This window comes from Oryctolagus cuniculus, chromosome 2, assembly GCF_964237555.1.
Source record: "Oryctolagus cuniculus chromosome 2, mOryCun1.1, whole genome shotgun sequence".
Lineage (NCBI taxonomy): Eukaryota > Metazoa > Chordata > Mammalia > Lagomorpha > Leporidae > Oryctolagus > Oryctolagus cuniculus.
Window position 1 is genome coordinate 60056580 of NC_091433.1, and position 144179 is coordinate 60200758.

The 144179-nt window shown below is 35.7% G+C and overlaps 1 long non-coding RNA gene across 1 annotated transcript; it reads left to right on the forward strand.

Annotated features, from left to right (window-relative positions):
* The first annotated feature begins 10678 nt into the window (after nucleotides 1–10678).
* Nucleotides 10679–96730, forward strand: LOC138848698 (uncharacterized). Its single transcript, XR_011386797.1, has 3 exons — nucleotides 10679–10758; nucleotides 11111–11183; nucleotides 96158–96730. It is a non-coding gene; the product is annotated as an uncharacterized lncRNA (long non-coding RNA).
* Nucleotides 96731–144179: the final 47449 nt, after the last annotated feature.

Below are 144179 nucleotides of genomic sequence, written 5' to 3' on the forward strand. Positions count from 1 at the left end.
TGTGATATATCATATTTATTGATGTGTATATTTTGAACCATCCCTGCATCCCAGCAATAATCCCACTTGGGCCACATGAATAATTTTTCTGATTTGTTGTTGGATTCAATTAGCTGGAGTTTTGTTGAGGATTTTTGCATCTATGTTCATCAGTGATATTGTCCTATAATTCTTTACTTTGTTTTATCTTTTTCTGGTTTTGGAATTATTGTGATTCTGGCCTCAGAGAAGCAGTTCGAGAGGATTCCCTCCCTTTCAGTTATTTTTAATAGCTGGAGAGGAATTGGAATTAGTTCTTATTTAAATATCTGGTAGAATTCTACAGTGAAGTCTTCTTGTCCTGGGCTTTTCTTTGTTGAGAGTGTGTTTATTACTGATTCAATGTCCATTTTGGTTGTCTGTTCTGATTTTCTACTTCTTTATGACTCAATTTTGGTAGATTTTACATGTACAGGAATCTATCCATTTCTTTCAGATTTTCCAGTTTGTTAGCATATAGCTTTTTCTAGTAATTCTTGATGATTCTTTTTATTTCTGTGATATCAGGTGTTACATCTCCTTTACCATCTCTGATTATATTAATTTGGGTCTTCTCACTCTTGTTTTTTGTTGATAGGGTTAATGGTGTGTCACCTTTGTTTATTTTTCAAAAAGTCAGCTCTTCATTTCACTGATCTTTTATATTTTTGTTTCATTTTTTTAAAATTTCTTCTCCTTTTAATCATCTCTTTTCTCCTACTAATATTGGCGTTGGTTTATTGTCTTTCTAGCTTATTCAGATGTATTGATAGCTCATTTATTTTTTATCTTTCTAACTTCTTGATGTAGGCATCCAGTGCTATGAATTTCCTTTAACACTGCTTTTTGCTGTATCTTATAAATTCTGATATGTTTTATTGTCATCTTGATTCATTTCCAGGAATTTTTTTATTTCTCTTTTGATTTCTTCTATGACCCCAGTGGTCATTCAGGAATGTGTTGTTCAGTCTCCATGTGTTTGGGTATTTTCCAGAGATTTTTAAGTTATTAATTTCCAGCATTAATCTATTAGGTTCAGAAAAGATACATGATATGATTTTACTTTTTTTTTGAATTTTCTGACTTGATTTATCGCCTAGCAGATGGTCTATCCTAGAGAAGCTTCCATGCATTGATGAAAAGTATATGTATTCTGAAACTTTGTGGTGACATGTTGTGTAGACACCAGTTAGGTCAATTTGGTATTTAGTGTTTATTAGCTCTCTTGTATCCTTGTTGTATTTCTATGTAGTTGATCTGTCCATTGATAAATGTAGGGTGTTGTAGTCCCCGTTTCTATTATATTGGAGTCTATGTCTCCATTTAGATACAGAACATTTGTTTTACATAGCCAGGAACCCTTTGCATTGGGTGCATATACATTTGTTATAGTCACATCTCCCTGTTGAATTGATCCCTTAGTCATTACATAATACCCTTCTTTGTTTTAATCATTTTTTATGTTACAGTCTATTTTGTCTGATATTAGGATGCCTACACCTTTTATTTTTATTTTGCTAGTATGGAATATGTTTTTTCGTCCTCTTACTTTCAGTCTGTGTCTGTGTGTGTCTTGTTGATGAGGTGTGTTTGTTTTAGATACTGAATAGATAAATCTTGTTTTTAAATCAATTCAGCTAGTTTGTGTCTTTTAATTGGATAATTTAGTCCATATATATTCATGATTGCTTTGATAAGTAATGATTTGGCCCTTCCATTTTTCCATATTCCTAATGTTTGCTTTGGATTTCCTTTGTAATTCTACGGGGAGATTTTATGCCTTCATGTTCTTTCACTATTATTACTATCTGTGTTTCTGCGTGTAGCGTATCCCAAACATTATGTGTGAGCTGTACAGCTGGTGACAAATTCGTTCAATTTGTTTGTTATGTAAGGTCTTTATTTTACCTTCATGCATAAATGAGAACTTTGCAGGGTACAGCATTCTGGGTTGACAGTTTTTTTTTCTTTCAAGACTTGGACAATCTCTCTTTGTTCTCTCCATGCCTATCAGGTTTCTGATGTGAAATCAGCTGCGAGTCTAATCGAAGATCCTCTGAACATAATCTGGCATTTCTCTCATGCACATTTTAGAATCTTTTCATTTTGTTTTACTGTTGAAAGTTTGACTATAATATGTCATGGTGAAGATTTGCTGGTCATATGTTTTAGGAAATTTTTGTGCCTTGTATACTTGGAATTCCCTTTCTTTCTCCAAATTAGGGAAGTTTTCTGTGATTGTTCTTTAATTATCACTGGATAAGCCTTCTAATCCATGCTCTCTTTCCACACATTCAAGAACTTCTAAGAGCCATAAAAATCTTTTCTCTCCTCTCCTTTCCTCTCCTCTCCTCTCCCCTCCCCTCCCCTCCCCTCCCCTCCCCTCTCCTCCCCTCCCCTCTCCTCTTCTCTCCTCTCCTCTCCTCTCCTCTCCTCTCCTCTCCTCTCCTCTCCTCTCCTCTCTCTCCTCTCCTCCCCTCTCCTTTTCTTTTTTCTTTTTCTTTCTCTTTCTTTTTCTCTCTTTCTCTCTCTCTCTCTTTTTCATTTTTTTGCTCTGACTGAGCTATTTGTCTTCTAGCTCAATTATCCTTTCATCTGCCTCACCTAGTCTGTCATTAAGGCTTTCCACTGTAGTTTTTTTTAACATATTTTATTCTTCTTTTCTAATAGCTCATTTCGATTTATCATCAAAATGTCAATCTCCTCAGAAAATTTTTTTCTCTTTGTCTTGTAGGGATTTCTTTAACTTATTCATTTTATTCTTATTGGAATAATTCAATGATTCAGTGATCATTCTTTTGAAATCCTTTTCAGGCATTTCATCAACCTCTTTTTTCTTCACATTCTAATATCGAAGTGTTATGTTCCTTTGGGGAAGTCATGTTGTCTTCTTTATTTTTGTTTCTTGAATTTCTGCACTTGTTTTTAAGCACTTGTGGAAATTTTAATGTTGGTTTTCTCCTCTGATGGATTTATCTTTGAACTATTCCTCTGTGGCTTAGTGCTCTTTCAGTGAATACCCAGTAGTATGTACTAAGTGTCACCAGGGATCTGTGATCAGTGGTCCAGGGTGGGGCCAGTATCCAGGGTGACACCCAAATTTGGCATGGTAGATCTCCTGTATTGTCAGCAGGGGGGATGGTGTCATTTCTGTTGGCTTAACAACAACATCACCTCCTCTCTTCCAAGGTGAGCAATGATCAGAGTTAGCCTACAGTGGCTACAACCCCTATCCTTGTTGACACAGTAACTGAACAAAGGATCTGTTCTGTCCTCAGTGTGAGCAAAAAACCCTCTGCAATGACCGATGGGCCGTCAGAGAGTTCTGAGCCTCTCACACAAGACACATTGATTTCCCAGAGACCCAGGTGCACCCTTCACCCTATTGTACAGTCGCAGAATTCTCACAGTCACAGCATGCAAGACTCCCACAATCCTGGAGTACAGAGTATTTGGTTTGCCCTGCTTGCCTGTCTGGTCTATGGGGACAGCAATGATATTCACAGAGCCAGCTGCCTGTTCATGTTCTGCCTTGGCAATTTTAGCCCTATAATTTATGATATGTTGAGAGGATGGGGGCACCTCATAGCCCAGCCCCTTTTAACTGTCACAATCAGACTCAAAAATCAGTGAGGAAAGTAGATTATTTTCCTCTGGTAAAATCCCCTGGTCACAAGTGCATACAAGATCCTTGCAGCCTCTACATGTGTCAAAATGGTGCTTTCCCTCCACCAGTTGCTGGCGCCTTTGTGGTGGTATGGAGAGAAAGAAACATGCTTTTCATTCACTGGTATGCTGCCTCCACTGGGGCTCCAGGGTGGTCTCAAAGACAGTGTGGTCTGCAAAGGCCCTCCCTCAGGTAATATCAGCAGTGACACTAGCTGCTCTCACCTTACTCTGCAATGCTCACATCTCCTCCATTTCCCAGCTGTCAGGATTGTGTGTGGTTTATCTGTTCATGGCTGTGGTTTGCACATTTCCATGCTGCTCCATGGCATTACCTACATTCTGTAGAATTTCTGCTGCAAATTTCTCTCCCACTCTGCCCTCAGAATGAACTCTCTCTGCTTTTCTTCTGACATTTCCCCTCATCGAAAGCAGCATGTCTTTTCCCTATTCAGTTGTAATGCCACTTTGGGTAATAACCTTTGTAACTGGGGTGAGGTGAAGCCTCAATGTGGTTTTTATTTGCTTTTCCTCAATGACTAATGACCCTGAATGTTTTTTTTTTTTTTATTTTTCCGATGGACATTTGTATTTCATCCTTTGAAAAATGCCTGTTCATATTCTTTGCACATTTCTTAACTGTATTTCGTTGTTGTTGTTTTTGTTGTTGAGTTTCCTGAGATCCTTCTACATTCTGGATATTAACCCTTTATCAATGCATAGTTTACAAATATTTCCTGTCATTCCATTGGTTGCCTTTTCATTTTGTTAATCATTTTCTTTACTGTGCAGTTGCTTCTTAGGTTGATATAATTCCATCTATCTGTTTTTGCTTTTATTGCTTATGCTTCTAGGGTCTTATCCAGGACGTCTTTGCCTACATCAATGCATACAGTGTTTCCCCCTATGAATTTGAAGGTTTCAACCAGTATGTATCTTTCATTTGGAAAATTTAGCCCATTTACATTCAAGGTTACTATTGATGACCTTCGTCCTGATATTTTTCCATAAATATTCCTATTGTTTATTTTGAATTTCCTTTTTTTTAAGATTCATTTTGTTTATTTTGATGACATAGAGAAAGAGAGAGATAGAGAAAGGGAGAGATATCATCCATCTGCTATTTTTTCCCCTAAATGGTTACAGTGATCAGGGTTGGGCCAGGTCTAATCCAAGAGCCTGTAACTCCATCTGTGTCTCCCATGTGGGTGCAGGGGCCCAAGGATTTGGGCCATATTCTTCTGCTTTCCCAGGTGTATTAGCAGGGAGCTAGATCAGAAATGAAACAGCAGGAACTAAAATCAGCTCTCATGTGGGATTCTGCACTACAGGCATTGAGTGGCTTAACCTGCTACAACAGGACAGTGCCCCCCGCCCTGACTTTGCTCTCTTACTAGCGTGTTTTCTGCTTTCACAGTTGTCCGATATTCTGGTTGCTGATCATATTTTTCTGTTTCTATGGGTGGAACATCCTTATGTATCATTTGAAGGCTAGCTAGGTGGTGACAAATTCTTTCAATTTTTGCTTGTCTTGGAAGGACTAATGTTACCTTCCATTATGAATGAGAGCATCATTAGTTCAAGTATTCTGGTTTAGAAGTCTTTTTATTTTAGAACTTGGACTATATCTCTTCATTCTCTTCTGGCCTGTACAATTTCTATGAAAAATCAGCTGTCAACCTGATGAGGGTTCCTTTAAAGGTTATTGGGAAAATTTTAGGATATTCATGCAGATTTTAGGATATTCCCTTTATGTTTTACTTTGGAAAGTTTGACTATAAAGTGTTGTGGTGAAGATCTTTTCTGTACATGCCTATTTGGTTATCTAAGTGATTCCTGTATTTGGATGTTCATATGTTTCTCCAAGTTGGGGAAATTTTCTGGTATTAATTACTGAATAGATTTTCTAAGGCATTTATTTTCCCATACCTTTAGGAACTCCTTAGGCTTGTATCCTTTAGATCCCAAACATTTTTTTTTTAATTTTTCTTTTTTTTCAACTTTCATTAAATAAATATAAATTTCCAAACTACAGCTTTTGAATTATAGTGGCTTTTCCCCCATAACCTCCCTCCCACCCGCAACTATCCCATCTCCCACTCCCTCTCCCATCCCATTCTTCATCAAGATTCATTTTCAATTATCTTTATATACAGAAGATCACCTTAGTATATACTAAGTAAAGATTTCAACAGACTGCACCCACACAGACACACAAAGTATAGAATATTGTTTGAATAGTAGTTTTACCATTAATTTGCATAGTATAACACATTAAGGACAGAGGTCCTACATGGGGAGCAGGTCCACAGTGACTCCCATTGTTGGTTTAACAGTTGACACTCTTATTTATGATGTCAGTAATCACCCGAGGCTCTTGTCATGAGCTGCCAAGGCTATAGAAGCCTCTTGAGTTCGTCAACTCTAATTTTTCTTCTTAGTGTGTGAGTGTATGTGTGTTTGTATCTGTTGTTGTTCTGAGTTATTTCAATAGACCTGTCTTTTATGAGAATATTCTTTCATATTCTGCCTCTCCAAGACTGTTGTTAGGGGCTTTCCACTATATTTTTATTTGACTTATTGAATACTTCATTTCTAATATTACTGTTTGTTTTTTTCTTCAACATCTCTACCTCTATGTTATGTATTGATTTCTTTATTTCATATAACTGTGTTTTTGAATAACCTTACAGTCATGCTTTTGAATTCATTTTTGGGCATTTCATCAATTTCCTCTTCTTCACAGTCCAGTATTAATGTATTATTCTGTTCCTTTTGGAGAATCAAATTGGTTTCCTTGTTCATATTTCTTCTGTTTCTACATTGATTTTTCTGCATATGTAGGATCTCTAATTACTATCTCCTGTGGAGGATGGGTTTCCTTTCCTTTCAAATCTCTTCTTCCCCTCTCCTCCCCTCCCCACTCCTCCCCTCTTCTCTCCACCCTTCTCTTCTCCTCCCCTCTGCTCTCCTCTTCCTCCTCTTTTCCTCTCTTCCCATCACCTTTTTTCCTCCTCTCCCTTTCCTGTCTTGTCCTGTCACGGTGGGACTGACCCACTCTTCAGCGTGTCCCATGACCCCTCCATGAGATCCATCCCCAGTGTGCAAGGGCATCTGTGTCTATGCAGTCAAATAGGGAAGATATACAGGACCCCAGACACAACCTGCAGTCTTCATAGCTCTGTGTCCTGTGCCAAGGACTCCAACAGTCTCAGGGTGTAGGTGATCCACTCTCTACCCTGTAAGCTGCCCTGTCCTTACCCCCTCCTTCACTTTTCCCTGATTCAGAATAGAGTTCAAGTGGTCAGGGAAGGGGAGCCCATGGGGAATAGCATGTTCTCCAAATTTGATGGGGTGGACCTCCTTATTTCCAGAATTCCATTGGGCCTTCTATCAGATTCCTTGCCCCAACTGTCCTGTAGTGAGCCTGGGCTGTGGGACTGCTGCTGACCTGTTGGGTCCAGTAGTATCTGTGGGACTCAGCCCTCCCTGCCAGAGAAGCTGGACTTAAAAACTAGCATGGACTGTGGAATTCTTCTGTAGCCAGGCTGCTGATCTATATTGCTGTCCTAACTCATAGCAGCTTTTTAATTTTTCCTTTTTTTTTCTCCCATCCCAATGGCTACTGACAAGTAGCCATTGCTGGTGGGGAGCAGGCAAGGTAGGAGCTGTAAACCATTGCTGTGATGATGTGTCTGTGTTCTCTCTCTTCTGATTTATGGTGTTCTGTGTTACTCTGTCATTATTTTAATAGCTTACTTAGATCTAGTGAAGACAGCTTGGTTTGTGAAGTTTGTTCAAATTGCTGTATATGGGGAGATGATCACTGCAGTTTCTTATTAAGCTGCCATCTTGCCATAATTCACATAATTTTAAATATATTGCCTATACATATTTTGTGTATATATATATGTACACACACACACACACACATATATAAACACTCCTAAAGATTTCCAAGAACAATACATATTGTTCCTGACATTTCTAAAAACTACTAACTTATGAAAACTATGGTAGACATTAGGAGCTTGTGTTAAGGAATATTACTTCTCTGAATTTGTAACATGGAATAGTTTTACTTGTCTGTAAATTAATTAATTAAAAATTTAAATTTAAAATTTAAAAACTAAAATTCTATATTACATCATAGATGCTTAACCCATGGCAACTTCTATTAATATTACTATTAAAAATAGTTGATCAATAACAGATTTTGTAGCAAAATTGTTCTATTTCTTAGCTGTTTATATTGTTCAGGTCAATTAATCTCTCTGAGCCACGTATTTATCTTCTATAAAAATTGAGATAAAATTCACCTCATAGTTATTAATACAATGTACTTGTAAATATGGTGTAAGATGTCTGATAAAACTAAGAAAATGTCATTTCTGTTTTTTAGTCTCATAGTGGATGCAGTCTTTAGATACTGAGAGTTAATCAAGTAATTAAGAGTACTTCTAGGAGAACAAGATTGGAGCAGATTTTGGAAAATAATTGAGAAATATCAAAAATCATAACATTTTTCAGAAATATGTTACTATTTTTTGCTAAGAAGTTATAAAACACTTTGGAACTGATTAGGCTGTAGGGCCTAACCAACAAGTAAACAGAAGACCTCAAGAAATGGGTAAAAGACAGGATTCTTGAGAACGTTGTATGAAAAAGTACAGGTATCAGGTTAGATATAAAAAAAAAAAAGCTCATTGAAAGGGAGACACTCAGGTTTTACACAGGGGTTATATACTCCCACGCACCTAGCATTTCTCTTAATGCTTGCAGAAAGAACCCACAGTAAGTGAAGGAGCAATGTTGTTTTTATCACAGGAGATCAAGTAAGAGATAAAGAACTATGGACTATAATGGAGTTGCCCACATTCCAGCTTAAGGACTCTAGAATTCATGGTAGCTGATTACTCACAGCTTATTCTTTCTCTTGACATTGCCCTCTGAAGAACAGAGTAATCCCATACAAGTGGACTTCATCTCCTTGGAATTAGCTTCTACCCAACATCCATTTGATGTGGATATTACAAAAATTCCTGCTCGTGTCTTCAGGTTAGTTCAACCTGAAGGGATAACTTAGGCCTAAATCTTCATGGAGATTCTGCTGAGGCCTAGGTTATGACTTTATTGTAGTTCAACAACTTTTTTTTTTTTTTTTTATCCAATCCTACTTATTTTACCCTTCAACGGATTTTTTTATACTTTACGTTTTACTGTGGTAAAGTATTTCTAGCATAGAAGTTTTAATGATTTTTATATGTGCAATGCAGTGGCATTAAGTAAATTCATATTGTAATTCAGTCATCACCACCATATGTCTATAGAACTTTAAAAAATTATCCCAAACTGAAACTCTACAAATTAAATAGCAGAGGCCTATTATTTTTACTACCAGCTCTGAAAGCCCTTCTAATATCTGTAATTATGGTTGGTTCTTGATTTATAATTACTCAAAATTAATGCATTCTCTCCTTGTTCTGTTTCTTGGCTCTTGTTACATGTTCTTTGATGCCTGTCTGGCTACTTTTTGCTGGTTTATTCCCTATGTTGCTTTCTCAGCTATCATGCATTTTCTCTTCCAGTTGTATACTTCCAAAGATAACTGGAAGTCCGAACTTACTAATTGCAAAGTGGGACCAATCATTGAATGAATTTTAACTTCATTCTCTGTATGTGTTAAATGAAAAAAAAATCATTATCTCTTAACATCAATAGATATTATGCAAGCTATAATTCAACCTAATTTGTGATGTGTCAAACATGTTCAGTTTCTCTTTTTATTATTGGTTTTAGGAGTTTTTAATTTTTTTTAAAAAATATGTATTTATTTATTTGAAAGGCAGAGTTATAGATAGGCAGAGGTAGAGAGAGAGAGGTCTTCAATCTGATGGTTTACTCCCCAGATGGCCACAACAGCCAGAGCTGCACCAATCTGAAGCCAGGAGCCAGGAGTCTCCTCTGGGTCTCTTATGGGTGCAGGGGCCCAAGGACTTGAACCATCTTCTACTGCTTTCCCAGTTCATACCAGAGAGCAGGATCAGAAGTGGAGCAGCTGGGCCTTGAACCAGCACCCATCTGGGATGCCAGCACTGCAGGCAGCAACTTTACTGGTTACACCACAGAGCCGGCTTGATTTACTTTTTATCTGACATTGATTTCTAATTATTTCTTTACCAAATTGAAAATAATGCAAACATAATCAATTAATATTCTAAATAAATGCATTATGGATATGCTATGACATTCTAACATTTCTTGTGATCAAAAACTAATTTTTCTCATGTCAGTGGAATTGAAATCAATTATCCAATGTTTATTAACTCATCTTAATAATTAGTACTGAAAAATATCTTTAACACTCAGTTTACTATTTTTTCCTCTTTTCTCCACCCTTCAGTATTCAAATTTTTAAAAATACAGTTCTGTTTCTCTCACTTCATTATTATCTTCCCTGCAGTCTAGCTTCTGGAATCACAACCCTAATTGTAAGAAGCAGCGTGGTTTTGTCAGAAAACTATAGGGCTTAAATTATGCAGATCAAGGTTGAACAATAAAAGCAAAAGGACTAGGAACTGACACTGTTTCTCCAAGCATTGACTATGTCATAGTCAAGCAGGACTGCTAGTTGATCTATTATTATGTTCCATGTTTTGTGGTTCTGTGCTAATTCTATGGTCTGAAACACTCCATCTCAAATCCATCAAAACCAAATCATATGTTATTGCAATCATGAAATGTTTCTTTATTCTCCCAATTAAAAGAAATCTAGCCTCTTTAGCTGACATGATTAGATTTATTCCTCTTTGGCATTTATTTTCTTGTTCACATATTGTCTATTTATAGTCTTATTTTATTACATTATAAGGTAGATTATCTTGATTTCATCTCTTTATACTTGTATTCCCAAAGCAATTTGGTGGCTCTCTCACAATAATTAGAGCTCAATGAATGCTTCCTGGTTTTAATTTACTACATTTTTTATGATTTTATTTTATAGGTTTTTATGTTGCTACCTAAGCAATCTATGGAGAATATTGAAATCATGACCTTGACTGATATTCATGACAGGTGACTGGAATCTTTTGAATGTTAATAAATGCATGTGTCTGCCCATTGAATGGGCTGATAGCAAGAAGTTTAAGGCACTAAAAAATGCAGAGAAATCAGATACTGTAATTACTAATAAAGATGTGTGATACCATACCTGTTGGCTTCGCAGCAAACAAGTAGGAATTATTAGGCTTTTCCAGGTCCACAGGCCTATTTAAAATTTTAGATTTTAATGTGCCATGAGCTTTACACCTTCTAAGGTATTTTGCAGTGCCATTTTGCAAGTATTAATTATTCTGAACTTATTCTTACAATTTGTATTTTTACATCTGCTATATGCTTCTGATTTATTGCTTTGATCTTATTTTAGGTTCAGCAATCAATTTTGGTTGAGGTCCTGATCATTCCAGTTAATTTAGTGAACTACAAGATATAAAATTATTGTAAGTAAAATCTCCTCACATTTTCACAGTGGTAAGGGTCAGGGAGAGTTCTTACATGAAATATTTAAGAAACATCTGACTATAACCTAACCAGCATGTGGGAAAATTACATTATTTCTTAGACTATTTTAACATCAAAGGTAGCTCTGAAGTGAAGGATAGTCATTAAAAGCTGAATTACTGAAAGTATATCTGGTTAGTGCACTTAAACACATTTCAGCAGCCTAAAATAATTTAAAATCTGAAGTGTGATCCAGAATCACATATGTCAATTACTGTGTTGTCTGTAGTATTAAAAATGCATGCAGCTGGAGGCTTTAATTATATGAGTTTTCTCTGACTTAGAGATGCTTTGGCTTTTACTTTTTGAAAAAGTCACCTTTTCAGAAATCCAAGGGAAAACATTTGTAAATGCATAGTGCTTTTTCCAATTACCTATTATTGAAAGACAGAACAACACTGGAGAGTTACAAAAATGAACTGAAAATCTAGTTCTTTATGAAATTTGATTAGTGTTTGCTGAAACTGATTATCTGGGGAAGTAAATTTTTGCATAGGACTGCTCTTGCACACATCCCCCTCACATTGAAACAAATGTGATGTGTTTTTTTGTTTAGGCCCATGAAAATAAACCAAGGGTTCTGCAGTTACATTTTCAAGTAAACTTTGGATCTATCTTTTCAAGTTGGTGATATTTATTTTCTACTCATTAATAAGGGCTAGTAAAACAAAATTTAATATTACATATATGTTTATAAATATATGAACATAAAAAGTTTTTCATCCTACAGTCCATATTTATCACAAAATGAATTTATTATAACATCTTTCAATACCTTAAACAAAGTTACATAAGTTGCCTCTAAATATACAACTAGTAGATAAGCATGATATAATTTAATCACCAAAACATGCACTTCTGTGATTTGAGTGTATCTCCTCCAAAATTTACATGTTGCAAATAAATAACCCATGTTGTCCTATAAAAAGAGGGCCCTGAAGGTGGCAGTTAAGTCAGTAGGAAAGCGACCATATGAAAGGGATTAGGGCCGGCGCAGCGGCTCAATAGGCTAATCCTCTGCCTTGCGGTGCCAGCACACTGGGTTCTAGTCCCAGTCGGGGCGCCGGATTCTGTCCCAGTTGCCCCTCTTCCAGGCCAGCTCTCTGCTGTGGCCCGGGAGGGCAGTGGAGGATGGCCCAAGTACTTGGGCCCTATACCCCATGGGAGACCAGGAGAAGTACCTGGCTCCTGCCTTCGGGGCGCCGGATTCTGTCCCAGTTGCCCCTCTTCCAGGCCAGCTCTCTGCTGTGGCCCGGGAGGGCAGTGGAGGATGGCCCAAGTACTTGGGCCCTACACCCCATGGGAGACCAGGAGAAGTACCTGGCTCCTGCCTTCGGATCAGCGTGGTGCGCCGGCCGCGGCGGCCATTGGAGGGTGAACCAACGGCAAAGGAAGACCTTTCTCTCTGTTTCTCTCTCACTGTCCACTCTGCCTGTAAAAAAAAAAAAAAAAAAAAAAAAAAAAAAAAAAAAAAAAAAAGGCTTAGGAGCCTTTGTCATAGAGCTTGATGGAAGAAATTCACCCCTTTTGCTTTCTCCCTTCCACTATTTGAAGATACAGTATCCCTCCCCTTCTAAAGATACAGTATACCAGACTGCTCTTCTGGCAGGACAGACCCAACCCTCAGCGAAGTTCTTGGACTTGCCAGTCTCCAGAACTGAAAGAAATAAACTTTTGTTCTTTATAAATTATCCGATAGATGGTATTGTTTTGTAGCAGCATAAAATGAATTCACACAGAGATTTAGAAAAATCATTACCATCATTCCTTTCATTTCTCAGGGGACAGATGATATTTTGAAAGAATTTTGCTTTAGATTTTAAGTGGGTTGAGATCTCAAATATAGGTATTCTGAAATGAATATAATTTTAAAATTTGTAAAATATTTTGCTCCTCTGATTTTGCTGGAATTCATTCCCATCCCTCCCTGCCCACTCTCTTCCCACATTCCTGTATGCAGGGAGGTTCTTCCCACTTCCTGAGGAAGCAAGCACAAAGTGACCCAAACTATACTCATGTATATTGATGTGTTAACTGATAGGATGGTTTTCTCTCTTATAAATTTTTTATCTCTAAATATGAGCCTGGATTGACTTTGGTTCAGAATCAAAAAGAGTGTAGGAACAAACTACTCTTAAAGTAGCAATAAAAAAATCAAATATAGCTTTCATTAAATAAAATGTCCATTTGATTTTTGGAATTCTTCCTATTATCTCCACAATATATCTTATGGGATCTAGAAAAAGGGTATAAAGAATAACATAGGTTTTTAAAGGATTTTTCAAATAGTAGATGTACAGAAGAGTACCATTTTTTTGTTTGGTTTTGTTTTTAAATTTGATTTAAGGTATACAGATTTTATGTATTTCCTATACATAGATTTACAAACACAGTGATACTTTCCAACCTACCCTCCCTCCTGCCCACACTCCCACTCTTCCCCCTCCTTCCTCTCTTATTTCCACTCTTTATTTTTACAATGATCTACTTTCAGTTTATTTAATAGTATAATGCCATTGGAAAGGATCTATCAAGTAGAAAAATAATCCATAAGTAATTCTAAGAAATTATACAAGTAATAAAAAAGTGATATCTATACATTTAATGCTTAATCAAAATTCTTTTTATTAGTTTCACATTTTATGCTTTACTATAAAGTGTGAAGACTCAGTGTAATTTTTATTTTGACATTGACCTTATGTACCATTAATTAGCATTTTCCCCATTTAATGATATATGTCACTATTTCTTGGATTGCATATGAACTTGCAGACACACTGAGATCAGGAATTCAAGGTCCCAGGCTTGGAATGAGAATCCTTTTAGGTGCATTGTGATACCAATACCTCCTACTTACTACACTGTCACTACATCATTCCCAAATGGAACTGCATTTTTATAAAGTTCTTAATTAAATAAAACTGCTGCTCTCCAGAAAAATTTTAACAAAACTTCTAATAGCAAATGATTCAGTAATTTTCTTTGCTGCTAAGATTGGCACTATTTGAAATGGTGTTACTAAGCCACACTGACTCCATGTCTCAGTTCCATTCCCAGTTCAGTGATCATATCTATAAATGAGTTTGGCATGACTGGATAGAAGTGTGCCTGGAAAAGTTAAAAGCCACACAGGAGCGTCTGGTCCCATGCTTACAAATAGCATTTTTATCATGTAAATTCTTGTCATGGGTGTAGTAATATAAAACACAACCTTAAAGCTTTGTAGCACCCTCATATTATTCATAAAGCTTAACTTAGTAACTAAAAGATATCTTGGAACTAATCTTTTTCTAAACCTTCTTACCTGAAGCTTAATCAGTTGAAAAATGCCACAAGAATATTTAGCACATTATTGGCCCATCTAGAGTTGTCTTAAGTTCTAGCTCAATATTCTTTCTGTTGCACTAGGTTGTATGCTTAAAAGTGTAAGAAGGTAACTATATTAGAGAAATCCCTAAAATAATAATGAAGAAAATCATGACTTACTACTCTCTTCACCAATCTTTGTTTTTTATTTTCAATTTACTTTATTTTTTTAATTTTTTATTTAGTAAATATAAATTTTCAAAGTACACTTAATGGATTACAATGGCTCCCCCCCATAATTTCCCTCCCACTCACACCCCTCCCATCTCCCACTCCCTCTCCCATTCCATTCACATCAAGATTCATTTTCAATTATCTTTATATACTGAAGATCAATTCAGTATATATTAAGTAAAGATTTCATCAGTTTGCACCCACACAGAAACACAAAGTGTAAAATACTCTTTCAGTACTAGTTATAGCATTACTTCACACTGGACAACACACTAAGGACAGATCCCACATGAGAAGTAAGTACACAGTGACTCCTGTTGTTGACTTAACAATTTGACACTCTTGTTTATGGCGTCAGTAATCTCCCTAGGCTCTAGTCATTGAGTTGCCAAGACTATGGAAGCCTTTTGAGTTGCCAACTTTGATCTTATTCCAACAGGGTCATAGTCAACGTGGAAGTTCTCTCCTCCCTTCAGAGAAAGGTACCTCCTTCTTTGATGGCCCCATTCTTTCCACTGGGATCTCACTCGCAGAGATCTTCCATTTACTTTTTTTTTGGTTTTTTTTTTTTTTTTTTTTTTTTGCCAGAGTGTCTTGGCTTTCCATGCCTAAAATACTCTCATGGGCTCTTCAGCCATATCCGAATGCCTTAAAGGCTGATTCTGAGGCCAGAGTGCTATTTAGGACATCTGCCATTCTATGAGTTTACTGTGTATCCTGCTTCCCATGATGGATTGTTCTCTCCCTGATACTAGCTGATAGAATCAAAAAGGGAGAGAACAATCCACCAATCTTAATTCATATACAATCACATTCATATACAATCACATTCATATACAATCACATTCATGTTTTCTAATTAATGGATCTGGGCAGAGAAGGCCTATGTCCCTATCTTCCATATCAGAATATGGTATTCCATGCTGAAAAGCTGACAATACCAGGAAATGGAACACGTATCTGTACACCTAAACATATCTTATTAATTGTTGAATGTGAAGTAAAGCAATTGACCTCTTTCAATGAAAAGTGTATATGTATTCAAAATGAAGGTAGTATCATTTCCTTTTCTGCTTCACAGGAGGGTAGATTAATAGTACTTATTGGATATTATATAAAGATGTAATTTGAAAGAAAAAGATCATGGAATATCAAGTTATGCGGGATAGTTGTTATCAATAAGAACTCCTTAGCAAAAATGTGATACTTGAATGTGACCTTACCTCTATCACTATGTATGAAACAATGGTATTTACAACACTTTTGATAACACTTGTTCCCAATATTTTGTTTAAGTCAAATGATAATGCTCTATTTAAAGTTTTTAGATATGAAATCAACTAACTAAATCATTAAGGTTCTCTCTAAAAGCACATTTATCTCTGTTTTATAATCAATCACCTGTTTATATATTGATGACAGATAACCCATGAAAATTGAACTTCTGTCAAAACATTTTCAGTTCCAACTTGTCACATCAAAAAAATGTTACTGAAACTCAATTATCATCCTCTAGTGTGGTTTCTGTCTTTTACTGATTTAAATACCATCATTATGTCCTTACAACTGATAAAAATTTCATACATTTTAACAGAAGCTACCCAGAGTATCAGAATTTTATCATCAGGTCTACAAAAGAATGTGCATCTGAAGGAATATTTATTCTTCCCAATGAATCTGATTCCTATTGATGTTGCAGTGCCACGTCTCTAAATTTTATAGAACCTTTGCAGCATGTTGCAATAGCACTTGTTACTGATCTGCATTTCTCAGATTGCAATTACTTCACATACCAATGTGAATACACACACAATTTGCCTAAATATGTAAATATATATAAGGCATAGCTACTTTTCCTTATAAATCAGATGAATATTTAGTTCTTGCAATTGATGGGAAACCAACACTTTTCACAGGCCTCAAACATGCATCTGGCTATGGCAAAGAGCATGATTAAGTTGTAAGTGCATTCAAGTACACACTCACATCAAAATTCTTAAGAGTTCTTGATATAAGTCACAGAGATGTACTGCACAGTTCTTTAGATGAGATTTTAAATCAATATTTTTCAGAGGTATAAATACATGTAATTATTGTGTGACACTACATCTTATTCAAAGGCTATAAAAAAGTAGAGCCATCAGATCTGAAAGTGTGACATGTTTACCTATTTAAGGATACTTCTAATCTTTGATTTACTCTGACAAATAATAAATTGTTAATATATTAAATACAAGAACACTTATATTTGCATGTCACATTATACGAGAATCTCAGGTCTTTATACAGAAGTAATAAATTCAAATATATACTTCATACATCCTATATATTAAGATTTGCAGAAAAACAAATATAGCTAGAAGAAGACAAAGCCTACACCTTTAAGGCAAAGAACTATTTTTAGGCAATACTTAAATATAGGTATAAAAGTAATTGTGAAGTAACATTATTTGAAAATAGAAACAAGTAGCTACCATCCTTTATACTTTCTTTTATTTTTGTCTTACCATTTATCACTACCTGACATTTTCTAATTTATTAATGTACTTATTGTCCACGCCCTTATAGAATATAAGTGCCATTTTTTGTTCTGTTCTCTATCTAAAATGTTCAAAAGAATGTCTGGCATATAGCACAGAGTAAATATTAAATCATGAGGATAGGATTGATTCCAAAATTACTGTTTTTGGAATATTACATAATTATGTATCATATTATTTTGCTCTTTAATAGTATAGGGAAAATTATACTGTTTTATCTCCTTTTTGGTAAAATCTTGAATATATAATGTACGTATATACACTTTTGTATAACCACTTTCTTGTATTTTGAAGAAATAATAGAGAATTTAAAGAGGTTTCAGAAATATATTCTGTTCCTCAGAGAAGTTAAAACAGGAGATCGGCAATATGAATGCCAATGAAAACTCAGCAGAGAATGTAGCATTTTTATTCCTAGGAAAGAGAAATATATGAATAAATATTACCTGGTCAATTAGTTGGTTGTTTTACACTACAAATCTGTCAGATTATAGAGTAAGGATAATATATGCAAAATGCCTAATATTTTACCAAAAAATCTGATAAATAACTAATACAAGAAGTGAATGGGGGAAATCGTGAGTTAAAAACAGGACATTGAACTGGTAGTTCTTCTCCCTGAAATACAAATATATTGATATGATAACTTTGCTTATATAATTTAAAAGATAGAAGAATTTATACAAAATATACAAAGAACTCTTCAAACTCAACAAGAAAACAAGCCAATTAAAAATGGTCAAAATACCTGAATATTCATTTCACCAAAAAAGGTATTCAAATGGCAAATAACTATATGAAAATATGCTGGACATAATTTGCCATTGGACATTTGCAAACTCAAACAGTAACTTACCAGTATCTACCAATTAGCATATCTAAAACAAAAGGAACCACAAAAATCTCTCACAATACCAAATCCGACTAGGGTACAGAGCAACAGAAACACTCATTCATGGCTGGTAGACATGTGAAGTGGTATAGTCACTTTGGAAGGCAGTTTGGCAGCTTCTTACAATGCTAGAAATAGTTTTACCATATGATCTAGTAACTACACTTTTACATATTTGCTCAACATTTAAAAATGTACCAAAACTTACATGCAAATTTTTAAAAATGCTTTGTTAATAATTGCTAAAAACTTGGAACCAACCAAGATGTTCACAATAGTTCAAAGGCCAAACTGTTTATTGGTACCTGATATAATACTATTCTTCAGTAAAGAGAAAGGTATCAAACCACAAACAATAAGGATAAATCTTAAAGGCATATTAGTAAGTGAGAAATTGCCAATCTGGAAAAAGTCATATATTGTTTGATTGCCATTATATGATATTATGGAAAAAGTAAATTAGAAACCATGAAAAGATGAGTCATTTCCAGAAGTTTGGAGAAAATGAAGGCTGCAAAATGGTGCATAGGGGATCTGTAAGTTGATAAAACTGTTGTCAATGACACTTAACAGTGGGTATATAACATTTTGCATATATCTAAACATACAAATCTTTACAGCATAAAAGGACATCTATATCAGAATGTGGGAAAACAGTTTTACTGTATTTCAGTGTGTGGTAGGTGGGGAAACATTGATGTAAGTGACTATAGGAATTAGTAAAATCCATAACAAAAAAAAGGAAATTCTCACAAACTTGTATTCTGGCTGTTAAATTTGCTTTTGTTGTGGGGAAGGTGAAATAATGCCTTAACAATTCTGACACAGCTGCTTATGCATAACTAAAACTGATCAGTTAAGTAAATGGATGGTAAACAGTGAGAGCCAGGATTCCCACTCACTGCTGGAGTGCAGATTTATACATAATCAGGGGAGGCTAGAACGATCCCTGTGGTTTTGAAGTTAATTTGATGACATAACTAAGAACTCATGTTTAAACTAATAAGCGACTACTTCAAAATTCATTGGAAATGAAATTAAATGATATTACTTTGGGCAAATAATTTTGAAATTCATATATATATATATTTTCAAGCTATTTACCAATGTAAACATGTAGATTAATTCCATTTCCTATAAACTTTTGAATTCCCTTCACACAGATTATCTTTCTGTATGCTGAAAGAGCATGAAATAAATGACAAAGCAGCAATACCAGCTCATTTAGCAGCCAAATCTTAGTTTCTAACACTATTCTTTCATTAAAGATTATCCACGACACCTAGAAAAGATGGCTCAGCATAGGACCAGAATATTAAACACACAAGATATGTCCATAGCCCTGTAAAAGAATGAAGTGTTAAACACGCATACACACACATACACAGACATTGATTAGGCTATGTCAAAGGTGCATAGGAACCCCCAGGTTCATTGTCCAATGACAGAACAATATAAAAAACAAAATGATTTAAATCATATTGCATTATACCCAACATATAAAACAAATATACATTATTCCATACAGTTAGAAGCAAATGACTGAATAAACTAATAAATGGTGGAGAAATGAAAATCTACCATGTAAAGGAAGCATTCTATAACACATGCATAGGTACGGCATCCTCAAGAAGGAGGAACACAGTTCTTTACTCAAGTGTGAGCTGCACTTAGCAACTTCTTTCCAAAGGGTCCAGTATAGCAACAGCATTTCAAAGACAGTAACTTTAGAGAGCAAATACATGGCAAACACTACTTTAGTAGTCTTTTTAGTAGATGACAAATATCAAGATTAGCAGTCGTAAATCATGTTGCTGGTTTGTAGTCAGTATCATATAGTGAAAATGGCACTTCATTTCTGAGCCTTCATATTCTAAACCCATAACCCTAATCCAATCATGAAAAAAAGTTTCAATTGTGGAGCATCCTAAAGAATATTTGATCTTTACTCCTTAGAGCTGTCAAGATCATAAAAAGTAAGGAAAGCCTGAAAAGCCCAACAGAAGCCTAAGGAGAGATAACAATTTAATATGGTATCTTGGATGAGACCCCTTAACAATGAACATTAGGGAAAAACTAATGAAATATGACTAAAATCTGAACTATACTTAACTATAATGTATCAGTGTTGGTTTGCTAATTGTCACAAATGTAGCATCCTAATGTGACATTCTGCTATTAGAAAAATCTAGGTGCTGAATATAAGCATTCTACTGTTTTCTTAGTTATTCTGTAAACATAAAATTTTCCCAAAAGTAAAGTTAATTTATAATGATTTGTAGAAGATAAAAGTCATTCTGAGATCACTAGACTGCTACTATAAAAAAACTGGATAACTAAAATATTGAGCAGTACTGATTAAAGATTATGATACATAATTGTTTACCCTGTGAGATTTATCATATTTTCCCTCACTTGATAAGTTCTTCAGTAATTCCTCTTGTGTTCAAACTTGGAGATCCCAGTGTACACATTTTCTAGAATCCCTCAACTAAGCACAATGAAGTTTAAGAGACAGTAGTAAGGCAAAAACAACTTGAAACTGAAGTAGGCAGGCATACAGGCTAAAATTGATTAGGTTTGTGAGCTGGAAGACCACGCCTTCGCTCTGCCTCTGTGTGACCTCATCCCCCTACCTGGCCAGACCTGGGTGCCAAACAGCCAATCAGGTTAATTAACCACTCCCCTTTAGAAGTGGGTTAAAAGCCTGGGGCACAGTGTGTCCTGCCAGCTCGCTTCTTCCCTGGCCTCTTGTCAGGAGGGGGCTTGCTGTAGCCTCCAGGGCGCATGGCCTTCGGGCCATCTGCTCTAGGCTTCCTGGCCCAGATACAGGCCTAGGTGCTCTTCCACGTGGCTGGTTCCTGGTCCTCGGTGTGAATCCCTATTTACCTCTCTCTGTTAAATAAAGCTCTCACTCTCTTATGCATCTTTCTCACTAAATAAAAGCTTAAAACGTACCCTGCTGCCTCGTTTATCTGGGCCAATATTTAGAATTCTTCTCTAAATATTAGGCAAGAACCCCCTTGGGCTTATTAATATAGAGGATTCAGTAATAAGCCCGTGGTGAAATCATATTGCACCCCAAATTTCAGTAGCACATGTGGCACCCCAGATAGCATTTCTAGGGAACTTTAAGGGGCCACATTTCAGTGTAGATTTTAGGGGTTCTTCTCCGATTTCAAAACCACGAGCCCAACTTTCGGGAACTTTGTACCGACTGGTATGACTCTTCTGAATTTATCAACAGTGAGGGATAAAATACAATGAACTTGATTCAATGCTTGTTGCAAAATAATCATTTAAGAAATATTTAATTCTACTAGATTAGTGGAAACATTCTGATTTTGACATGCTATTATATACAGAAGTTTGATTTCAACAAACTTTTGTTGAATTCAAAATGTTTGCTAAATCCTATAAAGAAATGCCCCTCAATTAATAATAAGATATATGTATTAGGAAATTTGACTTGATATCTAATACATGATTATGAAATGAATGTTATGCTATTGAGGCTATATTGATAAGGAAGGTTTGTCCGAAAAAAGATAACTGAATGTAACTGAAGGATGAAGAAAGCATTGGTGGGAAGATGATAATTTACACTGAAAATAAATGGGTGAGTAGGAATGAAATGTGCATGGCCTTTTAATGGAAATCATAACAGTAGATAATATCAGAGCTTTGACAGGGTCAAGTGTATTGGGCAATGGTGATGGAAATTACACAGTTGGAAAAGAGAGGTTAGGAAAAGATATAATGAAAAATAAAACTTTCAGTGGGGATAAACCGTCTCCAGCTTTGGATTCTCAGTTAATCCGTATGCAAACTACTTTCATATGCATAATAACTTTGCTAAAAAGTTTTTATCTGAATTGGGTTTTAGGAAGATTTCTCGGACATTCACTGTCAACAGTAGGCAATCTACTTATTTTCTATTTTTTTTTCTAAAATGAAGACAATGATATCCATATAGTTGAAATTTCATGAGAATAATGTAAAAACAAACATAAAATCTATTGAGCTTTACAAGACTGCGTGTGTTGTCTCTCCATGGGACAAAATAATATTTGATACTATTAATGTAGATGCCATGAAATTAGAAAAAAAAAAAAAAAAACACTTCTTGAGTGGTCCAAGCTTTCTAGCAAAAGTTAATTATAATTTGTGTGAATTTTACTTTATAATTACCAGGGCAAGTACAGTTTTAATATGAATTTAAAATAGTAAAAATAAGGTTAAAGGCATATAATTTAGTTAAAATGGGACATCTTGACAACCTGAAAAAATAATGCTAGAGATAAATGGTTCTTCATATGGACAAATATAAAAGCGTTGACTGATTTTTTAATAATTTAGAGAATTTACATTAGGGTCACTGCCATGTAGGAACAGTGTTCTTAGGAAGTGGTTATATTATGCAGTTATATTACTAACTACAGAAGTTTAAACTGTCTACTGGGAGTCACTATAATCTTTTTTTCCTATGTAGAAAGATACTGCCTTCGTTGTACTGTGGCTGTTGTAAAGCATAATAGTGTATAAAGTAGAGGAATGTTCTCTAAATTTCATGAGATTCCCAGACTTAATTGAGTTATGGTATATTAGCTTTTGTTATATATAGTTTTAATCCTCTTGATTCTGTTTGATGTTCAAGGCCTGAGGTTCTCTCTCATTTCTATATTTGATTTAAAAAGCTACATTTTGTAGGAAAATTATATATACAAGATATTTTCTTAACCTTATGCCATACATGTAGCTATATGGTTCTGGACTTGAATGAAAATGTATGAAATATATATGGCTATATTCTGCCATTCTTTATTTCCAAAGGGAAGCAGTGTGAAGCACTTACTCCTTACACTAAATAAAGCAAAATTATGGTCACTTAGATTCTGAGTAAGTTCTCTTCTCTTAAAAACAGAAGGCCCTTGATAAAATAAACCATACTATTTTTAGTGGGAAAAAAGTAAGTTCTATTTTTTTGTATTTGTCAAGATGCAGTTGCTGAATATAAATGAATGAGACATTATAAACCACTTTATTTACTCTGTTCAAGAAAATAATGTATTGCACACTTAATGCTATTTCCAAGGTTATCCTAGTTAATTAGAAAAACAACTAGGACATCAAAAGCCGAAAGACTGTAAGCGTAACTTGATCCTTCAAGGTTATAAAAGTGTGATTAAATATCCACAGATTTTTTCCACATTTTTCTACTGTGGTTGTCTCTTTCCTGTAAATGTTACTAAAGTATTTGAAACAATAGATATCCTAAAATATGAAATGAGATGGTCAAGAAAATTATTGAAGTATATGAATTTTTCTAAATACATATAAACTCTTAAGCAACAATAAAATATTTACTATTCAAGCAATCATCAAGAATCAAAGACCTTTCCAAGGAAAAGAGGAAAAAGAAATGCCTGGGAAAATTAAAGAAATTCTACTACCAAATTTACTTGTACTCATTCTTACTGTTATAAATAGTATCATATATATTTAGGAAATGATTTACTGATATTTTAAAGGCCCCAAATTACCTGTCATTTTCTTGTTAAAAAGTTCACTTTTTGGTGCATTAAGCCTGTGATTATAAATTAAATTGAAAATATGTTATTGCAAAAGTTAAAGGGAAAAAAAGAAATAAAAGAAGGAGGAGGGTTTGAAAGAAGGTGGGTGGAAGGGAAGTATAGTTATATTCTTAGAACTGTATCAATGAAATACATGAAATCTATTCTCTTTGTATTAAAATAACCTCACATCTATAGATACTGAAGCAGATATTTACATGCTATAACTTCCATAGAGCTCATTTCTTGCTCTTCAATTGAGCTCTTTCTATTTTCCTGAAAATCTTACTTAAAGAACAGAATTACTGATATTTCCTTGCTTGAGAAATCTTTACCCATGGCTGGTTGTATTTATTACAGTCACCCTACCAGCCTTCATTTGTCCAAGGAAGGGCACTAAGTGTTTTATAGCAGTCTTCTGCCTGGTCAGGCTGTGGATAATGTTGCCTTTGGGATTCCACAGTAAAGACTCAGCCACCAGCTTCTATGAGCACACATACCATATCGATGTCCTGAAAACAAATGCTTCATTTTTTAAAATCTCTCTATGAAACTTGACTTCAGTGCAACCAGGTAATTGGGTAGCAGTATCTCCCTGTGTAGAGATAGCCTATATTTTTAGCACTGCTCATGTATATGACCTTATTTTGATTCAGGAATATATCCCATCCCAAATTATTTCTGGTGGCACAGAACCAAAACCTCACTACTGTGTTCAACTCCTATCTAATTTGCTCACTCTAAACTTGCACTCACTGTAGATTCCTTTAAAATACAGGCTGACTGTGGGAATTGGAATGTGTATCATAGTGTTTTGTTACATTTTGGAAAATCTTTTTTTTTAAGCAGAAAAATAGCTATCTCTAGCACAGTGCACTTATCTCCTTCTAATATTTTGTGTGTAATCATCTATTGCATTCAGTTTTGGGCTTCAAATTCTACCAATGGAGGCAACAAAAATAAATTGATGAAAAATGACAGCAATACAAAGATGTCTGCTCTTGATCTTTCTCTATTGAATAATCTATTTTATATTAAGAGCAAAATAATCAAAGGGAAGTTCAATACACTGTCCATGCTTAAGTATCACACACACAACCAATTATAGTAGGTCCCTGTATTTCAAAATGAGGCATATATTGTGCCATCTCTCTCTTTTTTTTTAAGATTTATTTATTTGTTTGAAAGTCAGAATAACACAGAGAGAGGAGAGGAGAGAGAGAGAGAGAGAGAGAGAGAGAGAGAGGTCTTTCATTCACTGGTTCACTCCCCAATTAGCTACAACAGCCGGAGCTGTGCTGATCTGAAGCCAGGAGCCAGGAGCTTCTTCTGGGTCTCCCACGTGGGTGCAGGGGCCCAAAGACTTGGGCCATCCTCCACTGTCTTCCTGGGCCATAGCAGAGAGCTGGATCAGAAGTGGAGCAGCCGGGTCTCAAACTGGTGCCCATATGGCCAGGATGTTAACCCATTGCACCACAGCGCCGGCCCTGTGCCATCTCTTTTAAGACATTTTTCTTTGCATTTGGTTTATTCTGTTTTTATAATTTTAAAACAAAATCATCTTATTTCTCTCTTTTTAAATATTTACTAGTGCATTATATTTTGTAAACATTTATTTCTTTATCTGTTTATTTATAGAGAGACAGAGATAGACACAGTGAAAACTCCCATACACCGATTCACTCCACAAGTCCCACGGTGGCTGATTGGCTGAAGTTGGGAGCCTGAGATACAGTCTGGATCTGCCATATAGGTGGCAGGGATTCAACTCCTTGAATCCTCACCTATTACCTCACAGGGCACACATTAACAAAAAGCAAGATTAAGGAGCAGCACCAGGATGCAAATCCAAGTACTTCAATATATGTTGCAGGAATCCCAACCAGTGACTTAGTAACTAAACCAATCACATTCCCCAAATAAATACATTTTCTTATCACTTTAAGTATTATGCCTTTCCTCCTAAGAGCTCTAGCATAGGTGTTTTGAAAAACAAAAATGGTTGTGTTGTGATTTCAATCTAATTCAGTAGAGATTGATAACACTGTAATAGCAAAACATAACCAAATTTTAAAGTTCCCAATGCAGTTTTGTAAAAACTTTCAAAAAATGTCAAAAATAATTTACTGCATTAAACATCTTTCATAAAAGCTTGAAAAAAGAAAACAATTTTCCACAAGTTTGGAAGGGGCAGGAGTGGAAATAAAAAACTATGGAAGAATGAAGGGAACTGATTCCATCAGTAATAAGTCTTCACATCATAAACTGAATTCCAGAATTCATATGGATGGATTTTTGATCTGCATACAAAATGTGTTGAATGTTTATAAATTGTTGGATCAACAGAAGTTGTAGTGGAATTGCGTTTTCTGCATTGTGCTGTCATGCATTTGATACAACCCATACCTCTTTAAAATGAAGACATAAATAGGCTAAAATGGAATCCTGGAATATATTTACAATAGAAGCACTAATCAAAGTAAAGCTGACATGTGTAACATATTACCATCAGACAAAGCTGACTTCAAGAAAATGAATGTTATCAATGATAAAAGGTAACATTTGAACCATGAAAGTATTTGTAACTCAAGATGAAAAACTGTACCAGATATGATAAAAAGGAAATCTTAAAATTAAATAACACTAACATCTTAATCATTTGTTTATCAGTATTTAACATAATTATACAAAAATTTATAAAACTTTTGAATTCAGAACCTGAATATAGCCCTTATTGAGATAGAATTATGGGAAAAAAACTGCAAAATCTTGTTTTTTATGCAATGTTTCCTCTTGTTTACAACTATTTCTGTAGTAACTTTAACTAATTTACGTGAATTCTAGGGTAATACTAATGAGTAAATACAATGACATCATTGATAGCTAAGGTTCTAATTTTGAAAGACGTACTGTAAAGATAATAAGAGAAAATTTGAACACAGTTTTTATTTCTTTTGAATTAGAGCTATAAATAAGATTCATATTTTAAATGAAATTGTTTCCTAATGCCACTGCAGCAATAAACACATCTATTAGCATAGCTAAATTTTATAAATAACATTCTCCATTAAATTATAAATAACTACCGTTTCTGGAAGAAATTGATGCCTATGGGACCAGTATAGGGATATTGTAAGGTGAAGCTTTCAAGAGAGCACTCAAACATTAAAGAAAGTATGAGAAAGCATAGGAATTAGCTGCATTTGGGATAGTGAGTATAAAAAAAAGTTTCAGTACTGGTTTGGGTACCTTTATAATTAGGGAACTACTTCATGGATCCATAATCCATTGACAGAGAAAGGAAGAGTTTAGAGTTTGAAAGCTTTCTTTGAATAAAAACCTGCCAGTCAAAGAATGTAGGCAGGTTAGTAGGATTACCAAATCAGCAGTGTACTCTGTTATTCTTCTAGGATTCTCTGAGAGAAAAAAATAAGAAGGAAAAGGATACTCGCACACTCAGGGTGTCTCCCACAGATTATTTACAGAAAATATACTCATTCATAAATTTCGCATAATCAATGATAAATAACTGATGTGATGATAGTTACATCAACAATGATAAATAACTTACATGATGCAATACAGTATGAAGGATATTAATTACTTAATAGTCTTAATAAAAAATTTGTAACTTGAATGTAATCATGAGATCAAAACTATTAATAAATAATCAGTTTGTACAGTAAAATAAGCACAACTGTGCATTTTATAATTGTCTTGGATTCTTTGAAAATGCTAATAATTCAATGTCAAGAACATAAAATACTCTAGAAAAATCTGGATGTAGTTTGACATTAAAAGAGATTTAAGAGATAACTTAATGTTGCATAGCACTTCATTGGGACCTAGTTTTAGAAATAAAATCCCACTGAGAATATTTTTGGAAACATTGGAAGCATTGAGGTATAAGCCGAACATTTCACACTTTAATAAAATGATGTGGGCAGTTTTTATTATAGTAGTTTTGAGGGCAATGTATTAGCCTTTGAGATATAAGTGTATTAAAATTATGTGTGAATGGTTAAGATTTCTGCACTCATTCTCTAATTACTCAACAAAATAAGTGTGGAGGAGAAAGAAACACAAAATAAAGTTTTAAAACTTTAAAAAAAATCTGATAAATCTATTGAATAGGTTAGAATTTGTCAGTGTGCTGTTTTTCAATTTTGATATTTTCAAAATAAAAATTTGGGAAATCATTCACTATGTAAAAATCAAAGGATTAATTTTAATAAAAGTCCATTATAGCCGGCGCCGTGGCTCACTAGGCTAATCCTCCTCCTTGCGGCGCTGGCACACAGGGTTCTAGTCCCGGTTGGGGCACCGGATTCTGTCCCAGTTGCCCCTCTTCCAGGCCAGCTCTCTGCTGTGGCCAGGGAGTGTAGTGGCTGATGGTCCAAGTACTTGGCCCTGCACCCCATGGGAGACCAGGATAAGTACCTGGCTCCTGCCATCGGATCAGTGCAGTGCGTCGGCCGCAGCGCGCTGGCCTCGGTGGCCATTGGAGGGTGAACCAACGGCAAAGGAAGACCTTTCTTTCTGTCTCTTTCTCTCACTGTCCACTCTGCCTGTCAAAAAAAAAAAAAAAAAAGTCCATTATAACTCAATGAAAAGAGAAATCCACACATTTTCTTCAAGAAAAATTCTATAAAATTATAACTAAAATGTTAACTTCTGGAATATATTCTAACCTTTAAAATATAACATAGCATTTTAATTCAAAATTTTACATTTCTGTTTGCTACTTTATTATTAGGTAAACATAATAGATTGTTATATTTACTTTAAAAAGGAAAAATCTGAAAATAAAATACAATTATTTTCTGTATTTCTACAAAAATATTTTCTTTAAGGAATACTAACTTCATGCATTTCATAAATACAACTTTAGGAATGATTCTTCCCACCATATCTGCCCTGCCATGTCTAATGTGTCTATATTTATGCCAGTACAATGTAGATTTTATTTCTTTGGCTTTGTAATACTATTTGAAATGAGTTGAGTGATACATTTTTGTTCCTTTTTGCCTAAGAATTATTAGTTTTAAAGGGTTTTTTTGTGTGTGTTTGAACAGTTTTTTTAGTGTTTCTAATATATAAGAGCCTGTTGTCAGCATACAATGACAATTTTCCATTCTAATCAAGATGCATTTTATTTCCTGTTTAGTTACTTTGTCTAGGATTTCCAGTACCATATTGAATAGAAGTGGCAAGAGAAGACATCTTGCCTTGTTATAAGTCTTAGACGAAAAGTTTTAAAAACTTTACAATTGGTTATAAAGTCAGCTTTGGGTGTTTGTACATGGTCTTTATTATGTTGAAGTACATTTCTTCCATAACAGCTTTTTTGAATATTTTTATAATTAAAATATGCTGAGTTTTTCCAAAGGGCATTTTCTGCATCAAATAAGATGATCATGCAATTTTGTCCTTCATTCTGTTAATGTAATGTGTCACATTTATTTACTTGCCTGTGCTGAGCCACCCTTGCTTCTCAGAGATAACCAAAATCATGTATAAGCTATTTAACTAATGTAATTCCGATTTTGATTAGTTATTACAAATGAATAAAATGCTGAAGGCTATGCTTCATGATTTTCAAATTTATATAATCTCATCCTTACCTATTCCTTGTGTACACAAACTTAAAATATTAAGGAACAGTGTATTTTCAGTGAAGTTTTATTAAAGTGTAGAATAACTACAACTGCTACTCAAATATTGTGTGCAAGCTGTTCTGCATATCTTAATCAAGTCTGCACATTCATTTGATGAGCTCCTAGCTTGTGAAATATTACAAAAACAAGAAGTTTGTATTTAGCATCCCTTCATCAACTACCACCCTCTATTTGACACCACATATCTAGTTTCAATGACCATAGGTAATACATTTCCTGTCTGGTATTTGAATTCTGTGTCCATCATACTGTAAACAGACCTTAAATGGCATTTTTCTTTACTATTTTAATTAATATAAAGGAAACAGATTTTATGTAGTTCATAGAAGCAATTGGGTTTTGAGTTCCAATTGATGCTTCCATGAAAGTTCTAGAACATAGTCTCACAAACATTGCATGGTTTCTGCAAGTCACTTTGGGTAATATCAGTATTTTAATGACTTTAATTCTTTTAATCCATTAATGAGGGAGATATTCATATTTAATGTATCAATATGTTTCATTACTGATTCTTTTTTTTTAAAGATTTATTTTATTTATTTGAAAGAGTTACAGAGAGAGGTAGAGCAAAGAGAGAAGTCTTCCATTCACTGGTCCACTCCCCAGATGGCAGCAAGGGCCAGAGCTGCACCAGTCTGAAGCCAGGAGTCAGGAGCTTCTTCTGGATCTACCACATGGGTGCAGGGGCCCAAAGGCTTGGACCATCTTCCACTGCTTTCCCAGGCCATAGCAGAGAGCTGGATCAGAAGAGGTGCAGCTGGGACTAGAACTGGAGGCCATATGGGATGCCAGTGCTTCAGGCCAGGGCTATAACCCGCTGCACCACAGTGCCTGCCCCTGTTTTGTTACTGTTTTGCAATTTTTGTTGTGGATATATTTCATATCCTTGTTAAGTTTATCAAGTTATTTAATTTTTTCATAGCTATTGTGACTGGGTTTACTCTGGTATATTCTTTCTCAACAATTTTGGTTTTGGTGTATAAATTTATAATGACTTTTATGTTGATTTTCTATCATACAAACTTTGCTCAATTTGCGTGTCATTTCTATGACAAGTCATATCTAGGAGTCTAGATAGAATCATTTGGTTTCTCTCTATAAAGAATCATGTTGTATATATAAACAGAAATAATTTTATGTCTCCTTTTCTACTTGTATGCCCTTATTTTTCTTGCCTAATTGATCTACCTAAAATTTCTAGAACTATATTCAATAAGAGGGTCAAGATGGAACATCTCATCTTGTTCCTTATCTGAGAGGAAATTATTTCAGATTTTTGCTGTTCAATATGGTTTTGGCTATGAGTCTGTTATATATAACCTTTGTGGTTTGATGTATATTCCTTTTATACATATTTTGTTCAAGACTTATTTTTTCATGAGTACATGTATTTTATCAAAAGGTTTTTCTGCATCTATTTAGATGATCATATGATTTCATCATTTATTCTATTCATGTGATATATTACATTTACTGAGTTGCAAATGTTGGATCATCCATGTATTCTTGGGATAAATCCCACTTGGTCAGGGTGGATTTTTTTTATGTGCTATTTAATTCATTTTGTTAGTGCTTTATTGAGAATATTTACATCTATGTTCACCAGGGATATTGGTTTATTGTTTCCTTTTGTGTTGTTTCTGGTTTTGGAATCAAGATAATGCAGGTCTCACAGAATGATTTTCAAAGTCTCCCCTTGCTTTCAGGTTTCTTTTCTAATAATTTGAAAAAGAGTTGTTTTTAATTATTCTTGAAAAGCTTGGTAGAATTCAACAGTGAAGCCATCTAACCCTAGCCTTTTCTAGGTTGAGAGACTCCTTATTATTGATTCAGTGTAGTTACTGGTCTCATTATTGATCTGTCCAGGTTTGTGATTCATTTTTGTTAAGTTATATATATATATATATATATATATATATATCAAGAAATTTATATAGTTCTTCTGGGTTTTCTAGCTTGCATGCATACAGTTGCTCTTAATAATTCCTTTTTTATTAATATAAAAAGAATATATTTCATAAATACAATTTGAAGAAGATAAACATACTAATGATCTTTTAAACTTTTGTGACATTAGTTGTAATATCACCTTTATTATCTTTGATTTTATTCATTTACACATGCTTTATTTTTTCTTGGATAATGGTCTAGCAATTTTGTTTATTTTGGCAAAGAACTAACACTTTTTATTTTTAAAGCTTTATTTATTTATTTGAAAGTTAGACTTGCACAGATAGAGAAGGAGAGGCAGAGAGAGAGAGAGAGAGTCTTCCATCTGCTAGTTCACACCATGATTGGCTGCAACAGCTTGAGCTCTGTCGATCTGAAGCCAGGAGCCAGAGCTTCCTCCAGGTCTTCCCACATGAGCACAGGGGCCCAAGGACTTGGGCCATCATCTACTGCCTTCCCAGGCCATAGCAGAGAGCTAGATTGGAAGTGCAGCAGCTGGGACTCAAATCGGCTCCCATATGAGATACTGACATTGCAGGCGGTGCTTAATATGACTTTGATTTTTTAAAAAGGTAAAGCCTCCTATACCACAGTAAAGGCCCCAGAGCTAACTCTTCATTTCATTAGTCATTTGCATTTTTAAAAATTTCTATTTTATGGGACTGGCATTATGGCACAGCTGTTTAACCTGCTGCCAATCCAGCTCTCTGCTAATGTGCCTGGGAATACACTGGAAGGCGGCCCAAGTACTTGGTCTCTGCCACCCATTTTGGAGACCTGGATGAAGTTCCATGCTCTTGGCTTTGACCCAGCCCAGCCTCAGCTATTGTGGGCATTTGGGGAGCAACCCAGCAGACAGTGGATCTCTCCTTTTCTGTCCCTCTGCTTTTCATGTAAATAAAATAATTTGTTAAAAAATCAATTTTATTTATTTAATCTTAGTTTTCATTATCTCTTTCTTTTCATCAACTGTGGGTTTGGTTTTTACTTGTTTTTCTAGGTCTTGGAGATGCATTGTTAGATATTTATTTGATATTTTCCCATATTTTAGATGTAGGCATTTATCACTATGAACTTTTCTCTTTAGTAGTATTTTTGCTGAGTCCTGTACGTTTTGATGTATTATGTTTGATTTTCATTAGTTTCAATGAATTTTTTTAAAATTTCTCTTTGATATATTCAATTTGTAGTTCAGAAACATGTTCAGTTTCCATGTATTTCATAATTTCTAGAGATTGTTTTGTGGTTAATTTCTGGTTTCATCCCAATGTGGTCAGGAGGATGCTTAATATGACTTTGATTTTTTAAAATTTGTTGAGACTTCTTTTGTGAGCTCATAAATGGTCTAGCCCGGAGAATGTTTCACATGCTGTTGAAAAAAAAGTGTATTCCACCTGTGGGATGAGATGTTTTGTAATGAGAATTTCTTCCGATTGGTCTATAGAATAGTTTAAATCTGTTGTTTCATTAGGGATTTTTTTGTATGATTTGTCCATTGACAACAAATATAGTGTTATAGTCACCAATATTATTGTGTTTGAACTTGTGTCTCTCTTTAGATCTACTAACATTAATTTTATAAAACTTAGTGCTCTGGCATTAAATGCATATACATTTACAGTGGTCACGTCTTCTTGTTGGATTGATCATTTAATTACTATACAATGACCTTTTCATACCTTTTTATTCTTTCTGGTAGTCTCTTCGGTCTGACTAAGTATATCTATTCCTGCTCACTCTTGATTTCCATTTATATGGAATATCTTTTTTTTTCTGTCCTTTAACTTTGAATTTGTGTATAAATTTCTGATAAAATAAGTTTCTTGTAAGGGGCATATTGTCAGGTTTTTTAAAAGAATTTGTGAATGAAGGTGAAATAAAGACCTTTCATAGCAAACAGAAATTGAAAGACTTTGTGGCCACTCATCCGGCCCTGCAAAAGATACTTAAAGATGTGCTACACTCAGAAACACAGAAACACGGCCATAATATGAAAGAAGGGAAAGGAAGAACACCTACCAGTAAAAGAGCATGGGAAGCTCAAAGCATATACTAGGAAATATTTCCAGGAAAATAGCAGGGCAAAGTCACTACGTATCAATAATCACATTGAACATTAATGGTCTGAATTCTCCAGTTAAAAGACACCGTTTGGCTGACTGGCTCAAAGAACACAACCCAACTATTTGTTGCCTACAAGAAACACATCTCTCTAACAAAGATGCATGCAGACTGAAAGTGAAAGGTTGGAAAAAGATATTCCATGCCAACAGAAACCAAAAAAAAGCAGGTGTAGCCATATTAATATCAGACAAAATAAACTTTAATACAAAAACTGTTAAGAGAGACAAAGAGGGACACTATATAATGATTAAGGGTTCAATTCAACAGGAAGATGTAACTATTATAAATGTATATGCACCTAATTATAGGGCACCGGTCTATTTAAAAGATATGTTAAGGGACTTAAAGGGAGATTTAGATTCCAATACAATAGTACTGGGGGACTTCAATACTCCACTCTCAGAAATAGACAGATCATCCAGACAGAAGATCAACAAGGAAACAGCAGATTTAATTGACACTATTGCCCAAATGGATCTAACAGATATCTACAGAACTTTCAACCCTACATCTACAGACTTCACATTCTTCTCAGCAGTGCATGGAACCTTCTCTAGGATTGATATACTACTAGGCCATAAAGCAAGTCTCAGCAAATTCAAAAGAATTAGAATCATACCATGCAGCTTCTCAGACCACAGCGGAATGAAGCTGGAAATTAGCAACTCAGGAAACCCCAGAAAGTATGCAAACACATGGAGACTGAACAACATGCTCCTGAATGAACACTGGGTCATTCAAGAAATCAAAAGAGAAATCAAAAACTTTCTGGAAGTAAATGAAGACAACAACACAACATATCAAAACTTATGGGATACAGCAAAAGCAGTATTGAGAGGCAAATTTATAGCAATAGGTGCCTATATCAAGAAATTGGAAAGGTACCAAATAAATGAGCTTTTAGCGCATCTCAAGGACCTAGAAAAACTGCAGCAAACCAAACCCAAATCTAGTAGGAGAAGAGAAATAATTAAAACCAGAGAAGAAATTAACAGGATTGAATCCAAAAAAACACTACAAAAAATCAGCCAAGCGAGAAGCTGGTTTTGTGAAAAAATAAACAAAATTGACACCCCATTGGCCCAACTAACTAAAAAAAGAAGAGAAAAGACCCAAATCATTAAAATCAGAGATGAAAAAGGAAACGTAACAACAACACAACAGAAATAAAAAGAATCATCAGAAATTACTACAAGGACCTGTATGCCAGCAAACAGGAAAATCTATCAGAAATGGATAGATTCCTGGACACATGCAATCTACCAAAATTGAACCATGAAGACATAGAAAACCTAAATAGACCCATAACTGAAACAGAAATTGAAACAGTAATAAAGGCCCTCCCAACAAAGAAAAGCCCAGGACCAGATGGATTCACTGCTGAATTCTACCAGACATTTAAAGAAGAACTAATCCCATTTCTTCTCAAACTATTCAGAACAATCGAAAAAGAGGGAATCCTCCCAAATTCTTTCTATGAAGCCAGCATCACCTTAATCCCTAAGCCAGAGAAAGATGCAGCACTGAAAGAAAATTACAGACCAATATCCCTGATGAACATAGACGCAAAAATCCTCAATAAAATTCTGGCCAATAGAGTACAACAACACATCAGGAAAATCATCCACCCAGACCAAGTGGGATTCATCCCTGGTATGCAGGGATGGTTCAACATTCGCAAATCAATCAATGTGATTCACCACATTAACAGACTGCAAAAGAAAAACCATATGATTATCTCAATTGATGCAGAGAAAGCATTTGATAAAATTCAACACCCTTTCATGATGAAAACTCTAAGCAAATTGGGTATAGAAGGAACATTCCTCAATATAATCAAAGCAATTTATAAAAAACCCACAGCCAGCATCCTATTGAATGGGGAAAAGTTGGAAGCATTTCCACTGAGATCTGGCACCAGGCAGGGATGCCCACTCTCACCACTGCTATTTAACATAGTTCTGGAAGTTTTAGCCAGAGCCATCAGACAAGAAAAAGAAATCAAAGGAATACAAATTGAGAAGGAAGAAGTCAAACTATCCCTCTTTGCAGACGATATGATCCTTTACTTAGAGGATCCAAAGAACTCTACTAAGAGACTATTGGAACTCATAGAGGAGTTAGGCAAAGTGGCAGGATATAAAATCAATGCACAAAAATCAACAGCCTTTGTATACACAAGCAATGCCATGACTGAGAAATAACTGCTAAGATCAATCCCATTCACAATAGCCAGAAAAACAATCAAATACCTTGCAATAAACTTAACCAAGGATGCTAAAGATCTCTATGATGAGAATTACAAAACCTTAAAGAAAGAAATAGAAGAGGATACCAAAAAATGGAAAAATCTTCCATGCTCATGGATTGGAAGAATCAACATCATCAAAATGTCCATTCTCCCAAAAGCAATTTATAGATTCAATGCAATAACAATCAAGACACCGAAGACCTTCTTCTCAGATCTAGAAAAAATGATGCTGAAATTCATATGGAGGCACAACAGACCTCGAATAGTTAAAGCAATCTTGTACAACAAAAACAAAGCCGGAGGCATCACAATACCAGATTTCAGGACATACTACAGGGCAGTTGTAATCAAAACAGCATGGTACTGGTACAGAAACAGATGGATAGACCAATGGAACAGAATTGAAACACCAGAAATCAACCCAAACATCTACAGCCAACTTATATTTGATCAAGGATCTAAAACCAATTCCTGGAGCAAGGACAGTCTATTCAATAAATGGTGCTGGGAAAACTGGATTTCCACATTCAGAATCATGAAGCAAGACCCCTAACTTACACCTTACACAAAAATCCACTCAACGTGGATTAAAGACCTAAATCTACGACCTGACACCATCAAGTTACTAGAGAACATTGGAGAAACCCTTCAAGATATTGGCACAGGCAAAGAATATCTGGAAAAGACCCGGGAGGCACAGGCAGTCAAAGCCAAAATCAACTATTGGGATTGCATCAAATTGAGAAGTTTCTGTACTGCAAAAGAAACAGTCAGGAGAGTGAAGAGACAACCGACAGAATGGGAAAAAATATTTGCAAACTATGCAACTGATAAAGGGTTAATAACCAGAATCTACAAAGAGATCAAGAAACTCCACAAAAACAAAACCAACAACCCACTTAAGAGATGGGCCAAGGACCTCAATAGACATTTTTCAAAAGAGGAAATCCAAATGGCCAACAGGCACATGAAAAAATGTTCAAGGTCATTAGTAATCAGGGAAATGCAAATCAAAACCACAATGAAGTTTCACCTCACCCCGTGAAAATGGCTCACATACAGAAATCTACCAACAACGGATGCTGGCGAGGATGTGGGGAAAAAGGGACACTAACCCACTGTTGGTGGGAATGCAAACTGGTCAAGCCACTATGGAAGTCAGTCTGGAGATTCCTCAGAAACCTGAAGATAACCCTACCGTTCGACCCAACCATCCCACTCCTTGGAATTTACCCAAAACAATTTAAATTGGCAAACAAAAAAGCGGTCTGCACCCTAATGTTTATCGCAGCATAATTCACAATAGCCAAGACCTGGAACCAACCTAAATGCCCATCAACGGTAGACTGGATAAAGAAATTATGGGATATGTACTCTTTAGAATACTATACCGCAGTAAGAAACAACGAAATCCAGTCATTTGCAACAAAATGGAGGAATCTGGAACACATCATGCTGAGTGAAGTAAGCCAATCCCAAAGGGACAAATACCATATGTTCTCCCTGACCGGTGACAACTGACTGAACACCAAAAAGGAAACCTGTTGAAGTGAAATGGACACTATGGGAAACGGTGACTTGATCAGCATAGCCCTGACTGTTAATGAACAACTTAATACATTATCCCTCTTAGTAGTTTTTTTTGTCTGTTCTACTTAATATGACTGGTTTAATTCTGTAATTAATACACCGTTATTCTTAAGTGTTGAAAATTAACTGAAATGTGATCACTGTTAAATGTAAGAGTGGGAATAAGAGAGGGAAGAGATGTATAATTTGGGACATGCTCAAGCTGACTTGCCCCAAATGGTAGAGTTAGAAACATACCAGGGGATTCCAATTCAATCCCATCAAGGTGGCATGTACCAATGCCATCTCACTATTCCAAGTGATCAATTTCAGTTCACAATTGATCATAATGAAAGGACTAAGAGTCAAAGGGAGCACATAAACAAGTCTAGTACCTGCTAACACTAACCGATAGAATAAATAAAGGGGAGAGTGATCCAACATGGGAAGTGAGATACTCAGCAGACTCATAGAATGGTGGATGTCCTAAATAGCACTCTGGCCTCAGAATCAGCCCTAAAGCCATTCGGATCTGGCTGAAAAGCCCAAGAGAGTAATTCAGGCATGGAAAGCCAAGACACTCTGGCAAAAAGATCTCTGTGAGTGAGATCCCAGTGGAAAGAATGGGTCATCAAAGAAGGAGGTACCTTTCTCTGAAGGGAGGAGAGAACCTCCACTTTGACTATGACCTTGTCTAAACAAGATAAAAGTCAGAGAACTCAAGGGGCTTCCATAGCCTTGGAAACTCATGACTGGAGCATAGGGAGATTACTGATGCCATAGACAGGAGTGTCAATTGGTAAAGTCAACAACAGGAGTCACTGTGCACTTACTCCTCATGTAGGATCTCTGTCCTTAATGTGCTGTGCATTGAGATTTAATGCTATAACGAGTACTCAAACAATATATTTCACTTTGTGTTTCTATGGGGGTGCAAACTGTTGAAATCCTTACTTAATGCATACTAAACTGATCTTCTGTAAAAAAAAAAAAAAAAAAAAGGAAAGAAATTATCAATTCCCAACTTGACTCACTGGGATTAAACATGACAATAGGTCTGAACTGATTTCATCATCATTTAAAAAAAATCATCTATTATTTTTCACTTTATGTTTCTGTGTGGGAGCAAACTGTTGAAATCCTTACTTAATGTATACTAAGCTGATCTTCTGTATAGTAAGATAATTGAAAATGAATCTTGATGTGAATGGAAGGGGAGAGGGAGTGGGAAAGGGGAGGGTTGTGGGTGGGAGGGACGGTATGGGGGGAAGCCATTGTAATCCATAAGTCGTACTTTGGAAATTCATATTCATTAAATAAAAGTTATAAAAAAAGAGTTATTAAAAAAAGAGTACTTATTTTCAGTTTAAATTCATGTCTGTCCTGTAAAAACAATTAATAATTTTCTATAGATTAAAATTTTATAGTGAATATTCTGTCATCCATTTTATCCATCTTGTCTTTATTTTCTGTAGCATGTTCATCAGAAATTTGTTTCTTTCCTCCATGGGTTATTTAATTTTCCATGTTATATACTGGCTTTTCTTATTAATGATTTAATCTTGCCCCTTCCATTTTCTTTTCAATATGTATCTAATTTTTTATGTAAAAGAATTGTAGAGTTTTCAGTTTTATGTTAACCTTCTCATAAAAAATGATTTATATTTCTTTTGAGTGTATTATGCATATATGTGTTGATTGACCATCACTATAATTCTACAAAGACTCAACAAAACCTCAGTTTATCTCAGTTTACCCATGGTTTGGTCATGTTTCAAAATATGTCCCTCAAGAACTTTCATTTGGTAGTCTAATTTCTTTTTAAATATTTATTTTATTTATTTGAAAGACAAAGTTACAGAGAGAGGTAGAGACACAGACAGAGGTCTTCCATCCACTGGTTCACTCCCCAGATGGCTGCAATGGCCGGAGCTACGCCAATCTGGAGCCAGGAGCCAGGAGCTTCTTTCGGGTCTCCCACGTGGGTGCAGGGGCCCAAGAACTTGAGCCATCAACCACTGCTATCCCAGGCTACAGCAGAGAGCTGCATCAGAAGAGGAGCAGCTGGGACTAGAACTGGCACCCATAAGGGATGCCAGTGCTTCAGGCCAGTGCTTTAATCCACTGTGCCACAGTGCCAGCCCCAGTCTGCTTGGGTTGACTGCTTATCCTTGAAACCCCATTAACATGTTATTTGTTTTTCAGAGTAGTTCACTTTTTATCTTTATCATATCTTTCCTGTTCAATAAATTGTCATATGTAAATAAGAGGATACTGGCAATTTAAGGGGCTTTATGATTCTACCACTATCTTAGATGGTAGCTACATCCTCCAGTAATGGCCCTGTATTCCTGGCTTAATCTAGATCTGTGTTAGCAAGTTCTTCAAGGTAACAGCATTGCCAATTCAAGATGCTCTCCAGGGTTCTCAATTCCCAAGAGTCATTTGTTCCAGCAAGTCTTTGTCCATTGTGCACGAGAGCACAGAAAACACTTTCATTGTGCTTTTTACAAGCTCTCATTCTTATTTCATATCTTCTTTAAAATCCTAAACATTCAGTAAAATGACTTTGGGTGGAAAACAGACTTGTATTTAAAGCTTTCATGATTCACATTTGGTTTGGTAGTCCCATGCAATTGCTAAAACATTTTTTCATTCTCCTCCCCATCCCCATACGTATACACACATGCACACTTATTCTAAGCTTTCATTCTGAATGTGAAGTGAAAGATCTCTACAATGAAAATTATAAACCATTGATGAAAGAAATCATCAAGGACAATAAAAATGAATGTGCAAGTTCAACAAGGCTATAAAAAGGAAAGATGTAGCTTCTACTCCTTAATTCACAGCTGAACAATTATCCCTCTGTACTACTTGAGTCCATCTAGTGCTTGTTTAGTTGAAATCTCACTGATTGCTTTAAAAATGCTTGTGTGACTTTATAATTTATCTTACTTTACTAGTCTTTGACAGTGAAAGCATACATCTTCCCCTGATCTATCGCATCTCACGGAAACAATATTCTCATATGCCCTTTTAGATTATCTTCCATATTTTAAGCATAAATAGCTCTCTGTATTTGTATCTAATTAAAGATCCAAAAGTTGCTAGGTTTAAGTCTGGCTGTAAGGTGTTGAATATAGTAACTTCAAATAATCTATAAAACTTTCATCAATTTCAGATATTGATGTATATTTTAAGGGAGAAAGAATAATCAATATGATTACTGTATGTACATATGTAAATATATGACAAATATATGTTTTTATTATAAAAATAATATAAATATAAATATAAATATATATGAATTTATAGATGACATAGTGGAGTATTTCATAGTTTATTGAAAAGTGAAATTAAAAGTATCAGTTTTGAAATTCTTATGTAGTTTTTTCATAATATGCATCTTCAGTGAATTATGAAATATTACTTTTGCACCAAAATAAACTCATATGAAGCAGAAATTAAACCTACCAGTTAAAATGTCCGTGTCTCACATCAGAGTGCCTGCCTGGGTTCACTTTCTAGCTCTGGCTCCTCAACAGTTTAGATCCTTTGAGGCAAGGGTGATGAATAACGTAATTGAGTTCCTTTCCTGTTGAAAACCTGGGTGGAGTTCCTGCCACCTGGCTCCTGGTTCTGGCCCTGGCTCAAAGTCTTCATTGACCTCCATTTTATCATAAGTAACTGTTGTTACTATCATAAGTACTATTAAATCTCTTATCTCTTACTCTATTACTTACCATTTCACAACTATACTATACAAGGTAAACCTTTAGGAATCCTCTTATTCATAAAAGGCGAGAGTTTAGATAAATGGCTGCACTGTTTGTTAAAAACAATTGAATGGGACTTCTGTGTTAGTGAAGAACTGCTGAATCAACTGTCACATGGCTAGCACTAACAATGCTGTCAATAATACAAAAGTAGATATGTAGGGGCAGGAAAGTGAAGAGAAGGGACAGAGTCTGGCTGGACATTCCCACTCAGAAGAGGAAGTAACAAGGGATTCTTTCAATTTTTGTTACAGGCAGGAATAGCTAGAAAACAGCATTGGACTGTCAGTAGACAACTCAGTTTTTCTGGTCTGAGGAATTTGGAAATTGGAAAACACAGCCAAGAAGGAAGGCAAAATCCAATAAATTAAAAAAAATCAAAAAAAACAGATAAAAAGGACCCACGTTATGTCTTTTCAGGTGTCTGATACCTGGCTCTCTTCTGAATCATTCATTTGTAGAGCCGAATAAAAGCATGCAGCTAAAGATAAATTAGTGTATGAAATACACTATAATTACAGTGATAAGTATAGGTAAAAAAAACATTGTGGGGAAATATATAAAATGCAAGCAGTAAGGATAAGAGATGTAGTGTGTCTTTTATTAATCTATTAGTTTCAGCTAAAATAGACCTCAATTTAAAAAAAAAAAAAAAAAAAAAAAAAAAAAAAAAAAAAAAAAAAACCTCTTACCATACAAAGAAGTGAAACTTCTTCTAATTCACCTTGGCATCAAAGAATTCTAAACACATAGGTGACCAGTAGAGCATTGATATATATGTTGAAATATTGACATATTTAAAGGACAAATTAAGGAAGTTCAAAGTAATAGCTGGATAGTTTTAACTATTTAACAATTGAATGAAAAATAAGTGAAAACATATGAGAGCTGAGCAATTATTAAACATGTTGACTTTAAGGACACTGCACTACAACAGGAACACATTCTTTTCAAGTACACATTTACATGATGATATTTCAAAAAATTGTGGAAAATGAAATTACAAGATGACTATATTATAAAGGAAAAAGAAATTGAAATCTATCCATACTTTTTCAAACTTTTTGACGAACCTTTTTATTTGCTAAGCAAGAATTGAAATTACTCAATCTCTATTATTTCTTGTTTTAAAGTTTGCAGATTTCAACAGGGGAGTAATTTCTGCTGTAAGTAATCATTTTGTGAGAAATATTTTAATATAGCATTTGATTTTAGAATAGAAATATTCTACATATTTCTTCCATAGTAATTAAAACTGGGATTTTAAAAAGGGCAACATTGATCTTGTGTACTGTTACTTACAATGTTTCTTTGTAGGACTGTGTGTAACATTTCCTCTTCCATCATTGATGCTAATCTGTGCCTTTTTTCTGAGTCAGCAGAGTTTTATCAGTTTGATTGTACCTCTCAAAGAATCATCTTTTATTTGATTTACTCTTTTGTTTGATCTGTTTTGTACTGTATTGATTTATTCTCTTATCTAAATTGTTTCTTTTGTTTTTACTTTTTGGGTAATTAGTTCTTTTTTTCTTGGTTTCAATTATTTGTTTCAGCAAGACACTTAGATAATTCATGACCTTTTATCTTTCCTAACATAAATCATTTAAAATTTTAAAATATATTGCTAATTACTCTTGTTTGATCATGGCATATTGCATATATGTATTGAAATATCATACTATAGCGCATAAATATTAAAGTTGTTATGTAAAATCAAAATATAATAATATAAACATACACAAAAATAAATATTAGCTGTGGCCATGCATTTTGCAATGGTATGTTGCCATTTTCACTTAAGTCAAAATATGTTTTCATTTGCTCTGATTTCTTTCTTCACTTATGGATTATTTGGAATAGTTTATTTAATTTCAAAATATAAGGAAATTTTAAAGACTTATTTCAATGGTTTTAATTGTAATTATGTTATAAAACTTTAAAGCATTTTAATTTGTTGATAAATCTATGTCCCAGCATGTGGCTTATTCTAATTTGAGGGTGATTCAAAATATTTGCGAAAAACTGAATTAAAAGATACATATATTTGAATAAAAAAATGAAAATCCGTGCTTTTTGATAACATGAATCCCCATGAACTTTCTTTTTTTAATTTTTTAATTTTTTTATTTATTTGACAGATAGAGTTAGACAGTGAGAGAGAGAAAGGTCTTCCTTCCGTTGGTTCACTCCCCAAGTGGCCACAACGGCCGGGACTACGCAGATCCGAAGCCAGGAGCCAGGTGCTCCTTCCTGGTCTCCCATGTGGGTGCAGGGGCCCAAGCACTTGGGCCATCCTTCACTGCCTTTCTGGGCCACAGCAGAGAGCTGGACTGGAAGAGGAGCAACCAGGACTAGAACCCAGTGCCCATATGGGATGCCGGGGCCGCAGATGGAGGATTAACCTAGTGAGCCGTGTGCCACCCCCACGCCCCCACGAGCTTTCTTGAAGTCCCCGTACATCTACTCAAATGCACTTTGATGTCAGATGAGAATAGGCCTCAGGAATGCAGGGTTTGGATGTAAAGAGCCTGAGGTCAAGTCCAATCTGGGCTGATTATTGTGTGGACATTGGAAAGCATACAGCACTCTGTGCTTCAATTTTCTCATTTTATAAAATAAAGATTAAAAAGGATTTATTGACAAATGTGTTGTAATGATTAAGTCATAGAAGTCCACACAAGACACTTAGAACACCACTTGCTATAGTCTGAGAACACAATAAACAGTTGCCATTGAATATCATCCATAGCAATCCATGTACCTTGCTGAAACAACTGTCATATATCAGTAAGTGGTGCATGAAGGGTTTACATATTTCACTAATTTTGTAAAAGATTTATTTATTTATTTAAAAGGCAGAATTACAGAGATAGAGAGAAAGAGAGAGAGAGGTCTTCCATCTGGTGGTTCACTCCCCAAATGGATGCCAATGGCAGAGCTGGGCCAATCCAAAGCCAGGAGCCAGGAACTTCTTTCAGGTCTTCCAAGCAGGTTCAGGGACCCAGGGACTTGGGCCATCTTCTACTGCTTTCCCAGGCCACAGCAGAGAGTAGGATTGGAAGTGGAGCAGCCGGGACTTGAACCAGTGCCCATCTAGGATGTGGCACTGCAGGCGGTGGCTTTACATGCTACACCAAAGGGTCGGCCCCCATATTTCACTATATTTAGATCAGTTTGATTTAGTGTGGAGTGTTGAATTAGTTAATTTAGCCAGTAAAAATTTAGGTCAACAAAATTCCTACAAAATTTCATGTGACTCAGAACTTAAGGAATCCATCCTGTGGCTGTGAATGTCTTCTTTCATGACATTGGTGACTCATATATTAGCAACCAAGGATACATTTCCTTAGAAAATTGAAATAAAATGACATTCAGAAATAAAGGAGATTGTATGAATAATTGAGAATTGTCTTCAAATACAATACCTACCATATAAGCCTTTAGTGTTTATTTAAATTAATTATTAACAAAATGTATTATACTAATAATCCTTTTTAAGTACTTATAATGATGTTAAACATGGGGATTGTAAATGAAGACAGACTTAAAAATTACTTTCTAAAATATCCATATTATAGACACAAAAAAGAATGGCAAAGCCTGAACCCAATAGAGTGAATTTTATAGGATACTCGTTTATTTTATAAAAAAAAAAACCACTGATTCCAAAAAGAGTTTTACCTTATAGCAACAATTACACCTTTTTAATAATTATATAATTCAGCAGAGTAGTTGAATTAGTCCCGGAGTAATTCACTAAAATGAAAACTGTAATTGATGACCATAAACCATTGCAATTAGAGACTCACCATGTGTAGTTAATACATTCTACTTTTCATTTTTAAAATTGCTTACAGCCTCATGGTAAGATAGTTTTCCCAGTGCTAATATGAAATCACAGCTCTCTTCTGACAGTGGGTGATCTGGATGGTTTCCCTTGCAAATGTGGTTATGCACCTGAAGACATAGGAGTACATAGGTGATAAAATGACAATTATTTAGGTTTCATATTGTCAACAAGTATGATGGCGCAGATTCAGAATTTATGCTGCTACCACAGGAGGTTGCAATTTTTGGACATGATCCTTTGGTATACTTTCCAAGTCCACTGTGCCTGGCCACACTAGGTACGTACTGCATAAGTATAGGCATGCACAAGCTTGGTATGCCATACACATAGACTATAATGTATTAGAGAAATTACCTAGGGCAAGTGATCCTATAACCACAAGTATGATATTTGATGAAATATAAATATTTTGTGATAGTAACACTTTTCTAACAGTAGTATGGCTTCATGCCTTAAATCAACTCCACTCCTGAAATATGGAAATAGAGATCCAAGATCACATTTCTTGTTGTATGTTATAACCCTTCCATACCATTTTACTGTCATAATTCATTCTTTAAAAGATGCTTAAGCTTTGATTCCGGCTATAGAAAAAACAGAGTTGTTCTTTAAAAAGATTTTATTTATTTGAAAGAAAAAAATTAAAAAGATTCTTTAAAAAGATTTTGTTTATTTATGAAGAGAGAGAGAGAGAAAGAGAGAGAGAGAGATCTTCCATTCACTGGTTCACTCCCTAATTGGCTGCCACAGCAAGGGAAGTGCAGAGTGGAAGTGGGAGCCAGGAGCTTCCTTCTGGTCTCACACACATGTGTCACAGGTCGAAGCATGTAGGGGAACCGTCTACTGCCCTCTCAGGCACATTGATAGGCAGCAGATTGGAAGTGGAGCAACTGGAACCTGAACCAATGCTCAAACAAATAGAGAGAGAGAGACAGAGAGAGACAGAGAGAGACAGAGACAGAGACAGAGAGAGATGGAGAGAGAAATCCTCTCTCCTCTGGTTCATCCCCAAATGGCCACAATAGATAGGGCTGGCGCCGACTGAAACCAGGAGCCTGGAATTCCATCCAGATCTTCCATATAGTAACAGGACCCCAGATACTTGGGCCTTCTTCTGCTGCTTTCCCAGGTGCATTACTAGGGTGTTGGGCCATAAGTGGAGCAGCCAGGACTCAAACCAGCACCCACAGGAATGCCAGGGTTTCAGATAGCTGCTTAACCTACTGCGTCATAATGCCTGCTCATATCTCTTCTTTCTGCAACAGTCAGAGCTGCGCCTATCTGAAGCCAAGAGCCAGGAGCTTCTTCTAGGTCTCCCACGTGGGTGCAGGGGCCCAAGGACTTGGACCATCTTGTACTGCTTTGCCAGGCCATAACAGAGAGCTGGAATGGAAGTGGAGCAGCCGGCTCTCGAACCGGCGCCCATATGGGATGCCGGCACTTCAGGCCAGGGCATTAACCTGCTGTGCCACAGTGCCGCTACTTCTTAATATGCTTGATTTTATATCCCCTGAGCCTTGAAGTCTTGCATTCCCTCTTTGTTAGCTTCACTAACTGTAAGTTAACTACAAGTTGAAAAATTGGGAGAAAGTTGATATTTGCTTCATTTTAACAATCGTGTTAGCTTGATATTCAACGATAAATCAACTGACAATTAGGTAAGGTGTTTTTTGTTCTTCCATTATGTGAATATTGGAATTTGAATGAGTATTAAAGTCAAATTTAAAACTTTGTATTAAATAGCATTAATAAGAGGGAATATAATTATTTGAAGATATGTTTAGATGTCTTTTGTTTGATTTATGTTTTTAGGTAATCTTTATCTTCTGTAAACTTGAGCTTGAGGGAAAAGAAATGAGTTACTGAAAATTAAGCAATATAGATGTGATTTTTCAATACTGTCTTCATATTTCACTAATGTAAGATAGTGAAGCAGGGAAAAGTTACATTAGCATATGATATTTTAGGGAGACAATTAGGTGCTATCCATCAAAAGTAACTGTTTCTCTTAAGTAATATTTACCTTTGCTAAGGCTATAGGTGAGTGTTTTGAGGGAACAGTTTAATCTTGATTTGCATATAATGAAATCTAAATATTCAAGAAATAACTGTTTGTTGAATTTAATTAAGTTCTTGTTAATTACCAGAACCTATACTCTTGGCTATTTTCTTGAGTAAAATTAGTGTTTTGCAAATTGGCTGAACTGCCTTTTATCTGTTTTTAACCTCATTTCTGACATTTCAAGTCCTATCAGTCTCCTCTACCAAGACACATTAATTTTTTAGACTATGTGAACACATTTAATTTTTAATCAATTAAGTCAATTTGAAGTCTACCTAAAGAAATTTTAAAGTTCATTACTGTAGCTGTTCATGTTTTCAGGATACAGAAATCTATCAGTCTTTTATCTACAATGGCTTTAGGCAAATTCTTGAATTCTTGCATCTACGCAAGGGAAGACTGCTTGGACAAAATCAATTTTGAAATTATAACCAGAACACCTAGAAAACTCAGTTCAAGTGCAATTGAGTCACAAGAGCTGTTTTTTTTTTTTTTTTTCTAGCAGAGATAATTCTTGTTTAGTTTTCCTTTTTTTAAGAAAGGTATTTATTTGAAAGGCAGAGAGAGAGAGAGAGAGAGAGAGAGAGAGAGAGAGATCCTCCATCCACTGATTGACTCCACAAATGACTACAAGGCCAGGGCTGGACCAGGCTGAAGCTAGGAACCTGGAGCTTCCTCCACATCTTCCACGTGGTTGCAGGGATCCAAGGACTTAGGCCATCTTCTGCTACTTTCCCAAGTACGTTAGCAGGAAACTGGATGGGAAGTGAAGCAGCCAGGTCTCTAACTGGCACCTATATGGGATGCAGGCATCTCAGGCAGTAGCTTTACCTACTATGCCACAACACTGGCCCTTAGTTTTTTCATAATACACATTTTTCATGAATTCATGAACTTTTCAAAGACCTTTCCTGTGCATGGATTTCAAAAAATATTTTTTTCAGCAAAATGATCTTTCATTTAAACTTTAATTCTATTTCCACATTTTTTTTTTTTTTTTTGAGAGACACAGAGAGAGAGAACTCCCATCCTTTGGTTCACTTCCCAAATACTTGCAGTTACCCCTAACTGGGGCTGATGCCAGAAGCCAGAAACTCACTCCAGATTGCTCAAGTGGGTGGCAGGAAACCACCACTGCCTCCCTGAGTCTGCATTAGGAAGACGCTAGAATCCTGAGCCAAAGTCAGGTACCGAACACAGGCACTCCAGCATGAAGTATAGATGTCCTAACCACTAGGGCAAATGCCCTACCACTTCAAAGAACTTTTTGGAACACTTTCATATAAATAGCCTGAATGAACAGTTTTTCCTAAACTGAGTTCTTATTACAAATAAGAGACAGGTACTGTGTTCTGAATCAACATCCAAGTAAGGAGTGAAACTGGAAGAGGAAATTTTAAAATGATGCTCAAAAGACACCACTAAGCAAGAACAACTATAACTATGCTCCGTCATCAAGCTGAAATGTGCACCCCTCCCTATAGTATCACTCCATAATTGCCATTCTCTATGAAATCTTAAGCTTTAAAGAATAAATGCAGCGAAAACAAAATTTCACTCCAGTACTTCCCAGGCTGGAATTATCTTTTTGGCAGAGATATTGTGATTTAATCTTATGGTTTTGATGAGAAATGGCTCTTTTCTGTCTTGGAATCTATTCTTTTATTGCTGTGCATTACTTTACTTTATATATTTTTTTGAATCATCTCTCGGTCTTCCACATCCTGTAGGTCATGAGCTTTCAAGGATATGGAGCATGACTTATTTATTTTAATAACTCCCAAGCCTGCCGTCATTACTGTCATACTTAAAAATTCAAACTCTGAAGTAAGTAGTGACACATTAAATCAGAACCTCTTGCTGTGATTTTTTTTAAAGATGGCTTAGTTCAATAATGGAGTGTGATTGAACTTAAAGGAGGAATAATAGGTCACAGAAAGGAGAAGCAGAGACCCTGAAAGGTACATTTTACTCAGTTCTCCTGGGCAGAAGACCTTTTGATCCTTAAATACATTTTCCCTTTGCTATGCAGAAAGATGAATGTATAGGACAGAAAGAGCATGAATTGTTATGTGAACATACTCCTTCCGAATAAGCTTGCTTCGCTGAACAACTCTTCCTGCAATGATTCAGCCTTAATGAAGATTTTAAAAGCACCCCCATTTTCCTATCTTCATTGTCTACCGAGAGCTCAACTCTAATTATTTTAAATGCCTAGGAGAAATAGGCTGAGTTCTCATTTTCTGTAACTTCATATTTTTCCTTCACCCTTTAATCATATAGTACCTTAACCTCATCTTCATTTTAAATTTCTACATGCTTTGTATTTCATTTGCGGTATCTGGGAAACTTTATGGATCTCACTACTGTATCAATGTGTTTTTATTTCAAATTCCTATAATAAAACAAGAAATGGTTTTATCTGAAACATATAGCAGCTATTTATTTTTAAAAAATATTTATTGGGGGATAGGTGTTTGGCACAGCATTTAAGCTGCTGCTTAGGATACTCAAGTCCTGTTTCGGGGTTTCTGGCTTTGAGTATCAGCTCCACTTCAGATTCTGCCTTTCTACCAAAGTGTATTCTGGGAGGCAACAGGTGATGGAAAATTTCGAATAATGCAGTTGAGGACGTTTTGTTCCTGCCTCTTGATGCATGTATAGGTGTACTTCTCTTGCATATACCCAGCCAATGAAATTGCTGCATACTGGGTTGTTTGTAGTTACCCTCAGCAGATAATGACACACAGATGTCTATGATACTGATTCCTATTACTTCACATCCTCCTCCAAAACTGCCATTGTAAATCCATTAAAGATCAGCTATTTGTTTGCATGCATTGGTGTTTTTCTTGGGTTTTATTTGTATTTCAGTTATTTTGAATGATATTGGGCAATTTATTTGCACAGATTATTAAAGTATAAATTTTTCTGATGTCTCTTACCTATTCTTCTAAGCATATTATACTAGAATATTATTTAAGCTGCAAATCACAAGCATTTTCCTTTACATACTTAAGACACAGTCATAAGGTTATAAATTATGAATATTATACTTATTAAACTGCAGGAAAATACCACTTAAATTAAAAATATAACACCTGTGATGATAAGCATTCCTAAATAATAGTCACCCTCAAATAATTTTTACATGTCTGATAAAATTTATTCTTTGTCTTTTGGTGCAGAATAATCCTGCCAATATTAAGTGAAAACATAGTCACACAAAATATATGTTTCAGCTTGTGGAGAAAATAACCACAAAAAGAGTTTCAGAATAAAACTTACTCCTATTTTGTAATTGAGTAGGAGATAATTATAAAAAATAAATAGCAGTGTGAAGACAGATAAACTAGGTGACATGATAGAAGCCTCTTTAAATAAAAAAATTCTCAGATTCTGTGAAACTATCCATCAAAAACACAGGCTCAGGTGGCTTTAATACATTTTTGCTCAAGAAATTGAAAGTAATGAAGAAGAGTGTATACTCAAATGACAAAGATGGAGAGGAGTTCTGCCAAGAGGTTTTCTTCCCAAATAACGATGCAAAGGAAAGGGTAATACAGTGATAAAGGGCTTTAAAAGGAATGGGCCACAGAACCTTCACTAAAGAACAGAATGTTAGCTTTTTCTTTTGACCTCTCCAATATTAATCAATGATTTTCCATAGTGTGCAATATTGTGGGCCTTGGCATGGTAACTTTGCTCTAATTTTTTCATATTGTTTTAGAAGGAATGTGATTAAAATTCAATAAATGCTTCCATTAAAATATGGGCATTAGAATATAAAGCTGTTTCAAATTTATTTACTATATAGTTTTGTAATACACCTTTCATTGTATGGGAAAATAAATTGATACACTCTTATGTATGTATCTTTGATAAGTTTCCTTCCTTATAATGAAATTGAGGTCAATTTTTATTTTTAAAGAACTACAATGTCCTTGTATTCTAAACTCAACAGTCAAGCAGCAAAATACGCTGTTATATTAAGTCACTTTGTGTTTTTAGTCAATAGCTTAGATTTTTCTTACCACAATTTTTTTCCTCCATAAAAATGAAGATAATGCAAACTCAAAATTCAAGTTTTCATTCCTTCTTATGGGAGGGGAGATCAATTTAAGTGCTAAGTAGAATCTTGATGAGTTCTTGAGGGATACAACATAGCAGGCTATACTTTCTTTTTACCTTGATTTTATCAATGAACACAATAGTGAATACTTAATATTTATGTATTTATTTGAAAGGCAGAATAACAGAGAGGGAGAGACAGAAATAGAGATCTTTCATCCACAATGACCAGAGCTGGGCCAGGCCAAAGCCAGGAGCCAGGAGCTTCGTCTGGGTCTCCAACAGCGGCTTGAACCCTTGAGCCATCTTCCACTGCTTTTCCAGGCCATTAGTAGAGAGCTGGATCAGAATTGGAGCAGCCAGGACTCATATAGGCGCCCAAATGGTACTCTGGCATTGCAGGCTGCCGTTTCACTTTGTGCTACAGTGCAGACCTCTTTAGAAGACATCTGACACCATGAAGAGCTGAGAAAAAGAGAAGGATGCTCAAATGCATCATTGTGCATCCTTTTGGAAAAAGGCCTAGAATTACTTTCACACCTGCTTAACTGGGAAGTTATATAACAGTAGTTAAAGAAATATTGACACATGCATGATGCTAACAATCAGTACTTAGGAAAGGAAAAAAAAACAATGTTGATATAGTTACTTGACACCTTAATAATCCCTGAACATTTAGAGTTTTTTAAACCAAATTTCATGCCTTCCTACATGTTTTTTGCAATATGATCAAACCAATTTAGGTGTTTGAAGTGTAAAGTTGGGGATGTGAAGTGTAAAATGTAACCATTCTTTACATGAAATGGATAGAATTTCTGACAATCAAAATTCTAATATCTTTAAATGTAAACTATTTTAATCTAAACATTTTAAAATGTAAATTTTTGAAATAAAAATTCTACATAGGTATATTCAAAGCCTTAGTTTTATTGTATGGTTTTAAACAAATTTGAATAATTTGCACTTTTACAACTGAATTTTTCCCACTCTTTTCCTGCTTTATTCCCATTTAGAATAAAATCTGATTATAGAAGTAACAGATAAGTATATTAAATAAGAGCTTATACAAAATGGATTGTGGATGGGTGAGGATGTTGGCAAAGGTCTTCAAAAAGTTTGTTGTGTAGTGAACAGAATGCAAAAATTTCTTGCACCAAAGTAAACTTCCCATTTAATTTAATTATTTTCAGAAATTATTTTTAGCACCTTCATGTAACAATTGTAAAATGATTATAAATTCTTATGTGCTAGATTTGAATACAAGAGAAGAATCTGAAAGGTTGATCGTTCCACAGGTGTCAGGAATTTGACACTGAGATCCCCTGCGTAATGTGGCAGCTTTCAGAGAGCTATACTTGTACACAACTGGGGCTAGCAAAAATTGTGCCCACCTGGAGAGATGCTATTTTTTAAAGAAAGATTCATCCAATAAACTAAAATTTCCACTTTCTACCACCGTAGGTTAATAATCCAACTTAGTATTAGTTGATGTAGAATATATTTTTATTCTGGTGGTCTTTTCTTTTTTCCTTTTTTTTAACTTTTATTCAATAAATATAAATTTCCAAAGTACAGCTTTTGGATTGCAGTGGCTTTTATCCCCCATAACCTCCCTCCCACCCACAACCATCCCATCTCCCGTTCCCTCTCCCATCCCATTTACATCAAGATTATCTTTATATACAGAAGATCAACTTAGTATATACTAAGTAAAGATTTCAACAGTTTGCACCCACACAGAAACATAAAGTGAAAAATACTGTTTGAGTACTAGTTATACCTTTAATTCGCATAGTACAACACATTAAGGACAGAGATCCTACATGGGGAGTAAGTGCCCAGTGACTCCTGTTGATTTAACAATTGACACTCATGTTTATGGCGTCAGTAATCACCCGAGGCTCTTGCCATGAGCTACCAAGGCTATGGAAGCCTCTTGAGTTCGCCAACTCCAGTCTTATTTAGACAAGGCCATAGTCAAAGTGGAAGTTCTCTCCTCCCTTCAGAGAAAGGTACCTCCTTCTTTGATGGCCTGTCCCCTCTGCTGGTATCTCAGTCACAGAGATCTTTCATTTAGGGTTTTGTTTTTTTTTTTTTTTTTTTTTTTTTTTTTTTTTTTTTTTTTTTTTTTTTTGCCACAGTGTCTTGGCTTTCCATGCCTGAAATACTGATTCTGAGTCCTGAGTGCTGTTTAGTGCATCTGCCATGATGTAGAATAATTTGAACCAAAAGTAACATGAAGGTGAGCCACAGGTAATATTTCTGGAGTCCTCAAACACAGGACAAATGCGAAGCACTGTCTATTCAACTTAAAGAAACTGTATGAGACAGCTCGAGCATGACCTGTTATGTAAACACAGTCCTGATTACCTTGCTGCTAACAACCCTTCTTCAACAGCTTCCTTGTAATCTTTATTCAATCAACCCCATTGATTTTAAAATCAACTCATACTATGTAGTACTCTATTTTGTCTACCCTCTCATGATGTCTTTAAAAAATTTTACTCAGTGACTTCATTACAATTTTCTCTTAACTGCCTTATTAATAATAATATAATAGTTAGATATGTTATCCTGCTTTTCAATGTTTCCCTCTTCTGTGCAGCTAATAGTTAACAGTCTGATAGCAAAAGTCTGTCAACAGAGTTAATACACATATGATAAAATCCTAAATTTGGAGCAAATAGCTGGCCTGTGTTTAATTAAAGTTTGGCAAAACCCAATTGATAGTTCTTAACGTGGCTATGGAGTAGCTATAATTAACGTCAGAATACCTTCTGATCTAATGGTTTACAATGTTATCTTTCTTTTTTTGAAAAAAAAAAAAAAAGCCTCGTGATAGGACAGCTTATTTAGAAGATCAAGTAAACCTGAGTAGAAGGTGTGGGAGATGAAAGGAGGGTAAATTTCAAAAGTTACAAATCTTTTAGTGAGATTTTCCTCATGTTAAAACGTTGCTTTGAGGTTTTAGAGTTCTAATTAAATACTTGAACTTCTGAATTTTTATTGCTTTGACCTCTAATTCGTATAGATGTCCTATTAAATATATCAGTTTATTAATTTTACATGTCAGAAGATCCTCTATAAGGCTATTGTTATTCTTATGTCAATTTTGTTGCTGATCATTAATCCAGGGAAGTGCAAGGGTTAGAAGTATAATCAGATTTTAAATAGAAACCAAAAGAAGTTTTTGTTTTTGTTTTTCCCAGAGGAGGTTGATTTTTTAACAAAAACCAACTCATGAGAAAAAAGATAGCAGGGGCACTCTGTCTGATCAATGTGTGCGCTTAAGAAAGTTGCCTTGGAGTTCCCAGACAAGCAGGTAGGGGGAAAGAATCATGATCCACAGCCTGGCAGATGCTGCATTTTCACAAATTGATAGGACAGAGTGTGTCCACAGCAAGCCTTGTAAGGGACTTAGGATAAATATGAATTCATGCCGTTTCATACCTGGTAATCTGTCTGATGGACTTTCAACTGTCAGTGCTCACAACAAGCTTGGATTGGATTGGAGATTTACTGGGACATTGTCTCTACATGAGTCCTTTATATGTGTTTAACAAAAATGAGAAAAGCAAGGACAAAATGAAAGCCCATAGGTACAAAACCTAGTACATAGCAACAAACAATAGCAAAAACAAAGCAAGTAGAAAAGTAGGTATTTTGGGATTGGTGCTGTGATGTAGTTGGTGAAGCTTCCACTGTGGTGCCAGCATCCCATGTGGGCACCAGTTTGAATCCTGGCTGCTCCACTTCCAATCCATCTCCCAGCTAATGTGCTTGGGAAATCGGTGGAGGTTGGCCCAAATCCTCGGGCCTCTATACCCAACTGGGAGACCGACAAGAAGTTCCTGGCTCCTGGCTTCAGATCAGCCCAGTTCCAGCCAGTACAGCCTTTTGGGGGAGTGAACCAGCAGATGGAAGATCTCTCTCTGTAGCTCTGCCTTTCAAATTAATAAATAAATCTTTAAAAAATAAAATAAAATAAAAAGAATAAGCATTTAATAGCAAACAATGCAACACCTTCAAACCAAAGGTATAATGAATTTATATGAAAGTCTGAGGTATCAAATGATACTTCTTTAAACAAAAATGTCTGTATACACAGTTCCATGCTTATCATTTTTATATGAATACTGAGATTTAGTGATATTGTGCAAAATACATATTTGGTTAAAATTTTTAGATAATCAAAATAAATTTCATAATAGGAGATCAATATAACTGTCTTAGCTTGCACGTGTTAAAACTGCCTCACCTGACAGCAGATCAAAAAGGAAAAGTAGTGTTTGGGCTTTAGTCATATAGTTAACACAACTGTTGATCTGAAAGCCTTCGGCTTTATGCCAACTGAGTTTCTAAAAAACAACTCTAGTAGACTCCTCATAAGTGTTTATAAGATCACCATCCAATATCTGAAGCAAGAAGACTATTCTGAATTAACTTCTCATGACAGTAAAGCCAGACACAGTCTCCCTGAACAGAAGAGCCTGGCAATCTTGTACAGGATTTTTGGAAACCAGAGAGACAGTGATGGAGATTGACAGGTGTTCAGAAGCTAATCTGAGATGACATTATCACTACAAGTGTGGTTACTGAAGTGAGGTGTTGTTTGGTTGGCACTCAAGGCATGTTTATGGAGTGTCCTGATTGCTTACTTTCAGAAGCCAAATTCTGACACTGATGGAGTGGCTTAAAGATATTTACTGAGTAGTCAATGATTGAACTGATTTTAACAGTCTCTGGTAGTTTTTTTTTTTTTAACACTACAGGAAAATTGTTTTCTATAATTGTGGAAACTTTTCTTCAAAGGCAAACTGGGTATCATCAACTTGGTTAGCAAAGTTGCTGCTTGGCATCAACCTTTAGGCCTGGCTTAAGTAGTTCAACACTCATATAACCTGTCATATTTGGCCTGGTTAAAACCTCCCCTCCTGCTGTGATTGTTTGCAATATACTCTGCTTATTCCTACTTTTAATGATCTACAGCAACAGACTCTGATCAAACCTAATGGTCTACACCGGAATTAATAAACAGCTGACCCTTTTTCACATGCGTTTTCTTTAAACCAGACAATATACAGCTCTGTGAGACAGTCTAAGGTGTATTCCCTTTTAGCTTGATGAAGGCAAAATCCCTTAAGTCCTCTCTCTCTCTCACTCTCTCTCCACTCTACAGTTGAGCTCTTGCTAGGTCCAGGCTTCCTGCTTGACTCTTGTCTGCATCCCTGACCTCTCTGGAAACGGTAATATTTTTCTTCTGTTTCATGAGTTTACATTTCACTTCCTCACTGTGTCTCATCTGACATAGGCAAACCTACCATTTTTTCCCAGGCCATGGCCCTTTCTTTAGAGTGGCTAGCTTGGGATGATTAAAATGGACACAGATCCGAAAAGAGAGCTAACAGATCTGCTAGAAACAACAAAAATTGCAGAAATTGTGAAGACTTTTAAGAAAAATGTAACAATCTAAAAGTCTTATTGCATTTATAAATACTTGATGATAGGAATTTTCAGGTTGACCAATTTTTTAAATATGAGATTTAGTATTTTTTAGACTTCCCTAGTTACTGAATGTTACCATGTTTTTTTCTAATAACTCCCATGAAATAATATTTCTCCTTTTCAAATGACTTTACTATATTTGTTCTAAATTTAATAATCAAACATTGTTTCAAAGAAAATGTGTACAAAAATGTCTGAACTGCAAGTAATCTTTAGTCTTAAAGCTATTTCCACCCATATATCCCACAAATATTCGTTTCAGTTTGGCATTAATTACATTCAGTGTCTACCAATCTGTCCCTTTAACAGTATTTCCATTTCTGAGTATGTATTTTGGGTTTCTTCTTTGTAGGCTAATTTCAATGTGTTCTTTGAAAATTACACATTTAAAATTGTCAGTTGGTTGCCTCTATATTTGAGCACCAGCTTCCCTGCATATAATAGTCTGATTTCATCTTTCCTGTGGCTTATATTGTTTAAACTGATTATTTTGCCTTTTAGTGTTTTGCTGCAGAATGAGGAGGTCACTCTGAATTTGTCTCTCCCATATGATATTTTCTCCTGCAAGACTGACTGAAGACGCACTCATTCTCCCCAAAGTTCAGGAATAGAGAGAAATGTTGGTGGTCAGTTCTGAAGCCATGCTGAATCTATTTCAGTTTACACTCTCAGAAGATGTCTTAGTACATTCTAGAGTTTAGAAAGCTAAAAATCCCTTTCTTCAAAATCTGTCTTTATCCCAATAAATAAGCTTGCATAAGAGTTTTGGAAAAAGGTAAATAATGTCAACAATGATCCCCTGGGTTGCGATTTGCTTTGTTTAAAGGCTTTAGGGTAATTTCTCTTGAGTTCATCACCTTGCTCTCACATGGCAAATCTCCTAATGACTTATGCTTGCCAAGTTTGATTGATTTTAGTTATTGCATGTCATAAGGGATTGTGGGTCTCTAAGTATAGGTTTAGCTGCCTTAATAGTAAAAAAAAAAATCTAAATAAAAGTGTGCTTCTCTTGATAGAAGATCACAATGTGAGTGAGCGTTACTGGCATGATTTAAAGTGTGGTTTCTTTTATTCTATAAGCATCTGTGAAATATCTCAATGAAATGGCAGAATCTAAGTTTCATATAGGATCCTACTGCAGTGAAGTATATAGAGTTGGGAAGTGAAAAGTTTCTTAAAGCTAACGACACAACATACACATGCAATTTCTAGTCATATTCAATTGTTAAGAATACTCAGTTGTTAGGAAGTTAGGCAGATGTCACCAGTAGCTACTAGAAAGGCTGAGATAAATTGCTTAATCGGGCTGCTATGTGCTGAGTAAAACTATACTGTGGAACTACAGTTCTGACTGGGAAAATAACAGCAAAGCAGCACCTGAAATGCCCTACTCAGATGAGAATTCTTGTGCATTAACAGACTGCATCTTTTGATAAGATATAGCAGAAAAGTACAGAGAGTACAGATAATCTGAGCGATTCACATGAATTTTCAACTTTAAAAAGGTGTACCAATGCCATCTCACTAGTCCAAGTGATCGATTTCTGTTCACAATTGATCATAATTGTCGCTCCCCCTCTTCGTGGAGGAGCAACACAGGACCCTGCGCTGTTCTTTCGTCTGCTCGGCCCTCCCCGGGTTTGCTGCTGGTTCTTCCCGGGTTGGCTACTATCCCTTCCACCTCCGTGGAAGGGCAGTTCCCCCTGGCCGCATTCCCCACTTCCGCAGGGGAGCGGCGCACCGCCGGCCGGCTTTCTCGGGGGCTGCACGGGTTCCCTTAGATGTTCCCCATAGATGTTCCTGGTGCATGCCGTCTCTCTCCTCCTTTATAGTCCTCCTCCGCCAATCCCAACTCGGCTGCCCACACGCCGAGTACGCTGCTCTCCAATCAGGAGCAAGTCCTACAGTTAATTGGTTGAACTGGAGGCAGCTGTGCGGAAGCTGTTTACTTCTCTCCCAGCGCCATATTGTGGGAGAGCAGATGCATAGAATAAGTCTTAATTCGAGTAACTTAGTCTAGTCCGGATTGCTCCCCACAATAATGATAGGTCTAAGAGTCAAAGGGATCACATAAAAAGACTAGTGTCTGCTAATACTAACTGATAGAATCAAAAAGGGAGAGAACAATCCAACATGGGAAGTGGGATACACAGCAGACCCATAGAATGGCAGATGTCCTAAACAGCACTCTGGCCTCAGAATCAGCCCTTAATGCATTCGGATCTGGCTGAAAAGTCCATGAGAGTATTTCAGGCATGGAAAGCCAAGACACTCTGGGAAAAAAAAATGACCTAAATGAAAGATCTCTGCGAGTGAGATCCCAGTGGAAAGAACAGGTCATCAAAGGAGGAGGTACCTTTCTCTGAAGGGAGGAGAGAACTTCCACTTTGACTATGACCTTGTCTAAATATGATCAGAGTTGCCGAACTCAAAAGGCTTCCATAGCCTTGGCAGCTCATGACAAGAGCCTAAGGTGATTACTGACACCATAAACAAGAGTGTCAATATGTTAAGTCAACAACAGGAGTCACTCTGCACTTACTCCTCATGTAGGATCTCTGTCCTTAGTGTGCTGTACATTGTGATTTAATGCTAAAACTAGTACTCAAATAGTATTTTAAACTTTATGTCGCTCCCCCTCTTCATGGAGGAACGACACTAAGTCCTGCCTAGGCTTCCTATCCGAGTCACGGCACCACTTGCTGCTCCTCCTGCATACCTACTCCCTCCATCACTCCTTCTTCCTCCCACTCTTCTTCAATCTCATGTGGAAAAAAGGGGTTTTCTTTACAGGAGGAAACTTTGGTAGTACCAATGGGCGATACCGGGGTGGTGATTCATCCTTTATGGTTGAATTTGCCAGCCTTGTATGGCCAGGCATCTCTCTCGGGGGCGAGGTTCCCTCCTCAGCTTCCTTCTCCCCCCCATAAGCTTCCTGGCTCTCTAAATCCTTCTTTGATTTTCTTCTCACTTGTTCGTTACAATAGTTGCTCGCCTGGCTGCCCTGCCATAATTCTTCCTGCAATTCACTCCTCTCATTAAGCAACAACTCGATCCCTTCCGTGGGGTTCTGAAGCACCTGATCAACGAGTTGCCACAGCTTCAGCACTTCTATCGATTCCCCAGCCTCGCGCATTTTCCGTCCCACCTGCCTCCACTGCTGTAGAAACCAGGGGGACGTCTCTACGATTGCTCTTACGAATGCATGAATTTTCCTCTCCCCTCGTTTCCCTTGCTTAGAGGAAAAGCTGCGAGGAGGTGGGGAGTAGGAAGAGAGAGAGAGAGAAACCATATTTAGCCCATGGATGATCTTTAGGGAGAAACAGAGGATGGTGCCCAGCAGGAGGAAGAGGTAGCCAGTGGGCAAAGAGTAGCCAAAGAACTCCATTGTCTGTACCATCTGTGACATGTTGGAGCAGTGGGCGTAATGGAAGACTGAGTCTCCCAGACGTTCCCAGTTAATACCTCCTTCCTAGCTTCTAATTTTCTTCCCCCGCGGCTTTTTTCCTAGGTTCTGACTAGCTTTTCACCGGCACTCTTTCCGTCCGGCCTTCCCCTAGGCTCTTTGCTAGTCTCTCTCTCCAGTAATTTCCCACTTCTTCCCAGTCTTTCCCTCCTAGGTTTCCTATCCGAGTCACGGCACCACTATGTCGCTCCCCCTCTTCATGGAGGAACGACACTAAGTCCTGCCTAGGCTTCCTATCCGAGTCACGGCACCACTTGCTGCTCCTCCGCACGCGGAGGAGCCGCACTGGACCGGGCGCTTGTTGTTCCCTTTTTTTACAAGTCCTTTCTATAGTAAAGTAAGAATAAGTAAACAGCAAACTCCCAAAGCAAGAATGAGTAGAGAGAAATGAGAAAGAACGAAGTAACGAACTTCCCCGCGAACTCTCCAACGCACTCTCCAACCAACCCACACCACCATGCCGTCTCTCTCCTCCTATATAGTCCTCCTCCGCCAATCCCAACTCGGCTGCCCACACGCCGAGCACGCCGCTCTCCTCCAATCAGGAGCAGCTCCTGCAGCTTGTCAAGTTGGTGAGAGGCAGCTGGGTAGAAGCTGTTTACTCCTCTCCCAGCGCCATATTGTGGGAGAGCAGATGCATAGAATAAGTCTTAATTCCAGTAACAGTCTAGTCCGAGTTGCTCCCCACAACTTTATGTTTCTGTGTGGGTGCAAACTGTTGAAACCTTTACTTAATGTATGCTAAATTGATTTTCTGTATATAAAGATAATTGAAAATGAATCTTGATGTGAATAGAAGGGGAGAGGGTGCGGGAGAGGGGAGGGTTGAGGGTGGGAGGGAAGCTATGGGGGCAGAAAAGCCTTTGTAATCCATAAACTGTACTTTGGAAATTATATTCATTAAGTAAAAGTTGCAAAAAAAAGGTACAAGAATGATATACATCTAGTAGAAACTATACTTGGATTTTTGACTTTTTGGCTGTGATGTGCAATATAATACACTCAGGTGCTGGCAAGTGGACTGATAAGCATCAATCATGGGTGTGAACAACTGAATCTCTATGGTATACTGTGTTACCAGCATTATTGGACACTATGTTATGTGTTATGTCTACAAAATACCAATATTTGTATGTACATGAGCCATTCACTTTATTACTCATTCAGCTTTGTGTTAAATGGTTTTGCCCAAGTGTAGGATCTTGTAAGTAATTGTTCTGAGCATGTTTCAGGTAGTTCAAGCTAAGCTATGATGTTTGGTAGACTAGGTATATTAAGTGCACCTTTGACTTATTTTCAATTTACTATGAGTTTATTAGGACATAAAACCATCATAAGGAACACCTGATTCATTAGTAGGACTTTAAATATGTTAGTGCATGGAGAAAGGAAAGGGACATGATTGGAGATTGTGCTGAATGTATGACTATGAATTCTGCTTTCAGGGGTCTAGTTAAAGCAACTGGTAGCAGTATAAAAGGAAATATAATTGGTTGACTAAAAACTTAAACAGAATAGTTACTTGAATTAAGTTTATGTAAAAAAAATTCCTTGGCATGTTATAAAATAATAAATTTGATTTGAAAATTAGATGGTATTTTGCATGTGATAATGACTCACCTATGTTCTGTGAGGCCTCTGATGAGGACTTTCCTTTTGCTATGGTGTTAAAGCTAACTGTTGATAGAGTAAGAGAATGGCTGGTCTCACAGAGTAGCTGACTCTGCCTTGATGCCCATGTGACTTTGAAGTAAAATATGGAATCTCTGGAAAGATAGAACCCGAATTACTGAAATTACCTGAAATAAACGTGATATGCGTGGTTACCCTGATAGGCAGCAAGACTTAGTGGGGAAAAATAATCAATCTTTTGATCCCCTGAAATAAATGGATGGAAAACTAAGGCCCTACTTGATCTGAATAACCAATATGAAAGTCTGGGGCAAAGAAATGTCTTTAGTTCCAGAGGAAATCACTGCTGTTCTCGTTAATTCCAGACCAGACTTTAACAAAGCTATAACTTCAGGATTAAATAGTTGACTGAGATCACTATTGCTGCAAGTACCTGGAAAAGAACATAACAGATTTTCTCAAAGGGATCTATGGTTATTTATAAAAGCTGCTTTACCCACATCTTTATTCAGCCAAGGCTCTAAAGTGACATTAATTTCATGGCATACAGTATAAGCTACTGTATTTACTATAGTCATAGGGCAGTTTATTGTGGTCAAGTGGAAAATGAACTGGAGTTGAGCCACAGATACACTGTTAGCCAGGTGGACCCATCTACCTGAGTGCCTGCTTGTAGTGGAAGTACTTGTCGATCCGTACATATCTTCCATTATCTCATTACTCATGGACCTCTAAGTGTGTGCTCCTTGAGGTTTCATGACCTTGCTCTGATAGGAATGTTGTATTTTACTTTTTTCTTTATTTTGCATAATTGGAATATGTGCCTTCCTAGGCACATTAGCTGGAAGCTAGATGGTATCAAAGTAGCACTCAGATACGGGATTCCTGTTTTGTAAGTGACAAGTTAATCTGAACCACAATGCCAGTCCCGATGTATGCTCTTAATAATTTGAGAGACAACAAACTTTCAATTTCACATTCTCAATTTTTTAGCTGATTTTTAACTATATCATCTACACATTTATTAGAGTTATTTTTAAGAATACATAATGACTTAGTTTGGAGACATTTGTGCAATACTGAATTTGTTCATACAAAGTTATTATCGACCATTAGGAAGATCTTTAGTTATTTTTGAAAAATGCTCTTGGATGTTTCAAACTTTTCTTTTTTTACCTTATATTGATCATGGCTAATGTGAATGGATTTTTAAGAAAAATATGCTTTTTAACTGTAAATTATAGATTTTTGACTATTTATCTCCAGAAATTTAAGTGGTCTAATAATTTCAATAGATTAGTAGATGCTTTGTCTTTCCAAGTAGACAATGCCTTCTGAAAATATTGTTTCTTGCTGCGTTATTTGTTTTGAAAAAAAAATGTGAAATGATGTAAATAAATGGATTAAGACCAAATATATTTTTCCCTGACTTTAATGAAAATGTACGTAGTGTTATATTTTTAAGTGGGGTTTTGGCTCTGTTTCATACAAATACTCTTGCAAAGTTGAAGAATTAACATCTTATTAGAAGAATTTTTAAAATATTAACAGATCTTTTAAATAAGATTATTTGAAAGTTACAGAGAGACAGAAGGTGTATGCGTGGTGGGTTTATTTTTAAATCAAATCAAGATGTATTTAAGTCAAATACCTCATGTTGCAGCATCACAAGGGAGATTCCAAGGGAGAAGACCTGAGAAACTACCAACAACTTTCTTATTGGAGTCTATGAGGATTTGAATTATGTCCCCAACCCCAGCTCCAAATCTGGTCAAAGAGTAACTATGCTTCCTTTTTAGTCTTCTCCACATAAAAATAAACAGTGTTGAAATATTAACCATAAAAAAGAGCTAACTTTAAAATAATTTTCTTCTATTCTTATCCAAACTAATCTCACACAGCATTCCACTTCCACAAACCTTCTATAGCATGCTTATTCCTTCAGTTCCTCTATTAAAAAAAATCTTTCTATACAATATCACTTAACCTTCCATATCCAATAATACACTATCATGCTTATAGTTTTCTCTTGATTACAATTACAACTCAGTCCACTGCATCTTAGGAAGTATAACACGGATTCCTAGACCGTTATACTTTTTAGGGTAGTGGCGATGGGCCAGAGGGTTCTATAGTTTAATGCATGTATTTGACAATTGGAGAATGGCTGAATCTTAAATAGGTGTGCAGAGAAATTTGTATAATTTAGCAAATGACAAAATGTAAACTCTTGGAATCAGAGCAGCCAGAGTGCCCACTCTTGTCAGTCTAGGAAAAACCTTAAGAGGGAGATTGTAAAACATGGCCCTGCAGGAAGTCTGGTCAGTGTAAAAAAAAAAAAAAACAGTTTAAAATGAACTCTGTGATGATGATGAATTCTTACTAATGTCTTACAGTGACAAAGGGAGGGCCAACTGAGACCCGGTGCTGGGCCTTGGCTCTTGAACAGATGCAGTCCATACCCTCAACCCTCAACACACACATACACACACACACACACTCATATTTCCTGACATTTGAGATGAAGAGAAGATGGTACTGAGTAGATCCTGGGCAGGTCAGGCAAGTTAAAGTCAAGAGGGCCTAAGTAGAGTTTGAGAGAAAGTAAGTTGGCCTGGTCCTCTTCTAAGATACTCCTTCTGCATGAGTATAGCAAGAGACCTTGGCTGAAAGGGAAGTTTTATCTTCATGAAAGACAGACTGGAGATCACTTTATAAGCTGGTTCACTCCCCAAGTGGTCACAATAGTCATGGCTGAGCTGGGGCGAAGCCAAGAGCTTCATCAGGGTCTCCCACAGGGGTGGCAGGAGCCCAAGCACTTAGACCATCTCCCACTGCTTTTCCCAGGCCTTTAGCAGGGAGCTGGATTAGCAGCAGAGTAGTACCCATATGGGATGCTGTCATAGCAAGTGACAGCTGTACCTGCTACACCACAATGCAAGCTGATATTAAAAAATTTTAATATATTCCCCAACATTTCTTTTCACTATGAACAGAATTAATCTAATTTACTTATTTTGAAAGATCATTGCATCTCTGAAAAAATAATTTCAACTTATTCATGGCCTTTTTTTTTAAAGACTTTGACAGGTTTGATTATTTTTAACACTTAATAAGATTGTTTGCATGTATGCACAAATAAGATTAGTGTTTAATTTGCCCTTTGAAAGCTACATTTGAAGTTTTTGGGATTAAGTTACTTCAAGTGGGTAAATAGGAGATTTTATCTCTTATTAATTTTATTAAAGTTGCTTAAGTATCAAGGGAGACCTGGGTCTTTGATCTTTTGATAAATCTTGTCTATAAAACCATCTAAGCATAGTATAATTATTATAGGTAGAAATTCTCCCAAAAATAATCTCAGGGCTTTCTTAGATTGATTCTTTTGTGTTCATTTTTCAACAAGTCTCCCAGTAGTAGACACGAATGTTTGTTTTTCTTGTTTTGGTTTTTTGAATACTATCAGTTTCAGTTTGCTCATCTATCTCACAATACTTAGATCTAAACCTAGAAAGAAATTTGGCATAAGGTCACTTAGCCAGTTGCCTGATACAACAAGGGGACCCAGTAAATCATGGTTATTTCATTGAATTGAGTATTCACTCCACATTGTTTCTTCTGTATAAGAAAAGAGAAGTAATGAGTCCGGTGTGGCCTGACAGTCACAACTGGTACTTGAAGGGTCCTGTACTGTATCATTGCTGCCAAACTTCCAAAATGTTAAATATTTAAGCTCTTCTAGGATGTCTATTCAAATAGTGCTTACTAAAATTAGTGGTCATGAATAAAGACCTCCTTCATGTTTCTGTATCTTACATTTATTTTATTTTCTGCCTCGCAGAATAATGTTCTGACAGGACCTGTTTCCTTGACACTGTACAATTTCAGTAAGTAGAATTTCCAAGTCAGGGAGTGAAAATGTCTTTATTAGCATCTATGTCAAATTCACAAGAAACCAAGCTTCCAAAGAATTTACAACATTGCTTTAATGTTCAGTGCTGGTAAAATTGTTTGCTGATTTTTATAGAATATGGTCATTGCAATTGCTAGTTTGTGAATTCAAATGCTATTTTCATAATTTATTACAGTGAATATTTAGTGTAAGGGGGGGTGTTAAAAAGAGGGCAACAGTTTAAAAAATCTATAAAGATTAAAAAAGGGGCACAGCGCTGTGGTGCAGTGGGTTAACACCCTGGCCTGAAGCGCCAGCATCCCATATGGGCGCCAATTCTAGTCCTGGCTGCTCCACTTCTGATCCAGCTCTCTGCTGTGGCCTGGGAAAGCAGTGGAGGATGGCCCAAGTCCTTGGGCCCCTGCACCCATGTGGGAGACCCGGAGGAAGCTCCTGGCTCCTGGCTTCGGATCTGTGCAGCTCCAGCCGTTGAGGCCATTTGGGTAGTGAACCAGCAGAAGGAAGACCTCTCTCTCTGCCTCTCCTCTCTCAGTGTAACACTGACTTTTGAATAAATAAATCTTTTTAAAAAAAGATTAAAAAGGAAGGATTTAGCTCTAGTCAACAATAAAAATCTGAAAATACATTCATATAGGGGAAATTGTTTTTCTAATATTTTAGATTTAGCAAGATGACAAGAAGAAAGTATTCAGAAAGCAGTTTCATTCTTAACAAAGGAAAGTTTTTCAGACAGACAGCTACAACTGTCCAATAATGGGATTGGTTTCATTTTGAACATACTGATTTCACCTGTACTAACACTGCTCTAGCTGAAATAGAATGACCACTGGCCGGAAGTGAGATTTCTATGTGAGGAATTATTCCCAATGTCCCTTCTCTAATTTGTGTAGTTTCAGATTTTAAGTTATACAATATTATGGACAAAAATATTACATTTCCTCTATTAATACCAAGTTTTATTTTTTGCCTTAATCTTACTGTCTTATTTTGTATAGGAACTAATTTAAAACTGCATTTTTTTTGCTTCAGATATCAATATACTTAATATTTCATTTTAATGATTATTTTCCTTAAATCTTGCAATTAAAAAGGTCAGAATTGGTTTCTGGTACATGGGAAATTGCAATATGTGAAAAAATGTGCCCACTGGGTTGAGAAAGAGCTATGTAAAGTTTAAAGCCAAATGATGACCTTTAATCCTTGCTATAATTCTGTACCATTCAATCTTCAGGTTGGGTTCTGTTCTATTTATTATCCATCCAGTATTTATTAACCAGCCATCTACCATGTGGAAAGTTTTGTTTTACTAGAGGAGACTGGTGAACAAAACCATGTAAAATCTTGCCCAATGAGCTACTATTCTAACTGAGGAGGTAGGGACTGATAGTACATATACAAAAACACACCACTAAACATAATACAAATGAGGGAAGAAGAATGATGGGGCATAGTCATTGAAGAAATGTTCCCCAAAATGTTAAATTAAAGTATCTAATAAAAGAAAAAAATGGGGATGCATAACAGTGATAATGCCTCAGGTGGAGAGAACACGTTAAATATCTTAGATCCATAGTACCTTGAGGAATCTAAGACACAAAGGATAACAAGCAGAGGAGAGTGGTAGGAGGTGAGATCTGAAAGGTATTGAGGGACAAGTCCTTCAAAGGTTGTAAGGTCTGATAAGAATTGTGTACTTCATTCAGTGAGATAGGAAATCTTTCAGGATTTTAGCAGTGGAGATGAACTATCCAACCTTAGTATATTGAGTTTGGCTTTATTATCCATCGCTTAGAACATAGTATAAGAGGGCAAGTGCTGACTGAAGAATATTTTAGAGACAGCACAAATATGCCAGGCCATAGATAACAATGGCCTAGGCAATACTTCTAATCACTGAGAAAAGTGGAGATGAAACAGTATAGGACAGAATCTACCAGAGTGGGAGAAGAGATTCTCCAATCAAATGCATCACTGTAATAGTGGCTGTGCTTTGATTGTGGGGTGTGTGTTTGTGGACAGAGTAAAAGAGTTAGCTAAATTTTGTTTCCTCCCAATATTCATCATGATATATGCTGAATCCTTAATTTTTAAACACATACTGGATTTTTTCAGGGAGGTAAGTGTTGGAAGAGAAAAATACACTTTATAAGTAATCATCAAAATTTGATGTCTATGTAATATCCAATGGTTTATTATTTACTGAAAAGGCTTTACTGCATTTGAAAGAACTATTTATATATTATTGCTAGTTCTCCTTGGAGCAAAGCACTAAAGTTAAAAAATATATATTGTCATTCTGGTACAAGGATAGATTTGATTATTTTAATTATGAAATATAACTGTATAACATTCTCTAGAAAATAAACATCAAATCCAAGAAATGAATCAATTTCATTTTCTAAATTTGTTTAAAGAATTTTAAGAATCTGAAAGTGACATGTATGCATAGGTTGTATGTACAACTAAAACTTGATGTGGTATTTGAAGATATGAATTAGTAGAGAACACAATGTTTTACTAAGGGAACTCCCATTTTTTTTCTCCCAAATTGAATGATCTATACTAAAGTGTTTATTTAGTATTGCTTGCTCTTTGCCTTATAACATACTTTACTCATACTTATAAATATTTATGTAATTCATAATTTTGTGTGGTCATTTCTATTTGCATTAAGATATTTTTAAGTATTATTCTTCAGTACCTATAATATTGGCTGCTACTTAGTATAAATATATTTGTTTACTGAATAGCTAAGTACATTTGGATATGAATTTTTGCTACTATCTTATAGCAAAAAAATGCATGACTTTAGAAATTTAACTATGGATGACAAAAGAGGTTTGGATCGAGTAGCATGCATATCAGATCTCTGATACACATGAAGCTTCAGAGAGGCCTGTCTGGGATGGTAGGAAACTGGACTTCAACAAGCTTTGAAAATGCTAAAAGTATTCAGTTAAAATTTAAACCTATTTTTTTTTCATAAATGTTGAAATGCTTAGGATGGAGATGATAAATCATTACAGGATAAAATATCCTCTTGTTTTAAAGGGAGTTGACAGAATTCTACTTCTCATAGGAATGTGTGCCCATTTTCCTGGAATTAGGCCTGGATGAATAATTTCGCTAGCATATAGGTACAATGTCATTCTCTCCCCCATAATAATTCTTTGCAGCATATTTTAAAGACATTTTACTTATTTGAAAGAGTTACAGAGAGAGGTAAAGACAGAGAGAGAGAGAAGTCTTGTATCCAATGGTTCACTCCCCAGATGGCCGCAATGGCCGGAGCTGCGCCGATTCGAAGCCAGGAGGCTCCTCCAGGTCTCCCATGTGGATGCAGGGGCCCAAGGATTTGGGCCATCTTCTTCCCAGGCCACAGCAGAGAGCTAGATCAGAAGAAGAACAGCCAGGACTAGAACTGTCGCCCATATGGGATGCCAGGGCTTTAACCCGCTGCGCCACAGCGCCAGCCCCAATGCAGCATATTCTTGAGTTATAAGAATAGAATTGAGTTTAAGTTAAATATAGTAACCAGCCTATAGAAATAAGGTGGTTCTTGAGATATTGTTCTTAAGCAAATTTTCTCATCATTTTTAACACATGATAATTTATATCATCCTGTTGTATAATTACATGCTAATTGAATTTATATAAATGCTATGTTATTATACACATAGTATGATTTATCTTATTTTTTAAGATTTGAGATTACAAAGAGGGAGAGACAGAGAGGTCTTCCATCTGCAGGTTCACTCTCCAGATGGCCTCAATGGCTAGAGCTGGGCTGATCTGAAGCCAGGAGCCAGGAGCTTCTTCCAATTATCCCATACAGGTACAGGTTGGGCCATCTTCTACTGCTTTTCCAGAACATAAGCAGGGAGCTGGATCAGAAGTGGAGCATCCAGTACTTGAACAGGTGCCCATATGGGTTGACAGTGCTGCAGACATAGCTTTAACCTATCAAGCCACAGCGCTGGTCCCTCTCATTCACTGTTTACACCAATAAGAAAGAAATGAGTTATATGACTCAGAAGTTACTCTTACTAATGCCACTGGTTACTCACTTGTAGTTACCCAATATGAAGAAATATGGTTAAATTCAGAAATGAACTTACTAGTGCACCTTGCATACAAACTGTATTTGTGACTTCAGATTTCATATCAATAAATATTTTATAAATTTAAATCTTCTTATAGACTGAAACAATTTAGTATGCTTGCTCCTGATAACTGTGAACAAGAGAATTAATGGGCTTACAATAAAGAATAACTATTTCCCTATTTTTATCATTATCTTATATTCTCATCTGGAAAAGAAACAAAACTTATGAATATTTCATCTATTGATAATATTTAAAAATTTATAAAATATAGCTCATATCTAGGAAATCAAACATTATATTGCTGCAAGCAACTTTGGAAACTTTAGTAAGAAGAAGCAAACCTAGCTGTCAAACATTTCAGTAATTGAATTTCTTTGAGAAATGCCTTGGTGTGTCAGTTCTGACTTTACTGTCAAAATAAAATAAAAATAACTTGGGAATTCATCTGAGATAACACCAGGGATATTTTGATAAAGCCAAGGCAGAAACACTAAGTGTTTTCTCAGAAGCACTTTGTACTAGATTACTTCACTGTACTATTAGTTCATTTGAGCCTTGTGTCTCTATTATCTGGTGCTGAAGTCTGGGACTAATGACCTGTCAATTGGCAGTACATAAGCCTTTCTTCCGGTATTAGGATGCATACCATCATTGCTTAAAATGCCCAATATACTCTTTGTCAATTACTCCATAAGTGCAATTCATCTTTTACTGCTTCCGCATTTAGATTGCATGTAAAATGTTTAGTGGTTAATTAGCCTGGAAGTATGTCCAACTTATGAAAAACCAGGTAGGAGAAAAAATGCCATAAAATTAATGACTTACTCTCTGGTTCTTATTTGGTAGAATGACGTTAATCTAATCCCTTTGGAAATTTATCTTTGAGTAATATTCAGGCTTCTCTTATAATCGGCTTTGGAAATTGTCCAGTCTGGATTTTCCCCTTTGGTCTTCACTTCTCTCCAAAGGGCTTAACTGTATCATGAAGAGATTGACAGCTTGTCTAACAACTGTAGAACATATTAATACTGATATATATGTATATGTGTATGTATACATATATCGATACACCCATATTATCTTGCAACTTTTCTGTATTGAAATCTGAAATATCCAGCATGAACACTTATCCATAAATGAAAGCAATGTTATTTATGTTGACCTTGAGTTCCCATTAATCAGGCAGAGGAAAAATTATAGCAATGCCTGACATATAGAAATATTATAAAACAATTTTAGTCTTAAGGATATCAAGTTGAAAATCATTAATATAAAATGCCACATTGAAATTCATTGTTCAGCTATACTTAAATATCTAATAAAAGTAATAGGAAATTCTTAACAGAAGTGTATTTTTCTTTAATAAGGACACTCTTTTCTAACATACACCTTAGTAAAATCAGTTTGTACAATATTAGAGTAATATAAAGGCATTCTTAAATTGGTCTACAGCAGACATCTGATTAATTCCTCTGTTAATACCTCTGTTTCATCAATATGTTCATTAATACCTCTATGAATACCATATAACTAAATTTTCTAAATTGTGTTACATTTACCCTAGCTCAGCTAGCTGTTCATACTGTGTAACATGGAGTTGAGAAATGTTCTTTCCTGCTGTGGCTTGCATTCACTGCTCTCCTCATCAGCTAAGTACTCACTAAGGATACATATACTTGATTTGTGCCTGTTATACAGTAGGTTAATCGTCCACCCATCCCATATGGGCATCTGTTCTAGTCCGGCTGTGCCTCTTCTGATCCAGCTCTCTGCTATGGCCTGGGAAAGCAGTAGAAAATAGCCCAGACACTGAGGGCCTGTGTACCCACATGGGAGACCCGTAAGAAGCTCCTGGCCCCTGGCTTCAAATTGGCACAGCTCAGGTTGTTGTGGCCATTTGGTGAGTGAAGCAGTGGATGGAAGACCTCTCTCCCTGCCTTTCCCTCTCACTGTTAGTAACTCTATACCTCAACTAAGGTATTTTTTTTTAATATTTATTTGTGTTATAGTCCTAAAATATGAGGATTAGCTCTTTAGAATTCAGGTAATTTGGTTATGTGCTTCTTAGGTTTCTGAGATAGTCTTAAAAAGATAGTCTTAAAAATCTATTTAGAATCACTTTTTGACCTTTTGGTGAAGATCAGTGTAAAAATCTATGTAGAAATTACTTTTTATTAAGCAGGTAAATTTTTATATTTTTCTATTCACAATAAGAAAATCTGCTTCTGAAACATAAGAGAAGTTTGTGAATTCGTTTGATTGTACTTATCCTGTGGCTAACTCTTAACATACTCCATGGAATATTCACTTTTTAGTACTTAGACAACTTTCTCATTAAATTTACCTGTCAGATTCATCAAATCTCATACAGAGAAAACACATTGGAGACTGCGTTAATGTTATTTAGCACATCTCCATGACATTAGTTTCATCAAATTTTAAGTTGTATATTGCTTCCTATATTCATTAAAGTTTAAGTTTGATGGTTTCTGTAAGGACAGGATAAATTTATGGCAAGATTTATATCCTTAATTTAAAAAGAAGGCATTTCTGATTAAAGTACTATTTCGTATTAGAAGAAGTAATAGATGACTATCATTAAAGGATATGCACACTTTATTGGTTTACAGTAACATTTTTTTTCTTTTTTTCTTTTTTATTTAGTAAATATAAATTTGCAAAGAACAGTTAATGGATTACAATGGATTCCCCCCCCCGCATAATTTCCCTCCCACTCACACCCCTCCCATCTCCCGCTCCCTCTCCCATTCCATTCACATCAAGATTCATTTTCAATTATCTTTATATACAGAAGATTTTATTTTGATAAACATCAACATTCTACACATGTGTAATAGTACTTTTGTGTTAAATATTTTGTAAAAGTCAAATAGAAAAGATCTACCCATAGTGAGAGAGATGTTTCAATGAACCCCTGTATAATTTTATATACTATAGAATCCAGATGGTAATTTCAGCATAGTTTTGGATTTTTTAACTTCAGGAGAAAAGGATTGAGAACATCATTTCACTTTTTGATTAGGTCCAAGTAGATTCTTTAGAGAATTAAAATAGAACAATATCATTTGAATATATCTCCAAGACTCATGAAAGTCTGTGAATAAATGCTGACTCTGTTTCTTTGACTATTTGGGATATCCCCTGAAGAGATCTCGGCTGAATCTTCTCAAGTTTGTTGAGCAGGCACTCCCTTACAGAAGGGACTTTAATACTAAAAAGTAAGAGTTTCCAGGTTACTTTGGATTTGTTTCTCTACCTGATATCCACGTTCTTCAAAGAAACACTTCATGCAGTAATGTCCTAAGCTGAGGATGTACTTTAAAAGAACCTGCTTAGGGGCTCTTAATTCAAAGTGAACTGCTTTCTTCTCTTTGTGAAGTTAGGCCCTTGGATTTACACTGTTTGTGATTGAAGTCTTATCATTTTATCCATTTTTAGTACACATATAATAAAGTACATTAATACTTTATTACTTGATCTCATTTATAAATATTGAAAAAGAAGTACTTGTTGTGAGAATAACCAGAGGGCAGCAAAATCACTTGGCTCCTCCATTAGTAGTTAGAGGTTTCCCTCTCCTTCCTTCATCTTAGATGAATTATCAACCCTGATAAATACTGGAAATCTCCTAGGTAATATGGTTCCTTGTGAATGAACACCTTCCCCTGAGAATCAACAAGGAGGAGGTAGCAAGGGTCAGAGAAGTAAAAGAAGAACATAGGGGCCAGTGCTGTTGGACAATGGATTAAAACCCTGGCCTGAAGTGCTGGCATCCCATATGGGTGCTGGTTTGAGTCCCAGCTGCTCCACTTCCAGTTCAGCTCCCTGATAATGAGCCTGGGAAAGCAGTGGAGATGGCCTAAGTCCTAGGGCCCCTGCACCTGTAAGGGAGACCTAAAAGAAGCTCCTTGTTCCTCACTTTGGCCTGGCCCAGCTCAGGCTGTTGCGGCTTTTGGGGTGTGAACCAGTGGATGGAAGACTCATCTCTCTGTCTCTCTCTCTCTCTCTGTCACTGTCTTTCCCTCTGTCTCTACCTCTCCCTGAAACTCAGTCTTTCAAATATATAAAAGTAAAATGTTAGTATTTTCCATCCTTCATGTTTTTTAAACACTTTATGAAGAAGTAATTACAATCCTATATATATAAAGATTTATTCATCCACTTATTTGACAGGCAGAGCAACAGAGAGGGAGGGGGAAAGGGAGGGAGGGAAAAAAGAAGCAATGAAAGGAGGAGAAGGGGGAGGGAGGGAGGGAGGAAGATCTTTCATCTGCTGGTTCAACCTCCCGTGGGCACAATAGCCAGTTCTGGGCCAGGCTGAAGCCAGGAGCCATGAATATTGAATCTTCCGTGTGGGTCACTGGGGACCTAGTACTTGGGACATTTTCTATTATCTTCCAAGGTGCATTAGCAGAAAGCTGGACTCAAAGCAGTGTGGCTGGGACTCAAATCACCACTAGGAGATGGGATGCCTGCATCATAAGCAGCTGTCTTAACCAGCAGTACCACACTGGCCTCCAGGATCACAATAATATCAATATTCTCATTTAATAGGTAGTGAAAAGTAGGCTTATAAATGAGCTATTGTTACAATGCTGGTAAATAAAGGCAAGATTAAATTTTGATCCTTCTGACATCAATAGTCCAGATTTTTGTCATTTTAATAGCATTTCCTTACCTATGCACAGTAAAGTCCCATTACAAAAAAGTGTGACTTTTAATTTTGTTGCAAGGAATCTGTAACAACATGAAATGAGAAGGAAGCCCATCCAGGATGGAAAACTTCAGTGTAGTCTCTAGAGTTCAGCTTTTGTCAATAACCAAGTAGTTCACAATGTGCCGATTCCTTCTTGGAAGATAAACATCAGAATGTCCAAAATCGGTATCCTGATTTTCTTTAGTGCCAACATACTTCAATAGAATTATTTTTAAATTGAGTGATCTGCTGGATTAGTGGAAAAAGATTAGGCTTTAGAATTGATGTGAAATGGATTTTGAGAGCACCAGCTCTTCTTGCTGTACAAAGATAAGCAAGTTGTTTTCTCTGAAGGGACTTATAATTCATAGGATAAAAATGTTTATTACACAAAAGATAATAAAGCACAGAATGAGTATTGAATAATTGCTATTATAGTTGCTATATTACTATTGTTGCTATTTATCTTAACATTGAAAGGAGGATCCTTCCTGGCAAGGGCTTTAACTATTTCTAGAATTATAAAGAAAAATGTATAATATATAGAAACACAAAGAAAAATGATTCATAAAGTTTTCAGTTGGCCACTCTATCCTTGGGTTCTACATCTGCAGTCAACCAAACATAGAATTAAAGTAACAACAACAACAAAAAGCTGTACCTACACATATTATACATTATAAGTAACCTAGAGCTGATTTAAAGTATATGGGAAGATGTGCATAGGTTCTATTTATGTCCTATGACATTTAATATAAGAACTTTGATAATCCAGGGATTTTAGTAACTGAGTGTCCTGGAACCAATTCTCTACAGATACTAGTAGAGGACTATACTTATAAATATGATGTGTATTTGTTACATAGAATAATATATAAATTTGGAAAACACAAGTTGAAAGAAACTCCTAGACACTCCCACATTTATTCAAAAGGATAGATGTCCTGATTCTATTTTGCTTTAATTATCTTCAAAGAAATCTTTCAATCATAAACAATTTAATCAGAAATTTCCCTACTACTTCCATGTAAACATGAACAGGAAACTATACCTGTTTCACTCCAAGGAATTTGTTATTCCAAGCCAATGTGCAGTTGTCCCAAGGAACCATTTATAAGGTTCCACAGAAATGAGGCATCAATATTTTTGTGTTGCGTTTAATGCTTTTATAAAGGTTTTCAGGTTCTGAACCTTATACATTTTTATAGCTTATTTTTAAGTTAAAACACATAAAATCACAAGTAAAAAAATTAGGATATTAGATGAAGCATGGGCCTTTATGTTATCAGTTTGTTGACAATCAGCTTTGTTTAAAATCTTCCTCAATCTCTGGATTCTACCATATTAAAATGTACAAACTGTTTAGTCCCCACTGATGTAACCTGCAGTAGCTTTCTTCTGAAATCTCATCTCCTTACTGGCTTCAGCCCCACTCTGCCTGCCATATGGGTATATAACTCATCTTATTCAAACTCGATTCTCCTTCCTCATGTGTCCACCTGTGGAATGTTCCTAATCTTACCAAAACAATCACCCAATTGGCAGTACTTCATTTACGTGTACTTTAACCATGCAGCGGTTGACTCAATCTGACATATCTGATTTTTTTTTTTTTCAAGAAAAGCATTTCTCACAGAACTCTGTGGGAATTATCCTTAACTTAGAGGGACTTTCTGGAAAGACAAGGGACAGTATGTATGTAAGGATAAATAGAACATGGACAAGCTGAGGCCACAGCTTGTATAGCTTCGGTCTTGACATTTAAGTTATCTGTAGGTGAAGTTGGAGACTGGAGGCAGCAGATATCATTCAGTTCATGAATGCTAGACTTTATAGATTTTCTTGATGGCTGAGGGTAACATATCAATGAGTTTATCTTCGTGAGAGCAATAAATGATTTATATCATTTTCTAAGATCTTATTTATTTGAGAAGCAGTTACAAGAGTTGGAGAGACAGAGAGAAAGGTCTTCCATCTGCTGGTTCACTCCCCAGATGGCCCCAATAGCTGGATCTGAGACGATCCGAAGCCAGGAGATTCTTCCTAGTCTCCCCTGCAACTGCAAGGGCCCAAGTTCTTGGAGCCTCTTCTACTGCTTCCCTAGGCTATAGCAGAGAGCTGGACTCAAAGAGGAGCAGCCAGAACTAGAACTGGCGCCCATATGGGATGCTGGTGTTGCAGGCGGAGGATTAACCTGCTGTGCCACAGCACTAGCCCCAGTGATTTATATGTTAAAAAGATCTGTTGGCGAGATGGAGCATAGATAGGAGGGAAGTAGAATGAAAATACATAATCATTTATGTAATTTATGGTAAAAATAAAACTGAAGGTCCAATGAAGATTATATGAGTGAGAAAAGACAAATCATAAAAATATTCTTAATATTGAAGTTCCATCAAATTTATTTCTTAAGAAGTAGAGTGTGAAAGTGGGGTACAGAAGTGAAAACTATAGGAATCATGATTCTGTCAAGAGTACTTATTTGGATGATGGCTTGCAAACAAGACATGGAATTTGAGAAGGAAAATGCAGTTTTGTAGGTAGAAAAAAAGAATTGTGTGAGCTATATTTCGGGTTCATAAATGATGTGTTTGCGTTGTGATCTCAGCTGGACACATTTCATAGTGATCTAAAACTGATGGAGAGATTTCTGGCCATCTCTGTGGTATTATATTTGTGGAATATAAGTCTTTCTACTCAATCTCTACTCCAAAAAATTTTTAAAAAATGCCACTAGTGGAGGTACCCAGAACCCCCATGCTCCTGACTTGTGTCAAAAAGTTCAAATGTGAAGTTATTTTTCTTCATGCAAAGGAGAAAGCTGATATTCAAGAAGGATAGCCTGAGCAAAAGCCTTCTGCTATCCATCATATCTCAAATTAGTGTAAATTCTACTATATTATCAAGTTGAATTATCAAAATGCTTACCTGAGTGGCTCAGATCTCTGCTGAAATTCCTGCAGAAATACCTTCATCATACTATTTTTAATATTATGCCTTTGGCTTGTATTAAGGGTAGATTCAATAAGTGAGCTTATGAAGAATGCTTCTAGCATTGCTGATAAGCTGCTGTTGAAGACATTGTCCATTATCCTGTTCATTGTCACTCATATGAATATCCAGGGAGCACACTACTTCTAGAATTTAGTAACAGAAAACTTAGATTCTTTTAAAAGTTTTATTTTTGGTGGAAGCATTGAAAGTATGCAACTCAACTTTGTTTTGCACAAATTCTCAGACTTAAGGACCAAAAGCAAAAAGCACATTTAGACTAAATTATACTTGACAAAACCCCCAAAGCTATAATGCCTATTTCATTTAATTTTTCTATGTATTTTAAAGATAATTCTAAAACATCTATTCTGTTTATAATTTTTTCAAAGTGTTTTGAAAACACATGGACTTTGATAATTAATAATGTATCATGGCCATATAGTTGTTTAGAACTAATCATATTGTTACTTCAGTATTTTCTGCCTCAACCTTTAAGACAATTTTTGCTTAGTAGATTGATACTTTCCCTTCAAAATTCGATACTAGGAAAGTTTTGGTTTTGAATGATTCTTGCTTACAACAGCTATTTTTCTATTAAGATTCTGCTTTCTTTTCATTGGATTTTCTATCACAAAGATAGAACATCCTTTTCTAATGATATAGATTCTTATACTACCTAAATATTCCTATATATAGGATTATAATATAATTATATTTAAATCAAAGTTCATTTTGCCTACACATTTGCTTTCATTTTTTTTATTTGTCTCCCTTAAAGCCTTAGTGACATTAAATCACTTCTCTCTTCTTTGTCATAAAATTCGAATCTTTTAATTTTGCCTATGAAACTTAGTGGGATGAGAGTCTGTGCTATAGGTTTATACTACAGCATCTCAATATACCTACTCTTCTACAGATTTTGAGGCTTACTTTTGGACCCCAAGTTTTACAAAAATACTAAGCAAGAATATTGGAAAAGTGCAGTTTGCTGTATGAACTATAATAAAGATGAAGCAATTGCAATGAAAAATGTTTCATTTATAAACGAATACAAATGTATGTTTTTGCAAGAAATTAACGAAGTCTTAGAATGATGTATTAATCTGCTTGGGCTGCCATAATGAAACGCTATAGACTAAGTAGCTTAAATATTGTAAATTTATTTTCCCACAGTTAGGGAGTCTGAAAATCCAAGATCAAGGTGCCAGCAGAGTTGGTTTGAGGCCCTTCTTCCTGCCTACTAGACAGCCACCTTCATGTTGTATCCTCAAAGGAAGGAGGAGAAGGAGGTGATTTTTCATGTTTCCCTTCTTATAAGGACACCACTCCTGTTGAATTAAGGCCTAATTCGTGTGGCCTCAATTATCCTCAGCTATCTCCCTAAAGGTCCTATTTCTGAATACAGTAAGAATGAGTGTTAGAACTTCAAACTATGAATTTTAGAGGAATATAAATCAATATATCAGTAAAGGTAAAATGAGATGAAAAAACAATCTCATCCTGTCGCTCTGACTTTCATGTTCCTGTGCTGTCAGACGCAGAGCCTTGCTTCCTAGCAGGGAGCAGGGCACGGTCCCTTTCAAGGGGCCGTGAATACTTTTTCTTTCCTCAATAATTTGAGTGTGAAGTGGTTTTGAATTTGTCATTTTACCTGCCCTTCCATTTTGGTTCCAGTCATTCTTCTTGGTATTGATTATAAATACAAACTTATACTGTGAGCATAATTGATGAAACACATTTTTTATGGAAGATCTGTTTTCCTCAGTGATATTATTAACCTTGATTCTCTTTTGTTTCCAATAGTACCATTTTAATGTTTCCAAGTTACTTCTGTGGTCTTGTGTGTGTACTGGAATAATCATAAGGATAAACTAATTTTGTGAAAGTCTAAAGTATTTAATATTCAGAACATATAAATTTTTGTAAAATATTGCATTGTACATTTCTTTGTAGTTTAACTTGAATCAAGTAGAATTTCTGTTGGTGAAAATTTTTCAGATCAAATTAATTCTGGATTTGATCCTTTAATATTTTAGTCAATAAAAATTATGTATATAATACATTTCAGCCATTACTATTACTGTTGACTTGATTGTACTAATACTATTTTTTCTAAGTCTTAAATTTATATATTACAATGTTATCAAAAGATACAGTTTGATTTCTAGGAATCTTTTTATTGTATTAGTAGGTAGGCATAATATATATTGAATTTTGTCTTTAAGAGCACACATGCAGAAATAACTTAATTGAAAAGCAGAGTGACAAAGAGAGGAAGGAGAGATATCTTCTGTCTCATGATGTACTTCCCAAATGCCTACAACAGCTTGAACTTGTCCAGGGCAAATTCTATATCCAGGAACTCAATCCAGTTCTCTCATGTGGGTCTCAGGTACTGAAATAATTAGGTAATCACTTTGACTCCTAGGGTGTGCATTATCAAGAAGCTGGGATTAGATGTGGAGTCAGGACTCAAACCCAGGCAGTCTGATGCAGAATCTTAACCACTATGCCAAATGCTTGCCTTTAGAAATGATTTAAATACCTGGTAATCTGAGAGAATAAATTGGTTAATGTATGCCCTATATGCTATTCAAAGGAACAAGTAAGGAACTCAAATTGTTTGGAACTTTTTTTTTGGTTGCTGAAATGTATTTTTTTTTAAAGATTTACTTATTTATTTGAAAGTCAGGGTTACAGAGATAGAGAATGAGAGGCGGGGGGGCGGGGGGAGGACGGTCTTCCACCTGCTGGTTCACTCTCCCATTGGCCACAATGGCCAGAGCTGTGCTGATCCAAAGCCAGGAGCTTCTTATGGGTCTCCCACGTGGGTTCAGGGGCCCAAGGACCTGGGCCATCTTCCACTGTTTTCCCAGGCATGGCAGAGAGCTGGATTGGAAATGGAGCTAGATTGGAAGTGGAGCTGGATTGGAAGTGGAGCAGGTGGGACTAGAACCGTAGCCCATACGGGATGCCGAAAGTGCAGGTGGTGGCTTTATCCACTACGCCACAGCACTGGCCCCGAAATGTATTTTTCTGACACCAAATTACTGTAACATTGTAATCAATGGGAGTCATGGTCATCAAAGGTGTAACTAACATTTGGCAATGCTTTTTATTTTCTAGATCTTTGTGTATTTTATTAAAAGATCATCCTCACAATGGCAACTGATATGCATTCCAACTAAGCACCAGCATTATTCAAAGTATTTTACATGAACTGCTTCTCTCAATTCTTAGATGGCATTAATATCTCCATAAGGAAATTCAAGCATGAAAATATTAATCTAAGAATCTAAAATCATATAATTGGAAAATGGATTCAAGTCCAGGCAGTCTGAATATAGAGGCATGCTCACAATCAGTGCACTGCATTGCCTTAAAAATGATAATAAAAACCCTCACTCAACAAAAGCATTATTAGGAGCCTAGTGTTCAAAGCAGAAAACAGAGTAAGTATAAGCCTGACATAACTGAATGCACTAGGAATAAGGAAGTATTGAGATACTATCCTAGTGATGTAGGAAGATCCAATGTAGATGATAAAAGAGCCTAAGCCTGTGACTGGTAGATTTTGATGTCTCATGATAGTGCAGCCTGGAGAAAAGGTATCTATGCCACTAGTTACATTTTAAGGGGAATAGAAGGGAGAATTGTACTTCTTATATAGCAGATTTAAATTCTCATCATTTTGTGATATAGTCTAATGTATAATGACTATCCTTGTGATCTAATGCTGCAATATTTAGGTATTTTTTGTAATGGAAAGTAGGAGATTTGCAAATAAATAAGAATTTTAATTCTGAAGTGTAGATAACATGATGAAAGTTAAAAAGGGAAGAGACCTGGCCCATGTTTGTTTACCCTGAACCTATCACAATGTAGAATGAATGAAGGGAGAGTTGTAGGGAAGTATTAGGCACTTTTACTGTAATAAAATTTAACATGTTACCTCAAACTAAAGAAAGGGAGGAGGAAGGAGGGTCAGAAGGGAATATTCTTATGTTCTTAGAATTGTATCTACAAGCCACACTGAATATGTTACAAATGAATTTTAAAAACTGAAAACATTTTCATTAGAAAATGAAATGCTATAGGACCAATAAATTGCATGAAAGAAAGCTTTCTTATCAAAAATTTCTATAGATTTATTTCAAATGAAAGTAGTCAGATATATCAGAATCATCTTGGACATACAGATTCTAGATATGAAAAATCATAATTATTTATTAGAACAAAAATTTCAAATGCAAATTCATATCATATTTGGACACTGAGTGTTCATTTATTTTTCCAAAAAGTTCTTGACTTTTTAAATCATTTAACAACTGTACTCAGTTATAATTCCTAAAACATGTATTAATCCATATTCTATCAATCCCTAGTGCTTATGAAAAATTTGACAGGAAATTATTTTATTGCTGTTTTACATTTCAATATTTTTTAAGATTCATTTCTTTAAGATTTTATTTATTTATGCAAAAGTCAGAGTTAATAGAGAGGAGAGGCAGAGAGAGTGAGAGAGGTCTTCCATCCGATGGTTCACTCCCCAATTGGCCACAACGGCCAGAGCTGGGCCAATCCAAAGCCAGGAGCCAGAAGCTTCTTCCGGGTCTCCCACGTGGGTGCAGGGGCCCAAGGATTTGGACCATCTTCTGCTTTCCCAGGCCATAGTAGAGAGCTGGATCAGGAGAGGAGCAGCCAGGACTAGAACCGGCGCCCATATGGGATGCCAGTGCTTCAGGCCAGGGCGTTAACCTGCTACGCCACAATGCTGGCCCCTACATTTCACTATTGAACACTTACTAAAAGTTGCTAATGGGCTTGGTTCCCTTTTTTTTCTAAAACTCTTATCTATCGAGCTAGCTAGCTATACAAATTTTTACATATATACACATACACGTGTCTTATACTAAAAGTTAATCAAATAATTCATCCTTAGATGTATTTAATCCTTATATGTTGACGTGACTCGATTATCAGTAGCCTGAAAATATATTTTCTTATGAGGGAAATCTTTTACTTTACAGGACTGTAAGTTATAATTTGTGTATAACCCATTCCAAATAAATTAAAAATTAGGTACTCTGTTCTGTATTCCATATTTAACACAAAAACCCAGCCTGGGAATCGGGTTTCAAGATACTCATATGAGCACACATATGGTTTTTAATGTAGCATAACACTGTTTTCTAGTAAGAGAAAGACCTGTATAATTCTATACAGTCTAGACTGTAATCTTTGACTGCCTCTCATACCAATCCTGCCCACTCTGTACTACATCTTAGCCATTCCAGCCTCCTTGCTTTTCCTCTAACATTCAGAATCACATTTTACTTTCAGATTTGCATAGTTTAACTCTTCAGGCACAAAGTAGAATTATGTTTGCCCAGGGGTTAGAGGAGGAGGATAATGGGAGGATGTTGGTCAAAAGAGCAAACTTTCAGTTAAAGATGAATAAGTTTATAATGTAGAGTATGGTGATTACAGATAACTATCTTGTGTCCTTGAAATTTTCAGGAAGTAGATCTTAAATGTTTTCAAGTAAGAACAAAGATGCAATGTTAACTATCTGAAACAAATACATTAATTCCCTTGATTGTGGTATTCATTTCACTGTGTGTGTCTGTATCTATCTATAGATAACCTCCAGTCATTGCATTGCACACCTTAAATCTATACACCTTTATTTGTCAAATATTCTCCATTAGGTCTAGAAAGAAACAGATGAAGAGAGGTTCAGATTTTCTGAACCATGGTAATTTTCATTCTGCTTTATAGCCAACTTACTGAGATGCCAGCTTTGATCACTAGGTATTTCTCTTTGCTCTCCAACCTGAAGCTGTGACTCTTCTGATATCCATGTCTACCCTCTGGCCTGATCTGACCTTCAGAGGCTGCAGTACACTTGACGAAGTCTGCTGTTCCACTTTGACTCTGCTTGGTACCAGGTGAATTCTCTAGGACCTGTAGATGACTTGGCTCTGCTCTAGTCCTCTGCTCCATGCCATCTGTGGCTTCCGATGTTCTTTGTGGAGGGAATTGTGGCCCTCGAGAAAGGACTACAGGGATCACTTCATTTTCCTATTCAATCCTCCCATCCATCTACTAACCAGGCCCGACCCTGCTTAGCTTCCGAGATCAGACGAGATCGGGCACGTTCAGGGTGGTATGGCCGTAGACCTCAATCCTCACCTTATCCCATTTACACAGTGATGGCTCAGTGAGAAAGGATTGATGGGTAGGGACAGGCTATCTATTTCCATATAGGTACTAATTTATCACATAAGCCCACATGCAATAATTAAAAAAATTATTACAGTTAATCTTGATGTCCCTTGTCTCAATCGACGGAAGATTTGTTCTTCCATTCCTCAGTGGTTGAAGCTGTGTGTTATTTATGAATTTCAGTTTATTCAAGTTTCTTAACATCTAAAATCTCTAATGTTTCTTATATTATGACTTTATAGCTTATCTAGAATATTTCTTGTTAGTATATTCATAGTAATATTATCTTGGACTGTCTACTTTTAAAGTAGTAAGAATAATGTTTGAAAAAATCATTTTTCTCTTCAATGAATTCTCAGCAGATGTTATTTCTATTAATACTGGCAATTATTTCAATTTTCTTTCATACAAAAATATTTATTGTATATTTTCGGAAAATGCAACAATGGATCACCTGCTTTTCAAATGATTTTGTGGGTTGCTGAATATGGTTAATTTAATGTCACCTTTTTAAAGTGTTTAGCCAATTTTGCTTCCTAACACTGATTTATTTATTAAAGCAATTATAATGTGCTAAATAATGATTATGAACTTCATACAATTTGATTTCTTTCATCACTTGTGAAAATGAACTAACATTTTTGGAAGTTATTACTGGGTAACAATGTTAACTTTGCAATATCCACGTTAGATGACTATGGATCTTTAGTATTAGGGGATAGAATAAAATATATAAATATATATTTTTATATACATATATAAATATATATATATACTTTGAAAAATAACCATTAATAAATTCTTTAAATGAGTGTGAACCTGAATGTACAAAATCATCAATTAAAATTTATTTATATATTAAATTGTGTTGTCATTTAAGGAAATGGAAAATGTTTAAGAAAATGATTAAGAAAATAAGTGGGAAGCAAGTAACAAAGTAGATAGGTGGTTAAGTCACAAAAGATATGAAATTGTATGCTTTTTAAAAAAAATTATGAGAAACAAAGTTAAATCCTTGCTTCCTAGTTTTTAACCTGTGTTGGTATGCTCTTTGTGCTTGTTTTTGTTTACTTCTACCACTCTATCAGCAATGTGGATTAGGTCATGAAAACAAAGCATTTTAATGCCTGGGTTTCTTGAGACTTTCTAATAATATGGGATTTTTAAATTTGTCCCTCAGGTCAACAAGTCTTTTACTTATATAGATACCAGATGACTTATGCTTGATAAATTACTTATTGGTTAGCATATTAACTGTGAAGCTTCAATAATTCCTCAAACGACTAACGACTCTTTAGTGTAGGAAGTCATCTGCATGTCAGCTCTGTGTCCCCTGGTCTTGGCGGCCATGGTTTGACTGTGTACAGGATATTTGTCACATGAGTTCTGGAAACAGAATGGTAACTGTGAATAGTTTCATTAGTTTTGCTGCACTCTTTGTTACTTTAATTTACATCTGTTCAAGGCGTTTTATCTCACTCACTGATAAAGTGATTAATCTGACAGTACTAGTTTCACCAAGATGGTATCTCTATATTCTCCCAAATTTTGAAATGATGAATCTGACCTATAGTCTGTCCACAAGTAGATAAAATGCTGTGTTGCTACATTCTGTTGCAATAGAGACTTAAGGGGTCTCTTGTCCCTTTGTGGTTCTACAGCATCGTTCATCAAAAGGATTTCAATCGTCTCTCACTGCAATCTCTGTGGGTTCATCCTGAACTCCAGAAGAGTTGCTTTGGCGCGAGGTGAGGGCAGGGGAATCACACTCGGATTTCTTTTTTCTCTAAAGCTGCCCTTCACCCATGCACACCAGGAATTTTCACAAAAAATATCATGTTTTTCCTTCTGTCTTGAAACTAAAAAGTCTTATAAACCAAATGATTCCTCAATGCTTCCCTCTCCTCCAGTTAATCAAAACGCTTGGATATAGTAAAATTTAGCTCTAGAATATCTTGGAATAATACACTTGTCTTAATTTTCAACATCCAAATGTCAAATTTCTTTATGGATTCTTAGAATTGTTCTTAGAAATACTTCTCCAAAGACAGCAGTAGAGTATCACTCTCCATTTTTTTCTGAACTTACACATTCAGCTCAACTTGTTTTTACTTTTATACCTACATGCCCTCGCTTTGCCATTCTGATATAAAGAAAATTATATTTCTAATCCTAATTCTCACTATATTTTGATAGAAAATTTCTGATCCATCTACATATCTCTAAAATCTACTTTGCAGGGCCAGCACTGTGGCACAGTAGGTTAATCCCCCGTCTGTGGTGCTGGCATCCCATATGGGCATCGGTTCTAGTCCTGGCTGCTCTACTCTGATCCTGCTCTCTGCTATGGGCTGGGAAAGCAGTGGAAGATGGCCCAAGTGCTTGGGCTCATGCACCTGCATAGGAGACCCGGAAAAAGCTCCTGGCTTTGGGTAAGCTCAGCTCCAGCCATTGCGGCCCTTTGGGGAGTGAATCAGCGGATGGAAGACCTTTCTCTCCTTCTCATTGTCTGTAACTCTACCTCTCAAATAAATAAATAAAATTTTAAAAGGAAAAATACATTGCTATTCTGTTATTGGAATCAGCTATTTTAATCAATTCATTTTTACAAGAAACATTGCTTTCTGATGAATTAAAATAGCATATGCTAGTTTGTGATGCAAAAGGCAATGATTACAAACTAATTTATAAAGATTTCTACATATGTATATTAAACTAAAACAGTTGCCACTTCTTTAAAGCCTTAGTTAACATAAAACCTGACATAGATGCCCAGAAAAGCATAATCTGTTCCTGTTTCTCCTATCCAAGATTTTAACCACAACATACATACACATAGCATGCCTAATGGAAATGAATTTGCAAAGGGGTTTATTGTATTGCTTTTCTTATGCTTAAAAAAAGACTAAGACTATTGCTGCTTTTTATTATGATAACTTTGTACAATAAATCACTATTCTTTGTCTTCTCATGCTAACCTTAAGTCCTTAATAAAAAATCACACTCTTTTAAATTTTAACATGGTAAAATAAGCTTTGTTTCTTTTTTCTCCAAAATTTTAAGACAATAAAGTGAATATAGTGCTATTTAGACAGTGAAGAAAGAAACATAATGTTGAGCTACACCCTGAAGACATTTCTTTTGTATTTTAATGCTTTTTATCCACAGATGTTAGCAGAAAATTGATATAATGGTGTTTCTTGTAAGACTACCAGAAGCAAAACAAAACAAAAAACATTTTAAAAGTAGAATAGATGTAATTGTATGTGATAAATGAGCCTGTTGGAATTGTACTAGAAACCCATAGGGAATAATTATCTATCAGAGGCACCTGCAGAGGAATTATAAGCAGCTGCAGAATTTGATTTTTGAAAGAGAAAGTAGAGAAAATAACTCAGATTGGTATTAAGAATTGATAAGTTAGGAAACAGATTAAAATAAGAAGATTCAAATAGGATTTCAATGTAGGATACAAGTTGAAACACAATGAAAGATATATTTTTTATTACTATGAAAAGAATACACAGGGCCAGTTAGGAGAGAGGTTGGAAAAGAATTTAGTGAAAATTTCGCCTCCAAAGTGGGTGTGTCTAAAATTAAACAATTGATTACACAATATTATAAAAAATTATACAAGTTCTGAAGACATTAAAAAACACCTCCAATCCCTGCTGTGTTCCCTACATGCTATATTTGGCCTTTGAGTTACTTGATGTTTAGATAATTTCTGTCTGTAATCTTGTCACTTAAAATTTATGAATTAGCATTTCTTTTATGCTTTGTAGAAACCTTGTCACATAGTAAGTTCTTAGAGGACCTTTTATTCTCATTTTTCCTTTTTCATTACTTTGATAATTGTACAAACATAAAGGTATATTGTATAATTCTTAGTCCTCTCATTTCGTATTTCTCATTCTATATACTTGCCATGAGCAATGAACTGCTGAATTCCTAAGCAATGCTCTACGTAAAATACAGTGCTAGGCTTCTGTCGACTCTGATCACATTTTTGTCCACCAATCAATACCTATGATTGTTTTATATTTGTTCCTGTTTAGTCACCTCATTTGATACATATAATTCACTAATATTGAACTCACAGCCAGCAGAATTCTAATTCTTACCCGAACATAGCCATATGATATGTTGTTTTCACGAAGAATTTCAGTCTTTTTTGTATTTTAGAATACAAGATAGTAATTCAGAACCACATTTAGGGATTATTTTAAATAGAAAAGCCACCATATATCTGAAAAGGGATACTTATTTAACGTATGAGAGATTAAATGAAAAAAAAGAGCATCCCTTTTGACCTCAGATAGGACTATGCTCATTAGATGGCTTAAACTTTTCACTGTTTAACCCATTCTATAATTTGAATGTTTGTACCATCTCCAAATTCATATTTTGGAATCCTGATATGAGAGGTGATGGATTTGAATGTGGTGCTATGGGAGTTGCTTAGGTGAGGAAATGGATGGAGATGAGTGCCCTTGAAGAGAGGCCCTGGAGGCACCACTTTTCTACTTCCACAATGTGAGGACAAAAGAAAACACTCTGAGCCTAGACAAGAGTTCAAATGAGACAATGAATATGATGGCAACTTTATCTTAGAATTCTTGGCCTTCCAGAACTGTGAGAAATAAAATTCTAGTGTCTATAAACTACCAAGGTATGGAATTTTGTTTTAGTAACCCAGATGGGCTAAGACAGTATATGTGTTCAAATGAGTATGAAAGTACTGTAAACGCTGATTTTAGGAACACAAATTTTAGTGAGTTTACAAATTCAAAAGTATACAGAGAATGGTGTATATATATATATGTATACATATATATATATATACACACATTACAAATGAGAACCACAAAAAGTTAAAAAAAACTACAAAATATGTGGTACCATTGTTTTCAAATATATTTGCAGTGCTTACAGCATTACGGATATGTTAACAACATTGATTCTTCCAATTCATTAACACAGATGTCTTTCCATTTTTGTGTGTACATCCTCAAATTTCTTTCATCAGAGTTTCATGGTTTTCTTTGTGAAGATCATCAGCCTCTTGGTTGAATTTATGCCCAGGTACTTCCTTTCTTTTGTAGCTATTAGAAAAGGGATTGATTTTTTTTTTTAATTTGTTTCATATAATTCACTGTTGGTGTATAGGCACCACTTAAAAACAAAGACTTATGTATTTAAAAAGCATAGTGATAGATCTTCCATCTGCTGGTTCACTCCCTAAATTGCTACTACAAATGTGGTTTGGCCAGACTGAAGCCAGGATCTAGGAAGTCCAAATGGATCAGTAAATGGAAGTGGTCCAAGTACTTGGGCCGTCTTCTGCTTTTAAGCACATTAGCAGAGAGCTGGATTGGAAATAGAGCAGCCGAGACTTGAATGAGAGCACTAATTATGGATGCTGGTGTTGCAATTGGTGGCCTAACACACTGTACCACTAATACCAGCTCCACCATTGGTTTTTGAATATTAATTTTATTCTGTTAACTTAATTCATTTACTGGTTTTAAGCTTGTTGTTTAAGACTTTGAGATTTTCTCAATATGAGATCCTATTATCTACAAATAGTAACATTTTGGCTTTCTTCTTTCCAATTTGGACGCACTTTATATTTTTCTCTTGCCTGTTTGCTCTTGTTCAGATGTCTAATACTGTGACAAATGAAGACAGTGAGTGTAGCATCTTTGTCTTGTTCTAGAGATCTTAGAAATCTTTAATTCTATATTCAGTATGGTGTTAGCTGTTGACTTACTACACATAGTCTTTATATTATATTGAAAAGTTTCTTAATTAAATCTGTTGTAAGATTTCATCATAAAGAGGTGCTAAAATTTATCAAACTGGTCTTTCCTCCAGCTATGGATATTATCAAATGGTTTTTGTTCTTCATTCTGTTGATGATGTGATATATCATGTTTATAGATTTGCATATGATGAAGCATCCTTGCGTTTCTGTGATAGTTCCTTTTGATCACGATGAATAATGTTTTTTTTTTTTTTATTATTTTATTTTGAGAGAGTGACAGTGAGAAGGAGAGATAGAAAGGCCTTCCTTCTGTTGGTTCACTCCCACATGGGAGACCCAGAAGAAGCCCCTGGCTTCGGGGGCCGGCACTGTGGCACAGCAGGTTAATGCACTGGCCTGAAGCACCAGCATCCCATATGGGCATCGGTTCGAGACCCAGCTGCCCCATTTTCAATCTAGCTCTCTACCATGGCCTGGGAAAGCAGTGGAAGATGGCCCAAGTCCTTGGGCCCCTGCACCCACGTAGGCGACCTGGAAGAAGCTCCTGGCTTCTGGCTTCGGATCGGCGCAGCTCGAGTTGTTGCAGCCATCTGGGGGGGGAACCAGCGGAATGAAGACCTCTCTTTCTCTGTCTCTTCTCTCTCTGTATTACTCTGACTCTCAAATAAATATTTTTTTTTTTAAAAAAAGCTGCTGGTTTCAGTCTGGCCCAGCCCTGGCTGTTGCAAAAATTTTGGGAATGAACCAGAAGATGGAAGATCAATGCCAGTCCCTATAGCTTTTGATTTAAAGTCTATTTTATCTAAGTATGCCAACTCATGCTTTCTTTTGGATTCCATTTGTATGGGATATATTTTTTTCCTTCCCTTCACTTCCCACCTATGCATGTTCATAGAGATAAAGTGAGTTTCTTGTAATCATATAGCTGGGACTTTTATTTTAATCCATTTAGTTGCTCTATACTTCCTGATTAGAGAATTTAATCCATTTAAATTTAAGGTCGGGGCCGGCGCTGTGGCGCAGTAGGTTAATCTGCCTGCGGCGCTGGCACCCCATATGGATGCTGGTTCTCGTCCCGGCTGCTCCTCTTCCAATCTAGCTCTCTGCTGTGTCCTGGGAAGGCAGTGGAAGATGGCCCTAGTGCTTGGGCCCCTGCGCCCACATTAGATACTGGGAAGAAGTACCTGGCTCCTGGCTTCAGATCAGTGCAGCTCCGGCCGTTGTCATCTGGGGAGTGAACAGATGGAAGGAAGACCTTTCTCTCTGTCTCTCCCTCTCACTGTCTGTAACTCTACCTCTCAGATAAATAAAAATCTTTAAAAAAAATAACTTTAAGGTAATTATCATGGGTAAGGTCTTATGGTAATACTACTACTTTGTTAACTTGTTTTCTGGTTTTCTTTCCTCTTTTTCCCTCCCTTAAAATCTTTGTGTTTAAGTAACTTTGTCTAGTAGTATACTGTCAGCTTCCCTATCATTAGCAACTGGCCAGGAAGCCAACGACGGGTTCAACAAAAGAGACAGAAGACTCAAGTACACACCTTAAAGCTCTTTATTACAGCATCTAGAGGGAGAGACTACTCAGCCAAACTCCTGCGGGCACAAGGTGCTACGGACCGGGGAGAGAGGCTGAGAAACCTCTGCTTACAGAGTCTGAGGGTCCACTTATATACAGTTTCTAAAGGTCAGCCCTGCCCAAACGCCGCCCTCCCAGGTCCTGTAGTTATGATGATGTGGTTTTGTGTTTTTTGCGGTTTGTCGATTTCCTCTTCCAGGGCTGCTTTGAGTGTGGCTTCTTCTCCTTCATAATTCCCTGACATATACTTTGATTCCTTGCTTGTTATTTTGCTTTGTGGTCTCCAGAAGCTATTTCTAAATGATAGCAACTCAATATTTATCATATATACAAGAAAAGAACCAAAAATGGAGGAAATATACTAAAAAAATACTCAGCACTATATTCCCCTTTCTGTACAGTTTGAACTTTTATATCCCATTTTACATCTTTATTTCCTATCCCTTAAAATATTACCAGTTATTTCTCATGGTCTTGTTTTTAAATTTTCATTCTAAAATATGCATGATTATGCATCATTTTACAATGATACAGCATTCTGAATTTGTTGGTATATTTGTGTACCAGTAGATATCATACCTTCTAATGCTTTCTTCTCATCTGGTGGCATCTCTCATGCAGTTGGAAGCACTACCTCTAGCATTTCTAGTAGGCCAGATTTTGTTGGGTTTATTCATCCCTCCTTAATTTCTAAAGGATAGCTTTGCATGGTACAGTATTCTTGCTTGGCCATTTTTTTTTTTTTTAATTTGTCCTACTCCTTCCTGGCCTGGAAGATTTCTGTTGAGAAGTCTTCTGTTAGAACTGAATTAGACAAACATAGATTTTGAATTCTCTCTTTCTCTCTCTCTACATATATATATATATGTGTGTGTGTGTGTATGTGGTGTATATGTATGTGTGTGTGTATAGAAAGATATATATATATATCCACATATATACACACACTTACATAAATATATATGTAATGACATCTATCAGACTTAGCCAAAATCCTGTAGTATGATCCTGAATTGTTCATATAACATGTCTGTATAAGATCTAGTATGACATTAAGAAAGCTAAGATATCAATATAAAAGAGCCACTATAATGCCAACATGAATTTTGCTAAAATTGAACCCATAGCAAACATCCAATCTATGGCTAAGCTTGGGGAGAAAGCATGGTGAAATGTCTGATGCTTTATGAAGCGTTCAGTGGAGGAAGGGCATTTGACACTGTGGTTAAGACACCATTTGGAAGGCTTGCGTCCCATGTTTGAATGTCTGGCATCAAGTCCCAACTCAGCTTCTGATTGCAAATTTCTGCAAATGTGTACTCTAGGAAGCAACAGGTGACAGTTAAGTACTTGAGTTTTCATAACCAATAGGGGAGACCCAGATGGAGCTCCTGCCGCCTGGCTTGGGCTTGGTCCATCCCTAGCACTTGCAGACATGGGGGAGTGAAACAGCACATGGGAAATCTCTCCACCCAGCTATATGTCTCTCTCTACCTTTCAATCAAATAAAATGGACAAATAACTTTTAACATGAAAAATACAGAAATGATTTCTACAAATAAAGTTTTTTGGGATGGTATCCAAAGACATCCAGTTGAGTTAAATCTTATGTCACTAAGAGATGAGAATGATGAAGATGAAAACCTCTAATAGCCCACAGTCCATATAAATTGGGGAAAAAATCATCTTGATCGCTTCCTAGTCCAAAAGGATCTATGATTAACAATAGCAGTAACAATAGCCCACAGCACGGACATCTCAGTTCCCTTAACCTACAAAATTCTGAATGAAAAATTAAAGCACAGAAAACTCTCTGTGCCTAAACTATAACACCCAGATGAGCTGCAGACAAGAACAGAAATTTTGATGGAAGCTTTCTGCAGGTGATTTCAAGGTCCTAAAATATTTGTATAATTGTAACAGGAATGAGGCCAGTTGTAACAGTATGATTCTGAAGACACAGTAAAATCAAAGTGACAGTTACCTAGAGGTGGAAGGGGTCCAGCCAAAGCAAAAGCAGGCCAATCAAGAGCACAAGTCAAGCCAACAATTTTCAGGAATGCTTGTGGAATTTTGTTAACTTCCTTGGAGGGTCGGGGATTGATAATGTGCATATTAGCAGATAAAAGGCTTTATCAAAGTCTTCCTTTACCATGCCATTTCTGTATCAAATGAATACACTCTGCAATTTTCTATTTTCCTAAAATTCACATAAACCCAAATTTCTTGGAACTTGTTTTATTATTCCACACTATTATGTATGAGTGCTATTTTTCAAAAGAACAAAATTAAACCATTTTGCTATGCAAACTTTTACATTAATTGGCATATTCTGTCCCTTAATCTTGGATCTGTTTGGTGTAAGGCCCATTCCACACTAATGAAAACACAAAGCCTGTACCTAAGATTCAATTGAGGTCCTTTAATAGCATGATTTTTTTTTCCTAGGTATTGGTGTTGTACCTTTTATAATTACTAAGTGTATTCCACATTATTATGGCCAAGGAAAATAAAGATTCATCATTGACTTTGTTTTTCTAAAAGAAAATACTTTTTGCTTAAACATCTTTTTCAAAAGATGTATTTATTTGAAAGCAGAACCAGCAGAGTAAGAGATAGATATTGATTTTTCCATTGCTAGCTGATTCCCAAAATGGCTGCAACAATCAGGGATGGGCCAAGCAGAAGCCAGGACCTGGAACTCCATCAAGATCTCTGATGCCAAAAGTTGGACACAAACTTGGCAGTCTGATATGAGATAGAGGCATCCAAGTGGCTGCTTAACCCAGTGCACAATACCTACCCCAAAAACGTACAACAAAAGTGAAACTTTACACAAAGCATTCGTGAAAGTCCCCCAATATCAGCCATTTTGTATAGGGAGTGAATTAAGAGATGGAATCCGTCTTTATCTTTTTCTCTCTTTCTAAAATTTAAAAAAGTAAACAACTTCTTAGACAAAGCACTCACAAAAGTATTAGTGTTTATAAACTCCCTCTTTGAAACCTTCCCACCATTCCATTATTTAATATTATGCTAAGTCATTTCATATGTCAATAATTCCACTCCAACATCTCCCTCTCTGTTATCTCACCTCCATCCCTCTTCCTTCCCTGAATGTCTAAATACTATATTTTCTGTTAAATAGAAAATATCACTGATTTCCTGTTCAGTTCCCATTTTTGATTGTATACCCAAGTTCGTCATGATGCTTAACAGTTTTAGTGTTCAAAATCCTTAGAAGTTAGGCAAGTTTAAAAACATAAGTTTGGGGTTTGGGGTTGTGGTACAGTGTGTTAAGGCACATCCTGTTATTCTGACATGCCGTATGAGCACTGGTTTAAGTCCTAGCTGCTCCTTTCCAATCCAGATCCCTGATAATCAGCCTGAGAAAACAGCAAAAGATGGTCCAAGTGTCAGGGTACCTGCAAGTCCATGTGGGAGACTTGGATGATGTTCCAGGCTCCAGGTTCTGGCCTGGCCAGGTTCCAGCCATTGAGATCATTTTGAAGAGTGAATCAGCCAAAGAAGATACCTCTAATTTTGCCTTTGAAATAACAGCTAAAAATAAAATCTTGTTTATATCACAATTCAAAATACTTTAGATAGTGTCCTCCTCTCTCTGTAAAATGTTGCTAGGCTTTCATGTTGTAATTCCTCCATCACTGAGTCAGAGATCCTTTTTCTGTCACTGTGCTACAATTTGAATTCTCCTTCAATTCTTAACATCTGCTTAGAGTCCACAAAGAGGAAATTCTCTAAGAAAAATCCTTCAAAATCATTTGATATATTCTATTTTAAAAATATAACTTCCAAAAGCTTTTATTGAAGTTTCCAGCAGTCTATCGTCATTTATAAACTATCTTTGGCATTATATACAAAGTACCAAAGTGATGATGCTTGCTATTTTATAGTGAGATCAAACTTGTAATGGGTTCCAATAGGTTAAAGGAACTAAAAAATGAACATATCAAGAAATTGTTTCTGCGCTGAGTAGACATACTTCAAAAATGCAGTATTACCTTCTATAATAATATTCTTTCAATTGATCCAGCTGATCAAGATGGCTACAAATGTGTTGGGTGGAAGATAAATACCTACTATATAAATGTCTTATTTCTTGTTTGTGGACTGTCATAAAATTGATAGTAAATTTCTATATTCTTATAAATTCTATTGATGTCTCCTGTCCACTGAAATAAATATGAATTTATGTTGATAATAACTAATCAGTTATCAATTTATTTCAGAAACTAATGTTGAATAGTTTTAATCAATTCAAGTTAATTGGGTGCTATAGAGAATCTTGTTTGATGTACCCACTGACTTACTTTACAGTGTGCTTAATAGGGTAATATATTAGTGTTAGTTTGTTGCTCTAACAAAATGCCCAAGACTTGGTAATTTATTATTTATTGGCTCATGGCCCTAGAGGCTTGGGAAGGCAGATGTATGATGCCAGCATCTATTTAGCATCTGGTGAGGGGCTTCCTGCTGCACCATAATCTGACAGAGGGCATTACATGGCAAAACACAACAAATATGAAAACTCTGGTCTTGTTTTCTCTTCTTAGAAATCTACGAATGCCATCATCATTACTATATGAATATGAACTAGATTTATAATACTTAATTCTTATGGGGGCATACAGTCAAATCATAGCAATATCAGGCCAGAGCTATGGTGCTCAAGTTTAAAGCTGCTAGTTCAGATGGTAGCATCTGATATAGGAGCATCAATTCAAGTCCTGGCTGCCCTGCTATCCATTCAGCTCCCTGCTAATGCTTCTGGGAAAGTTCTGGAAGATGTCCCAAGTATTTCTGCTCCTGCTACCCATATGCAAGGCCTCAGTGGAGTTCTGAGCTCCAAGCTTCAGCCTGGCCTAGCTCTGGCAGTTGTGACCATTTGGGGAGTGAAAGAGCAATTGGAAGATAGATCTCTCACCACCCCCAAATTTATTTCTATTATTATTCCTTTCAAATAAATAAATCTTTTAAGAAATCATAGCAATATTTAAAACTAAAATTTTTGTTTTCCTGCCTAAGGATTGAATCTTATACTAGATAGTATTATTACTTCTTAAAATCTTTTCACAATAAATGTACATTTGTTTCTTTATTCTTTTACAGGGACATTGGAATGCCAAAATGAGTTTGCAGAAAATGAGTAAGTGATGCACTGATAAAATGAAAGCTATGCAACAAATACATTCAAATGTAGAGTTTGGGATCATAATATGAATCACTCATAATTTATAAACATAGTAAACACTTTGTATATTCAGATAACAATAAAACTAATGAAAGCTTAAATTCTATTGTAATATTTTATATGTTGTATTGTAAATTGAATTTCCCCAACTAGGATGTGTGGATATGAGCATACAGATAGTTCAGAGACACTTTAAATTTTGACCATGTCAGAATGCTTTCTCTGTTAATACAATTAATGCTATATTTTATACATATCTTTCACTATGATATATCTTAGTTTACATTGCATTCAACTTTGAAAATATTATTTTCATATATTAAAGGCCCAATTCAAGTCGACAAAAATGCATTTCAGGGCAGCAAACTCTATGGAATCCAATTGAAGACATTTGAAATGCTTTATGAAATGTTTGGAATACTGCTGACATGGGATTTAATAGAGAATTTATCAACATTTTTTTTCAACATATCTGAAGGATAGAGCATCTGTTCTCTTTGATGAGTATCAGTACCATTAAGGGGGAAGAAAAATGAAGTGAGGGTTATGTAGTAACTCATTGGATTATTATCTCACAATTTGTCTTTTGTATACATAAAGGTATCCTGAAAGAGTGTTTCAAGCATGTTTTAAAAATTTAGGTAGTAAAAGAAAACAGCAAAAGACTACATCTTTATTAATTTTTTAGAAATCTTTTATTTAATAAATATAAATTTCAGAGGTAAGCTTTCTTTCTCATAGTGTCAGTTTCACTTCTACAGGTTTCCATTTAGGTGTTCAATTAGTTGTCACAGATCAGGGAGAACTTATGATATTTGTTTTGGGACTGGCTTATTTCACTCAATGTGATGTTTTCCATTTTGTTGCAAATGACCAGATTTCATTTTTTTTTTTACCGCTGTGTAGTTCCATAGAATATGTATCCCATAATTTCTCCATATAGTCTTCCGTTGATAGGCATTTAGGTTGATTCTATGTCTTAGCTATTGTGAATTGAGCTGCAGACAGCTCTTTTATTTGCCAATTTAATTCCCTTTGGGTAAATTCTGAGGAGTGGGATGGCTAGGTTGTATGGTAGGGCTATATTCAGGTTTCTGAGGAATCTCCAAACTGGCTTCCATAGTGGCTTTATCAGTTTGTATTCCCACCAATAGTGGATTAGTCTGCCTTTTCCCCCACATCCTCACTAGCATATATTGTTAGTTGATTTCTGTATGTAAGCCATTCTAACTGGGGTGAGGTGAAACCTCATTGTGGTTTTGATTTGCATTTCCGTGATTGCTAGTGATCCTGAACATTTTTCATGTGTCTGTTGGCCGTTTGGATTTCCTCTTTTGTAAAATGTCTATTGAGGTCCTTGGCCCATCTCTTAAGTGGGTTGTTTGTTTTGATGTTGTGGAGTTTCTTGATCTCTTTGTAGATGCTGGTTATTAATCCTTTATCTGTTGCATAGTTTGCAAATATTCTTTTCCCATTCTGTTGATTGCCTCTTTACATTCCTGACTGTTTCTTTTGCAGTACAGAAACTTCTCAAAGTGATGTAATCACAATTGTTAATTTTGGCTTGGACTGCTTGTGCCTCCGGGGTCTTTTCCAAGAAGTCTTTGCCTGTGCCTATATCTTGCAGGGTTTCTCCAATGTTCTCTAATAATTTGATGATGTCGAGTCATAGATTTAGATCTTTAATCCACGTTGAGTGGATTTTTGTGTAAGGTGTAAGGTAGGGGTCTTGCTTCATACTTCTCCATGTGGAGATCCAGTTTTCCCAGCACCATTTATTGAATAGACTGTCCTTGCTCCAGGAATTGGTTTTGGCTCCTTGATCAAATATAAGTTGGCTGTAGATGTTTGGATTGATTTCTGGTGTTTCAATTCTGTTCCATTGGTCTATCCCTGTTTTTGTACCAGTATCAGGACATTTTGATTATAACTGGATTCTATTGGCTAGAATTTTGTTGAGGAATTTTGTGTCTATGTTCATCAAGGAAATTGGTCTGTAATTCTCTTTCCCTGTTGCATCTTTTTCAGTTTAGGAATTAAATTGATGCTGGCTTTGTAGAAAGAATTTGGGAGGATTCCCTCTCTTACAGTTATTTTGAATAGCTTGAGAAGAATTGGGTTGTTGTATTTGTTGTTCAGCATTTGTGGAGATACCCGTAGGTTTACTCTCTCTCTCTCTCTCTCTCGCTCTCTCTCTCTTTTTATTTCCTGTGGCAGCTTTTATTGTTGTACTATGACCCTGTAGATAAGTGGGTGGACTATTTGCTTTCAGTAAATCTCTAGAGGCTTATAGTGGGTGTGGCCAAAGAGCTCTGTTCATTTCTCCAGTGTTAAAGGTGTGCCTAAGGTGACACACCCTGGTTTGGTGTGGTAAATCTTCTCTTATTTTTTTTTAATCTGAAGGGAAGTATATTCTGCTCAGCTGAGCTTTTCTCCTCAATGGAGACCAGTGCTTGAGCACTAGCCCCAGTGGGCATAATATTCACCCGCTCTGTCCCAAGGTCCATACAGAGGATCTGTGCAGTTGTCAGTGTAAGTTCAGATTCCCCAGCAAGGTCTCCCAGGTAACCAGGAACTTGTGGAGTCTCCTCTGAGACTGCGCAAACTCCCAGCCGCACTGTGATTCCTCCCACACGCCCTCAGTTTTATTCACAGAACCAGTTCAGAAGCTTCATACAGTCACACACTCCTAGCCCCTTGTTGTTTATCCCCACCAGAGTCAGGAGTCTCCGCTCTGATGATTGCAGGACACAGACATGAGCTGGTGCAGCTGTTACAAATGTCCAGTATGGCACCCACTCTATCGAGTTGTCACAGTCACCTTTGTAAAGTATTGGAGAGAGAAACATGTATCCCATCCTTTTTTTTTTTTTTTTTTTTTCTTCTCCTGTATTTTGGCTGGTGCACTTTTCCCATGGGGCTTCAAGCCTCATTCCCTCTAGACGCTTCCTGCCATTTTTTGCCAGTAACTTGGGCTGATGTAGTCTGGTCACCTCACTTTCAGGCACTGCTGTGTAGGCTCTCAGCTGTTGGAGTCCCAACCTGTGGGTGCCTACACCCTCCACATAGGTCTACTGTGTCCCTCTAATTTTGGTAAAGTTTCCTCTGCTGTTTTTTTCCTCACTCTTCCCTGAGACGACACTATCTGCACTTTTTAAAACTATTTTCTCCTCGGCTAGAGCAATATGCTCCCTCCCTGCTCTGCTTGGGAACCTCCCAACAACATCTTAAGGAAGGAAATACATCATAATTTTGACTGGGTTGGAAATTGTCTTGAAGATCACAAATAAGTTGCATTGAAGAGTATAGCACAGAATTATCCTACCTTTATCACCATTGTGTGATCCTGAGTTGGTGTGTTTTTTATTAATATTAAATAACAGTATTTTGTCATAGCTATAGGACATTTATGAGTGTTATACACCAGGTATTTACAAAAACTTTGCATCTGTTATTTAACAATTGTATTAATTTCATAAAGCAGGTGGTTTTCTTGTATTAATTTTACATATGACAAAATGTAAAGCAACATATTCAACTTAGATATTTTAGATCTAGAGATCAAAAAGAAGCCTGTAGGAGCAAGTGTTGTGGCAAAGTGAGTTAAGCTGCTGCTTGGGATACCAGCATCCCATATCACAGGCCCTGTTTCCATTCATGGATATTCTGCAATTCGATTCCAGCTTCCTCATTAAGCATCTGTGAAGGTAAATTATGATGGTTCAGTTATTTGGGTTCTTGCCACACTTTGGAATACCTGGATGGAGTTCTGGCTGCTGACTTCGGCCTGATCTAGTCCTAGCTGTTGCAGGCATTTGGTGAATGGACCAGTGTGTAGAAGATTGATTGATCTCTCTATCCCTCCTTCTCTCTCATTCTGCCACTATACATTTCTGGTATATAAATTAAAAAGTCCTTTGAATGCCCATACAACATCAAATTGCATATTCTAAATTTTTATTACTTTGTCTCCTTTTTGCCTCAGTGTAGCAATAAATATATCTTAATGAAATTTATTATTTGAGAATGTTCAATATGATTTTTTATTTACTGACATGGTAGTAAGGATATTTTTAAATGGGTACAGACGTAAATCTGATCCAAACCCTATTTAGTCACTCTGGTGAGGGTGCTATAATGCTGGTAATAATACAATGAAATATTTTCTGATGAAAATTACATTCTGAACCAAACTCTTCATTCACTTATTTAAAAAAGTGTATTTTATTTTTCCAAGAATATTTAAAAATTATGTGACTTGATATTTTAGGTCAGGTATTTTTTTTTTTTTCAATAAAAATGCAGCGCTTTATTTGTGGGGTCTTATGATATAATTAAGATTAATCCAAGCCTTGATTTTTTTTCTTTAAATGCTTTTAAATTTTTAAGGTGAACATATTTCATGTATTTCATATATGCAAATTTAAGGACATAGTGATATGTTCCACCCTAAGCCACCTCACCCCACCCTCCTTCCTGCCCACACTCCCACCTTCCTCCTCTTCCTTCTCTTATTCCTTCTCTTCATTTTACAATGATCTAGTTCCAGTTTACTTTATACCTGTAAGATTAGCCCTACACTAAAGTTCTGCAAAAAGTAGGAAGGTAAAAACATTGTTCCTCAATAGGAGAGACAAGGGCTATATACAATCCTTGAATCTCAAAATGTCAATTTCACTCCTATACATTGCAGTTTTTTGGTATTTTATTAGTTACCATAGACCAGGGCAAATATATGGTGTTTGTATTTGGTATTGGCTTATTTCATTAAGTATAATGGCTTCTAGTTCATGCATTTTGTTGTAAATGACAGGTTTTCGTTCCTTTTTAACAGCTAAGAAGTATTCCTACACACACGTGTGTGTGTGTGTGTGTGTGTGTGTGTGACAATTTCCTTATCCACTCATCAGTTGATGAAATTCTGGGTTAATTCCATATCTTAGCTTTTTGAATTATGATATAATAAACATGGAGGTAAAGATAACTCTTTGGTATGCTGATTTCATTTCATTTGGAAAATTTCCAGGATTGGAATTGCTAGGTCATATGGTATGGCAATTTTCAGCTTTTGGGGTATCTCTATACTGTCTTCCACAATGGCTATACTAATTTTTATTTAATAATCAAAACTGATCACTGGGTAAGCTTATAAACAACTTATTATCTGTAAAGAAGCAAAGAAAAATGATGAAACATGAAAATTGGTCTTACTGTCTAGAAAACATCTTCCACACTATAGACGTGATCTTTACAATACTTCAATAGTTCATTTGTAATGAGCTTATTACTTTTTCACTCTATGGTTTTTATAGACTGTGTTCTAGGATTTCCTTAAGTAATAATGAAAATAAGCTATTTTGGTAATAGTGCCACTGAATTTCCTTTTACTTTTCCATTTTTGGTTGCTTCTGTTATTTCAGTGTCTAATGTGTAAATATGTTTTGTTAAATGCTATTCTTTGAACTATATTCATCTTAAAATACTGCAACATCAGTTTTCTTCATTTACATTGAATGGTTCACCTTAGGTACAATGGTCATTTCAAACACTTTAGCCATAGCATAGCATTTTTAAAAAGTGAAGAACTGAAACTAAAAATTTTATGATTTGTGAAATCACACAGAAATACAAATAAGGAAACTTAGGTTAACAGTTAAATATTTTGAATTCTGGATTCCTTTTAATTTTATGCAATTTTATTAATGAAAATAAGATATCATTTCTGTAACCTTGTTCTTAAATTACAAGCATTTTTTTTTGTATAAAATGCAAGAAACTCTGGTAGATTGTTCCAAACAGTATTTATAAATGAGCTTTGAAATAAACATTATGTTTTGGTAGCCATAGTTATAAGTATAGTGGTTAATATTTATTCACTTTTACATACAAAAGTACTTTGGCTGTAACAGAATATAATGATTTATGTTTGAATAGTATTTTATAAGACATCAAATACTTTCACAGCTAGTATATCATTTTATACCCTTGGAATAATCCCAAGAAATTCCTCTGCACAAATGATAGAAATGAGAAGCAATTTACCTGTCCATGTAACTAACGTGTGGCACATAGGACACTCCTTGACAGACTTGAGCATTAGTTTTTATAACACTATGTTACAGCTACAGATACAGTTGGTAAACACTAGTTGATAAAACACTTTTTCATCTATTTATAAGCTTAATTATTCCCATCATGGTTGCAGAACCTAGAAAATACAGTATCAATAATCTCTTACAATGTAATGCACTATTTATCCATGTTACTGGAAATTTAACTACATGTACACTGGCAAAGAAACAACAAAATATAGTTTATGCATCTTAACCTTTTCTATAATGTTTGAAAGTCAATAAATGTGAATTTTTGCATTTGTAATACTGTTAATAATGGTCACTAGTTTGTTCACTTCATAGAAATAATCATTTTAGCCTAGGTTAGTTATTTCAAGGTAAAAAAGCAGATATGGAAGTACTGAGTTGCTAACCAATGGAATTTTTATTATTCTGCCATGCAACAGTATGTTAAAATTTTCACAAGTACAAAATAATTGAAAAATAAGACAAAAGTTAAATTTAGGATAATTTGAATAATAGAAAAAATGAGAGCAGAGTAAATAAAAGATAAAAATTAATAACAAAGTAGGAGACAGAACTAAAATTTGATTTGTGGAAATGATGAATGCAATTGCTAGATCACCAAAAACAACTGATAAAGAAAATACATTAAAAATATTAACAAATTAAAAATAACTGGAAGGAAAAAGGAGACCAATAATCATCCCAGAATTATTAAAATGATACTAGTTAGATAAACAAATCCAACTTTTTGGAGGAACTTAATGAAAATAAGTCTTACATATCAACAAGGAAAAAATTATTTTAAGATGATGTAAGCTTCTATGTAGAAAATTCTAAATAATCAACATCGAGAGTCCTAGACGTAATAAATAATAATAGCAAGTCTGACAGATGTAAGGTTCATATAAAAAAGTCAATTACTTTCACTTTTTCATTGCTGGTATGTTGGAAAATTACATTTAAGCCATAATATTTTCACAAGTGCTGTAAAAATAGAATAAATGACGGACAACTTTGTAGTACAGTAAATGAAGCTGCTGCCTGGGAAAGCGGCATTCCATATGGGAGTGCAGGTTCAAGTCCCAGCTGTTCCACTTCCTATCCTGTTCCCTGCTAATGAGCCTGGGAAGGCAGCACATGATGCAACTACCTGGGCCCCTGTTCCCCATGTGAGCGATCAGGATGGAATTCCAGGCTGCTGGCCTCAGCTGGAGCAGCCCTGGCCATTGCAGCCACTTGGAGTGAGCCCGCAGATGAAAGATCTCGGTGTCTCTTCTCTATTTGCCTTTCAAACAATTAAGTAGATAGATAAGTAGGTGTAAATGTATCTTTTAAAAATAGAATAAGTATAAACCTAACAAAATATCTATAAGATCTATATAATAAGCTACAAAAATATGATGAATAAATAACAGAATAACTACCTGGAGACTCAGTCTGTGCTCATTAGTGGAACGCTTGGTATATGGTCAAAAGGCAATTTTTTTAGCCTAATATACAGATTTGACTCAATTCAATGCCAAAGGTATTTGGTGGATATGGTCAACTGCCTCAACTGGAGAGGCAAATTATCCAGAATTTGCACAATTGAAATCCTTGGCAATTACCAATAGGAGTTGAAAACATGTTCATGCAAAAAGCTGCACTTGTTTGGTTATTGCAGATTCATTTTTAATTAATTAATTTATTTGAAGGTGTTACAGAGAGAGAGATTGACTGACAGAGCGAGTGCTTCCATCTTCTGGTTCACTCTCCAAATGGCTGTAACAGCCAGGGCTGTGCCAGGCTAACAACAAGAGTCAGGAGATTTTTCCAGATCTCTGACATGGGTGCAGGGGCCCAAGTACTTGGGCCAAAATTTGCTGCTTTCCCAGGCACATTAGCAGGTCGCTGGACAAGAAGTAGAATAGCTAGGACTTAAATGGGATGCCAGAATTGCAGGCAGAGGCTTTTTAAAATTTTTTTTAGTTTTTTTATTTATTTATTTATTTATTTTGACAGGCAGAATGGACATTGAGAGAGACAGAGAGAAAGGTCTTCCTTTTCCGTTGGTTCACCCCCACAATGGCCGCTGTAGCTGGAACGCTGTGGCTGGCGCAACGCACTGATCTGAAGCCAGGAGCCAGGTGCTTCTCCTGGTATCCCATGGGGTGCAGGGCCCAAGCACTTGAGCCATCCTCCACTGCACTCCTCGGCCACAGCAGAGAGCTGGCCTGGAAGAGGGGCAACCGGGACAGAATCCGGCGCCCCGACCAGGATTAGAACCCGGTGTGCCGGCGCCGCAGGCGGACGATTAGCCTAGTTAGCCGTGGCACCGGCCTTAAATTTTTTTTTTAAAGATATGTTTCTTTATTTGAAAGTCAGAGTTACACAGAGAGAGGAGACGAAGAGAGAGAGGTCTTCCATCCACTGGTTCACTCCCCAGTTGACCACAAGAACCAGAGCTGTGCTGATCTGAAGCCAGGAGCTTTTTCCAGGTCTCCCACATCGGTGCAGAGACCCAAGGAATTGAGCCATCTTCTACTGCTCTCCCAGGCTATAGCAGAGAGCTGGATTGGAAGTGGAGCAGCTGGGTCTGAACTGGCACCCATATGGGATACCAGCACTGCAGGAGGTAGCTTTACCAGCTATGACACAGTGCCGGCCCCTCTTAATTTCTAAAATATGAAAGCAACCAAAATGTCCTTGAATAGGTACCTGAATAAATAAACTGGTTTATTTACATCCAGACAGTGGGCTTTTATTTAGTGCTAAAAATAAAATAGCTGTCAGGCTGTGAAAACACATAAACAAAATCCAATGCATATTACTAGTGAAAGCTGACATTTTAAAATAGCTATGTATGATATGATTCCAACCATACGACATTATGGTAAAGGCAAAAACATAGATGAAATTAAAAGATCAGTGGTTGCTAAGTCTTAAGGCAGAAAAGAGAGATGAATAGGCATACCACAAGGATTTGTGTGGCAGTGAGATTATTTTGCACTTTAATGGTAGTGATATGTTGTTATAAATTTGTTCTTTCCCATAGAGGTACAACTGTAACAGTGAACCCAAAAGCAGACTTTGCATGATATTTAGTAGGGCATGTTGATAGTGAAGGACACTGTACGTGTTTGTGGACATAACTAAAAAAAGTTAGATCATGAAAAGCCATGAAACCAATTGGAACTCTCATACACTGTTAGAGCATATAAAATGGTCTAACTAGTTTCAAAAAGAAAATGTTTAACAGTTTTAAATATTAAGCATATTCTAGCATTTGATTAGGCTATTATATTTTATTGCATGCTATAATGTTGTATATTCTATTCCAGTGATATTAACCATTATTATTGCTATCATTACTATGTATTTGGCTAAGAGAAGTAATGTGTCTCTATGCACAAAGTATACAAAACTCTTTAGAAGAACTTTAGTGGAATAGCCAAAATTGGCAATGACTAAAATGTCTATCATGAGGTAAATAATCACATCACTGATATGTTCATAAAATGAAATAGTGCTAAGCAATAAAAATGAGTGAACTATTGTTATACATGAAAAAATAATTATGATAAATGCCATGTCAAAACAAACACATACTTTTTAATTTCGTTTACATAAAATTCTAAGAAATCTAAACTATATTTACCAAAAGACAATGGATTTTTCCCTGAGGATGAAGAAGATGGGCTGGGAACATGGGAGAAGGAGATTAAAATTTTTGGTCAGAAGGAAACTTTGGGGGTGATGGATACATATAGTTTTCTGATATTATTGTTTAATGGGGGTTCATATACCAAAATCTGTTGTACAATATTAAATGTATCCCATGAACTCTCCACGTGTCTATGAAGATAGTTAAAAAACCTGGCAATCAATTATTGGTGAGTATTTGGAACAATAGGGACTCTAATACATTTCTAGCAGAAGGCATTTTCTTATATGAGTATATGCTTACTACGTGACTTAGTTATTCCTCTACTTGATATTTACTCAGGAGGTATTCAAACAAGAGTAATTCATATGTATTCATAGCAGCTATGATCATAACTTGCCAAACCTGGAGAAAAACTCACATGCTCATCAATGGTGAGCGAAGAAACAAATTGAATCATGATCATACATGATGTATATTACACCAACATTCCCTGATCCTCAGGAGATACATTGCAAGACTCCCAGGGGATGTCTGCAGATAATACTGAATCCTATACATACCCTTTCTTCTGAATTCTGTGTTAAAAATATACCTTCCTTGTGTTAAATGGCTTAGTGTCACTAGTTTCCAGAGTTTGCTGCAGTATCCCTGTAGGCTCAATGTAGGCTGCCATAGGAAGCACATTACTGAAAATTATCATGTGAAATCCTATAAAATTTCCTGCCTTTTATGTTTGTGAAACTTAAATTCATTTTTAGACTAACAGCTAGGATCAGGACAAGTGAATTTAGCAATTGAAAAAGGAAATTATGGGTTTTCCATGTAATGCCCAAAGTCCAGTCAATTCAATTCATCTGTATACAAACGTATGTAATGCCCTTTTAAAATTTTCAGCACATGCTGAAAATAATAGAATATCATCATTTTTAAACTGAGTCATCTTTATTCATCAGCTGATAGATATTCAGGTTGATTCCATATCTTGGGCATTGTGAGTAGTGCTACAGTGAACATGAGAATGCAGGTATCTTTCATACAGTGATTCCATTGACTGTGAATAAATATCAATAAGCAGGTTTTTGAACATAAGGTATGTATGTTTTTTCAAAAATTTTGAGAACAAAAGACAAAGAGGTCCTATTCACTGATGTACTCCCCAAAGCTCATGAGTTGAGGTTGGGTTGTGCCTGAAACTAGAAGCCAGGAACTCAATTCAGGTCTACTGTGGAGGGTGGCAAAAACTTAATTATTTGAGCCTCACCACTGTCTCCTAGGGTCTGCATAAGCACAAAGCTAGAGCCAGAAATCAACCTTGGGTATCTCAATTGGAATGTGGACATCTTAATTGTCACCTTAACCATTAAGTAAATGTCTGCAATATATTGTCAATTTCTCAAAGGAACTCCATACTGTTTTCCATAACAGTTGTATTAATTTACAATACCATCAACAGTGTGAAAGGTATTACTTTTTCCACATCCTCTTTAGCAGTCATTAGCTAAATCCTCTTAGATTGGAATACAGCATATCACTTAAGTAAATAAAATCTTATTATAATTAACAATAAATTAATTACAAATTAATACCAGGCGATTTTTCCCCTTAAACTAGCAAAGTTAAATGAGTTGATATCACATGATTCAGATCAAGTAAGACTCTATCCCATACAGTTTTGTACAAGTAATTATATAATAGTTGTCACAGTTATAAATTGTCATGTACTTTGAGTTAGCAATTTAGTTTTTAGAAATTTTACATGTAATTTTGAGCTCACAGGTGCATGCATGAAAATAGGTATGTATGATGCCAGTCATTGAAGTGTGTAGTGACAAAGTATCCCAAGCTTAATGTCCATCAGCAAAAATGAGTTAAATATATATGACTACATTGGTATACTGTGAACCAAAGAAAATAAAGAACAACTAAAAACAAAACATGTGTTACTTGGTCACTGAGGGGAACTATACTTCAAAAGTATACTGCTGTGAGAAAAAGCAACTTACAGTGCAAGAGCAAGTGATCTGGGATTGAAGGAAAAAGAAAAATAGGAAGAACTCTCAACAATTTCTTTCTCTATCGTAACTAAAAACTCGGTTCCCAAGGGACAAAAGCTCACTGGAAGATTCACTTTTCAATTTGTAAACACACTAGTGTTTGAATTTTAGTTTACCTCAGAATGTATTACCATTTCCAAAAATCCTTAACAATTTAAAATACACCTGCTGTATGTTAACTTGGTTGATCTGAAGTCAAACTTTATGTAAATCCGAAGTAAGGGTTGTTACAGTCAATTCTAATTAAATGTGTGTATATCATATGTAAATGAATTTAATCAAAATTCACCAAATCACAATTGGCACCAAATAACAACAATCTAAATGTGTTAACAGTCAAAATATTACATAGTGTGTATCTATGCTCAACCAGTTGTAACAACTCCAGTAGTATTTGAACCACTAATGCATTTGCCATGTTTGATTTATTTAGAAATGAGGAGTAAATTTCTGTTCTCATTAATAATTCCTGGTCATCTTATTTTTGTAAATCATCTGACTTTCAAGAATATTACTGAAACAGAAAAGACAGACTATAGAGATACACTTCAATTTCCTTTTGAAGTTGTGTGTCTTTCAAAGTTAGTTTCCTTTTGATCCAAATATATATTTGATTATCTGTTTTCCTTCATACTCTTGACATTTTAATAATGAATTGGATTCAGGCTTCATGGTGAATATTATTATCTAAACATGTTACATTTAGATCAGTGAAGATTTATAACAAGTACTTTTTATTGCAACTTGGTTTTCTTCATTGACTTTTCAAAAGTGACCAATTTGGCAGCTGCTCTGAAATGCATATAGATATGTACTACAATAAAAGTTAACATATTGTTAATATTATTGTACTTCAAGTGTGTGCACAGTCAACATGGAAATTGAATTTCATTTGAAAGCAGAAACAGGTTACCACTTCTCAATGAAGTGTTTATGAATATGCAAATGTGAATCTAAATCATAGTTTAGAGATCTTTTCTGTAGAGCTTTAATTATCTGAAAGGGAAAAAAACTCACCATTGGTAGGGAAAATGACAGTCTGTAATAAAAAAGTAATGTTGGTAAGGGCAAATCTAAAAATATATAGCAGAATTAAAATGAAATATGACATGGGAATATTGAGGAACCCAGGATACCTAAATTACATTTAGTGTAGGCTGTATCACTAATTATTTCTGTGACTCTAAGTTCCATTTTATGTTGATTCACTGCTTATTAGTAATGACAATATATAACCTACCTCTTTACAATGTTTGTTGTAATGAAGAAATGGGAGCCTACATATGGAAATTGTTTTAGGTACTTTAATCAGTTGAACATACTTTCATAATTCTAGAAGTATTTGTAATTTTGATGGTGATGATGACTAACAATAGTGCAAGTAATTAAAACTGATTTTCTTTAGTGTTTACATAATTATCTATATGTCATTGTAAATAATTCGCCATTTACTGCCATCAGAAAAAGAGGAAGCTGGTTTCCTCATCTTGTCCCTGGAAAAGCAGAAAACATAGAACCATTAAACCTTTTAAAAGCAAGTGGGAGAGATACTAGTAAATGTCTCAGCAACATATGTTCCCTTGTATTATAAATGCACTCTAAAGTGTCTGTGTTGGAAAAAGTCTTCATTTTGTTTGACTTAGTGAACTTTTTTTTTTTTTTTTTTGAAGAAATAGAGACATACACTCTAGCTCTTCTTGGCTGGTTTGGAAACGCTTCCCTCTAATTCCACTCGTGGGTATCAGCAACAGCTGGTTTTCCCCCTCTGATAGAGTTTGCCACTATTTGCTTCCCATTCCAGCTGATAACAGTGCCGGTTATTTATGATTATTAGATTTTATTAGATTACACTCAGCCTCAGCTTTTGGGCAGCTGCACAAAAAAATCAGTGCATCAATCTTTTCTTCCCTGAATTTCCAGTTTACAGATTCACACCTGCCCTGAATCCAGACAGGCCTTGTATTTGTAAAAGGAAAAGGAAACAGAATTTGGAAGAAAGAAAATCTACAGATAATTTTTATTCTTTCAAAAATGAGAAAGATTATCAAATTATCATATTTCTTGATATGCTACCATTACAATAATCATTAGCAATATTAATTGTTGATGGATTTTATAGGCTTTAATAAATTTGCATCTGTAAATATCAGATATATTGCTCAGATAGCCTAGAAAAATGAAAACATTTTTGATATTTTAAATATTTCTTTGTTAAAAACCGAGTAATCCTGACAGGTATTTTAGAAACTGGAAGAGTGACTAAAACACAGATATCTCTCAAAGCATATACATTAACGTGTTCCAAAGAAAATTGACCAAGTTGCCTACATTTCATGGATTCTGTGGTTTTAAATTATTATTCCACCTATCAAAGCATTTCTACATTATGCATTTATACTAAACCATCCTGATGTTTGGTTAATGTCTAGATACTGATTGCATCAAGTACTACAATTAACACAATTACTTGGCAATTCAAACAAAACATGAATGGCAACATATATGGTATTTATCTTCATCATAAAGAACAATAAAACCTAGTTTAGTAACTTGTGCAATATAATAACATGGATGAACATTGAGGTCAGATTGCTTTTAGGGTTCTGTTTACAAGACCACTATAAATTAATGGAAAGTAAAAATGGAAAGGTTAAAGTCCTTGGAAGAGGGCATCTTTTCTGTACCAAAGACAGATTTTAAATACAAGCCCCTCTGACATGGCCTTCACCTAACAGCAGCAGAGCCTTAAAGTACACTCAGCAGAAATAGAAATCTAGAGGAAAAAAAGTAGAAAAAGTCAAGATGTTTAAAAGTCAACATTATAATTATGGGTAAATATAATTTACTAATTCTTATATAGCTTTAATACACCATCATCATATTTTCCTGGTTTCAAGTAGCCTATATTGAATTAAACCAAGATTATAGCAAACATAAGCAAAGTAAAAGCCATTATAATATAGAAATAATAGAAATGAAATTGAAGTGTACTATACTTAAGATTTTAGTTTAGGCTTTAAGTGAATGCCATCTCCAGGTATTTAATTAAATCATTATAAATATCTTTAATGTCCAAAATGTTGTTCTGGCACTTTCATTTGTGTGTGTGTATATATGTATATAGATGTGTGTATATATATACACACATGCACACACATGGTCTACATTTGTAGTCACATATCCAACATTATATCAGTACATCTCTTCATATGCCCACCAGAGCTGTTGATTGTAGAGTGAGAGAGGAAAGAAGTCGGAGAGGGAGCAATGAGATAGAAAGATCTCTGTCCTCTGGTTCACTCCCCAGCTATAGCAATGGTCCTTGTAAGGATCACAAGCTGGCAGTAAATAATTCAACGGAGGACTCACATATATATGGCAGATACCCAACTACATAAGCCATTACCTGCTATCACAAGTTGTGCATTAGCAGGAAGCTGGAATCTGGAGTGGAGATCGGAAAAGAGTTCAAGTACTCATGATCTGGGTTGCAAGAATACCAATGGTGGCTTAACCACAAAGCCAGACATGTTCGCTTTACAAATTTTAAGAGTATTTGGGGCCTGGCACTGTAGCTTAGGGGTTAACCCATATGGGTGCCAGTTGAACTCCCGTTCCATTTCCAATCTTGCTCCCTACTGATATGTTTTGGAAAGCAGTGGAAAATGGCTCAAACCCTTGGGTCCCTGTCATGGTTTTTTGAGACCCAGAAGAAGCTCCTGAGTTAGGTTTGTGGACCTGGACCAGCCCCTTCCTTTGTGGCCATCTGGGGAGTGAAACTGCTGATGGAAGATTCTCTCTCTATCACACACACACACACACACACACACACTATGTAAATACACATATATGTTCATTTACAATCTTTGATTTTTCTGTATCAAGTAGCATTTAATATCAACAGCTAGGAATTCTATCACATGGTTGTTGTGGTAATTATATCATTTAAACTTTAAGTACTTGAAAGAGTGCTTGTGCCATGTTAAGTATCATATAAAGTAAGTTATTTGTAGCAGGTAGATTAAGTAACAACCTTGTTGAAATAAGAGGTTTTAAATATTGCTAACATGGTTCATGGAATTGATTGACCCTTTTACATGTAAATGATGTTGGTTTTTCATGAAGTGTTTCACATTTTTTCAATGTCTCCTTAGTTTCTCCTTGTATATGGCTGTATATTGGGAACAAGATAAGGTCAAATATTTTGATAAAATTATGTTCTTCTGCAGCAAAATAATCATTCTAAGATGTTAGACAACTATTTTAAAAAAGCAATGATCTCCTGAAGCCAGAAGTCTCATATTCACAAATTAATGTCAAACTGTTCCTTTAATAGAAAGTTGAAGGCAAGTAATTTCAAGGAGGGACACTTTTAAATGTTTTGTGGCTCCCTTGACCCATTTTTTCAGAATCTTTACTGCCTGATGCTTGTGAATCACAGATTATACATGAACAATGTGCAGTTCTCAGTGACACTCCTTTCCCTCATTACCTTTATGAGCAACTCTTATTCAGAAAGCCACAAAATTAATGATGCATGTTGTCCATAAACTTCAAAATGCATCTGGATCCTGCTATCTCTTTTATTTATAGCAAATGACACTTCTTGCACCAAAACCCTCAAATAAATACTCAAAACTATCAGTCTGTGTTTCTTTCCACCAGTATGAATCATTTGCTTTCTTGATTAACCCTCCTCTCTTCCTGAACTTGTTGATTGCCATCAACAGTTCACCAGCTTCAAAATCCATAAAATATCCTCTGCTCTCACTCTTCTGATTGCTTTGAATTTTTTATCTTTACCACTAATAATGATGCCTTCTGTAAGTGTTTTCTTTTGCCTTTGTCTTTGCAATCAGTACATTGTCTTAAATGCCTCTAGACATAACAAATTACTTTGTTTTGTTTCTTATCTAATTGTTTTCTGTTTCAGCTTGGGTATTTAGCGAAGGTTGGCCTTTGCCTTCTGCTGTTGTGTGTACTGTCTCAGGAAGTCACTTGTTTCTTTTTATTTTTAAAATTTATTTGTTTGAAAGGTAGAGTTACAGAGAGGCAGAGGCAGAAAGAGAGAGAGATCTTTCATCTGCTGGTTCACTCCCAAAATGCTCACAATGCCCTTGGCTGGGCTGATCTGAAGCCAGGAGCCAGGAGTTTTTCAGGTCTTCCACAGTGGTGCAGGGGCACAAGCACTTGGGCTATCTTCTACCACTTTCCCTGGCCATAGCAGAGAGCGGGATCAGAAGTGGAACAGTCAGGTCTCAAACTTGCACCCATATGGGATGCTGGCACTGTAGGCGGCAGCTTTACCCACCATACCATAGTGCCAGCCCTAGGAAATCACTTCTTTCATGTGCTGTTTATGATCATTCCTGAATTAATGACCTCAAAAATTTTGTTTTCAATCTAGTTTACCTTGTTTATTTTAGGATATTGGGGTTAACAGAGGAATTTTGAAAATAATTGAGAATTTTACCAGAAATAATCATAATATATATTTTGCTGTCAGTTTTACAAAAGGTAACCTTGCTTTGTACTCAATGAATAATTAGTTCCTGGTAAGCATACCTAGACTGCTAAGCAGAATGGCATGTTATGTACTAACTAGAATGTGAACAAGGTCATAGGTAGAGGAATGCAAAGATCATGCCTAACTAGATGAATAATCATTTTCTTCCAAGTACAAATGTTAGATTGTTGAGAACAACATTAGAGGTGCTATATCTTATAAAATGCCTGAAATATGTGAAAATTCCTTAGAATTGCCCTCTGAAACAATATTTTGGCTTGCTTTATTCTTTTTCTTAAATATTCTTGACATCAATATTAGTCTTCTTAAATGATTTGTTAGAAGTTTATTTCCAGCTAGAAATTATAACCATTATCACAATAAGATTTATACTTACATTGTCACAATTTTATTAGTATAATTACTCATATACATTAGCTACAATTTTACTACTTAATATATATGTTACACAGATTCCAACTTCTTGATAAGTTAAACTACAAATTCTTTGATTTTTAAAGAGTTCCATAATTTAGCATGATGCTAATTTTTAATTTCAGTATCAAATATTTTCAACATGCTTTCTAACTAATTGTTATATCCCCAAATATTCTGTGTGTACTTATATACTTATCACTCTGCCTCTGAATAAGAATAATTTCCTTTCCTTCAATACACCTCTCATTCTGAGTCTCTATATCAATTTATGTCCTTGTAATAATTTATGGCATGGATTTAAAAATTTTGAATAACATCCCTTTAAATAATTTTATACACTGTATGATCTCATGTATATCTATACTTTGCTATCAAATATTTTCAACAAAAAAGTTAACACTTAAAAATATATTTTCCAATAAATTTTGCATATGTTGATGCTAAACAAAATGATATATTAAATTTAAAATACAATAAGTAGAATTTACATACTATCAATATGTGATTAATTTCAAATTTACCTTTCAGTCACTTTATGAAAATTTGTTGTAAGGGTTTTTACATTTTTCATTATCACTTTGAATTCATATTTGTAATTTCAATAATTTGAAAGAATTTAATATACTTCATGGTTAAAATATTTTGACTTTTGAAGCAATTATATATACACATTAAAGAATGTATGAACATGTATATTGGTGGGCACTGCGGCTCACTAGGCTAATCTTCCACCTGTGGCGCCGGCACCCTGGGTTCTAGTCCCATTTGGGGTGCCGGTTCTAGTCCCGGTTGCTCTTCTTCCAGTCCAGCTCTCTGCTGTGGCCCAGGAAGGCAGTGGAGGATGGCCCAAGTGCTTGGGCCCTGCACTTGCATGGGAGACCAGGAGGAAGCACCTGGTTCCTGGTTTCAGGTCCGCACAGTGTGCTGGCCGCAATGGCCATTTGGGGGGGTACACCAACGGAAGGAAGACCTTTCTGTCTGTATCTCTCTCTCTCACTATCTAACTCTGCCTGTCAAAAAAATGTATATTTGTGTACTTGTACATAAACATATTTTTGTACACATGTTTATACACATAGTATGGATATATGTGTATTTTAAGTTTCATATAATTGTAAAGGTGAAGTGTTAAAAGCTTTGCTCTAGATTACTAGTTTCATACAATTTATTAAAGATAAGAACTGACATCATAAAACTAATTATTAAAGGCAAAATATGTCAAGATACATCAATTAATTTTGCTTATTAATATAAATACGATTTCATGTATCTTGTAGGTACATTTTGAAGAAGATAACTATACTTCCCTCCAACTTTCTTTCCCTCCCTTAATATCTCTCCTTAACTTTTTTTTTAAATGCAATTTCAGTCCACGCTGTAATCACAGGCTTCATACACCAATAACCATAATATTCAGGAAGGAAAAAGTAGATTTTTTTTCAACTTTTATTTAATAAATATAAATTTCCAAAGTACAGCTTTTGGATTACAATGGCTTTTCCCCCCATAACTTCCCTCCCAGCTGCAACCCTCCCATCTCCCACTCCCATCCCATTCACATCAAGATTCATTTTCAATTATCTTTATATACAGAAGATCAATTTAGTATACATTAAGTAAAGATTTCAACAGTTTGCACTCACACAGAAACACAAAGTGTAAAGTACTGTTTGATTACTAGTTATACCATTGATTCACATAGTACAACACATTAAGGACAGAGTTCCTACATGGGGAGTAAGTGCACAGTGACTCCTGTTGTTGATTTAACAATTGACACTCTTGTTTATAGTGTCAGTAATCACCCAAGGCTCTTGTCATGAGTTGCCAAGGCTATGGAAGCCTTTTGAGTTCGCCAACGCCAATTTTATCTACAAGGTCATAGTCAAAGTGGAAGTTCTCTCCTCCCTTCAGAGAAAGGTACCTCCTTTGTTGGCCTGTTCTTTCTGCTGGATCTCACTCACTCACAGAGACCTTTCATTTAGGTTTGTGTGTGTGTGTGTGTGTGTGTGTGTGTTTGCCAGAGTGTCGTGGCTTTCCATGCCTGAAATACTCTCATGGGATTTTTACCCAGATCTGAATGTGTTAAGGGTTGATTCTGAGGCCAGAGTGATGTTTAGGACATCTGCCATTCTATGGGTCTGCTGTGTATCCCACTTCCCATGTTGGATTGTTCTCTCCTTTTTTATTCTATCAGTACTAACAGACCCTAGTCTTGTTTATGTGATCCCTTTGACTCTTAATCCTATCATTTTGATCAATTATGAACTGAAACTGATCACTTGGACTAGTGAGATGGCATTGGTACATGCCACCTTGATGGGATTGAATTGGAATCCCCTGGCACGTTTCTAACTCTACTGTTTGGGGCAAGTCTGATTGAGCATGTGCCAAACTGTACATCTTCTCCCTCTCTTATTCCTACTCATATATTTATCAGGGATCACTTTTCAGTTAAATTTAAACACCTAAGAATAATTGTGTGTTAATTAAAGAGTTCAACCAATAGTATTAAGTAGAAGAACAACAAAACAAATACTAAACGGGATAAAGTATTAAGTTGTTCCTCAACAGGACAAGGGCTGATCAAGTCACCGTTTCTCATAGTGTCCATTTCACTTTAACAGGTTTCCTTTTTGGTGCTCGGTTAGTTGTCACTGATCAGGGAGAACATATGATATTTGTCCCTTTGGGACTGGCTTATTTCACTCAGCATGATGTTTTCCAGATTGCTCCATTTTGTTGCGAATGACCGGATTTCATTTCTTTTACTGCTGTATAGTATTCTGTAGAGTATATATCCCATAATTTCTTTATCCAGTCTACTCTTGATGGGCATTTAGGTTAATTCCAGGTCTTAGCTATTGTGAATTGAGGTGCAATAAACATCATCATTGCTGTGGTGTCTGTTGTTACATTCCCTTTTTCATCTCTGATTTTATTGATTTGGGTCTTTTCTTTTTTTTTTTTTTAGTTATTTGGGCCAATGTTGTGTCATTTTTGTTTATGTTTTCAAAAAATCAGCTCTTTGGCTGATCTTTTTAAATTTTTTTTGGATTCAATCCTGTTGATTTCTTTTCTGATTTTCATTATTTCTCTTCTCCTACTAGTTTTGGGTCTGGTTTGCTGCAGTTTTTCTAGATCCCTGAGATTCATTGAAAGCTCATGTATTTGGTGCCTTTCCAATTTCTTGATTTAGGAACCTATTGCTATAAACTTTCCTCTGAACACTACTTTTGCTTTATGCCATAAGTTTTGATATGTTGTTATCCTTATTTACTTCCAGAAAGTTTTTGATTTCTCTTTTGATTTCTTCTATGACCCAGTGTTCATTCAGGAGCATGTTGTTCAGTCTCCATATGTTTGCATATGCTCTAGGGATTCTTGAATTGCGAATTTCCAACTTCATTCCACTGTGGTCTGAGAAGCTGCATTGTATGATTCCAATTCTTTTGAATTTGCTGAGACTTGCTTTATGGCTTAGTATGTGGTCAATCCTAGAGTAGGTTCCATGTACTGCTGAGAAGAATGTCTCTTTCTGTCACTGTTCAATTAGATGAAAATACATAAACAAAATTTTAGAAAAGCTAACAATCAAAAATATTTTTAATTTTTAATTTTAATTTGTAATTAGTTTTTAACAGATTCCATGTGATTTAAGGACATCTTGATATTCCATTCCCTCTCCAAGTCCATCCTTTTTCCTTCTCCCCTCTTTATTTTTTTTTGTTGAGATACCACATTATAAAATTACATTACAGTAAAAAAAGCTTAAAACTTCACCAAATAAGTTTACTAAGTGCAAAGCAAAAAGACCCTAGTGGGACTGTAGACAGGTACAATAAATAATAATTGAATGGAAAAATGACCATTCCACCCATAAAAATTTAAAGATCGTTAAACTAGTCATGTAACATTCTTAACCATTGGTTTGGCAAAGGTATAAAAAAAGTTTACAAAACTATAATTGTAGCAATACTGATACACACAGGCATTTAGCTTTTCCTTTTTCTTAAAATTTACCTCCAAATATAAGAATAATATGCAATAGTTGTCATTCTGGGTTTGGCTTATTTCACGTGATGTTCTCCAGTTGCAGGCATTTTCCTGAAAATGGTAGAATTTTATTTTTCATAGCTGAATAATATTCCACGGTGTATAAGTACCTATTTTCTTCATTCATTTGATAATGGACACCTTGGTTGATTTCAAATTTTGGCTTTAGTGAACAGTGCTGCTATAAACATTGTTGTGTAGGTTTTCAAAATTGTTTCAAGGAAGAAGCCACAGAAAGTTGGAAAAAGCACCATCAATTTAATGCTTTAGAGAGCACTGTAACTTTTTTAATATCATTTCCTTCATTTTTTTAAAAAAAGATTTATTTGAAAGTCAGTGTTACAGAGAAAGTGGGAAAGATAGAGCTAGGTCTTTCATGCCCTGATTCACTGCACAGGTGGTCAAAGCTAGGAGCCAGGGAACTTCATCTGGGTTTCCCTTGTTGTTGGCAGGGTTCCAAATACTTGGGTCATCTTCTGCTTTTCCCAGGACATTAGCAGGGAACTGGATCAGAAGTGTTACCAGGACACAAACTGGCACCCAATAGGATGCTGGTGTCTCAGTCATTGCCATTACCTGCTATAGCATAATGCTGGTCCCAGTTTCATTCATTGTGTACTTATGCACACATGCACATACTATTTTTCAGAAGCAATAATATTTTTAAAAGATCTTACTTGAGAGGTAGAGTTACAGTCAGAGAGAGGGAGAGGCAAAGAGAAAGGTTTTCCATCTGCTCATTTACTCCCCAAATGGCCATAATGGCCGACGCTGGGCTGATTGAGACCCAGGAGCCAGGAGCTTCTTCTGGGTCTCCCACATAGGCAAGGGCCCAAGCACTTGGGCCATTTTCCCAGGCCATAAGCAGACAGCAGGATCAGAAGAGGAGCACTTGGGACGTGAACAGTGCACATATGGGATGCTGGTGTCACAGGCAGAAGCTTAGCCTACCACGCCACAGTCTCAGATTTGCAATTATATATGCAAAATATATGTAATTGATATATTTTAATTTTATTTTTTAATTTTAATTTTCATTAGTTTTTTAAGTGTGATTTGTATAGTTCTAAGAACACAATTATGTTTCCTTCCCCTCTCCCATGTTTATTTCAAAGGGAGAGATTCCATTAAGAGATTCCATTAAATTAAGATTCTAATACTATATGCAATTATGTAAATTCTAAATTATTTTTCTAAAACTAATTTTGTGAATATTACTGTAGAATGCATTGAGCTTACTCCATAGTATATGACTTGCTGCTATTGTGTTTCAACATGGCAATACCAATTAAACTACTTTTCATTATTTCCCTATATGTCATTAAAACAAAGAATATAACCCCTAGTAATTCTGATGACCAGGAATATTTGATCTTAAATTATAAACTATATTTAACGTCAGAGAAGATAAAATGCTATGAAATAGGAAAAAATGTTGTATTTATAAATATACTTGTATTTCATAACATACAAAGAAAATATCCATGTAAAAGATAACTAGATACGTTTTAGTTTCAGCTCCATATAAGGAAGTTATAACACCTGTCTTTATAACAGGAAACTGGATACATAAAAATCAATTACATTTTCTGGGCCCATGAGTGAACTGAGGTTTCCATGCACTGTGCAAATTTGACATCCATTAAGAGTTAGTTAGGATATGTTTTTCTAGTGTAGAAGTTTCTGGGATCCTAACTAGTAGTCATATTTAAATGGTAATTATGACGAACTGCTAGATAATTAACATAAACCCTTGTTAAAAACAAATTCCTGAGTATGGCATTCTTAAAATTATGTCATTCTCTAACAGGGGCTCTAGTGGCACAAAAAGTTACATTTGATGGCAGATCCAGAAAATTATTGCTCCACTTACCTCTAGAAAGCAGATAAGGAGTAATCATATGGGAGGAAAAAAAAAAAAAAAAGAAGAAGAAAACACACAAGGAGTAATCATATCAAGAGACTTTAACAAAGACTCTCCAGGACTAGAAAACATTTGCCAGAGACTTATATCCATTAGGGGAGAGCCATTCCTCACACTCCAGCCATTTTCTAAAAGGCACAAATCCCTATAATTAATATGGGACAAGGTTTCAATGTGCTACATGTGGGACATGTGGGATTCGACACATAGGGAACTAAATTGGAAATACGGGGAGTAATTGCTTCCACTGAAAACTCTTATGGAGGTCACAGTACCAAGAAATAAGTCCACTAAGAGACTTGGGTATATTCCAGAGATTACAGAAAACATTCCCTTCTCCATAGCTTATAACTACAGTATAGGATTCAGGTAAAATAATAGTGTATTATAGATGAAAAGCATTGTTACATTCTCTTTGTTAGGAGAATTATTTAGTGAAGTTTAAAGTCATGAAGAAAGACCAAAACTACACATTGCGGGATAGGAAGACAATGAGAACACTAGCTAGAGCAAGCAGTAAATCACTACCCAGCTGCTAGCACACTGAAGACTTATTTGCCTCGGTACCTATTGCCATAATATACCAGATCTTACTGTTGACAAAAATTTGCAAAGTTGAAAGTAAAGTCAAAGGAAAGAATACAATCTGAACAGACAAAACAAACTTCACAACCAGATTCAGATACATCATGCATATTGGAATTATTGGTAGGGAATTTAAAATGAATAATATATTAAGTGCTCTCATGGAAAAGGTAGCTCAAAGTATATGGCTGGAGTAGTAATATAAACAGATATGAACATGTGAAAATTTGAAATGCTAAAGCTCAAAAATACTCAATAGAAATGAAGAATACTTGTTATGCCTTCATTAGTTGATTCAACATGTATGAGGAAATAGTCCTTTATCTTGAAGATAAGTCAATATTAGCTTCCCCAAATAAAATGCCAAAATACCATGAGATACCAAATCTCAATATAGATATATAATTGGAATGACAGAAAGAAAAGATGAGAACCGATTGGGGAAATATTTGATGGTATAATTGTTGAAAAGTTTTAAAATTAATATCAAACCACAGATTGCATAAGCTCGAAGATCAAACTTTTGAATACAAAAAAAGAAACAAAAAAGTAAAAACTTCTACCTAGACATATTATTTTCAAAATTTAGAAAACCAGAAGCAAATATACACTTTGGAAAAAAGACAGAGGATGTGGGGGTCTGCTGGCTACTTTATTTAGAGCAGGGATGAGATTACTGTTGATTTCCCTGGTGGTGGCTGACTTGCCTCAGTTCTTTTTCAACAATGGAGCTGAGTTAACGCTCAGCAAGGTGAAAGTAGCTAGTGTATTGCAGTTTATTAAAGTGTGTTCCAAGAGAAGAACAGTCAAGAGAATATGTAGCTCCTTTATCTTCCTGGTTTGGGGCATATATCACTAAAACACGAAGGATGTTGGCTAGTACAGTGGCCGTGATGCGCATGAGTAAAATTTGTGATTTATATCTGGGAGTTGTGTACTTTTGAAATTTCTGTGTATGTGGTCATATATTAGTCTTTCATGGTTTGAGCTCTCATTTTATCAGGATGCTTTAAGAACAAGTTAAAGTGTAAAGCAAGCTGTCTGCCCTGGGCAGAGAGCAGTCCTTGACTTCACTCTGGGAGGAAGGTCTTGTGTCTGCTCCCCAGCTGGTCAGACTTCTTGCCATAAGCCATACAAACAGGGTGTAATAACCTATTTAACATGTTAAAACACCAACCAATCAATTTATGGTTCTATAGCCAGTGAGTTTTTTTCAATGGAGGATGAAGAATTTTTCAAGAAAAAATTAAAATTCATTACCAGGATCCTGTTCACACAAGAAATGTGTTTTTTCAGAGAAAAGCAAAATAACATAGGTCAGAAATTCAGTTATATTTAAAAAGAAAAATGAAAAAGGAATAAATTGATTTAAAATCAAAACCTTTTTTTCTTTTCTGATGGATCAAGACGACAAAGCATTATTAATAATACATTAATATTAAGAATGTAGTAATTATTTTCAGTTTAAAACATTAATAGTAAGAATTGGCTAAGTAGAATATATGAATAAGTGAGATGAATAACAACAGTTTTAAAAAGAAGAAGGAATTGGGAATGCTGTCTCCCAAATAACCAGCACTTTATATTAAGCTGTATAATATTACTTGAACATGGATTAGATTAGTTAAAAGATATATTGTAAAGTCTAGGGCAACAACTAAAGCTGGAAAATAAGTATACATTTTATGTTGGGGGAGGAGATGAAAAGGAGTCATATAAAATGCTAAATTAAAATCAAAGACAAGAAGAATAATGGAGATAAAGAACAAATTCACTGAATAGATATTAGTTACAAAACTATAAATGTGAATGGTCTAAATATGCTAGTTAAAATACAGAGATTGATAGGATAAAAAATCTGATAATATTGTCGGCTGAAACTCCACTTTATGTATAATGATTCAGATAGGTTATTAGTAGCATAATCTAGAAAGGCACAACTTGCAAATATGAATTAAAATAGCTAGAGTAATATCACAACTTATTTAACAATAAAATCTTAAGTAGAAGAAATTCAATGTAAAGTATAAAAATTATCCTGTACTGTCTTCAGAAATTTTCTATAAATTTTGAATTACTGTAAAATAAAGTTAATTTAATAAAAATTATCAAAAATTCAATTAAAGAATATGAACAATGTAATACAAATCAAAATAGAATAAATTCAAATGCTTTTAGATATAAATAGAAAAAAAGAATATCCTTCAAATTATTAATCATATTGACACTGAAGCATGTCCATAATATGGATATATTTCATCCTCTAGATTTTATTAGTTATTGCATAAACTAAAGCCTGAAAAATTGAATTTTTATGTACATAATGCATTGCAGAGGTTATCTCTTTTCAAATCCAGACGGGGTGATAGAAGTAAAACAATTGAGAAGCAGCCTTGGACAAACAGTCATGGCACAGCTTGTTTTCATAGATTGACTTGGAGTTCAAGATTGTTATGTCTTGTCACAAAGGATCTGGCTTTTAAATCCCCATATTAGATAGTTATCAGTCTCAGACTCCATTGCCACCAGGCATATTTATCACGAAACCAACTAAATTATTTGCAAGGATATGTAATTATAAGCAGCAGCCCTATGCATCATGTAAACCACTTAACCCATTTGTTTTGGCTTATGTTACATAAAAATGTGTTTTAAAAATTTCTTATGTTGCTTTTACATAACCTAAAGTGTATAATTTTCCAGAAGTTCTATACCTTCCAACAGCAAAAAACACTGACATTAATTCTTGTTTGTATAAATGTTTTTCCAAAGCAGATTGTGTAATAAACCTACATACTACTTTTTCTTTATTACTCTCCAGGATCTAAATGTCTTGAAATTAGGCCAAGAGTCTAGAAATGGGCAATTAATTAGTTACTCTATTTCCGGTGGAATCATAAATCCTTAGTTCAAATTATTCTCTTCTCAGCACTTAGTTATTGATCTGATTTACTGTATGATTCCAAAGCCAAATGACTACTATTCAATTTTTTTTTAAAAAATTGAAAAGCAGACATACAGTTTTAACAGAACAGCAGTACTAAAGTGCTATTCTTTTACTGAACAAAACTATTGCTTCAGAGACTACATGTTGAAAGGACATTTTCTTCAATGTGTTGCTAGAAGTAAAATGAAATATATTGTCTCAACAAATATATAGAAACAAATTTTACCACTAAATAGTGCTGTTGATTGTGTAATAATGAAGTACAGGTAGCTGTTTTGGATATTTCATGCCAATTTGTGGATTTGTGTTAAAATCTGATAGTGCTTACATGATACTAACCATATGGATTCATTATCTAGTTGAAATGATGGGCATAGCGAAAGTAGTTTTTACTTAAATCATAGACATAAAATTTGGTCTTTTTCCTTTAGAAGTGAGCTTTTAAATAATCACTTTACTGAAAGTTTACTAAGAAATAGTATGGGAAGAATGTACTATACAAATGCATCAATAAATCTATACATGCTTATGCCTATAAGTCGAGTAATAAAACATCCAGAAATATATGATCATAAATTTTTAACTCCCTTCCAGTCCATTGATTTTTATATAGACTAGAAGAAAAAAAGTCTTAAAGTGAAGAAAGTATCCACAAAAATGAGGATGGAGAAATTATTATATGAAGAAAATATTTTTTGCTTATCTTCAAAAACTAACCCTTTTAGAGGCCAAGTTAGTTTATATTATTATTATATCATAAACAAATGAAAACTAACTTGGGTTTATAAAGCAAGCATCATACCTCTGTCCTTATATATTTTTAATGTTCATATCTTAAGTATCTTTTATGAAGAATTGATGCTTGTCATCCAGACTTCTTTAATTATTAACTTATGAATTAAAAGAAATCTTCAAAAGGTAAACTAGTTATCTGTGAAGAACTATTCTGTCTTTAATCAAAGATATATCAAGTCTCTTTGATCTAATGAACAATGGTTTGAAAAGAAAAAGTAAACTTGCTTTTGTCAGTTGATTAAAGACAGTTTCTCAATGTTCTATCATTTCACAAATAAAAATTCAAAATAATTAATGATATTTTAATGCAAAATACCAAAATATCTTCAATTGAATCAAGCAGGAGGTTAGAGAATTTGCAAATACCACAGTTCTATTTTTATTATGTTAGCATTTTATAGCTATTATAACAATGTAAGTTATTCAGTAAAGCAATTTTAAATCCTAAAAATAACCACAATACACACAAATAATGGAAAAACAAGAAATGATTTGGAAGAGAAAATGTACTATATGGTATATGAACCAGTTACCTTTACATTGTTTCTAAATAGTGAACAGTCTTAATAAATTAAGATATTTAATTTGAACTACTCAGTATGCAGTAATATATTTACATAAATTTTATGACATATATAGAAGTATACTTCAGAAAGTTCATGGAAAAGGTAATAAAGATAGGTTTTTTTGTTGCAAAACCACTTTAAATCCTATTGTGCTTGTCTTATAGCATGAATTTTTGAAGCTCCTTGTATTATACAGCAAACATTTTTAAAAAAGATTTATGTATTTATTTGAAAGTCAGAGTTAGACACAGAGAGAAGGAGAGGCAGAGAGAGAAAGAGGTCTTCCTTCTGCTGGTTCACTCCGCAGTTGGCCACAACAGCCGGAGCTGTGCTGATCTTAAGCCAGGAGCCTGGAGCTCCTTCTGGGTCTCCCATGTGGGTGAAGTGTCCCATGGACTTGAGCCATCTTTTACTGCTTTCTCAGGCCATAGCAGAGTGCTGGATTGGAAATGGAGCAGCTGGTACTAGAACCAGTGCCCATATGGGATGTCGGCGCTACAGCCGGCAGTTTTACCTGCTATGCAGAAGCGCCAGCCCCAGCAGACATATTTTGCTATGTTCTGATTCTGTATACTTACAGCACACATATAGAATAGTATATAATATAATATTTTTTAAAAAGTGTATCCAGAATTTACCAAAAAACTTAAAAGATCATCTGGTTTAAAGAATTTTAAGTAAAATGTATTAGAATCATTGCGATGATATATATGTGTTTTAGTTAATTTTTAGTTTGCAAAAATGGACATGAATCCGTTTTGATTGTTTTAGGAGGTTCATATATGCTTTTTGACTAAACTCTGAATTAGAATAATAAATTTATTAGTCTAAGAAGAAAGCCCTGGTAGAACAAATATGAGAAGTGAGTGTTCTACATTCTCAGCTTACTGCTCATTCTACAACACTGACTTAGCAACAGCAAATCTATATTTATTCAACATCACTATAAATGTAAATATAAACAAATAATCTGTATAATTTTTATATAATATGCATATATTTTCAATTGGGGCTCCATTTGTTTATTGTTACTGGATAATACAGTTATATCCTATGTTGCATTACCATAAATGCAGATCTTGAGACAAAATTTTGAGTGAAATTTGGGAAAAATCGGAAAATACACCCATATAGAGGAAAAGGTAGTCCTTACAACTTATATTAATGAACACTTTGCTATTGTGGGCAGGAGGTATCAGATTTGATGGGAATTCATAGAAATGGTTTAGACTATATCTAAGAGCTGTTGGCAGGTGTAGGATACTGGAATATTTGCCCTCTGGTTTGTATATTTACTTATTTTTCACTATCAGTTTGGCACTTGGACCTGGTTAAAAAAAAAAAAAAAAAAAAAGTAGGGAGTAGGGGTCAGTGCTGTGGCGCATTGGGTTGAAGCCCTGGCCTGAAGCGATGGCATCTCATATGGGTGCTGGTTCTAGTCCTGGCTGCTCCTCTTCCGATCCAGCTCTCTGATATGGCCTGGGGAAGCAGTGAAAAATGGCCCAGGTCCTTGGGCCCCTGCACCCACGTGGAAGACCCTGAGGAAGCTCCTGGCTCCTGGCTTCAGATCCATGCAGCTCCGGCCATTGAAGCCATCTGGGGAGTCTCTCTGTCTCTACCTCTCTCTGTGGCTCTGTCTTTCAAATAAATAAAAGAAATATTAAAACAAAAAGTAGATATGTGGTCCTGCTCTCTTGATTTTTTGTTCTATTCACAAAAAAATGAACCGTATATGTGTTTGTGTGTGTGTGTGTGTGAGGAATGCATCATGGTGTCTCTTAATATTATACATGTTTTTGAGAAAAGAATTGGATAGTTTTAAAATGTAGGCAAGAATAGATATGATTTGGGAGACACCGAGAAAATGAATCCTGAGTGAAGACTAGAAAAGGGAAGAAAAGTGGTGCCTGCCTACCTGGAGAAAAGGAATTTCATGTACTGCAGCCAGTATCGAAGCTCTAATGAATGAGTACATATAGAATAATTGAAAGATCAAAAGTTGGTGATTTGGTGGGAGAAGAATGTGAGAAAGTATAAAATTACAGTGAGGCCATTGTAAAAACTCAACTGTCCTCTTTTTGCCATAGGGACAACTGAGACTTTGTGCAGATGACATGCTATAACTTGCTGTACGAAAGAATACTTCAGATGATAAGTGTGGCAGAGGCTACCTAGTCCCATAGAAGAGAAATTAGGTTGGTTCAGAAGAGTACTGTGGTAATATTGCAATGATTCATTGAAGTTTGAACTTTTTTTTTCAAAGATTCTAAAATTTTTTTTTTTTCTAACTGAGCTTATGCTATATATGCTGTGGCCTGAGACACTGAAAGTATGGAGCTCCTTATATGAGATATCTATAATAGATACTGAGGTGAGGGTTTAAGGAATTCAATTCTGGATATTTTCAATCTGAAGTATCCTCTCGATATCAGTGTGAAGTCAAACACTAAGTTTCAACTGAAAATTAATAAAGGAAAATAAGGGGCTGGTGCTGTGGCGTAGTGAGTAAACCCGCCACCTGCAGTGCTGGCATCCCTTATGGGTGCTGGTTCAAGTCCTGGCTGCTCCAATTCCAATCCAGTTCTCTTCTATGTCCTGAGAAAGCAGTAGAAGATGCCCAAACTCCCTGGGTCCCTGCACCCGTGTGGGAGACCCAGAAGAAACTCCTGGCTTGGGTCAGTCCAGCTCTAGGCATTGCAGCCATTTAGGAAGTGAACCAGGGGATGGAAGACCTCTCTCTCTGCCTCTCCTTCTCTATGTGTATAGCTCTGACTTTCAAATAAATAAATAAATCTTTTTAAAAAAGTCATTGACTTTAACTGAGATATAGTGAGGGGAGATTAACAAATGAAAAATAGTGAAAGGTAAAAAAATGCTCATAGAGAAAGATCAGTGCTATGTCAAATCTAAAAAAAAAATAGAGTAAGCATGTGGGTAGTTGTGTATCAAGTTTAAATAACTGGTCAGAAGAAGTTTTAGTTAGAAGAATAGCAAGCTTAGGGTATCATGGGAATTGATCTTTGCAGGCTGGGAGAGGGGGTGGGCATATTCCTGAAGAACAAAGATATTCTCCCAATGTGAAGAGAAGGCAGTGGAGGTGATGGTATGTGTTTCACCGTGTCGCTTGGCTCTGGAGAGGATCATACCAGTTCTCAGCACCCAGGAAGAGAATGAAAGACAAAGACTTGCAGAGAGAAATAACATAGAGAAAGAAATTCCACCTTGAGGTATAAGCCAGACATGGACAAATATTGATCCTCTTAGGGTAATTAGGCAAGTTAATTAAAAGCAATTAACCCAGCCTCCACGTAAAACAGGAAGAAGTCTAGAGATGCAGCTCACTTTAGATGTGGAAGCTTCTGTTTAAAGAGACCCTTCAGTTAATTTGTCCTGCTGCTGAGTTAACTGTAACTCAGTGAATTGAAGAAAAAGTGTGGGGGAGACGAGTCCTTCTAAGAATATCATGTATTCTGACAACCACCACCTGTAACACATCCATTTTCTGTTCTCACAAGACCAGCACATCCTCAAACACATATACAGATACATTTCTGCCCCCTCCCAAAAAAGGAAAAAAAACACACAATTTCTCTTTAAAACTGAGAGTAGTATATTCTTTGATTTTTACTTTTATTTTATAGGGAAGGAAGGAGTAGGGGAGGAAAGGAGAAAGAGACAGCCAGGGCTCCCACTTGGTAGTTTATTGTCCACGTATCTGCAATAGCTGGGGCTGGGCAACCAAAGCCAGAATCCTAGAACCCAGTCTGGCTCTCCCCTGTAACCGAGAGACTCAACTACTTGAGGCAACAACTGCCTCCTCCAGCATCTGCATTAATGAGAAGCTTGTAATAGGAGAGGAGTTGAGATGACTTGAATTCAGGCTCTCTGAAATGGGACACAGGCAGCCCGTCCGGGGTCCTAGTGGCATGTCCTAGTCCTATGTTTAAGTGTCATGGAATGACATTCACCTATTAGTCTCAAGGGAATTTTGGAGGCTTTGGACAGACTTTGAAACAAAATGAGTCATAAATTATAGACTAATGAGTCAAAATAACCCATATTATCATAGACTAACACTGGACATTTAATGCAGTATTAATTTTTTAATGAATGCAATATAATTTACCTGTTGGAGTTCATTGCACAGAAGAATGAATGATAAGCATGGAAGCAAAAAGTATGAAAGCAAAAAGCATGAATATATCCTTTAGGATGTCTAAATAACATTTGTCCCTTCTTTACTATTTTCTAGGTAAATGACATACAGTGTCTCGTAGAATATCAGAAACACTGAAATTTCAGTATTCAGAAAAGAAATTGTAATTTCCTTAAGTTTATATCATTGAATGAAAAATATAGATTATGTCTACAGCTTTTTTTGAGAATTATTTTATTTATTTGGAAGACAGAGTTACAGAGAGGTAGAGTCAGAGAGAGAGGTCTTCCATTCCGCTGGTTCACTCTCCAAAGGACCACAACAGACAGAGCTGAGCTGATCCAAAGCCAGTAACCAGGAGCTTCTTCCAGGTCTCTCACGTGGGTGCAGGGGCCAGGGACTTGGGCCATCTTCTACTGCTTTCCCAGGCCATAGCAGAGAGCTGGATCAGAAGAGGAACAGCCGGGATGTGAACCGGCGCCAAAATGGGATGCTGGCACTGCAGGCTGGGGCTTTAACCCACTGCACAATAGCACTGGCCCCACCTTTTTATTTTAATTTTTTACTCTTAGCAAGAAAAAGATGAGAATTTATGTGGGCTTTCAAAATATGGGATCAGATATAATGTTTGTGAATAATCTAGGAAATAATATAGAAAAGGGAAAAATAGAAAAAAATAGATAACAGTTAAAATGATGTGTTCCAGAAAAGATTGTGAGGCAGTCTCACTTAACTGTTTCATCAAAGTCTGGATTTATAGGGGCTGGTTTCAAATAGTAACTTTACTAACTTCCAGCTTTTTGTCCATAGATCATTTACTTAATATTTCTGTGTCTTAATGTACTTATTTATAAAGTAGTACAATAATATTTGTATTTTATTATATGAGAATATTCTTTTGTTCACTTTGTTGGTATTTACAGTATGCACTTAAGCACCAACCAAATTGATAGGAGAGAACTGCCCTTGGAGCATTGTCAGTGTCACTGTTCCTCACATAAACACATGAACATGTAAGATGAAAATGCAGACAATGATAATAAATTAAATGCCAGTTTCAACATTTTTCAAAAACCAAATAACATGTATGAATTTAATTAGATCTAGGGTACTTTTGTAAAAATACTCTGTGTTACAATTGAGAAAGGGTCAGAACAGTATTTGTGCTGCACACCAAATTCATAGTTACCTAAAGAAGACAGTCAGCATTTTCCTTAGTGGCTAAATAATGAATAGTTTTGTCTTCATTGGCAATATGTTCTCTAGCCTCAACTGCTCAACTTTGTCACTGAATCATAAAAACAACAAATAAATAAACAAGCGTGTTTGATTTCAAACAAAATTCTATCTACTAAAGCAGAAGGCAAGATTAGGCCACTTAGGTTATTGTTTACCAAACACTTACCCAGGAAAAGCATTTCTGTGGTTGATTTGCAAGCTAACCTATATACCTTTTGGATGGGTGAAAAAAAAAAAAACTGTCAAGTTATACAGTTATCTAATTTGGGTATGGTAGACATTTTCTGAAAAGTAAACAAGCTAGTTTGTTTTATAGAAAACAATTGATAGCATTTGTTAGCAATTATAAAATATGAGCTTCCAGAGAAGCTAAATTTTGAAGTTTGTGTCCATTTTTGTGAATTTGAGAGCTTTTCAATACTTAAACAATTCCCAATTAATTTGGTTTATGTCAACAAATGTCAGCTGAATGTCTGGACAAAGCACTTGATTTTAACGTTATGAAAAACAGTTGATTGGGGCTGGCACTGTGGTGCAGTTGGTTAATTCTCCACCTGTGGTGCTGGCATCCCATATGGGCACCTCTTCCAATTCAGCTCTCTGCTATGGCATGGGAAAGCAATGGAAGATGACCCAGGTGCTTGGGTCCTTGCACCTGTATGGGAGACCCAGACGAAGCTCCAGGCTCCTGGTTTTGGATCAGCTCAGCTCTGACCATTGTGGCCATCTGGGGAGTGAACCAGCAGATGGAAGACCCTTCTCTCTGTCTCTCCCTCTCACAGTAACTCTACCTAGCAAATAAAAAAGTCTCAAAAAAAAAAAAAGAAGAAAACTCGGTTCATTGATAAAAGTTCAGATTTCATGTTGCAACTCATGTGAAGTAACTACAGTACTTTGAGATAGATTTTTTATACTTTTTCCAAAACCCATTTTGCAAACTATTAAATGCAGAAACTGTTAGTAAAATGATGCATTCTTATCTATGGCACAAACTACACACGGACAGCATCTTGGGCTGTAGTCCCCGCCACCATTGCTGGAAGCCAGGTGGCCACATGGCCCAACCATTGGTGTCAAGCTCCACCCCCATCCTAATGGGATTTGCTGCTCCTACTTCCCTGCCCTCCCCTGGCTAAGTTTTAACAGGACCTGTTCCTGAACACGTGGCTCTCCTCTCTCTCTCTCTCACTCTCTCTCTCTCTCTTCTTCTCCATCTCCTGACCTCTTTCTCTTGCTCTTATGCTCTCCTTCTCTCTTTTTCCTTCTTCGCCCTTTCCCTCCAGTCTGTCGGATTCCCCCCACTAACCTCTCTCCCTTACTCCGGTGTTTGGTGTGTTTTGTGAAGGACTTACAGAAACACTTCTGATCATTCTGCTCTATTTTCATAAGTTTTTTTTTTTTTTCAAATTTAAACATTTATTTGCAGGGAGAAAGATCTATCTGCTGATTCACTCCCCATCACAAATAGGAAAAGATGATGCAAGAGTCAGGAATGCAGTCTAGGTCTTCCATGTGACTTGCAGAGATCCACTTTCTTGAGCCACCTCCATTGCCTCCCAGGACTGCATTAGCAGGAGATAAGTCACATATTTAACTCAGATACTCCAGTGTGAGATGTAGACATCTTAAACTCCAGTCTTAGTCACTAACTAAATGCGGGGCCTAAAAGGTTTCTAAACAGCAAACAAGTGTCTTTATTCTAAATCTTATTTTGTTTTAAAGTGTTTTTTTTTTTTTCTATGAAGGTTTTTTTTTAACATGCTTATTTAAATATTATGAAAGGTATTTTAAAATCTTGAAAATATTATGAAGTTTTACATTTTAAAAAAAGTTTATTTGTTAGAAAAATGGGGTAGGAGAGAGAGAAACTGAGGGAGTGATAGCTCTTCCTAATACTGGTTTACTACCTGAATGGCTGCAATGGCTAGGGCTAGACAGGCTGAAGCCAGGAGCTTTATCCAGGTCTCCATGTGGATTCAGTGTCTCAAGCATTCAGGCTATTTTCTGCTGCTTTCTCAGGATCATTACCAGGGAGTGTATTGTAAGTGGAGCAACTGGGACTTGAACCAGGGCCCATATGGGATGCTGACATTGCAGGAGGAATCTTAACACACTATACCACAATGCTGGCCCCTTATCACTTTTAATGTATGTATAAATGTTGATAAAGCTCATGTGAACAAGAATTTAAGGTTCTCATAATTTTTAAGATAGGTGCTAATACTAAAATATTTGAAATCTAAAATATGCATATAAGGAATTTAGAAGATTTAGATATAGCAAGCATAAAATAATTTATATAAAGAATTTTTAGATTCCTTTCATAGCATTGTAAGAAATATAAATGTTGCCAATAGAAGGAGTAATTGCTTAATTCTCATTGTCCTATATAACAGTGGAATGTAGTCTGCTAAAAAACAAATGAGATTACAAATACAGCATAAATAAGTCCTGAGTACAAGTTAAATAAAATAATTTATTTCAAAATCGAATAGGTTATAATAGAACATAGTGACAATTAAATAGAAGTATATAGAGAAGATACATGAAGATTCAACAAATGAAGGAATGTGAAAGCAATCTACCATCTGTTGGGATATTTAAGTTTTAAAATAAATAAAAGGAGCTCCATCTCAATATGGTGTCCATTCTTTGGCTTATGAGTAGCATTGTTTAAACTCAGTTTTCTCTGGTGAAGCCATTTCTATTTAAATCACAGATTCATTCTTATTCTTTAAAAGTGCTAGTTATTTTGTTGTGAAAACAAAGGGTAGTAAAGAAGTAAGAAAGGCTCTGGCACTGTGGTGTAGGGGGTAAAGCCACTGCCTGCAGCACCGGCATCCCATATGGACGCCGGTTCTAGTCCCAGCTGCTCCACTTCCGATCCAGCTCTCTGCTATGGCCTGGGAAAGCAGCAAAAGAAAACAAAGGGTAGTATTAAGATTGAGAAAAGGAAAGGGATGGAAAGTTATGTCAATGAATGTAAAATTCAGTTGTTTTCACTAAAATTAAATGAAAACCAAAAAGTGCTTTTCTCAGAAACAAAATATTTCCTGGATTATTATTTACCCCAGTTGGATAATAGACTTCACTTATTGTCTATGTATGTCATAAGTAGGTGGAAAGGTTAATTATTCTAACAAAAAAGTAGATTCCAACTAAGACAATCCCCTTTAAAGGCTGTTTCAGAAGCTACAGTTATTTACAGATTTCTTTGTAAGGCAAATAATTTTCTGAGACATCATTCTACCAGAGATTATAATTTAATTATGCAGGAATGAAAGCAGAATCCAAGCAGACATTGCTTCATAGGCACAATTTATATGTTTAGATTAATGAAATTCAGTGAAAGCAAAATAATTATTTCTACTTTATTTCTGTTTTTGAAAAGTACACTGAAAAAATAATTAAATGAAAAGCTTAAAAATATCCTGTGTGTGAACTCCATAGTATCAAGTAATTCAATTTCTATATCCATGGAGGAAATTTAATAGAGTAGGTTATTCCATTTAATGCAATAAATTTAAGAAAAATTATGTTTGAGGTATATTGGACCTACTATTGCTTTAATATATTTTGATATTGCTTCAAGTATCAAAATAGACTATCTAATACTATGTAAAATACAAATTTTCATAACTTCTTTAAAAGCTCAGTACTTTAATGTCCCTCACAGTAGCAGGTTTGCTCACTCTCAGTATATTTATTGTACTAGAGCAAGTTTATATATAACCCTTTACATAATTTTATCAAAAATGCTTACAGAATAGATATTTAATTAACAGGTTGCTGAACCTTCCTTAGTTCTCTGTTTCTATATTAATAATATCAGGATTTGTTCCTAGATAGGAAATGAAAATATATGTATTAAGTTGTCATTTCAAGACAGATATTATAGTTACAGGTTAATATTTCACTTCACTTTTTCTCCTTGATCCAGGAGCAGGCAGCAAAATTCACCTTGGCTGTTCAAAGAAGATAAATTGCTTCTGAATCTTTGATATTATATCAGGTCTTTCTCATCAAAAAGGGAAGAACAAAATATTAACATATAGCAGAAAAAAAATTTTTACAACTAAGATTTGATATACATATACAAATGAAAAAATATATAACTTCAGTGTCAGTGCAGCCAAAATATTTATCTTTAATGTATAAATTATATTAGTTTTATAAAATATGGAAATAAAAAATGAAATGGTATTATAGACTTTAGGATAATGTTCTTATTGTTTGCTTAGGGGTAAAAATAATAAACAATGATTTAGAACATCTAAATACATTTCATAATGTTATAAAACTTACATGAGTAATATATAATATATACACACACATATTTAAAACAAAGAAACACATATCCAGGTATACATAGGTGTGCTTATATGAATTTTCACAAAATTTTATACCATTAGTTGATGATAAACATAGTCTGCCCTCTGTCTATAGAATATTAAGAAAAACGAATAAGATGTATTTGTAGGGGCCAGCTCTGTTGCATAACAGGTGAAGCTGCCACCTGCAGTGCAGCATCCCATCCCAGTTCCAGTCCCACCTGTTCCATTGCCTATCCAACTCTACTGTGGCCTGGAACGCAGTAGAAGATGGCCTGAGTCCTTGGGATTCTGCACGCACATGGGGGACCCGAAAGAAGCTCCTGGCTTCCAGTAGACCCTGCTCCAGCCATTGCAGCCCTTTGGGGAGTGAACCAGAAGATGCAAAACCTCTCTCTCTCTCTCTGCCTCTCTATAACTCTGCCTTTTAAATAAATAAATCTTTTTGAAAAGTATATAAAATTTTATTTGAAATCAAGAAGATGCAATCAAAGCAATTAAAACTATTTGAAATTAATTGCTAAGTAAAACACTTTCCTAGACATCATGTTTATCTAACAGTTTACTAAGCTTTCATTATTGATGTTTAAAACAATAAATGGGATACAGTGTTGTGGCACAGCAGGTTAAGGCTCAGCTTCCAATATCACATTCTATATTCCCTGCTTCTGATAGAGCTCCCTACTTGTGCTCCTAGAGAATCAGTAGATGGCCCACGTATTTGGGTCCCTGCCACTCAAATAGGAGGATAGGATGGAGTTCCTGGCTCCTGATTTTGTCCTGGCCTATCTCCAGAGGTTGTGGCCATTTGGAGAGTTAATCAGTGGATTGAATAGCTCTCTTTCTCTGCCTCACCTTCTCTCTGTGTCACTCTGCCTTTAAATAAACAAAATAAATCTTTTTAAAAATATAAAGTGATACACATACTTTTATGGTCAATGCTGAAAGTAAACATTTGTAGCTTAAAATAGTTTGATTGTTTTAGTGGATCTACTGAAATGAATGAAGAAATCACCTAAAGATGTAAAAATAATGACAAAGTATAGTAAATTGTGAAGAGTCCAAAAATAAGAAATCCGTTTTGTGTTTAAGTATTGAATACCTTACAAACCTAAATATTACAAATGGAGAAAAGCAAAATATAGAGTGTGGTGAAAGTTTTATAAGCCCTAATATGGAAGCACTCTTGCTTTCTCAGCTTCTTTTGACTTTTGCATAATATATTTTAATATATATATATTTAATATATATATATATATTTTATGTAATGAATATAAATTTCTAAAGTACAGTTTATGGATTACAATGGCTTTTCCCCCCCCCATAACTTAACTCCCACCAACAACCGTCCCCTTTTCCGCTCCCTCTCCCCTTCCATTCACATCAAGATTCATTTTCAATTATCTTTATATATAGAAGATCAATTCAGTATATATAAGTAAAGATTTCATCAGTTTGCACCCACACAGAACATAAAGTGTAAAATACTGTTTCAGTACTAGTTATAGCATTAATTCACATTGAACAACACATGAAGGACAGAGATCCTACATGAGGAGTAAGTACACAGTGACTCCCATTGTTGACTTAACAATTTGACACTCTTGTTTATGGCGTCAGTAATCTCTCTAGGCTCTAGTCATGTGAGGTTATGGAAGCCTTTTGAGTTCGCCAACTCTTATCTTATTTAGACAAGGTCATAGTCAAAGTGGAAGTTCTCTCCTCCCTTCAGAGAAAGGTACCTACTTCTTGGATGTCCCGTTCTTTCTTTTTTTTTTTTTTAAACCTTTAATGAATATAAATTTCCAAAGTACAGCTTATGGATTACAATGGCTTCCCCCTCATAACGTCCCTCCCACCCGCAACCTTCCCCTTTCCCACTCCCTCTCCCCTTCCATTCACATCAAGATTCATTTTTGATTCTCTTTATATACAGAAGATCCGTTTAGCATACATTAAGATTTCAACAGTTTGCTCCCACACAGAAACATAAAGTGAAAAATACTGTTTGAGTACTCGCTATAGCATTAAATCACAATGGACAGAGATCCTACATGAGGAGTAAGTGCACAGTGACTCCTGTTGTTGACTTAACAAATTGACACTCTTGTTTATGGCCTCAGTAATCACCCAGGCTCTTGTCATAAACTGCCAAAGCTATGGAAGCCCCCTGAGTTCACTAACTCTGATCATATTTAGACAAGGTCATAGTCAAAGTGGAAGTTCTCTCCTCCCTTCAGAGAAAGGTACCTCCTTCTTTGATGACTTGTTCTTTCCACTGGGATCTCACTCGCGGAGATCTTTCATTTAGGTTCCCCCCCCCCACCCAGAATGTCTTGGCTTTCCATACCTGAAATACTCTCATGGGCTTTTCAGCCAGATCCGCATGCCTTAAGGGCTGATTCTGAGAGAGTGCTGTTTAGGACATCTGCCATTCTATGGGTCTGCTGTGTATCTCACTTCCCATGTTAGATAGTTCTCTCCCTTTTTTATTGTATCAGCTAATATTTGCAGACACTATTCTTGTTTATGTGCTCCCTTTGGTTCTTAGTCCTATCGTTATGATCTATTGTGAACAGAAATTGATCACTTCTTTCTACTGGGATCTTACACACAGAGATCTTTCATTTAGGGTGTTTTTTTTTTCTTTTTTTTTTTTCATTCCATGCCTAAAATACTCTCATGGGATTTTTAGCCAGATCCAAATGTGTTAAGGGCTGATTCTGAAGCCAGAGTGCTGTTTAGGACATCTGCTATTCTATGAGTCTGCTGTGTATCCCACTTCCCATGTTGGATCATTCTCTCCCTTTTTGATTCTATCAGTTAGTATTAGCAGACACTCGTCTTTTTTATGTGATCCCTTTGACACTTAGAACTATCAGTATCAATTGTGAACTGAAATTGATCACTTGGATTAGTGAGATGTCATTGGTACATGCAATCTTGATGGGATTGCATTGGAATCCCTTGGTACATTTCTAACTCCACCATTTGGGGCATGTCTGATTGAGCATGTCCCAAATTGTATATCTCCTCCCTCTCTTATTCCCACTCCTATATTTAACAGTGATCACTTTTCAGTTAAATTTAAACACCTAAGAATAATTATGTGTTAATTATAGAGTTCAACCAATAGTATTAAGTAGAACAAAATAAAAAAACACTAAAAGGGATAAAGTATGAAATTGTACATTAACAGTCAGGACAAGGGATTATCAATCACTGTTTCTCATAGTGTGCATTTCACTTCAACAGGTTTCCTTTTTGGTGCTCGGTTAATTGTCACAGATCAGGGAGAACATATGATATTTAAAGCCACTATGGAAGTCAGTCTGGAGATTCCTCAGAAACCTGAATATTACCCTACCATACAACCCAGCCATCCCACTCCTTGGAATTTACCCAAAGGAAATTAAATTGGCAAACAAAAAAGCTGTCTGCACATTGATGTTTATTGCAGTTCAATCCACAATAGCTAAGACCTGGAATCAACCCAAATGCCCATCAACAGTAGACTGGATAAAGAAATTATGGGACATGTACTCTATAGAATACAATACAGCAGTAAAAAACAATGAAATCCAATCATTTGCAACAAAATGGAGGAATTTGGAAAACATCATGCTGAGTGAATTAAGTCAGTCCCAGAGGGACTTTTGCATAATATTTTAGCAGGTATCTGTTGTTTTTAATCCTTTTGGACATCTACAGGTGTTGTTAAGATCTGAAGGTCATACTTAAAAAGTATTTTACAGAGCAAAACTTTCATTTGTGTAACAGGGATATCACAGCAGTACTTCTCTGTCCTTAGTGCATCATGGAACAAGGAACACTTTGTCAGGGAGTCCTATCAGTGACAGCAAAATGACTAATTTGGTTAGACAAGATAAGAGTCGGAGAACTCAGAGGGCTTCCATAGCCTTGGAAACTCATGACTGGAGCATAGGGAGATTACTGATGCCATAGACAGGAGTGTCAATTGGTAAAGTCAACAACAGGAGTCACTGTGCACTTACTCCTCATGTAGGATCTCTATCCTTAATGTGCTGTACATTGAGATTTAATGCTATAACGAGTACTCAAACAATATATTTCACTTTGTGTTTCTATGGGGGTGCAAACTGTTGAAATCCTTACTTAATGCATACTAAACTGATCTTCTGTAAAAAAAAAAAAAAAAAGAAATTATCAATTCCCAACTTGACTCTCACTGGGATTAAACATGACAATAGGTCTGCTCTGATTTCATCATCATTTAAAAAAATCATCTATTATTTTTCACTTTATGTTTCTGTGTGGGAGCAAACTGTTGAAATCCATACTTAATGTATACTAAGCTGATCTTCTGTATATTAAGATAATCGAAAATGAATCTTGATGTGAATGGAAGGGGAGAGGGAGTGGGAAAGGGGAGGGTTGTGGGTGGGAGGGACGGTATGGGGGGGAAGCCATTGTAATCCATAAGTCGTACTTTGGAAATTTATATGCATTAAATAAAAGTTAAAAAAAAAATTGTCAACCAAGTCTTTCTTACTGTCATTACTAGTTTTATGCAATCAATCAGCAATCAGTGATAACTAACTTTACATTATCATTTTCTACTTTTACTAAACATCTTTAGCAATATTTGATGATGATTTTCTCAATTATTTCAATTATTTCTGTAATAATTGCAGAGTGCTGATATTCCTTCCATATTTACTGATTGGCATTCTATTAAGTGATTTCCTTTCCATCTGCATCCATTAGTTTATTTGTTATCCACCTGGACACAGATTTTCTTATGTTCTTCAGTGGACTATTTGTTCATTAACAGTTTTAATTTGATGTTTGTTATATTTGGACAGGGAATGTACTTTGAAATGTTTCTAATATTATATTTAATGTAATCTAAGTTATTCTTTTGAGAAGCTGAGAAACAGAGAGCTCCATCCACTGGTTTGCTCCCCAAATGTCCCCAGTAACTGAGGCTTATCCAGGATGAAGCTGGGAGCCAGAAGCACAATCCCAAAATGCAATCCAGTTCTTCCACATGGGCGGCAGAAACCCAATTATTTGAGCCATCCTTATTGCCTTTCAGGGTTTACATACAATGCAAGGCAGAGTCATGAGCCAGAGCTGGATCTTGAACCCACATACTCATATGGGACTTGGACATCTGATAAGCTAGGCCAAACACCTGTCTCTGAAATGAACAAGCTGCCTGCCTTGCCTGCCTGCATACCTCTTTCCTATCTTACTTTCTCTCATGTTCCCCATTATATCTAATATTTTAACTATTCCACTGCTGTGATCAATTCTTTCTCAGAAGAACCCTGATTTGGTTACTAATATCGTCATACTATATGTATTTCTGTTTCATACCAGAGTGTCTTTGCATTTAGAATTTCTCAATAGAAAAATGGCAATTTCTTAGTTCAACAATACACACACACACATCTATTATGTATGTTACATTACATAGAACGTATTTAATTATATTTAAAGTAGATAATATATTTAGGTATTTTGTATTCAAACTTTAATAGTTATTTCTAATTCCAGTCAAACCTTATGGGATTCCACCTTGCTTTTTTTTTAAAGATTTTATTTATTTATTTGAGATGTAGAGTTACAGAGAGAGGGAGAGACCGAACGAAACGTCTTCTATCCACTGGTTAACTTCCTAAATGACTGCAATGGCCAGAGCTGGGCCAATCCGGAGCCAGGAGCCAGGAGCTTCTTCCATGTATCCCACACAGGTGGAGGGGCCCAAGCACTTGGGCCATATTCTGCTTTCCCAGGCAATAGCAAAGAGCTGAATTTGAAGACAAGCACTGGGACTCTAATTAGCATACATATGGGATGCTGGCACTACAGGTGGAGGCTTAGCCTACTTTGCCACATCACTGCCCCTCCCTTGCTTTTCTTCATGTTTATACCTCCTTCTCATGCTACACAATACCTTCAAACTTTGATATATTTATATATTTTTCATCTACCTAATAACAACCATTTAACCATGGGAAAGCAGCTATTTTTTTATTTGACAGGTAGAGATATAGACAGTGAGAGAGAGAGAGACAGAGAGGAAGGTCTTCCTTCCACTGGTTCACTCCCCAAATGGCCACTATGGCTGGCACTGTGCCGATCCTAAGTCAGGAGCCAGGTGCTTCTTCCTGGTCTATTATGCAGGTGCAGGTGCCCAAGCACTTGGGCCATCCACCATTGTCCTCCCAGGCTACAGCAGAGAGCTGGACTGGAAGAGGAGCAACCAGGACTAGAACCCAGTGCCCATATGGGATGCTGGTGCTGCAGATGGAGGATTAACCAAGTGAACCACAGCACCGGCCCAGTGCAACCATTTTATTGTAAAACATAGGATTTCATTTTTTATAGCTGAATAGTATTCCACAGTGTATGCATATATATACATATATATACACACACACAACATTTTCTTTATCCAATTTTCAGTTGATGGATATGTGAGTTGATTCCATATTTAAATAGTGTGAACTGAGCTGTAATTATCATGAGAGTACAGATAATGCTTTCCTATGCTGATTTCACTTCGTTTGGGTAAATTCCAGGAAGTGGGATGGCTGGTTCATATTGCATATCTTTTCTCAGCTTTCTGAGGTATCTCCATACTGTCTTCCACAATGTCTGTAGTAGTAACATTACCACCAATGTTGGTTTAGCTTACACTTTCCCACACATTCTTGCCAGCATTTGTTGTTTCTTGATTTCTATAGGACAGCATTCTAACTGGGTTGAGTGAAACTTCATGGTGGTTTTGATTTGTATTTCCTGAGTGCTAGTGATGCTGAACATTTTTTCAAGTGTCTGTAAGCCGTTTGAATTTCCTCTTTTAAACAATATCTGTTCATATCATTAACCCACTTCTTAACTGGATTATTTATTTTGCTGTTGTAGAGTTTCTTGGGCTTTTGATGGATTCTGGATATTAATCCTTTATCAGTAGCATGGCTTGCAAGTATTTTCTACAGTCCTGTCAGTTGTCTTTTCATTTTGTTGTGTGTGTTTCTTTTGCAGAGCAGAAGATTCTTTGTCTTGATGGAATCACATTTGTCTATTTTGGCTTTGTTTGCCTGTGCTACAGGTGTCATTTCCAAGAAGTCTTTGCCCATGTCAATGTCTTGCAAAGTTTCCCCAGTGTTCTCTTCTAGTACTTTAATGGTATATGGTTGTTTATTTAGATCCTTGACCAATTTTGAATTGACATTTTTATAACATGTAAGGTAGGGTTCTTGTTTATATTTCTGCATGTCAAGATACAATTTACCCAGCACCATTTGGTAAAGAGACTGTCCTTGCACCAGGGAATGATTTGAACTCCTTTGTCAAATATTAGTTGGTTGTAAAATCATGAATTGATTTCTGGGATTTTTGTTCCATTGCTCTACATATCTGTTTTTGTGCCAGTTCCAGGCTGTTTTGATTATAACCGCCCTGTATCTATCTTGATATCTCATAGTTTTAAGCCTCTGGCTTTGTTTGTGTTGCTTAAGACTGTTTTAGATATTCCAAGTATCTTGGGTTTCCATATTAATGTTAACATACCTTTTTATAATCTGAGAGGGATGTTGAAATTTTGATTGGGATCCCAAGTGGGTGTTTTGATTATATTAATTCTTCCAATCCATGAACATGGATAATTTCTCCATTTTTGGTATCTTTTTCTACTTCTTTTCTTTGTAAAGATTTATTTTATTTATTTGAAAGATAGAGTTAGAGAGAGGGGTAGAGACAGAGTGATGATTTCAATCCACTGGTTCACTCCCCAAATGGCCACAATGGCTGGAGCTATGCCAATCCTAAGTCAGGAGCTTCTGGGTCTCCCACATGGATGCGGGGCCCAAGACTTTGGGCCATCTTCTACTGCTTTCCTAGGCCATAGCAGAGAGCTGGATCAGAAGAGGAGCAGCCAAGACTAGAACCGGCACTCATATGGGATGCCGGCACTTTAGGCCAGGGCTCTAACCCACTGTGCCATAGCTCCATCCTCTCTCTTCCTTTGTGATGTAAATTATAAAACATTAGAGGTCTTTCACTACCTTGGTATTTGGATTTTTTGTAGCTGTTGTGAATGGATTGATCCTACAAGTCCTTTCTCACTCATGGCATTATCTGTGTATACAAAGGCTAGATTTTTGTGTGTTAATTTATATCTTAAAACTTTACCAAACTCTCATATGAATTCCAATAGTCACTTAGTGGAGTATATTGGTTCCCTTATATATAGAGTCATGTCATCTGCAAACAGGGGTATTTTGACTTCTCCATTAAATTTGTATCCCTTTGTTTTCTTTTTCTTGCATTATGGCTATAGCTAAAACTTCCAGGAATATATTGAATAGTAATGTTGAAGATGGGCATTCTTGTCTTGTTCCAGATCTTAGCAGAAATGCTTTCAACTTTTCTCCTTCTATATGATGCTGGCTGTTTGTCATAAATTGCCTTGATTGTGTTAAGGAATGTTCTTGCAATACCCAGTATGCTCAAGATTTTTATCATGAAAGGATGATGTATTGTATCAAATGCTTTGTCTGCACCTATTGGGAGAATCATGTGTTTTTTTTTTCTTCAGTTTGTTAATGTGATGTATCACATATTTTGAACCATCCCTGCAGAGCAGGGATAAATCCCACTTGGTTAGGGTGAATTACCTTTCTTTTGTGTCATTGGATTCAATTAGCTAGTATTTGGTAGATTTTTGCATCAAGGTTCATCAGTGGCATTGATCTATAGTTCATTTTTTTTGTTGTATTTTTACTGGTTTTGTAATTAAGGTGATTTTTGCCTCATAGAAGGATTTTGGGAGGATTTACGCACTTTCAGTCTTGAATAGCTTGAGAAGAAATGGAAATAATTCCTAAAAACTCAAGTAGAATTCAGCAGTGATGCTTTGCTTTGTTGTGAAGGTCCATATTACTGGTTTAATCTGAGTTGGTTAATGATTTATTTAGATTTTCTATTTTTTCATGACTATTTAGAGAGATTTGTCCAGTAAACCATCCATGTCTTCTAGATTTTCCAACTAATTGGAATATAGATCTTTATAGAAATTCCTGATAATTCTGCGGTATTATTACAACTCCTTATTCATCTCTTCTTTTATTAATTTGGGTCATCTCCCTTATTTTTTTTTTAGTTTTTTGGGCCAATATTGTATCATTTTTTTTTTCAAAAAATTAGCATTAGCTCTTCATTTATTTGATGTTTTGCATGGTTCTTTTTATTCAGATTTTATTTTTTCTAATTTTAATCATTTCCCCCTGATAATCTTGGATTTGGTTTTTGTTGTAGGTCCTTGAGATGCATTGATAACTAATATATTTGATGCCTTTCCAATTTCTTGATGTAGGCAGAAATTGCTAAAATTTCCCTCTTTTTTAAATTATTATTTATTTGAAAGGAAAGCTTAAACAGACACACACAGAGAGAGCTATATATAGAGAGAGCCTCCATCTGCTTGTTCATTATGCCAAGAAAGCAATGACCAGAGCTAGGCCCATCCAAATCCATAATCCATGAGCTGCTTCCAGGTCTTTCACATGGGTGCAGGGGCCTGATTACCTGAGGCATTTTACACTGCTACCCCAGGTGCATTG